General features: G+C 39.2%; 3 protein-coding genes across 3 annotated transcripts in view; all 3 read right to left on the bottom strand.

Moving 5' to 3' along the window:
- Positions 1–37,214, bottom strand: part of LOC306772582 (neuronal acetylcholine receptor subunit alpha-7-like) — a gene marked incomplete at both ends in the record, with an annotated part of 67,502 nt that extends 30,288 nt beyond the window's left edge. The window contains 3 exons of the mRNA XM_079262128.1: positions 3,326–3,370; positions 20,855–20,994; positions 37,145–37,214. Of these exons, the coding sequence (XP_079118254.1) occupies positions 3,326–3,370; positions 20,855–20,994; positions 37,145–37,214 (255 nt within the window). The remainder of the gene's footprint in view (positions 1–3,325; positions 3,371–20,854; positions 20,995–37,144) is intronic.
- A 10,064-nt stretch (positions 37,215–47,278) lies between these two features.
- chrnb3a (cholinergic receptor nicotinic beta 3 subunit a) lies at positions 47,279–65,101 on the bottom strand (the record flags this gene model as incomplete). Its single annotated transcript, XM_079262153.1, has 8 exons — positions 65,038–65,101; positions 57,416–57,567; positions 52,341–52,385; positions 50,303–50,412; positions 49,707–50,220; positions 48,050–48,240; positions 47,622–47,838; positions 47,279–47,413 (listed from the first exon to the last, which is right to left on the bottom strand). Exons 1-8 carry the CDS (start codon positions 65,096–65,098, stop codon positions 47,279–47,281), a joined length of 1,425 nt encoding a protein of 474 aa, XP_079118279.1. The 5' UTR covers positions 65,099–65,101.
- A 29,615-nt stretch (positions 65,102–94,716) lies between these two features.
- On the bottom strand, positions 94,717–129,592 carry chrna6 (cholinergic receptor, nicotinic, alpha 6; the record flags this gene model as incomplete). Its single annotated transcript, XM_079262116.1, has 8 exons — positions 94,717–94,842; positions 97,590–97,859; positions 103,560–104,171; positions 106,294–106,501; positions 110,475–110,584; positions 115,025–115,069; positions 115,871–116,010; positions 129,535–129,592. The coding sequence occupies 8 exons, from the start codon at positions 129,590–129,592 to the stop codon at positions 94,717–94,719; spliced, it is 1,569 nt and encodes a 522-aa protein (XP_079118242.1).
- Between the last annotated feature and the right edge of the window lie 9,852 nt (positions 129,593–139,444).

The following is a 139,444-nucleotide window of genomic DNA, read 5'->3' as shown; positions in this document are numbered from 1 at the left end:
GATCACACACCTGCCGTGATTTTTGCCGTTAAGCTCCTTGCTAGAGAACAGCAACTTGTGCAAAATTTATAGAAACATTTAACAGTTGGACATGTGCATTTAAAAGCTTAGAGAAGATCACATTAAGTTCACCTGTACAGGTTTGAATGCATTTTAGGCTTGTTGTGAAATTTCCCCCAAAAGCTGAATATCCCTAACTTTTTGTGAATAGTGTACATACATACATATATGTGTATTCAAAGAGATTTCATCCATCCAAAGAGGGCTGCTGACATATGTCTCCACTCATGTGGTTAATGACTTAATCACTACACTTGTCAACTATGAGCGCTGGCAGTTTGGTGCTTCTTTTCATGTTCACTGGCAGGGAAACTTTAAGCCAACCTAACTACTCACAGCTCGCTGACTTCATTGTCTGATAGGAGCGAATGAGAAGGACACCAGGCTACATAAGGTAGCAGCTGTCTAAGAATAGGTCTGAAGTTATGTAACAGCAGTTTTAGAAAGCGTCACTAATTTGAGAAGAGCAGAATTTCTTATTAAGAGGCTGTGAAATCCACTCTATCCATGTAAGATTAGCATGCAGAATACCAATATGGCAAATGTACAGCGCAAACCGGAGTAGTGGCAGCTAAAATAGATGGCTTGATTATATATTCATATATGTTATTATATACATATATATATATATATATATATATATATATATATATATATATATATATATATATATATATATATATATATATATATATATATATATATATATGTATATATATATGTATGTATATGTATAGTTTGTGATAATTCTGCTCACCTAGGGATAAAGTAGCTCAAGCCTGCTGATCTCACAGCCTAGCACAGTTCCTAGGAAGACATTTAATGTTTTCTCTGTTGATATGATAGTATTTCACTGCAGTAGGTATCCATCCACTGCCACTGTCTTCCTCTAAAGGTTGATGTAAAAGCCTGAAGCTGCTTTTTTTATGATTAAACGGTCACTTAACAAGAACTCCCCCATCATCTGTACACTCAAATCTGACTATAAAGGAGCAAACTAAGGTTGTGCACTGGTCTTCTAAAAATTCAAAACTTGTGACAGTTCTCACCCTTATAAAAAAGCAACATGAAATTGTGCCTCTCTGTTGTGGGACATTCATTTCCTGATAAAGCTGTAATTTTAAAATCATTCCTGATGCTGTGGAGGTGCAGACTGAGAAACTGACTGTCAGATGGATAATGTACTTCTTCAGTATCCTTCAAAAACTGCTGCATCTGCACAGCTCTCATAAGCCATTGCACCAAAGTAGATGCTCGTATTAAAGAGGTAGCTTCTTGAATAATTGATAAATTCATAACCGGTAAGCCAGATCAGCAGCCAACTCAACCTGACTGTAACATCATTAATGGCCTCTTCTGTGATAATCAGGTTGCTGTACCGACTTGGCTGGGCTGATGTTACATTTTCCTCAAGCTGCTGAGCATTGTAATACATATTCCATTTACCATTAATGTCTTTTCATGTTTTCCAGTTTTCACATACTTAGATGGAAGACTCCAGCTGGAATCTTTGGGTCAGAAAAACAGTCCAGTCACAACTTACCAACCACCCACAGGCAGGTCAAATCAAATCAACCTATAGGTGCTATGAAATTTGAGTAGTACTTGTTGCTAAAGGCTGATGTAGGAACAGAAGTCAGGAATGGTTTAAAAGTATGTTTTTTCATCATTACACATCATCCCTGCATTTACAGTAAAGCTATGTAACTTTTCTGACTTTAAATTAAAGTCAAATAAGTACTTTAAATATGCATTCCTGACTTGTTTTGATGGCACAATGACATTTAATTATCAGCTGCTGCCTAGCAGCATCTCCAAGCTGGCAAACTACACTTGACAACTTTTCTTTTGCAGTACTTATGTAAAGTAACATCTACATTAATGAGCCTAATAATTACCCACAAAACTGTTGATATCTGAGAAGTTAGGATATATAACTGCATAAAATAAACCTAACTGATCATATCTGGTAGCATTTAATCATTTTTTGCTGGTTTTGTGCATATGTCTGTGTGTGTGTGTGTGTGTGTGTGTGTGTGTGTGTGTGTGTGTGTGTGTGTGTGTGTGTGTGTGTGTGTGTGTGTGTGTGTGTGTGTGTGGGGGGGGGGGGGGGGGGGGGGGTTAATAATACATTTTGTTAATGCACAAATCTAATTGAATAGCTGAGTTTTTCTTTCATGCTGATTCTTCACCGCTTTTCTTACCAATATGTTACCATTTCCAGTCAGATAAAAAACAGAATCCAGTCAGTAAAAGTTGTCATATTATTGCATACCTGATGCTGCTTATGCGCCTGCATGACACACAGCAACATGCATTTACATTTTTAATGGTTTTTGTTTCCTATCTCTAGTTTTTCTTGTCAAGGAGATGATCAATATCTCTTCTGCTAATCAGGTCAATAAAAAAAAAAAAGTCGCTGTTCATATGTCTGATGAGTATTCAACCCTATAACGCTGTAAAAAGCTCAGAAAACTAGAAATAGCATCATAGAGCTGCTTTACAGAAACAAAGAGCAGTGAAAAATTCTTTAACACCTTAATCTCAGTGTTTTCTCTCAAGATATAATTATTTGTGATGTTAATATGAGAGCATAAATAACTAATGGTTTTAAGATTACAGCAACAAAAATGAAGAACAGTTTCTTTCTGCTTCTGAAGTTTATGTTGTTTTTGTGTAAAATGATCCTCACAACAGCAAACTGTGATTTCATCGGGTTAAAACTCTTTTAGCATCAGGAAACATTTCAGCTGAAATTAGGTTTCAACGTTCTGAAGTCAAAGACGCACTCAGAAAGTCTTCATTAACTTTAAGTGGAAACGGCTCTTATGGAATAACTACAAAGCAAATCTTGACAAGTATAATAACATTAATTTCACTCAATTCTCTCATGTGAAGGTGAAAAAACGATTCTCAAAAATAAGTCTCAGTGTATTCAAAAAGATTTTCTTTCTCCTTCTACTTTTGAAATGATGCTAAAAGATGTGTAATATCGTCTCTAATAAATGTTACTCTGCAAATCATAACGTTTGACTCGGCTCAGCAGCAGAGAGAAAGAAGAAAAACAAGCATCGAAGGAAATTGACAGAATATTTGAGATAAACTTCAGAACTGTGTTCCTGTCACATGAAGCCCTAAAGATGATCTGTTAAGCATGTTTCTAGTCACAAGCGCTACAGGGGAAGAACTAACATCTGCATAAAATGTCCTAAATGACATTTATCACATAGTGATGACACAAAATGTGCTTGGAGAGGAGACGTACCAGCTGCAGCCAGGCATTTGTGATCAACACTTGGTTTTTTTCGTCCTAGAGGAGAACAAGAGAAGATGAAGAGAATTAACAGCAGCGAGAAGATGTGGCTGTCAACAGACAGTAAATGAAAATAGACTGCAGGGCAAGAGAAAATAAAGAAATAAATTCTGCGTGGTGATGAAGCATGAGATCATGAGACAGATCGGCAGTGAAGTTTAACTGCAGCCCGTATGAGTCAGAGCTGACTTGCTCACTGAATGACAATGATGCACTCTAGTTTCCTCAGTGCTGCTAATATATACGTCTTTTTTAACAACACCACAGCCATAAATAATAAGGCGATGGAAACGGACGGAGCAAACAGAACTTTATAAAGCCAGCAGATGGTGAAAGTGAAAAGAGAGGATGGAGCAGCATCGTTAGGTTCCTGTAATGTAGCAGTCCTATAACAGTAGGTGCTTTTAAAGGTCAAACAATGGTCCAGTTTTCAAGCAAAGGAGGTAAAAGTAAAAGTAATAATGAAAGAAAACTGGTTATATGTACAAGGTTGACAGAAACAGAAGCAAAGTAAAAACTCTGAGATGGTTTAAAATAAGAAGAAAGGCCAAAATTCAGACTGGGACAGGCAAAAAAAAAAGAAGGTGAGCAAATATGTGATGGTCAACAAGTCTCGATTGCTAATGTTCCACTGATCAGGTGTTTATCGTTGGAGTTAGCACAAACTTCTACTGAGTCAAAACAAGATTTCATTAAAGCTGGAGTAATGTTGCTCAGAGACATTTTTTTTTTTACTCTGGGTGAAGTGGTTCCTCGTCCTGATAGTAGTCTTTACATTTAGTAATCATAAACAATAAGAAATATAGTTAGACCCTTCAGTTTACTGTAAATCTGTAAAAACTCTGACCAATCCAAACGTTCGGACTGAAATGGAGTTGTTCATTTCTTATATAAAGAAAAAGGCTTTGGATCACGCAAGGAGCAAAACCAGAGGGGGGAGGAGCCAAGACAGGGCGCCACTTCCACATCTCACTGGCTTCCTAACATTACCTACTGCAGCTTTAAGTAGCTTCACATTATCTTCTATGTATGACTAAAGATGGAGCAAAATGCTTCAATTCTTTAAAAAGGTTTAAATTCAGAAAAGGATTCGAATGGGTTCAACATAAAACTACTGTAAAATATGAGGGGCCGTTCGGGACATTATTCAGAATTAGCCTCCCACAAACACATGTGAAATTTAAATCATTCACACACTATACTGAAACCTCTCATACACTATACTGAAACCTCTCACACACTATACTGAAACCTCTCACACACTATACTGAAACCTCTCACACACTATACTGAAACCTCTCACACACTATACTGAAACCTCTCACACACTATACTGAAACCTCTCATACACTGTGGTGAAACTTCTCACACACTATACTGAAACCTCTCATACACTGTGGTGAAACCTCTCACACACTATACTGAAACCTCTCACACACTACTGAAACCTCTCATACACTATACTGAAACCTCTCACACACTATGCTGAAACCTCTCACACACTATACTGAAACCTCTCACACACTATGCTGAAACCTCTCACACACTATACTGAAACCTCTCACACACTATACTGAAACCTCTCACACACTATACTGAAACCTCTCACACACTATACTGAAACCTCTCACACACTATACTGAAACCTCTCACACACTATACTGAAACCTCTCACACACTATACTGAAACCTCTCATACACTATACTGAAACCTCTCACACACTATACTGAAACCTCTCATACACTATACTGAAACCTCTCACACACTATACTGAAACCTCTCATACACTGTGGTGAAACTTCTCACACACTATACTGAAACCTCTCACACACTATACTGAAACCTCTCATACACTATACTGAAACCTCTCATACACTATACTGAAACCTCTCACACACTATACTGAAACCTCTCACACACTATACTGAAACCTCTCACACACTATACTGAAACCTCTCACACACTATACTGAAACCTCTCACACACTATACTGAAACCTCTCACACACTATACTGAAACCTCTCATACACTATACTGAAACCTCTCACACACTATACTGAAACCTCTCATACACTATACTGAAACCTCTCACACACTATACTGAAACCTCTCACACACTATACTGAAACCTCTCACACACTATACTGAAACCTCTCACACACTATACTGAAACCTCTCACACACTATACTGAAACCTCTCACACACTATGCTGAAACCTCTCACACACTATACTGAAACCTCTCACACACTATACTGAAACCTCTCACACACTATACTGAAACCTCTCACACACTATGGTGAAACCTCTCACACACTATACTGAAACCTCTCACACACTATACTGAAACCTCTCACACACTATACTGAAACCTCTCACACACTATACTGAAACCTCTCACACACTATGCTGAAACCTCTCACACACTATACTGAAACCTCTCACACACTATACTGAAACCTCTCACACACTATACTGAAACCTCTCACACACTATACTGAAACCTCTCATACACTATACTGAAACCTCTCACACACTATACTGAAACCTCTCACACACTATACTGAAACCTCTCACACACTATACTGAAACCTCTCACACACTATACTGAAACCTCTCACACACTATACTGAAACCTCTCACACACTATACTGAAACCTCTCATACACTATACTGAAACCTCTCACACACTATACTGAAACCTCTCACACACTATACTGAAACCTCTCACACACTATACTGAAACCTCTCACACACTATACTGAAACCTCTCACACACTATACTGAAACCTCTCATACACTATACTGAAACCTCTCACACACTATACTGAAACCTCTCACACACTATACTGAAACCTCTCACACACTATACTGAAACCTCTCATACACTATACTGAAACCTCTCATACACTATACTGAAACCTCTCATACACTATACTGAAACCTCTCACACACTATACTGAAACCTCTCACACACTATACTGAAACCTCTCATACACTATACTGAAACCTCTCACACACTATACTGAAACCTCTCACACACTATACTGAAACCTCTCACACACTATACTGAAACCTCTCACACACTATGCTGAAACCTCTCATACACTGTGGTGAAACTTCTCACACACTATACTGAAACCTCTCATACACTGTGGTGAAACCTCTCACACACTATACTGAAACCTCTCACACACTATACTGAAACCTCTCACACACTATACTGAAACCTCTCATACACTGTGGTGAAACTTCTCACACACTATACTGAAACCTCTCACACACTATGCTGAAACCTCTCATACACTGTGGTGAAACTTCTCACACACTATACTGAAACCTCTCACACACTATACTGAAACCTCTCATACACTGTGGTGAAACTTCTCACACACTATACTGAAACCTCTCACACACTATACTGAAACCTCTCACACACTATACTGAAACCTCTCACACACTATACTGAAACCTCTCACACACTATACTGAAACCTCTCACACACTATACTGAAACCTCTCACACACTATACTGAAACCTCTTACACACTATACTGAAACCTCTCATACACTGTGGTGAAACCTCTCACACACTATGCTGAAACCTCTCACACACTATACTGAAACCTCTCATACACTATACTGAAACCTCTTACACACTATACTGAAACCTCTCATACACTGTGGTGAAACCTCTCACACACTATACTGAAACCTCTCACACACTATACTGAAACCTCTCACACACTATACTGAAACCTCTCACACACTATGCTGAAACCTCTCACACACTATACTGAAACCTCTCACACACTATACTGAAACCTCTCACACACTATACTGAAACCTCTCACACACTATACTGAAACCTCTCACACACTATACTGAAACCTCTCACACACTATACTGAAACCTCTCACACACTATACTGAAACCTCTCATACACTATACTGAAACCTCTCACACACTATACTGAAACCTCTCACACACTATACTGAAACCTCTCACACACTATACTGAAACCTCTCACACACTATACTGAAACCTCTCACACACTATACTGAAACCTCTCACACACTATGCTGAAACCTCTCACACACTATACTGAAACCTCTCACACACTATACTGAAACCTCTCACACACTATACTGAAACCTCTCACACACTATGGTGAAACCTCTCACACACTATACTGAAACCTCTCACACACTATACTGAAACCTCTCACACACTATACTGAAACCTCTCACACACTATACTGAAACCTCTCACACACTATGCTGAAACCTCTCACACACTATACTGAAACCTCTCACACACTATACTGAAACCTCTCACACACTATACTGAAACCTCTCACACACTATACTGAAACCTCTCATACACTATACTGAAACCTCTCACACACTATACTGAAACCTCTCACACACTATACTGAAACCTCTCACACACTATACTGAAACCTCTCACACACTATACTGAAACCTCTCACACACTATACTGAAACCTCTCACACACTATACTGAAACCTCTCATACACTATACTGAAACCTCTCACACACTATACTGAAACCTCTCACACACTATACTGAAACCTCTCACACACTATACTGAAACCTCTCACACACTATACTGAAACCTCTCACACACTATACTGAAACCTCTCATACACTATACTGAAACCTCTCACACACTATACTGAAACCTCTCACACACTATACTGAAACCTCTCACACACTATACTGAAACCTCTCATACACTATACTGAAACCTCTCATACACTATACTGAAACCTCTCATACACTATACTGAAACCTCTCACACACTATACTGAAACCTCTCACACACTATACTGAAACCTCTCATACACTATACTGAAACCTCTCACACACTATACTGAAACCTCTCACACACTATACTGAAACCTCTCACACACTATACTGAAACCTCTCACACACTATGCTGAAACCTCTCATACACTGTGGTGAAACTTCTCACACACTATACTGAAACCTCTCATACACTGTGGTGAAACCTCTCACACACTATACTGAAACCTCTCACACACTATACTGAAACCTCTCACACACTATACTGAAACCTCTCATACACTGTGGTGAAACTTCTCACACACTATACTGAAACCTCTCACACACTATGCTGAAACCTCTCATACACTGTGGTGAAACTTCTCACACACTATACTGAAACCTCTCACACACTATACTGAAACCTCTCATACACTGTGGTGAAACTTCTCACACACTATACTGAAACCTCTCACACACTATACTGAAACCTCTCACACACTATACTGAAACCTCTCACACACTATACTGAAACCTCTCACACACTATACTGAAACCTCTCACACACTATACTGAAACCTCTCACACACTATACTGAAACCTCTTACACACTATACTGAAACCTCTCATACACTGTGGTGAAACCTCTCACACACTATGCTGAAACCTCTCACACACTATACTGAAACCTCTCATACACTATACTGAAACCTCTTACACACTATACTGAAACCTCTCATACACTGTGGTGAAACCTCTCACACACTATACTGAAACCTCTCACACACTATACTGAAACCTCTCACACACTATACTGAAACCTCTCACACACTATGCTGAAACCTCTCACACACTATACTGAAACCTCTCACACACTATACTGAAACCTCTCACACACTATACTGAAACCTCTCACACACTATACTGAAACCTCTCACACACTATACTGAAACCTCTCACACACTATACTGAAACCTCTCACACACTATACTGAAACCTCTCACACACTATACTGAAACCTCTCATACACTATGCTGAAACCTCTCATACACTATACTGAAACCTCTCACACACTATGCTGAAACCTCTCACACACTATACTGAAACCTCTCACACACTATACTGAAACCTCTCACACACTATGCTGAAACCTCTCACACACTATACTGAAACCTCTCATACACTATACTGAAACCTCTCATACACTATACTGAAACCTCTCACACACTATACTGAAACCTCTCACACACTATACTGAAACCTCTCACACACTATACTGAAACCTCTCACACACTATACTGAAACCTCTCACACACTATACTGAAACCTCTCACACACTATACTGAAACCTCTCACACACTATACTGAAACCTCTCACACACTATGCTGAAACCTCTCACACACTATACTGAAACCTCTCACACACTATACTGAAACCTCTCACACACTATACTGAAACCTCTCACACACTATACTGAAACCTCTCACACACTATACTGAAACCTCTCATACACTATACTGAAACCTCTCACACACTATACTGAAACCTCTCATACACTATACTGAAACCTCTCACACACTATACTGAAACCTCTCACACACTATACTGAAACCTCTCACACACTATACTGAAACCTCTCACACACTATACTGAAACCTCTCACACACTATACTGAAACCTCTCATACACTATACTGAAACCTCTCACACACTATACTGAAACCTCTCATACACTATACTGAAACCTCTCACACACTATACTGAAACCTCTCATACACTATACTGAAACCTCTCACACACTATACTGAAACCTCTCATACACTGTGGTGAAACCTCTCATACACTATACTGAAACCTCTCACACACTGTGGTGAAACCTCTCACACACTATACTGAAACCTCTCACACACTATACTGAAACCTCTCACACACTATACTGAAACCTCTCACACACTATACTGAAACCTCTCATACACTGTGGTGAAACCTCTCACACACTATACTGAAACCTCTCACACACTATACTGAAACCTCTCACACACTATACTGAAACCTCTCACACACTATACTGAAACCTCTCATACACTATACTGAAATTATTCACACATCACTGTGTTAATTCTTAAATCAAATTTCACTATTGTGTGTGAGAGGCATTTTACTAGTGTGTGTGAGAAGTAAATTTTACTTGAAAAAGAAGAAATTTCAGTTGAAACGGAAGTCACGTAGTAGAAAAAATGAGCGCAATTTCAAAACAAACGCTTTTAGGACATGCTAAATAGCCATCTAGTATTGGTATTTCCATCCCACCAGCAAGAGAGTTTAATTGCGGCCTCTTGAAATCCAGCACAAACCATCAGTGTCAGATTGCACCAGTCACAATGTCCATTTATTTGATTCTTCTTTGTCTCCAAGTTCAGACTCTGTGTTTTAAGGTGAGAGGAAATGAAGAGGATATTGCAAGTTTTTTTTCTTGTGCTTTACGGTGTATTGAGTCTTTGCAAAACGAAGACACTGTTGGGCAAGAAAGGCTGTATAGATTGCTGGAGGACCACACACGGACTCTGTCTACGTTTATTGCAGCCGTGTCCATGTATGTTTTGAAATTCCACTCATTTTTTTTAACCACGTGACTTCCGTTTCAACTGAAATTACTTCTTTTTCACCTGAAATTTACCTCTCACACACACTAGTAAAACGCCTCTCACATATCGTAGTGAAATTTGATTCAAGAATTAACACAATGATTTTAGTTCATCATATGAGAGGATATTTCAGTATACTGTGTGAGAGGTTTCACCATAGTGTGTGAATGATTTAAATTTCACATGTGTCTGTGGGAGGCTAATTCTGAATAATGTCCCAAACGGCCCCTCATAGGAAAAGGACTTTGCAGCTGTAAATGAATTTTTGAAAACAATTTAAGTGTTTGTATTAGTGAATAAAGTTTTGTCATGTTTTGAGGACAGGTTGCCAGTCCATCACAGGCCCACGTTGAGTACACGATTTAATGTCCATATTTTACGACTTCTGTTTCTACATAACGAGTCACCAGCTTCTACTAAGACATCCCTTTGCAAATTTAGATTTTTATAAAAAGGATACATCTGTTCTACTTGGTAATCAGTGCTGTGATAATACAAATGAGAACATTTCTAAAGAAATGATAAGTGCCAATGCAGCTACTGCTGTATGGCTGTCAAAGGTCTTCTATCCTGCAACTTAATTCAGGCGTGTTGGAGAAGGGATTCATCTAAAAGTAACAGGATAGTAGATGTCAAGGACTGGACTTGGGTACCTCTGTCCTAATCAGTGTGAGGGAGAAGCCGCGAACATGGTATCTGACATGTAAAGACGATGATGCATAGAGTGTGTGTGTGTGTGTGTGTGTGTGTGTGTGTGTGTGTGTGTGACAAACAATGAGAAAACACCGCTTTTGCACTGATTTATAATGGACGTCCCCCGTTATCAGGGATCATTAATATAATTCCGGATTGAACGCGTTCACGTTTCACTCTCCACCACCAGAGGCAAGAACATGTGGAGCGTAATAATCAATGATCGGAGCGCTTAATTAATAATTGCTTTGATTGAGCGCATTTGTTCATCGAGAGCGTGAAGCTCTGATTGCGGGAGTTTTCATTTCTCCCAGGCCCGTGAAGGCAGCGCGGCGAGTGGCGAAACACCCTCCCAGTTATCTGTACACTCCTCCTGGAAACTCTGCAGGTTCTCTGTGTTTATTGGCTGTAATGATCAGCTAGAGGCGGAAACTGATTGATTTGATTGGCCGGATTTTCAGCTTGTGACAAAAAATGGTGGCGCAATTCTGGGTGATTGTAGATGTTCACTATTTCCAAACTCCGGGTCACACTGCAGTCATTCCTTCGTTTTCAGAGATAAGTCGATGTGGGAGGTGAAGTCACAAAATGCATGTCCACCCGGTCACACATCCTGACCGTGTCTGTTCTGAGTGACAAGTTTAACTGTGTTCAGCCTTTGTGGTTTATAGCTGGTGTATCAGGATTTTCTTGGAGGTTCTGGTAACTGATTTTCCCTTGGTAAAGACGCCTGTTTCTCATTGTTGCTTATTTGTGCAGCAGTATTAAAATCCTTCTGCAGACCAATATAAGTCACCTCTTCTTCCGTTCTGGGTCCCTCGGGCATCCATACTTTGAGAAACCCCACCTCAGACCAGTTGGAGCGTCTAAATGCTGCACAGTTGACCACTGGTTGTCTGTTAAATGTTGGAGTGGGTGACCTCTTAGGCCCACTTACCTTTCTCTATTAAACATTATTTAAACATTTTATTTTATATGTTTATTAAAACTGTCTTGTCCCTATGCTTTCCATGCACAAATAACTGATTATTAACCACCTAGAGTTGATTATTAATTAACTTATATTTCACCGTGAGAAATTAAAACCTCCACAAAAAGAGCTTTTTGCTCCCCTGATATACAAAGGTGTTCTTATAATTGATTAATATGCTCCTCTCGTTGACAGAGGTGTAATGCCATACATCAGATCATAGTGGTCTCATTGATCTGGTTTCTATCAGAACTTTTATTAAATTCTTCTACGTCTGATTGTGAGCTATTTCTCTGTGAGCTTGTGGTGGAATTTCATATTTTTGCTTTAGAAATTCACGTATTTCATAGACCTTAGTATATATTCATTATGACTGCTGTACTAAAGAGGTCAGGAGGAACTCTAAAGCTCAGTCTGGTGCAGACATCTGGCATCTGGTTGATATCGCCCTCTTCCACCCCCTTTAGCGGTCGAGCTGACCACTTCTAAGAAGCAACAACATGGTCCTCTATTTAGACTAGCATATATTTTATGGCATGCAGTAGACGTCCTTAATGCGAGTGCTTAAAAGATGGTTTAGTCTGGCTGGATTTGGAGCCCCTTCGGATCGCTGCTAGTTCAGACTTCTAAACAGGTTTCTCCATATTTCTATTTGTAAAACTCTGTTCCTTCTTATTTTCTGTTCAATGAACTTTGTAATCATTTTCACTTCAGAAGCAGATTCCTTCATCGTTTGACAGACTTTTTTCCTCGACAAGCCATTTTGGGCCAAACTTGAGGATTTTGGCCAGTTTCTGATTTTTAAAAAAATTAACCAGCAATTGTGTCAAAAGTTAAAAAAAATATCAAGATCCTTTTTTAATCAGTCAAAGTTTTATCTTTTGTGACCTTTTTAAACTTTGAATAATGTTTCCAGGTGAGAATAGGCCTGAGCTGTAAAAAAATAAAAAAGTCAGTGTTTTATTAGGATTAGGTTTATTACATTTTTATTTTTATTTCTTGCCGCCTTTTCATTCCCAAGATCGCCTTAGAAAAAAGAAAAAGAAAAAATGAATGACGTAAAAATGAAAAGCGTTGGGCCAAGACAAAGAAAGCAAACGTTAAAAGGGTTAAAGAGAGGGGGCCAGTTTAACAGACGAGCTTTAAGCTCAGACTGAACAATGGGAGAGTCGATGTTCTGAAGCTCAGATGGGAGGAAGCTCCAGAGCCGCCATTCACCTCTGCTTCCCATGGTGATGAGACAACAGAAGGAACTGTAAGATGAATGGAGGATTGTGATGGAGACGTGCGACTCCATCACCAAATATTGCTTTATAGTTTATGCAGAAGGTAAATGATGAAGTAATAAAGCACACTGATCAATTGTTTATTGAAAGTGTTCAAACTCAAATGTTGATAGGTGTTTGTGGAGGGGCACTGGCCATCCTTCCTCTGGGAAGAGAGTTTTAATTAGCATTGTTTGATTAGAAAACTTCCTTTAAATTTGTTTTTGTTATCGTTTCAACAGCTGAAGTTCCTACTTACCTCTTGTCTTCTTGGAGGAGCACAGGAGCTAAAAGAGGGACGTAAGCTCAACTACCTGGTAAGAGCTGCAGGAATGGACCATGTTAACGAGGAGGGGGATGCAGTTTAAGGATAAAATAGTTTTACGTATGTAACAAGGTCTGATAGTCACTGACTGATGTGTATATATAGAAAGAGATGTGTATATGTAAATATTTATGCTTTGTTGTTTAATGCTTTCAAAGATGTGTTAGTATTGTGGTTTTTGTATTGTAGCCCCGCCTTAATGGGCTGATCTCTCAAGGGTTGGCAGCAAGAGATTATAAAACCCTGCTGTTTCTGTGTGGAGTGGGATATTGGTCGGAGTGTACATGGAAATAAAGAGCCATAGTCATTGTTGGATTAAAAAGCAGTCTCGTGCCTTTTCACATCAATCATATGACCGACGGCTAACTGACAAGGATGAAGACCTGAGAGTACAGGAAGGAGAAGCGACGTGGAGCAGATCAGACAAGTAAGGAGGAGCCAGATTATGGATGCATTTGTAGGAGCAGGATCTTGAACACAGCAAGACTGTTGTCCAGCAAAAGTCACACTCTTCCTGATTGAGACGCACATTTTTATATAACTTCTGAGTCAGTAGAGTCAAAGCTCCGAGCAAAATTAAATGCCAAAATTTTTGAAAAGGCGACAGTAACGTGTGCACATTGGCACCTATGATAATCATTTTGCAGCTGCAAGATCAGGAGCTGCTTGTAGCGTAAACATTGTGTTCTACGGTCATGCTGCTGACGCTTTTATTCACAGCAACTTTCACCTAAGAAGGGATCAGTTCCTCTAACCTTTGGATGGCGAAAAGGAAGCCAGAGTACCCACATATCCAAACTCCACACAGAAAGGCCACTGTTCAAACCTCCCCCAGCCGAGGATCGAACCAGCCGCAGTGCTAACCACTACGCCACCATGCACCATGTAACATTTAATAGAAAGCATTGTAAACCATCATCACTAGGATGTGTAAACCACTCCCATGTATGGTTCATACATGTATGGTTCATACATGGGAGTGTATGAACCATACATACACTCCCATACACCCCCCCATCCTGCCTCCTTGTCTCCTCCTAAACTCCCTCCAATCTTATCTCCACCTGTCCTTTCTGATATGCACCTCTTTTAAACAGGCTCCACTCTCTGCTATTGAAATCGAGCCCCCTGCTTCACAATGCAACGTTTTCCTGCCTCCTTTCACTCCGTGATGTCGGGTTGTGGAGATTTGGCTTCGCCTGGGGTCTGCTGGGTTTTTATTCTATTTGTGTCTGACCTCTCTTTTATTGTAGTCTGTGGGATTTCACTCAGCTGGAAAGGGCAGCTTCAACCCACCCTCACCACTTATAAACACTGTAATCTCCTCATAAATCTGTGGTGATTGGTTTTAGACAGGTTGACAAGAGGCTGATAGACACTTGCATTCAGTGAAAGCTCCTTATATACATTTTATTATAAGACATCAAGTGTCACATGGCCAAGAACAACAACGCTTTTCAATATGAGCTGTATATGAACTGACGTTTTACTATAAATCATCTTACAGATTTCTCCCGAAAACACTTTTCGTCAGTGGAAATTATCCCATTTTGATCCCCATCAGACAACAACAGAATCACTTGCTATTTATATTTCTTCAGTTTTATCCAGCATTGTTGCAAACATGCAGCACAGACATGTAGAAAAATAAATAATAAATCACAGAATATCTTGTTGTTCCTTCACATAATACATAAGAGAGGCTGTTTTAGTGGTTACACAGATAAGACTCAATCTGAGCTAAATGTGTGTTTCCTTTGTGGCGGCACCACGGCGTTCAGCAGGACCACTAAACAGAAACAGGAGCTTTAAGGGAATGTTTCTATATCTGTTAGTGTGTGTACATGTGACCTTGGCAGTAGTGGAGGAATTAGTTTTTCTCTTCTGTTCTTTTACAACATTCATTAGAGGAAGAAGACTTCTGTGGGTGGGGACGTCTCCCTTTGGAAATGGAGACCTGCCAACCCTATGTTACAAGATTTTAGGTTTCTGTTATTTTTAAGGATAGAAAACAACAGAATGAAGAAAATGCAGAAAGAGTCAAAACTAAAACTTAAACTTAACTTTAAGTAACACGCAGAGGTAAAGTCTAGCACTTCATCTGATGCCAGATGGTAAAATTAGTACTGTACGTTCCATCCTTTCTCCTCTCTAGTTTTGCTTGGTCTGCTTGTTGTCATGCAGTACTTTCCTGCTTCTGTTTCTATGACACAGTTCATATGTCGCTAGCTCTTATTTGGCTACAGACAGCAATAATGAGGCTGAAGGGGTCGTTGAAGGTGTTAATCAGGTGGCGTTTTGTTCTTTTAAGTTCTTCACAATGAGTGCAGTTACATGATGCTTTTTAATTCAGAATTAATAATTGGGAATTAAATAATTCGGAATAAACCTATTTTCCTTCGAGTTCACATGAAAATAACAATTAGGAAGGTTTACATGAAACACGTCCTCACTTAATTCCTCTTTAGAGCGGCGGGTTGGGAAGGGTTCTGATTGGACAGAGGGTGCACTTGACGTATAAAATAAAGAAAGTTGGCTCCCTGCTTCTCGTCTTTTCAGTCATAACTTGTAAAAACTACATAATAAGTACCAGTTTCGCCCCTATTTTTATTATAATTTTGGAGTAGCAGCTCAACACGAGCATACTACTTTACTTTTTGCAGCAACTGAGAAGGAGAAGAAAGATAGACCACCGAACACGGGAGGCAAAACAAGGCGTGTCATCGGGACAGGACAAGGTAACGAGCATGCTCAGACGGACGGGAATTAATTTAGAGAGAATTATGGTTTACATGACAGAGGAATTTAATAGTTTGGAATTAAAATGTGAATAAACCAGACACTTGCATCAGAATTAAGTTTAATTCCGAATGGAAATTTGCATTAGAAATTAAGTGTTTTCATGGTCGTTTTTCATTAGTTTAAAGTGGAATTAACTTTTATTCGGAATTAAAGTGGAATTAAAACTCCCACGTAAACGTACAGAATATTTTCAGTAGTTTTTTTCTTCTACTTTCCTCCTATTTGCAAATCTACTTTTATACATGTTTCTCACCCATGAACAGCGAGGTTAAGCAGCATGATAAGGTTGATAAGGTAAGGTTGATGTTTCAGAGCGAGACAGAAACGCTTACTGTGTTACACGTTTCTATTCATGCCTTGTTTTTATGACATTTTATCTTTTCTAAACACTGCCTAACAGAAAACAACAGCCTAAATTTATGATACTATCTAACAATTTACAACCGAGGTTTAGACAAGTGGAGAAATGTTCACATTACATTACTTCCAGATTAAACTTGGATGAATCTAAAGGAGCATTGACTCTGAATTTCCAGCTGGAGAACATGACTTAGTAGTAACGCACATGCACTAACAAGCAGCAACAACACTGTTTTATCTTCACTTAAAGCGACACAATGCAACTTTCCAACCTTAAAACTCAGTGCTTTGATGGTACATTGACATCCATTATGCACATTCCTGAAGCCATTGTTGCCTTGCAGAGTGGCAATGCTGAGAAATAGCACTTTGTGACTTCTTTTCCAGTTTAGGGCATCACATTACAGCTGTGTTTAGCTTTATAACACCACACCAGTAATAGGACAGTAACACAATGGCTGCTTTGGACATGTACCATGACTGATTCATCAAAAAAGTAAATGAATAAATTATAAATAAGTAAATAAATAATTAAATTAAATAAAATAAAAAATAGAAAATAATTGAATAAATAATTCAGTCAATTGGACTGACTTTTACTGCCTGGAGAGAGCTCAGAGTAAAGGTAGGATGCAGGATGCTGAATTAGTTTGCTTTCGCTGTCGGCACGGCGTACAACTGTTCAGCAGTGAAACTTAAAAATAAAGCAAGGTACTTTAGCAAACGTACTTTGTTTTTGCAGTAGCAGTTTTGCACGGAGCCGTCTAGTTGTGTTCATACAGGATGCGGTGACCAATCCTGTGCTCGTCTGTTTGTGTTTCTGTCATTATTCATGGTTTTGAACTCCGTCTGTGGGCATCAACCTGCCCCAGTTCCACGGTTAAAGAGTTACCCAGGAGCAGATGGAAGAATCAAAGGCCACATTTCACACACAGACTCACGCAAACACTGCCAGCTTTACATTATTTACAACTGCCCAGTAAGCATCCATTCATCTGGTTTCGCCAGCTTTTCCATTATAAATCGTGCAGGCAGAATGTGGTTAGCATCTAAACATAGAGTGGAAGCACGGACAATATATGTAAATCACAGTGTGGAAGTGGAAGTACAGTGACAATAACTAAAAACAGATTCATCTTACGTAACTTTTAAAAGTCATGTCTCTCATTATATTTCAAAAGTGCCATATGCTCTCTCTGGAGACAGCTTGGCCCCTTGATTCTTTGTCTCCAGTCTGCTGTTTTCATCCTGTTTGAACCATTTAAGTCCCTTTTATGCTGTAGGAAACTAGACATTATAGTACAGTGAGAAGCCTCTGTTACAGTTCAGCATATGGCTCATACCACCACAGTGCTGCCACGAGAAGACGTGCACGACTTGTGACAGGGCTGGCTCTGGGTTGTGACGGGGTGTCGGATTTGGTTTTTTGGTTGAGCGCTCCAGCTATGTGGCGGGGCTAACAGGCGGGGCGTTACTGTATGTGTTGCTCTGTGTAGGAGAAGGTACATGAGATGGAGAACATGAGGAAAGACAAAACATAACAAAGGCTGAACACTGAAGGAATAAAATGTAAAAATTGACAGAATATCCATCTATACTGCAGATGTGTTGGTTTTAAGGCTGCAGACTTGCCATAAAAAGAATGAACAATGACAGAGAACAGAGGGAATGTGACAATATCGAGCTTAACAAAGTAGCTATACAATATTTCTTGTGATTGTAAAACAGGGCACAGATAAAAGTAGATGTAGAAACATGTGTTGTTGGAACATGTCTGTTTCGGTTTTCAGCTGGGACACATAAACGTGATACTCATGGAGATAAGAACACACTGAAATGGGTCTTCTTTTGTTTTTGTTTGCATTGAGTCAGTTGGCCTAAATGGGCCTAAGTGTCCACTGTATCCTTATGGCTGCCAGTGCTGAAACCATTAGGCAGACATTACATTAACTTTTTCAGCAGCTTTGACTCTACCCCCAAAAAGCTTTTCTTCATAAGTGAGTGTCAGTCAGTTATGGTGTGACTTTTGCTGCATAGAAGACGTACAAAATTGGAATGAATAGATTTTGGCTGACATGAGCCAAAAAGCCATCCTACTAGAGAAACTTGCAGGCCTGTTCTCACCTACATACATCTGAAGCTGGAATGGGTCACAAATGGTAAAACCTGGACTGATTACATATTTTGATACAATTTAGAGAGATCAGAAATAAGGTAAAAATCCACTTCACTTTTGCATTCACTCTGAATCTGGCCCAGAATTTCTTCTCAAACCAGCTCGTCTCACGCCCAGAGATTTCCCGATACATACATACTATATTTCCCTATGTATACATACACATTTAACATATCAAAGTGTAGGAATTTAAATCAGATTCAAACAAATCTGGATGTGAAAGAGCCGAGGCTTACAGCTTGTGAGCTACGGTGCTCCAAGTGTCAGAAAATCTTCCTCCCATTAACCCCCATTCAACAGAAACTTGGGTTCTCTCGTGTTTTAACTTCCCATCATTTAAATGTTGTTCACATTAGAGTCAAATAATTACACCAATGCATCCAAACCAACTTTAAGTGGTTTTAAGTCTCTTTTAAAACTTATCTCTTTAAATTGGCTTTTAACCCCTGAGAACTGGACTACTTTGCCCCTTTCTTATTTAGTCATATATTGTCTATTTCACTGTTTTCTTTTATTCAAGCTTTTAATGTTGATTTATTTTATTAACTGTACAGCACTTTGTATACCTTGTGGTTTATGAAAGTACTTTATAAATAAAGTTTTGATTGATTGATTGAACATTTCTGGTGTTCAAGGTTCAAGATTTTATATATTTATATATTTGTTTGCAAACAACACCTGGTTGTTTGAGGGGTTCTTTGAGTCCTGACTGATCTGTGAGCCCTGACTCTGTCAGACGTTTTTATTCTTGGTACAGAAGTTTGAAAAACTGAAAACCTCTTATTTTCACAGAAACATATTTTTTGAAGACATTTCAAAGCAGCAAACATTTTTCAACGTTTTAGAGATGACCAATACAAGCTCATTCCTGGGCGCTGCTATTCCATGTTTGTTTTCTACAGGTGGTGGAGTTTTAGCTGTGAATCAGCTGACACGTTTTCTGGTTTCTGTGTTTGGTATTTTGTCTTTTCACATTTTCACTTTTCAGTTTTCATGTACATTTTACACAGTTTCAGAAGCAGGTTTTTATACCTTTGGAATTGACATGAAAATAAGTGTCATCAGAATGGCGAAAAAGTGAGAAATAGAATTAAAAAAAAACAATAAATAAAGCAGGAGGGGGGCAAGCGAGAGACCACATCTCAACAGACCAGAACTGCATGTAAAAGCATAGAAAATTAAAACCACTTGCCCTTTTAAAGACAAATATTCTCTCTCTGTGATCAGTTTTAAGCTTAAGATGAGATGCAACAGGGTGTGTGCATAAGTATGTCTCACAGTCACTGCAGGACCTCAAACAAAATAAAAGTTTAAATCTGACAATGTGCAAAGAGTTGTAAAATTCCAACACCTTGTACTGTCTTCTGCAACTGATTTTACACACCTCCGGTCACAATTATTTTCTCTTCAAGTCTGCATTTCAATCAACAGAACTCACCACATCAATTATCTGGAGCAAAGTGAGTCCAAGTTCCACCACGATGGGTGCAGAGTCGTTAAGGACCGGTCTCTCCAGTCGATTGTAGTTTACCATCAGGTCATGGTACAGCTTCCTCTGATACACACCGCCATGACATCCTGCAAGAAATCGATGGACAGTTACAGAATGAAGACAAAGACGGGGATGCATGACAGAATGGAGTGGGGTAAACAACAGAAACGATTTTAAGGCCAGCTGAGCAGGGAAATGAAAATACAACAGATAATCGAGAACCAGCAGTCAAAGGAGACGGACGATACAACAGGAAAAGTCTGTGGTTGCCATGGACAACAACACAAACAATACTGGAAGAGACTGACAAATGTATTCTCACCCCATAATTTAATAAAACACAAAACATTTTCATTTTGCTGTTTGTGATTTATCTACACTAATGCAATGATGGCATTCAGTGTGAATTATATCACTTGCTTTAATTTATTTGCTGGGTCATCATTTAGTCTCTTTAGTATTAAGTCTCATCACGAGGTTTACACTCAACAACAATGCATCCACCCTCAGCATGAAGGAATATTAAACTGCAGTCCCTTGTGTGAAAACAAAGCCAGTCGTTCATGAAGGAGCATATATTCTCTTTGGCACCATGCTCATGGCATTGTCTCTCTCCAGCACAGCTGTTGGTGTGTAAGGCAATAGAAGAAAAAAGGTTTTGACTAAGTGACTGTTAGGAGAATCTTTCTCTTTCAGTGAAGATCATTACATAGAAGCTGAATAATGTGGCATAAATCCATCAACCACAACATTAAAACCACTGGTAATTTGAAATAAAGTTCATTGATTATTACTGTGTTAGAATTTAGTGTTCTGACTGGAAACTTAGTGTTGTGGCATTAACACGTGTTATATGGATATACTGTGTGCATCCAATATAAATGTTCCAGATTAACGACACCCTCCCCTGCATCAGCATCTCTAAACTCCTCCAGCCTCCTCCAGCAGATCGGTATATGTCACCATAATTCTGCTGAAGCAGCTTCAGGAGCTTCAGGGACAAAGAGCCCGATGAACTGACCCATCCTAAAAAAATCTGCAAACCCTTTTAAAACCATCAAGAGGATGCGACTAAACAATTCAGATCCACAGATAGCAAACAAAACAGCAGAAGTTCTGTACTTTAACAGGAATGTCATGTCATCTCATGTAATGTATTGCAATATAAAATATGTCTGATTTGTTTGTCTGATGCTAATTTGTCTGATCTTTATTTGTGTGTGTATTAAACTTCTAATGTGTACATATTATTTTTTGAGGTCCCCAAAGCAGCCAGTCAGCTATCAAAATTACACAAAATATTTCTCAAAGTATCATTAGAAAAGGATCCTCGGCAGCTGGCACTTCTACAATTTTACATCATAAAAATATTACAAAGGTTTACAACCATTTCAATTCTCCATCTTTGGATTTAGCTCTTAATTCTGCAAAATAGAAAAAGTTTCCGTGGCCTCAACAAGAAATTGTTGTCATGGTAACATTCTTAGCATTTTAGCTCCGGACTAACTTTTTGCACCGGCTGCACTAGTGCCTGACTTTTTAATTTAGGTGCACTAGCAAAAGGTTCAGGCACACCATCTCACCCAGCAGCTCATTTTAATGATTTTCTTTTGCTCATAACACATAAACATTGTGTTTATGGTCATGAACATGAAGGGCAGGCCAGCACCAGGGATACATACATGAGGGGACAGGCAGAAATGTGATGTGTATACATCATGCATTTGCTTATTTCTTTGTTGTTGTTGTTGGTAAGTGTTTTCTTAATCGGACTGGGTTGTTAATGGAGTCCAACTCCCAAGAAAAGGACAGCAGGCTTCTACTTAAAGACCTGTCCAGCTTAGTGTCCCACCAGGAACCAAAGCTCCTGCTGGTATTATGTTTAGGCCAGGGGTCGACCTGGGGCCAAAATATTTCTGACCAACTGAATGGTGAGCCAAAATGACCTGTTCAAAGCTTTTTTTTTTTTTTTTTACTAATTTTTAGCCTCGAACAACATGTCATAGCTGCTCTATGTTGCTCTCTGAGTTCCACCCTGATACGTGTGATGCGTACACACACACACACAGGTGGTGACCATACTTCCATCAGTGGACATAGCGCGTGTCGGAAAACACATGTACCAGCTAAGTTTGTTAAATTCTCCCGGGAAGCTGAATATGGAACATTTGCAGTCCAGCAAAGAGCAGCTGGAGTATTTCTCCTCCTCTGGTGTTGGTAGAGAACGTCATGTCCATCACAGGAGCGCACGCAGAACTAGTGGAATCTACAGTCATTGTATTTCCGAGTCGTATTGTGGCTTAAAATGGATCCAGTATCCCTTGTTGGTTTTAATAATGTGAACGTGTTAGCTATATTCTAGAGCTGTGTAATGTTTGGTTACTTCTTTTTTTTTTATCAAACTGCGAGCCACCGTTGAACTGCTGGGGGAGACCGGATTCCTCTTGGTGCAGATGATGTGACACAGAGGGCTGCAGTGGTGAAAACAACCTCTCATCCAGCTTTTCCGCTTCATTTAACTTAGACACGGTGAAACACTCTGAAATTACTGAGCATAATTAATAAAAACAACATATGATCAAATTCCACCATATTCTATGTTTTATAATTCCTGTTTCAGTGATTCTCATCTGCGTCATTTTTCGCCGTATGGGATGTCTAATGATCTTAATTTCAAGCCAACACATAACACGGCGTATAGCTGTGAAACCCCCCCCCACTCCCTTCTTTTAGCTTATTATCACAGTGTTGCTCTTCTCTGACCTCGTACGAGGAGGGAATGAACACAGAAGACTCAGACAGACATTCAACGACAGATTTAAAGTCTTTCACCTGGAACTTTAAAATGTTAAACATACCGGTGCGACAAAGAAAAAAAGATGGTCGCAAATTTTTTGTTTCTTGTGCGACCAAAACGGCCACACTCTAGAGCCCTGTCATGTGTTATAGAGCTGGGTTAAAATCCTAATAAAAGAAAAAAAAATGATTTTTGGGGTAAATTTTAATATGTGATTAAAATGCAATTAATCTACATTATTTGATTACAAAGCCTGTAATTAATCAGATACATTTTTTTTAATCAAGTCCCACCCTTAGTTTTTACATGTCAGAACATTTAAAATTCAAGGTCTGGCTAGCGGCTTACCTGAGTACCTGAGAAAAAGAGTTAAGGTCATGTTAACAGCTACTAGAAAATGTTCAATTTCTGTCCCGCATGTCTCCATTCAAGACCAGTGAACTTTTCCCAGTCCTGCCTTCTTTCACTTTGTTATACAAGAGGTTCAAACACAAAATGTTTTACAAATAAATCAATGTAGAGCATATACTGTATATAAAAGATGGACAAAGCCTTTGTGACGTGACCCGTAGGTTTCTTTATAGCTTAATTAAAGATCATTGGGCGGTTCCTACCATCGCCATCTTTGTAACGTTACATATGTCGACTCTTCCAGAAAATCCAAAAATGGGCAGGGAGGTAGAGCTGAGAGGGGACTGTCAGTCTGGGAATAGATGATTGACATCTGGCAAACTCCGACCTGCCTGTGGCTAAGAGCTATCTGGGCTAACCCGGTGCTAACAGGAGCTAACCAGCTAACAGAGGTAAGTGGGCTAAAGCTAAGTAACAAGCTCAGCTGTTGTATATTCATTATTCTTAAAGTATGACATCTGTTGCCTGTCAATCAAAAGGACACACCCAAATTATACAGAATTTTCAGCTGAAATTACTTTTCAACAGGGAACTTAGAAAAAAAATTCACTCCCCTCACAGTTGTCATGAAGGTAAACTTGACCTATAAAACCTAAAATGTTTAATTGTACCAGGCTGTAAACATGTTTATTTCTGCTGTGAAGTTGGTCTTTTTAACATGGGAGCCTATGGGGATTCACTCTGTTTTGGAGCCCCTAGTGGATGAGGGGTGAACTGCAACTTTTGGCACTTCTGCATGAGCTTAACTTTTTACCACCGCAGGTTGCCGCTTGGTGCAGACCTATCAAGATTGGCACTCCTTTAAGGAATGTAAAAACAGCACGCCCCAAAGCTTCCATAAGTCTTATGTTTCATACAATACAGCCCACATGCTCTGGATATGTGATTAAAGGGGTCCTATTATGGTATTTCGAGTTTTCTGAGCTTTCTACAGTGTTACAGTGTTAAATCCTCATCAGACATGTGAACGTCACTGTTTTTTATCACCTAAATGCATGTTTGAGTTTGAGTTTGAGTTCCAGCACTCTCTCCGTTCGGTTTCCATGGCAACGAAAAATGCGTCGTTTTAGAGTTTTTTCTACTTGGAAATCCTTGTGACATCCCGGGGGATAAGGTTCGGTGATTGGTTACCTTCTACTGGTTAACAAGGGCATGTACAAATACATCAGGCGGGTGGAAAACGTCAGATAAAGTTATTTCCAACGATGGCTGGTGAGTTTACCAAAGAGAGACATCCTGCTGCATTCGTTGCTGTGGGTTGCTGTTTTCCACTTCGTTTTCAGGCTCTGATTCAGGTTCCAACATGTAGGGCTGTATGCTATGTGTTGACATTGTATTTTGTGTTTTTTATTGAGTTCATATTAGCCTAATCCTTCTGTTTATGAGATGTTACAATGACGGCGAAAGCAGGTGCGGTGCGCGCTCCCGATGTAGTGCAGTGGCGGGATGCGGGGCTTAACGCGGAAGAGTCTCAATCCACTCGTTTTGCCCGCAGGCTGATCTGACAGCCTACGGAGAGGGTCGGCCTGAAGTAAATAAAGCAATTTGTAACAATAACCCGATCAATCCCAGCCCTTCTGGTCTCAGAAATAAAAATAAATTAGCCTGAAATGCACATAATAGTTCCACTTTAAGGTCCTGTGTCTGTCGCTTCTTTCTGCGGAAAATTTCTACACAATTGGATTTATGATAACTGGGTTTCTGCTGTTTGGTATGTGCGGTTTCCTGCTTTGTTACAAATTTTGGATGATCTGTGATGGACTATGCCGAGCAACTAGCAGCACTCGAACTAAAGCGGTGATAGAGCTGGACCGTACACTGGATGCCAGTCTGGCCTGAACTGGCAGGCTGGTTGTGGTTCCAGAGCGCCTCCATTGGGTGGGAAACATCTTGGAGAAGCTGACGCTCGGCTTGGTGGAAACTGACCTCTGATTTGGCTGTTTCAGAGTCCGATTGAGACCACTAAGGACTTAAGGCTAAGTCAAAAGAAGCTTAGCTCAACCCAAAACAAAGCTATTATCTGAATCTGGTTTCCTTCACTGGCCTTGGCAGGCTGGTTGTCAAGTCTTCTGGAATGTTCTCCTGTTTGATGCTACCCCCACTCCCCCCACTGCCATCTCAGGCCTGTAAACTGAATTCAACTCCCAGGGTCGCATTTTCCATCAAGATTGGAGATGAACTGGGTGATAGTTCACATTTTCACTCACTGAACACACACACTCACACACTATGTTTCCCCACCTTGTCCAGACCTTGCCCCTCCCTCTACTCCTGTGCGGTGAGTGGGACAGGTGCGTCAGTTGACTGTGACCTCCTTTAGCTGTGCCGGGAGACCCCGCCATCCCACCTCCCATGTGTTCTGAATTATGTTGTGACTGTCTGAACCTTTTTTGAACTGAGGTGTTTTTGTCCGATCCTCGGACTGCCCTTAGTTTTGGGCAGTCTGATCACCTTCTTTTTTTACTCAATCCCATGTTTTCCTCATGTTGTTCTCTTTCCACTCTGTATAGGTGCATCACTCTGTGGCTGCTACCTTCAGTCTGCCTGATCCTGTAATGTGATGTGTATGTTGTCTGTGTTTGTATGTTGTTTTACCTGAGCTTAGATGGGTTGTACTGGAACCAAATTTCATTGTGCCATCTAGCTCAATGACAATAAAGCAAACCTTGACATATTGCCCGCAGTGCATTGTGGTCTACATTGACCTGTCTGGTGACCATCAGTGTTCACTACTTTTCAAGATGCATTGAGGGTAATTCTGAAAGCACTATTTTTTTTCTCTCTGGACATTCACACACCCTTTTATGGCACTTTGTAGAGAATAGGGTGCACATTTGGACACAGCCATTGTCAGCCAATGGCAGGCCACAAAAGGTAAGCTCAGACAGAACCTCACTAAAACGTCAGAAGCCCACAAGGCGGCGCCACCAGCTTCTACCCCAATCACAGTCGGATAGCAGGTCAACGTGTGTGTGTGTGTGTGTGTGTGTGTGTGTGTGTGTGTGTGTGTGTATAGTGGGTTGCAAATAGAAGTCTGTTTCGCCAACTGGCAGCAGGGAAAAATGGCTTCACCTGCAAGTTAAAAGTGAGGCACAGTGCTGTGCCTTCCATCAAGCGGACATCCGGTATGTTTATGGTAAGTTTTTATTTTGGGTACCGATAATTCGCGAGAGTGTGTTTGTTAGCATTAGCTAATGTTACAGTAGCTGTCTGTGGAGCAACAAGGCCAGAGCTGTATGCTATGGCAGCTAATGCTAACCTTCACTGCATGGTGAACGAAGTTGTGCTCAAATAGAAGTACACAGACTAAATTAGTGACTTTTTTTGGATTTCTTTTTTTTTTTTTTTTGACAAACTCAAGTTTGGAGAGCACAAAGTGTCATTTTATCCTCCTAGAATCTGATCCGTTCAGTGGTGGCTGCTGTTTCTCTCCACATGGCTGATTTACATAATAAAGGAGCACATGGTCCCACATTGTTTTACCAGTGACAAAGACAAAACTTTGGCAGCGTTGTCTTCCTTTAATAACCCAAAATCCAAACCAGGTGAGAGTAGAGGTGTCAAAGCAGCTTTTGACCGCCTCCTAATGTACCAGCATGTTTATAACACTGTAATATTACTATTCATAATTTGATATCTAGCTGGGAAAATTACAAGATAAACTAAGTAGTTTTTCTTTTCTCTGTTAATGAACAGATTTAGTCATTTTTATTTTTCGGGTCAGCATTTTATGTAGATGTTATTTGTTTAAATATGCCTTTTCAGGTTGTGTCTGGCTTCGAACCAGCTCACGAGCTGATTCATTACAGGTCGACATTTTGCCAATAACATAAGAAGAACCTTAAATGTTATAACTCAGGCCAAAAACACCACCTGCAGGTCACCACCTGCACCATCTTTATTGGGTGTGTCTTGCTAATTACGACAATTTACACCAATTATGTATTCTATTTGCACAACAGCATGTGAAATTCTAAGTGGACAGTTCCATTTTACAGAATTGTGGTTGACTTGGAGTTACATTGTGTTCTTTAAGTGTTCTCTTTATTTTTTTTTAGTTACATACAGACATACATACATACATACAAGCATACATACATACATACATACATACATACATACATATATATGTTGAAGTGGATTGTATCTAATTCTAAACAGAATTTTATGAATCCTTTGACAAAATTAGTAATTAGAAACCATAAAAAATGTCAAATACAACAGATTTGCACACTCTCCATCATTTCTAGCACTCTGAATTTGGAGAACAGAACATTCATTTCACTTTTCCACTCCCTCATCCCTTATTGTCTCACATCAGCCAAAACCGAAAAGGTCTCAGCCATCATCTCCCAACTGACCCCTATCCAAATTAGCTGTTGTCTTAACATATTCCAGCAATTATCAAGTGACAGCCTAGATATCTGTGTAGCCACAATGACTGAGCGGATGGGTTATCAGCTGATGAAGTGGAAATAAACAAAGACAGCTCGCTGTGCATCTGCGTGTCAGGGTGTTGGCAACTGTCAAATGGGTAACCCGGAATCGGTGTATAAAAGGGAATCTGCATAATGGGTGTGAGTGGCAGCCAGAAAAAATATTGAGAAGCATTGGAGTGAAGTGAGCCAACAAAAGACAATGTGAATAGGAAACAATAATGTTCGAGGACCATTACAAATGTATAGACTTATGAGTGGTGGGTATCATACCGTATAATGTTGTTCTATAGTGGAGGAAATATTACAGTCTTCTGTCTTTTCTCTTGGATAAACAATGACTTATAATAAAGATGGCATGCATACATTTTCTGTTTGTACTTTAGGATTTAGCATTGAACCATACCAAACACAGTACCTCCTGCATGTGAGATACAGTTCGCTTTCTGTAATGTATTACATGTCTTTTTCCTCTTCAGGAACCAATGGAGAGAAAGCAATACAAACATCTTATAATATGTAGTTAGATAATAAGATATAGGCTGTATATAATACATGCATTTCGCTGCCGTTCACATCATCTAACAAGAGACAAGAGTTTCAAAGCATGTAGAGAAACCGATCATTTACAACTTATTTTTCACCATTTCAAAAACACAAATGTCTCCATGTGAGCCACAAAGATGCTATATAGCAACACATAACAATTCCACAGGCTACATGAAAGTCTATAAATAGCTTTGCCCCTTTGTTAGTTGCCTGTTCATCTTTTTTCCTTTGTGTTCCTGCACAGTCTTGTTTTCTTTCATCTTGATAACCCCATTGTGGATCACTCTCCTCCCTGTTTGGAGTTACCAAAGACATTTCTCTCTTTAGTAAATCATTATATCAGTGGTGGTTTCTGATGGTTTCAAATGTCTTTACATGTTTTCACCATTGTTTTAGTTCAGTAGTCAAGTCTGGACAAGAGAGAGGAAAATTCAGTTAAAAAAAAATCACCTATGCTATGAGATCCTTTAAAATGATTTGGAAAGGGTGCTAGAGAAGAAGGGACACTATCGATGTTCCTGCATGAGCCACAGGAAACCAGAAATATTTTTTTTCTGACCATAAGGACTTATCTTTTTTTTTTTTTCTTTTTTTTTTTAATTTATTGAATTTCCCTTTGGGGATTAACAAAGTATTTTTCATTCATTCATTTCATAATGTAAATTAAATTTCTTGTATTATTATTATTATTATTATTATTATTATTATTATTATTATTATTATTATTATTATTATTATTAATATTAATATTAATAACAATAACAATAACAATAATAATAATAATAATAATAATATAAAGCATCCCATTTAAATAAGTCTTCATTCTAAACTTGCCATTTGGTCAAGAGCCTTCAGTCTCCTTTTATTGTCCCTTGGTGATGAGAAACTGAAGATACTTGGTTTAAATTGGGTAAACAACATGGTTTGTTGTTGAAATAGAAACAGGAAGGTGGAGGGCTTTGAAATTTTTTAATGTTGCTATGTTGGCATTACATTACAACATGTCCCACCTCTGGTATGTTTCTAATTTGGAAAACTGCACATCTCCGAAAGCTGTGGAGATATCCTGTCCGTTGAGAACTAATGAGCGACTTGTCAGTTAACCCTTTCACACTGGCCAGGAACAATGCCAGTGCCACTTCTTGAACCTTCAAATCCACATTCAAACTAAAACAAATGTTGGCTCCATTTGGTGCCTGTAGAAAAAGTCAGTTCTACAGGCACCAAAACATAGTTGTTCTCAGTAGTGAACCATTAAGCCATCAGTGGATAGAGGCTGCATTTACCCATACACCAGACATACACCCGATAGACATTTTTATCTATGTTTCAATAATGTTAAAAAAAAAAAAAAGAGGAGAAAAATCAATAAAACAGCAACCGAAGAAAACACCAAACACAAGAATCAATCAGCTTCAGAATTTGAAGAAGAAAAACCACAACTGTAAAAATCTCCGACGTGTTTGTGCTTTACTTTCACACCATGAAGTTCACCCACTTTGGGTCTGGTGAAACAAGAAAGCACTGAGACCTGGGAACATAACCAAAGCCATGACTGTATGAAAGAATCTAGTACATGATGAGTCTCCAAGATTTATAAAGAACCTGTTTAGCAAGTATGAGATTACAATTAAACACCACATCTGCAGTCCATTAGACAGCTGATCGAGGCAATGTCAGTACTCTCTCTTTTCCTGTTAGCTAATACATGGGTTCTTCAGAAGACAATAAATGCCTTGCATGTGCAGGATTTACTCACATAGAAAACTGCTTTGTCTCTTGTATAAATGATCCTGTTGTTGCTGCAGATGTTGAAAATCTGGACTGAACTTTTCCATCGGGATGTAGAAGTTTTTGTATCAGCATATTGTGGCATCACTTTGAGGAATGGTTACCAAAGTAGCACCATGATAGAGCCTTTATCCTGTTTGCCTGACTGATTTGTTATCTGCTCTTGCATTTGCAGCTGCTCGCAGCTTAAAACAGTCATGGGTGACAGGGGGTGAAAAGAGGACAAAGGAAATGTAAAAAGTCACATTTTCCCTGTTTACAATTTGCATGTTTCCCGGTCAGGACTACAGGACAGAACGAGACAATAATACGATCAATAATACAATCTTCCTTAATGTCTTAAGTTACTAAAATGATTTTAAGCAAGCGATAATTTTATACAGTATTTGTAACAGGAGTCTTGTTAAAGCCTCTGTGTGTAAGAATTACTCACATCTAGTGGTACGTTAATCGAATGCAAACACCCAAGTAGTGCTCTCTGGCACCTTGCGGTTTAAGTGCGTTATTACCACGACCAAAGCCACTGGGAGTCACAAATGTGAATATGTCAATATCTTACACAAGCTGGAGTGTCCCATCAGGTGATGAGAGGCAGAACGCTACATAATTCTGTTTCATTATTAATGCTGACAAGTTACAAGCATGCCGTCCATGTATTTAGTACTAAGCTACTGCTAATAGCTAATGTCATCGTGTAAAGTCATATGACAAGATTGCAACGGCGCTCTGTAACTTACCTGACAGGAAAGCTGATTCAGTTTTGAAATCCCCCTCCATCTGGTAAACTCTACACCCATGTAGATTCTCATTTTCTCTCGGTTAATATTTCTTTTTCTTTTCATGGCTATTTTTTCCTCCCTCTTGTAGGACAAAGAGTATCGATGGTCCTCCATTTCAACAGAAAACATCCAGTTAAATATTCACGGTTGTTGTATATTAACCCCCCCTTTAGGTTAACCTATTCAAAGATGGTGACCCAACGGGCAGCCTTCGGCTGGGAGTGCCGCCACTTATCTATAAATGACCTTTTCTAAGGTCATTTGCTTTTATTTGGATACAATTGTGACTTAGACATCAGTAAATTATGTATTTATGAAAAAAATACTTGAGATTTTATTCCAACTAAGATGAGCTGGTTCTCTGACACTCAAAGCTCCGACACATGCATGGTAGCTTAAACGTATCGAATCACTCATGTTACTTAACGTAATGAATTACTTTGCTGAAGTGTGGTTTGGTCACGTTACCACTTAATCTGAAGCCCTTAAATGACACCAGAAGCTTTCTAGTGTGTGTGAGTCTTGTTCTTAGTTATTTTTTGCTTTGAAAGTCCAAAAACTTAAAGGGGTCCTATTATGGTATGGTATTGGTTTTTTTATCACCTAAACACATGTTTAAGTTTAAGTTGCAGCACGCTCTCCGTTCAGTTTCCATGGCGACAAAATACGCGTCGTTTTAGAGAGTTTTTTCTATTTGGAAATCCTTGTGACGTCCCGGGGGATAAGGTTCGGTGATTGGTTACCTTCTACTGGTTAACAAGGGCATGTACAAATACATCAGGCGGATGGAAAACGTGGGATAAAGTTATTTCCAACAATGGCTGGTGAGTTTACCAAAGAGAGACATCCTGCTGCATTCGTTGCTGTGGGTTGCTGTTTTCCACTTCGTTTTCAGGCTCTGATTCAGGTTCCAACATGTAGGGCTGTATGCTATGTGTTGACATTGTATTTTGTTTTTTTGTTGAGTTCATATGAGCCTAATCCTTCTGTTTATGAGATGTTACAATGACGGTGAAAGCAGGTGTGGTGCGCGCTCCCGATGTAGTGCAGTGGCGGGAGGCGGGGCTTAATGCGGAAGAGTCTCAATCCACTCGTTTTGCCCACAGGCTGATCTGACAGCCTACGGAGAGGGTCCGAAGTAAATAAAGCGATTTGTGACAATAACTCGATCAATCCCAGCCCTTCTGGGTTCAGAAATAAAAATAAATTAGCCTGAAATGCACATAATAGTTCCACTTTAAAGAAACTTATTTGTTAATAAAACCTTATAAGCAGTTGAACACACTCTGCCTGTTTCCCAAGCATGTCCTCACCCCTTTCTTCAAAAGCTTGAGTGATAACTCTTTTTAATCAAGTGTGAAAGCTTCAAAAAAGCTTCAATCATTCATCACCAAAAGTAGAGTAATACATCGATTCAATGGGAGTGTTGGAGTCTCTCCCAGTGACTTTTTGTTGAGAGACTGGACTGGTCGCCAGTCGATTACAAATCAAGTCAACCACTCACATTAACCCCTGGGTGTGGATGCCATAATTACTATATTTCCTAACTAATGTCTGAATTAAATGCCATGATTCATTCATTTTAAAACGCTTTCACCCTCCAGAAAAGATTCTGTATCAAACATATCGGCAGATCTACACATCTCACACATGGAGTAAAAACTTACTCAATATCTGTGTATTACTGCTTCTGTTACTTTGCTTTTGTTCCATGCCGTGTGTGTGTGTGTGTGTGTGTGTGTGTGTGTGTGTGTGTGTGTGTGTGTGTGTGTGTGTGTGTTTGTGTGAAAGCTTAGCAGGGGAAGAGTTATTCTCTCCAAACAGATTAATCAGGTCATCCACTTTGAATGTCTTTGATTTAAAAAAGAAAAATGACCATGATGTGATTATGGAGGACGAACGGCTCACCAGTCTATAAAGCATGTCATAAGGATCTATTAACAGTGTATTAAGGAATCTAATAGTGTTCACATTTAAAGGTGGATGTAGGACTACAGTACAACATAGACTAGAAATCACCATATGGATAGAAAAGGGCAGCTTTGCAGAGGTCTGTGCTTTTCTAATGTTTTTTTAGTTTTAAGAACACACCTTCCTTTCACATTATATGAACTATCTCGCTTTTTAAACATCATTAGTATTTTCTTCGACAGCCAATTATAATAAGCTTTGTACATGATATCACCTTGTAATCCACTCAATCAAAAAACATGGTTTTAACAGCTTTTGAACATGGAAATAAATCCAGTAATTTTGTAACAATTTTTATAGCTATGTATCTTTTCTTGCATCTTATAGGCAGCAACTCTTGAGTTTTTAACAACATACTCTGCGCTCATTGACAAATACCTCGTACAGTCTTTACTCAGCCTGAGGACGTCTATCATGTTCAATTGGCTGCCACATATCTTTCATGTTGCAATTATGATTTCTCATCTTTCCACTTCAGAATCCATTTAGAAATTCATTCTGTTTCAGTCCCTGACGCTTGGTTGTGTATTTCAGAATAAAAAAGAGTTTGTCTTTATTACTGATATGCTGCCGCAGTGGACATGAAAGCTTTTTAATTTATGAGTTGTTCCCTGTTGAAAGCACACTCTGCACTCAAATCCCTCTCACAGATTTAGCGTCCTGTCACCCGATAGTCCCTGTGCCAACACAGTTTCTCACTAATGTGGCATGAGCTTTTGTCTTTTTGTTTCTGAGTGACACTGATGCTCTGCCAATAGATGACTGTAACTTATTCCACTTTAACAGCATATTTACATGACAGTATAAGACTGTTAATGACTTTTATTTTGTCCAGAGGACATTTTAACCCTACTGCATTTTATTTTAGCGCCATGTGTGATGTTTTACAACAGCAGAGAAAAGTTGAAGAGAAATGTGCAAACTTAAATCCCTTGAGGGAAGTCTTAATGTAAGCTTTTCCCATCTTTGAGTACACCATATTGCTTCCAACATTCAAAGGGCAACCCTTAGCAGCTTGTAGCTTCCAGCCATAAAGGGGACACTTCAGGCCAGTAGGCCAAAGACTGACTTCAGAGGAAAGTCAATTTTTAATGCTTCCCAATAGGCTGGTTGTTTCACAGAGAGTTTACCACTCTGCAACTAAATCTCAGAAGGAACATTAAATACAAGAGGGCTGAAACACTGTACCTGTGGCCGCTGGAGAGACTGCAATAAATAATAATGTGGTCAGTATTTACACCAGCTGAAAGGGAAACTTACAGCCTGTTTGAGATGGATGGTTGATCAGATCAAGACATTAGTGTTTCCTCTTTAAAGACACAAACTAAAAACTTATTTTAAACTCATAAAAAAATAAGATTGTACTATATGTGTTGTTTTTCTACACTGTCATGATTTGCACATTTAGCATCTAAGCGGCGATATCGGGACAGAATTCCTGATACAAAAGTTTAACTCAGTGAGCTTTCATGACAACATTCACTCAGACATCCCACCACAAAGACAGATTAAATATTGATTAGCTTTAAACATAGAGAAGAATCACAGTAAGGTGGCTGCTTTGCAAGTATGTGTCAAAGATCAATACATGTCTGCACCTGACAGCGCAGGAGCGCTCAACTCCTCAGCTCAACCACTCCTTCAAAATGTAAACAAAAAAGATTAAAAACATATTTCTAATAAACAGAAAATCTAGTTAATTAATGCAGAAGTAAAGGTTGTAATCTATGTGTGAGCAGAACACTGACAAACTGCACATAACACAGTGCAGATGTTGCCATGTCATGTTGGGAGGAAGGCATCTTCAGCACTGATTTGTGGCCACATGATGTAGATTACACTCACGCTAAATTTTGTTTTTCCTTTTCTCCCCGAGGCTTTTCTTGTCAGCATTTCATGACCTGCTAACTGTTTCATTATGTTCAGTAACCTGCCACGCTGTCTGCTGTTTAATGCTGGGCATGTAGCGTGCACAGGACTAATCGGAGCTCCCATCAGCTTAAAATCCAGATTTATCAGTAAGACTGAAGCTAAACAGCAAATTAGCAGCATAAAAATATGAAGCAGCGAGTTGTGAGATGTTTGCTTGAGTCCAGGGAGATTTTTCTTTGTACTTTCAGGAACTTTTTCCATCTGCAGTCGGTGCAGGTTCGAGTAAACGTTTAAAAGTTTCATGCAAAATAGTCTCCTCTGAGGAGCCGTGGGAGCGTGAATGACCTCCCTGCATATTTAAAGTCGTCAGCACGTCTGAGGGTGATGAATAGTAGTTTACAGTTAATCAGCAGCCATGAATATTTGTGTGCATCAGCCCGCATTCAGACCCATGAGTCATCCTTTTCTGTCGTCCAGAGTCGTGTTTGCTACTGTTGCTGTCCTGCGTGATTCCTAATCAATGTCACTGACAAAAATACTTTGATAGCAAACTTGAAGAATCTACGCTGGGTAAATGTGACCTTCTAGAAAAGCTTTTAGCAGGATTTTTGGAGAGCAGGAGCGAGGACAAGAACAGTTTTTGAAACTCTCGTTTGTTCCACATTTATGATTTGACACCACAGATTTCCCCTGTTTGTACAATCTGCCCAAAGTCTCACTGCAAATTCAGATAGCGCTGTGTTTTTATCATGCACAGTTTTTATAACGCTTGCTTCAGAAACTGGACATCAAAATAAATCATTAAAAAGTGTTTTTTTTCCATTTCCAGGACAGCTTAACTCCTCGGTGTTGTCCTACAAACTGCTTTGTGGAGCCTTAAAACACAAAGACAATCTACAACCCGGCACAGAAAGAGTTTGACACCCATTTGGAAAACGGAACATTTTTTAAACATTTTAGGTTCTTAATGGAGACCATCTGACAGCTGTCTCTGGCAGGGTGGGATCAGCATCTCAACATATGGCCTGAAAATCACCTTCTCCCCTCTGCTATGCAGAGCATGTGTTTATTAGCCTGTAAAATATTTTATTCCTGCAGAAAAAGATCATTCTGTTCACATTAATGTTCATTTGGGAGTCATTCTGTCTGAAGACCTCGCGCTTCTTTCCAAAGTCACAGTTTAATCTACCTCAGACACACATTCAGAAGGCTGAGCTGCAGATTGTGATGAATGACCTCGTGGAATGGGCACCACCTATGGGACACCCTCCTTACTGCCAGCCAGATGTTGCAGCTGATGAAAAACTGAGTGACTTGTGCGCGCGGACACTCATCCACGTGGAGAAAGTTTGACTAGAATAAAACATTTAAAGGCTTAAATGATCATCATATATAGATATGATACAAACAAAAGCAACTGTTTTTGTGTTTTTCCCCTGTACAGACATAAAACAGCCAACAAGGAAAAGCTCTGATTTCTGTGACTAAAAACAGAAAAACAAACATTTTCTGACGAATATTCATGACTAGAAGAAGAAAAGAAAAAACTCCAGCGCGCTGGTTTGGTTTTTGCTTTGTTGCATCCTGTGAAAAACATGCTCTGAAAGACAGATTGAAACCAGCAACCCACCTGGACAGCAGACTGTCGCCCACAGGTAAACTCCAACCAGTACAGATCCAGTACGGGTCCGGAGCTCCATGGTGGCGGAGCAGAACTCTCCCCTCAAGCCCGCTGCAGATGTCAAAGTTGGGAGGAGAGGAGCTTTGTCAGATCGCTGGTGCTGCGCTCCCTCGCTCTCCCTCTCCCTCTCCCTCCCTCACCTCTCTGCTCTCGGATGCTGGAGCAGACGAAGGCACGCGCGCGCGCGCCCAGGACGTCTGTCTTCTCGGGTTTGGGTCCACTGTCACTTCAGAAGTCACTCTGGATTTATCTCTGCGCTCCTCCTGCTGCGCCCAGGTCTGTTGTCTTTCTATGAAACATCTAAACTTGTGCGTTGTCCCTGCGGGGCGGGATTTGTGATGATGATGATGATGATGATGATGATGATGATGATGACCACCTGTCCGCTGATTGAAACACTGTTAGGTTTGTCCCCTCCAGTCATTTCATACACACATTTTTATTTAAAGTAAAACACATGTCCAACAGAGGGCGACAGGCTCCGCCCCCTCAACTGAAATAAAACCTTCATAGTTGATTAATAACTTCATTAGATTCAGCTTCTGCTCTTAAATGGAAAGATTCAAGCAGGCAAAATGTCTTCAAGACTCTGTTCTCTTTAGTGTGTTTCTTGTTCCACATATTTTTCTGTTGTCTTTACTCCTCTGTGCAAATGGTGAGGTTTCCATCTGGGCAAATAGTTGGGTTCCTCTGTCTAACACACACACCTGCTGTAATAACATGATGATAAAACGTATTTTCATTAATAATCTGGATGACGAAGTGGGAACCTTTGTAAGAAGTTTAAGAAGATCCATAAAAACATTTTTTTTTTTTAACCAAATGAAGTCTTAAATTTGTTATTCAGCGTGGAAAAACTGGAATAAATGTTAAATCTGATATTAGGGGGTTTTTCACCTGTTTTCCCAGAAGAATCAAACTCTATATCCACCATCACGACCCTCTTATGCCATGATTATTGACATAGTTCATGTGCACCAAATGAACAGAGGCAGCAAAATGCTGTCTGAGTGTGACCAAACAGAAGTGGAACAAACAGGGGTGGGAAAATCGAATCGAAAAATCAAAATCCAGGATTTTTTGCTTCACAACCTTAAAATGTTTTTTTTTTCTGTTAAAATTTTTTTTTTCAAATAAATAAAAATAATCCATTATGATTTTATTTGGGTCATTTTTATTGTTTTTATTGATCTTTTTACTTGTTTTCTTGGGCATTATAGCAGCAGAATGATGGTCTGGCTAATGTATTGTTTTTTTCCTAATTGCAATCAAGAAAAATAACTTGCAAAAACAAAGTTTTCTTCATTTTTTGTTTTGCTTTTAATCTACAAAAATTAGCAGGGAATTATGAGACTTGCACTTAAAATCGAATTGGCACCCAAAAAATCTGAATATCATCGAGTCAGGACAAAAGCATATTGTCACAGCCCTGTAATGGAGCAGATGCAGCTTGTAGCTGCATGAAAAGGATTTGGTGGGAGATTCTGTGGGAGAAAACCTGGAAGTTTTCCCACTCTGTAGGAACTAACCTCCAACATGCTTTCCAGACAAGATTCACTGTCACGTCGCAGCACGAATCAGATGTTTCACACAACAAACACTCATTTTCAGCGAGCAAAGTGCTAAATATTGTTAACTTTTAGCTATTTTAATATAAATTTAAAGCAGTTAGTACCCAAAACAATAAATAAACAAAACACAGAAGTGTTCAGATTACAAAATCTATTTCTTGTCTCACCTTCGGTCAGTTGAATGCCAGAGAATACATTCGCTTTTAAAAGACATAAAAGACATGAAAAAACTGTCAAATTTAGTTCATCGGGAGACGTTCTGCAGCAGATGTCGGTAGACTTTTTGTTTCTTGGTTATGTTCCGGTTCCTAATCTCAGTTTGGAAAGCTGCACTTTGTAAAACTGCCTGTGTCGTGATTCCTACATACCAGCACTAGAAGCGCTTTGCTTGGCCACGTTTTTCTCTGCAGTGATATCGCGTGATCTCCGTGTTAAAGGCGGCTCGTGATTCAGTGCAGGTCAACTAAAATTTGAAGCTTCAGTGCTCTGGCAGACAAATCAAGTAGACATCTTCTGAAGTTGTGGTTTTCTTGGCGCCTTTTTAGCATCAAATTTTTATGAGTGATTACAGATGGCTATGATGCAACAAGAAATAGACCATCATGGGAAGGAAGGAAGAATATTGCAAAGTATTGAACATGTGGATTAGGTTTTAAATGATCCCGACTGAGGATGTTTTAAAGGATGTACTTCTAAACACTTTCACAAAAACTAAGACTGCCTCAAAATAGGATAAAAACCACCATTAGCTAATGCTGCATTTGACATGCAGGTGTGTAAAAACCAGCTTAAGATGTTCATAAAAACAAGAAGTTGTCCCTTAATTTGCTTTTTGTCAAAGCTCACCATCTTCCAAATATCCTGCTAAAAAATGAGTTTAGTTCCAAACGTGTTCCTCAGTCACGAGCATTTCTCTGCTTCACAGATCAGTCACTGAAAGAAGTGAGATGAGCACAATGTAAGCATGCCTCGCCGAGCTTATCTCAGATCAGCTTGGCAGCCGTGCGGGGAGGTTAATTGTGGTGCATGGCTAATTGTAATAACATATTGTATCATGTAATTAGCTCTAATGAGACGTCTGCCTGAGCTTCAGTGTGAGGCTGTCAGCAGGAGGAGCTACATCTCCAGGGCACACGGGCTTCTCACCTTGCACTGCCGTGAGACGCGATGGGGTGTTATTGTGGCATTTCTGTGTGCATGTGTGTGTGGTGTGTGTGTGGTTGGAGGCTTCGGGCCTCATTAGGATGTAAAGAGACTTCTCCTGCGATTGTTTGGTGTCATGCACTCACAGCCTCCTTGCTCATGTCGGCTCATTCATGTATGCTGCTCCTGACTACTTTGCATCACATTCCTCTTTATATCCCAGAGTCACATTCCCGACTTTCCTCACTTCTATTAACCCCTCTGTCGATCCCACCCTCTCTTTTCCATTTGCCTCTCTGCTTCCCTTCATATCTCTCCTGTTCTCCTGCAGCTCTGCCTGTGAGCATCTGTGATATCCTCAGACATTGCCTGTAGCCCTTCTTTAGCACTCACCATCTATCACTCTCCTCCAGTTGCTTCAGTGTACAAACTTTCCATCTCTACATGTCCCCTCTTTACTTCCCGCCGTTGGCTTCAATCTGGACAGCGTCACATTTGTGTGTAGACTCTCACACTGAGTAAGGATCCTTTTGGCTTAGCCTGCAGGAACAGAGGTTGGTACAGAATGTAAGATTTGCATGTTTTCCTTCTCATTGCAGTCCTTTTTGTATGAGTTGCCTTCTCTTATCCAACTTTAAGAGGTCCATGCCTCCATTCATCCCACATTAACTTCTGGCATCATAGCCTTGAGTTCAGGCTGTCTCTCATGCATAAGCATAACATTTAAAGTTGGCCGTGTGATTAGTGCTGATATCATTACAAACCCTACCACAGAACATCGGTATCTTGTTTCTAAATGTCACAATGGTGGAGGTGAAGGTGGAGGGGAGGACAGGAGCCAGAGCTGCAGAGCCAGGATGTTTATTTCCAAAAACCAAAAATCTGAAGGCAAGAAAACACAGGAGGCATGACGAAGGACACCTGAACCTAACACCACGAACCAGCAATGGGGAACAGAAACCATGGGGTATAAACACACAGGAACGAGACACAGGTGAAGTGAATGAACTAAATGAACTCAGGTGACATAATGAACAGGAAAGCAAAACAGGAAAGAAGAGACACCAGAAAATAAATCAGGAACCTAAAACACAAGATGAGACATCCCATGATACTAAAGATGACTCCCAGATGAAACCTGCATGTTTTTTTTATTAATAGATTAATAAATGAAAAACGCCACCATACTGCAGGTAAACACAGCAGTCAGCAATACTGCAGCCAACAATGTGGAGACTAAAGAACCAAATTTACCTTTTAGTTACACCCTTGTATCCCTTGTGGCTGTTTGGCTGCGCTGTTTACTTAAATGTAAACACACTGTTTGCAGATTTATTATTTTTTTCTTACCAAGAAGCTGCATGTGGAAGTAAATTTACAGACATCTCTACCACTTGGTTCATGTATGCAATGCTAAATGGGAGTAAAACTGTCATCATTAAACAATATATATATATATATATATATATATATATATATATATATATATATATATATAATTTTTTTTTATGATTCTACTTTACCTTTTGATTTATTTTACATTGATTACTGTTATTCTTTCCCCAAGTAAATGAAAAATTTTGTAAAACTTATTGCCATTGCTTCTTCTATTAATAAGCGCGCTTGTAAGAGCGGCCTTGAAAAGAGCTCATGTCTCAGCCTTTCCAACCAGATGAGCTTCAGTCCACAGTGGTGATAACAGTAAAATGTTGAGTCTTTCTATATGCCCAGAAATTCTGCCAAGAGCTGATACGATCATTTTTCAATCATTTCTTCTTCATTGGTTGTGTGATGGTTTCTGTTCCACAGAGAAGAATCTATAGATGTCGCTTGTCAATACTGAGCAAAGATTAATCCAAACATTGTATCAGTGTTGCTCAGGAGGAAACTTTATTTGTAATTTAAGTCAGTTTCTCGCAGAAGCATTGCCGGTGAAATATCTGAGACGTATAAAACAGAGGGTGTTCTGGTTATTTCATTTTGCAGTGGATTTTCTCTCAGATAGAAAAAACTGAATCAAAATTCACTTAGAGCTGATACCATTAAATTCAGTTTCTAAAGGATATCTGTGGGTTTTATTCCCCAATATTGACAAGAAAAGTTGGGTAATTTCTAAAATGCAAACAAACAAAAACCTCTTTAATAAGCATTTTGGTCATTTGTGTAACTGATGAAGAGGAACGATACCAGCGAGGACAGAAATGTTATTAAAAACGTGTGTAACATCATTTCTGAAGCATTTACGATCAGCAGCTGACAGTGAAGGGTGTCAGGATTGGGTGTAAAACAAGCATCCACCAAGAACTTAAACCTGACATGCGCTGCGTGATTTTCATTCGTCCCAGAAAATGAGAGAATGGTGGAGACGTCTCTGATCATGACTGAACACTCGTCTTACATCACACAGTGAGACGGGTTCAAAACAGATACTGTCAAAGTTTGTGGTCAAAAATACCCACAGATCATTTTCTGAAAGTGTTAAAACTTACGGTGATCATGTTGCAGGGTGACTTCTGCAGGAATGCACACCTCCAACAGAGAAGGGCATCGCATGGGGCGACGTGCTGATCCAGCAGGAGCTGCTGAGTGGAAACCAAAACAAACCTGAAGAGGGTAAAAGCAAAACAAGATGAGTGGAAGTTTTTCAAGCCTTATTCGAGTGGGGGTCTTTCTGTGCGGAGTTTGCATGTTCTCTGTGTGTGAGCGTGTGTGTGTGTGTGTGTGTGTGTGTGTGTGAGTTTGCTCCGGGTACCTTGTTTTCCTCCCACCGTCCAAAGACATGCATGTTAGGTTAACTGGTTACTCTAAATTGTCCCAAGGAGTGAATGTGGGCATGAATGGTTGTTTGTCTCTCTGTGTTGCTCCTGTGACAGACTGTCCAGGGTGTACCTTGCTGGGATGGGTTCCAGTTTCCCCACAACCCTTTACTGGATGAAGCGGTATAGAAAATAAATAAATGAACAAATCTAGTTAAGTTGTGGTATCAGAAACCTGTTGTGGGGTTCATACGATGACCATGTAAAATGTGAGCCAGTATGGAAGGAGGTAAAACCAAAGTTAGCTTCCATCCTGCAGGTTTTCAGCGTATCGCAGCCCCTCTCATCAACCCTATCAACTCTCCACAGACATGCTGCTGACTCTTCTCTATCCAAACTCATCTCAGATGGACAAATGTATTCTGTGGTCAGATGAGTCAGCATTTTAGCTGTTTGGGGCTAAAACAGACATTTGGTTCAATGTGCCAGTCATAAGAAAAAGCATCCAGACTATTATCACACACACAGGATCTGTGATGAAAGACTTGCACATGTGTAAAAGTACCAGTGATGAACAGGTGGTCATAGGAGACATATTCAACATGAAGCCAGGAGGGGGTCTTGGTGCTCGGGGAGCGCTGCTGGTGCAGTGGGGTACAGCCTGGCTGCCGCTCGGTGGCGGTCTGGGGATCCCGGCCCTCCGTCGGCGTGGGCTGGGACCTCTGCCTGCGGGAGTGGGGGGGTCACTTCCGGGCTCTTGGGGCCGTGGGGCCAGCGCTCTGTCTGCCCTGGGTGGCCGGTGCCCAGCAGGGCCTGTTCCCCCTGACTGCGGGGGACTCTGGCTGGGACCCCCCTCTGCCGCCTCCTGGGTCGGTGCATGGCTGGCTCCGGGGTGGGGCGGTTGGGGTCTGTGCCTGGGGGTGGCTGCGGGTCTCGGGGGTACTCCTGGCGTGCCTCTTGCCTTTGTGTGGGAGGGGTCACGCTGGCATGATCACCTTTTCCGGAACACGTTCCACTCTGCATGTTCTGCATGTGACACAGTCACCGAGTCGTCTGCAGGTTTATTCACTAACAGCAGCTAGTTTTCTCATTTCTGTTTGTTTCTCATTTATATTTAACTTTTTAGATTCATAGTTTAGTTACTATGATCTAAAGTTGGCTTGTATGTGTATGTATATGTGTTAATACTGGCGAGTGTGTATGTGTTTGTACGTATGTATGTGTGTGTGTGTGTGTGCATAGATGTGTGTATATATGTATATATATATGTATACATATGTGTGTATATGTATATATGTATGTGTATATATATATATGTGTGTGTATGTGTATGTATATGTATGTGTGTGTATGTATGTGTGTATATGTATACATCTGTAGGTTGTTTTTTCTTTTTGTTTTTGGGTTATTTTTTAGTATTTTTTTTCCTTTCCTCTCCATTTATTTCTTTCACTTTTCCTATGAGGTTTTTTCTCTTCTTTCTCTTTCTGTCTTTCGTCTGTCCTCTCTGGTTCAGCAGTACAAACTCTACAATTCAAACAATAATACAAAATAAATATAGAAATAAAATAAAAATTCAGAAAGTCAAGGAGATCATTATATCTATAAAGCTTCCCTTGGTGAAAAAAAAATTGCTCAGCAGAACACAGCATCCAGACCATCATTCTGCTTGCCTAAATGCTGGACAAGACCCAAAAAAAAACCAAAAAAAAAAAAAACCATGAAGCCACGTGATGATTAACAGATTAGATGAGCTTGATGAGTGGATGACTTTTAATTTTCCTGAACATCAGTCTGTTCATTAAGGTCACTGAAAATGAGTTTCTTTGTATTAGTGTTTGTTAAATAAACAAACTGAGATGTCAGAGTTTGTTTTACAAATAAATCATGTTAAATCACGAGTTTATTTAGTAGCAAAAACCAACAAAAAGTACATTTTGTTTTGCAGGTTGCACCAGTGGTTTTGTAAATGATGGGGAAATTTTGTATGTGCAGCTGATTTGATATTTATTAATTTCTGTTGCAGATTCTCCAGCAGTTCTCTGCACACAAATGCAGAAACATCTTGTTGCACCACGTAAGATGACTCATGTCAACTTTATGACTATGGCCTTTAGAGAAACTACAAGTAATCTAACAATTATGTGTCAGAAAGTTGAACTAAAAGACATAACAGCAGTGTTTAATGCAACATTTTACCTTCCCCTGCTAATTCAGGGTGATATTATGGTTTACAGCTACCAGACTATCAAGCAAATGTATTCCTGTCATGTCTTTATAATTTTATTTAGATGAGTGAGATGGTTTGGCTGTAGCCGGCGCTCCTTGTGCTACAGATTAAAATCTATTTTAATAAGACCTTTTCCAGCAGCACTGACAAAAGAAAAGCATGTATTATCATTTTGTGGGAAATGTAACTTTTCATATAAATATTTTGAGTCCCTCACACAAAGACACAGATTTTTCTCCATTCAAAGACTTTAAAGTTTGTTTATTTTCTACTGAGACCTCTGTCGCGGTCGGTCTGTGTCACATTCATACACACACATGCATAATTGTGCACTCACAAAAGCACACCTGTCTGTCTGACTCAGATCTGTAGCTGTGAATAATAGAAGAGTAGGCTGAGGTCAGACTGTGCAAGTGCCTGGAACTAGCACAGAGACTTCATTTAGACATGCCAGGCATTTTTAATCAGACAGGAAAAAAAAAGTCATGCCATCTAAAAAACTAGGTCAGAGCACACGACACAGTGACATCATCAGGCAAAGACAATTGAACAATATGCAGTGGATGACAAAATCCTCTACATACTGCACAAATAAGTTACAATAAGTCATATTAACCAGAGGGCTGAGCATCATTGGGTCTGTGGAATGCCCCCCCGCCCCCCCGTCAAAACGGTCCCCACCCTGGAGTGTTTGAAGTTTCGTCTTAAAACTCATTTTTATTCCCTGGCATTTAACGTGAGTTATGTGGTCCTCTGTGTCTTTTTTTTTTTTTTTTTAAATTTAATTTCATTTCACATTAATAAATTATTTATTGCCTATTTATTGTAATTGATTTTAGTCTTATGTGTATTTATTGCTATTTTAGTATGGTTTGTATTTTAGTATTATAACATTGTTTTTCTTTTACTCGTACAACTTTGGAAACCATTTACATTTATGAAATATGCTATATAAATAAAGTGGATTGGATTGGATTTAATTTTCCACATAGTTATTTGCTTATTGACCTCATTTGATTTTTTTTTTTCCATCTTAACAAAGTTTGAGACACAAAGTGTTTATTAGCGAGAAAGAAAAACGTATTTGCTGACATCTAGTGGTCACCCAGGTTCATTACAGCCAAAGACAAAGTCAGACCACACAGCCAGATAGATGTTTTTCATATTCTGCCTTTCAACAGGTTGAAAAACAAAACACTGTTCGAGGAGGATCTTGCTAAAATAAAATAAAATAAAATAAAATAAAATAAGATAAAATAAAATAAAATAAAATAAAATAAAATGAAAGTTTAACTTCAAGATACTGGGGAGGGATTTTCATTTAGAAACTGAATTAATGAAATATAAAAACTACTTTCTTACCCATGTTGATAAAGGAAAGGAAAAAAAAACCCATAGAAGTTGCTGTAATACATTAATCCTTCTGTTCCATTTTTCTATGCATAGGTCTTTAATCATCCTATTTTGTAGGAAGCAAGGAATTGTGGGATGTGTCCCAGGCTGGTTTATTTCCAGTTTTTAATGGAGAGTTGGATAAGTGTAGTCAGTAAGAAACTGATGAAGAAGCCAACCATAACCAGGGGATGTTGTCCCCAACAGAGAGTGAAAGGTAGGAGGTGGTTTTACACACATCATCCCAACTCGTGTTAAACTCCTGCAGGAGGAAACTAAACAAGACAAAACGGACAATAAAAGATGATCTGCTTTCTTATCATAAACAGACCAGCGTTTGTTCCTGAAGACAAAACGAACTGATGGAGTTGTCTTGTTGTCTGGTTGTAGAAACATCGAGTCCTTTCACTGAGGATGTTTTCTTTTTTAAGGTCTTTTCTTTTCATACGTGCCCAGGCAGTGACACCAAAACCCTGCAGCAGGTGAACATGGAGGCTTTCTTAGGGGTCCTTGTATGGTCAGCTGCTTTCTTTTTCCTTGGTTGTCATCATCAAAACAGTCCACAGAAAAAAAAAGACAGATTCCATTTTTTAATTTTTTTTTATTGTCATAATCAGTACATAACATACAATCGGGTACAGTTTGACAACAAAGTGCATGTGACACACATGAAGTGATATTGTGCATAATATTGCATTTACAGCTGCAATGTGAAAGTTATACAAGATGAATGTTGAACTAATTTGCACTACTTTGAACTGATTATTGCTTCCATGCTTTTAAATCACTGTACATGCCCAGTTAATGTGAATGTATAATTAGGACTGATGTATTATCAGAGGGTGCAGTCCATAATGATGAGATGTTAGTGTTTCAGCCTACGTCTGGTTCTAGAAAGAAATACATAGAAATTTATTAAACTTCATCAATAAATCTCAGTCCAACACTGACAGGGAAAGAAAATGAGCTGTTTTATGACTTGTGTTTGTTTTCATGAAGGTGTGCTGAGGTACATCTGCAGAGCAGGAGTGAAGATTAAAATAGTTCCCAGTATTGACACTGTGAGGAAGGCCCAAAGGAAAATTCTGTCCAACACCTGAGCCACGAATTTCCAGTCTTGTACAACCTGATGAGACAGTCACACACAGCAGCATTAAGGTCACATGGGATTCTTAATGTCACACATTCAGAGGAAAACATGCTTCAGTCTGGATGCATTTTAAAAGAGGTTGCAGAGCAAATGAGACGCAGAGAAGATCACGACACTCCAGCTGTAAGAGTTCAACACGTGACAAAACATGAGAACATTAAATCCATCCTGGATCACCTCATACCTCTCGTATGAAGTGTTCCTTCTTGATATGGCGGCTGATGTAGCGAACAGAGTTTGTGGCTTTCTCCAGCATCGCTAGCCACGCTTGATTCTCATCCTCCTTCCCTCCAAGTGCCCCGTGCTGCTGACCGCCACTGTGCCCAGGAACCCCTCGCTTTCCTGCACCCCGCCGGGGCTTCGGCTCTGGGCTTCGCATCTCCATATCTGGGAAGTGGTATCTGAAGGTCATGGAAGCAACTCTGTTATTTGCATGTTTATTTATTTCCTCTGACGAGCTGCATGGCGGACAGCACGGTGATGCTTTTTATGTAAATTAGCCTATTAAAAAAACTTATTTAAATTTGTTATTTGAAATAAATTTCATATTCAGAAACGGTGTTTAATGAGAACCAAAAAGTAACGTAAACTGAGACTGATTCAGTGAGTTACCTATCAGTGTGTCCCCTCATGCACAGCAGTCGGGGAAGTCTCTGCAGAAAGAGGCTCTTTACCCATGGAGCCATGGGGTGATAGGTGGCAGAGGAGCGGTGGTGGACGTTTATAACAAAGACCGTGACGATGATGGAGAAGGTGACGAAGATCATGATGAAGAGCAGGTACTCTCCGATCAGTGGAATCACCTGTAGTTGTAAAAATGAAAGTTGAGTCAAATACGAGTCTAAAACCATCACGTTTATTTCTGATACTCAAGTAGAAGAACTCAAGTTCTTCTGATGCATCTACATACTTTCCAAACCTGGACAAACCTCCAAGCTGGGTGGAGTTGTGCTAAGAGGCATATCACATCGCTTCTCTCAGCATAGACTCAAAACTTTATAGCAGTGGAATTTTTCCCACAAATGATGAAAGAAGAGATGATCCAGCCGTGGCTGTTCTCACCCACTTGGTCCAGAAAGGACTTTAAACCAACCTATGAGTGATGGCTGTGCAGAAAAAAGGCTGGACAGGACCTACACGTAGATATAATTATTTCAGGATTCCACATATGCAGGAAACTGACTTCATAAGATTTTTGTAAGTTTATATAGTGGTGAATGTAATTCTAAATGTTTATTTACAAAAGATCCTGCAACTTGGAATAAGCCAGTGTTTCCCAATCTAGGTCCTCAGGGCCCCCTTCCCTGCAAGTTTTAGACTTGTTCCTCCCCCAAAACACCTGAGTCACATTACTGAATTTTACTGAAATGTTCTTTGCAGCCTGATAATGAGCCCTTTATTCCATTCAGGTGTGTTAAGGTAGGGTTACCTATAAAACACTGGGAAACACTGGAATAAGCAGTATGGATGGATGGATGGATGGATGGGAAGACAGACTTTAAAAATAGCTCAGTGATAACGATATATTGATTTTAGAGTACAGATGCACAATGTTGGATGTTTGGCTGATATGTGATATGCCAATATTTACTATTCATTTAACCCAAAACAACTCAGCTTGGCATATATGATACATACAGTTTCAGGGAAATTTGGTATCATTTTATAGTACAAACTTCAGATTTTTGTCTTCTGACCCTTAATGGACACCAGAAAGGAGAAGATTACGCAATAAAAATATTGAAATATCACATTGTACTAGATTGAAAATAACTTTTTGATTTAACATTTTATTAAAGGGTTATCATTTTTCATGGGTTTGGTCTTTATATGCTAAACAATGACTGAGATAGATATATATATATATATATATATATATATATATATATATATATATATATATATATAGATAGATAGATAGATAGATAGATAGATAGATAGATAGATAGATAGATAGATAGATAGAGAGGGTGGGCCTTTTTAAAGATGTCAAGCATATGTTGCTCAAGATACTTAATTATTGGTGTAGTTTTAGTTTTATGTTTCAGTAGTTTTATGTTTGACTGTAGTTTAATGTTTCATGACTTCTGAATTGTGACAAAAAAGCTGAAAAAGGCTCAAGCTGGGAGACTTTTTGTTGTGAAGTGTGTTCACTGGGGCATCCTGTAAATAAGATAACAGGATAAGTGAAAACGCTGCTTAGAGGTAAAAAATTACAGTCAAGCAGGAGCCTGAAAAGTTCTGTTTTGAACCTGCGAGTGAAACCAACCTTTGAGGACGAAGGGATGATTTCTTCTATGACCAGCAGGAACACAGTGAGGGACACCAGCACGGATGTGGAAAGAGACAGTTTCTCTCCCTCATCTGATGGCAAATAGAACACCAGCACGGTGAGAAAGGACAGCCCGAGGCATGGGATGATGAGGAACAGGGTGTAGAACAGGGGCAGCCTCTTTAGGATGAAAGAGTAGGTGATAAATGGGTACCAGTATACCCCATCCCTCCTGCTTCCCTTTACTCCTGTGGCATTGAGGATTTCCCACTCTCCATTGTCAAAGAAGTCTTTACGATCCACATAGTGATCCACCAGGACGAGGTCCACCATGTTTCCATCATAAGTCCACGAGCCGAACTTCATGGAGCAGTTCTGTCGGTCAAACGGGAAGAATGTGACGTCCATGGTGCAGGAGGACTTATAGCTCGCAGGTGGAGTCCAGGTTATAGTCCCGTCCCAGCGCACGATGGCTTTGGTCATCAGGGAGCCTTCAAAGCGACCATCAGCACTGAGAAACAAACAGGAGGAGGATCAGGACCGAATGCTAACAACGTTGGACTGAAGCGTTCAGGCAGGTAACCGTAACTCACTTTTCATATAGAACTATGTCAGGCAGCCATATTGTCTCTGATGGCACTCTGATGGAGGTAATACCCCCGTAGTCATCTGGGTTCCACTTCAGCTTCACATCAATCCACTCCTGAAATATTACAAGACCACAGAAAGCTTATTTCTTAAAACTTCAGGCCATCTTTACCTACTTTAGGTCCATGTGTTGTTGGTTTTTTTTCTAAATAGAAATGTTGAAGCTCAACTCTTTTAAACAAAGTAAACATGCAGACATGTAGTTGTCAGATGATGAGACCACAGGGATATAAAATAAATGGATCAACAGAAAAGGCACCATCATGGCCAGCCAAAACAACAAATAGGAATTTATTACCAACAGTAGAAATAACACACAGATCAACAGCGAACATTTTCTCTCAAGTCATTGAAGCAAACAGACAGCAGAGACCATTTACATGTTTACTATTTTCTCCATCTGGTTTTTATGACTATTTATGAGTTATTGGAAACACTTTACAATAATGGTAGACATCATATACTTACTTAGGTCAAATGTAACTCATGATGAACTAATGCATTTATTAATGAAGATTTTATCATGAATTCCGGTTCCTCATCATGAACTAATGATGATCTCAATGTTGATTTGTGTGTTTACTTGATCCTTTATTGATCATTAATTAATGAACATTAGTTCACTGTTAATTCATCAATATGTTGACATATTTGCCAGTTTAAACAGAAACATATTTTATTCCCTGATACTGATTTTCTTTTCATTTTATTTATGCAAGACACTGAAAGAAGTTCCTTTGTGTGAACATGGATATAAAAGTGCTTTGGGGGAATATTAATGAAGGTTGATTGTAGGTTTTATTTATTTATTTATTTATTGTTTTGTTGATTCTAAAGCAGCTACATATTTGATATAAAGCATTTCCATACAGACCAGTGTCAAATCTTTGTTAAATGTACTGCATTAATACAGTGATTTTAAAACCCTGATAATCACTCCAAGCGCTTTTACCTTCCCATGTTCACCTAAGTGAACTTCTTTAAGTGTGTCTTGCTTTAAATGAAAATAAATTTTAAAAAAGGAATTAAATGACATACTTATATCTAGATGGCAAATTTGTTGAAATGTTTATGAATTAATTAATGAACTAGTGTTCATTAATTGATGATCAATTAGGGGTCAAGTAGTCACAAGAATCAACATCGAGATCATTAGTTCATGATGAGCAGCAGGAATTCATGGAAAAGTTTTCATAAATTAATCTATAAATCTATAAAGTGTTACCCAGTAAATAATTTGTCCTACTATTTACTTCCTATCCTAACACCAGCTCAGGTGGTTTTTGACCAGCTCACTGTGCATCCCTGTGGTTTTATTCCAGCCAAACAGAGACACTATTTTTGTTCTTTACTGACACACATCCAACTTTCTTGTCACTCATTGATCTCTGGCTGCTCCTGCATGGACACTGCCTTTCATTGAAGCTATCAAACTGATTAAAAGTTTGACAGAAAGCGGCTTCCTCATAGTTTCTGGATTGTTGTATTTTAGCAACATAGTAGGAATAGTCATCTCATTTATTCCAAAAATGTGATAAATTATTATGTTATGATGGATGACTCATTCAGGAGTTTCTATGACGCCTCTGAGATGCCAGCGGGCAGTTTTAGGGGCTTATCAGCCAGTTGGATCTGTGTCTAAATTTTCATTAGTTATGTAGGAGTTTTTTCCTAAAATAAACACAACAAAAAACAAAGTGCATATTTTATATTCAATCCCTCAAGGAACATCTTCATCAAATATCCATTTTTCATTTCACTTTGGTTGTGTGTGTACTCAAAACACTCATATGGGTTTGGTACATTCTTGTTAGGTAGTCCTACAGTAAAACTTTAGTCCATCAGAATGAGCAGTAGCATGCTGTATACATGAGCGACAGCTAACATATATATAACTGTCCTACTCTTATGTGAAGTTAAGCAAAAGGACTCCCAAATTAAAGAGTGAGTATCTGTAAATGTAAATATAATATTTATTTTTACCTGCCAGAGCCAGACATTCGTAGTCATTAACTGGTTCTTTTCATCCTGTAAGACAAAATAAAACAGTGAATCAGTTTATAAGACTGATAATAAGGAGCCAATCAGAAATGAGAGCATAATAACAATGAAAAAGTTCTTAATGATGATATTTAAAGTGTGAACTGCTGTTTATACTGTCACAGTGCCGTCTCAGTAATGCACTTTTAGTCTGATAAAAAATAAACAAAGAAAAAGAAAAGCTTTTTGAGTTAAGCTTTCAACATACAGAAGAAAAAAGACTTTAAAAATGGAAAAAAGAAACACAACCCCTGCTCCTAATCTCATGATCTTACTAAAAGAAACACAACCCCTGCTCCTAATCTCATGATCTTACTAAATGAATAAAAAATGAGTGAGAGAGGTTGATGGAGGATTACATGGAAGAAACAGACGGAGAGCTTTTCATTGTGTGTGAAAGTGTGCTTAAACGAAGCTCTGCCAGACGTAAAAAGCTGTTTAAAAAGGGAGGAACCTGCTCAATATATCTGTCTTTTCTCCAGAGGCGCTTCTGGAAACAAAAAAATTTGAGCTATAATCAAAATAACAAATGCACCACAAGAGGGCGCTCTCCTAAATGCCAGAAAAATACATGTAAACTGCTGGACTGGTCTTTATGACGCCTCTCTGGGCTGCCTCAGTATGAAACCAGTACAATGATCTCTCCTGTAGCCTTCCTGATAAACATCTTCTAAAGCTTTTATTGCATCGTTTTTAAATGTGTTTCTGTATTATATCCATTTTATTATTCGTCATCTATCATCTAAGTTGTTCTCTGAACTGGTCAACCTCAAGCCTGTCCTTACAAAGTGGTCCTCATTGTGTTTTCTGTCTTCTATAAGAAGAGAAACTGCATTGCTTGGAAGCCTCAGGTCAAACCCAAAACTTTCATTAAGGTTTGGGTTTTATGAAGTCTGACTGGATGGATGGATGTCATGAAGTTAAACATCACACACAGCGCTAAACTTTAAGAACTTTTTCTCATTTTCAGGTAAATTTACTCCCTTTTACACCATTTCTAACAGCAGTGTAAAAATCTCCGTGGAGTTTCTCCAGAACGTCCTCATGCATGATTGTTAACATTCACACAGAAAGTTTCTCTTACTGTCAACCAGCTCCGTGTGTTTGTACACCTCTGATGCGGAATTATGTGATGAGCACAAAGGAAAAAGTTTTATTCTGATAACTTTTTCTGTTGCGTCCTCACTGTCCATTTTTCAAACTTATCTTAGGACCCATTTTTATTCCTTGGCTTTTAACCCAGTGTGAGCCTGCTTCTGATCAGTGTGCTATATTCTGGTTTTGCTTTGGTTTTATTGATTTTATTTACTATTTATTTATTTATTTTGTTTCATTATTTTTTTATTCCTTGTATGAGCTATTGTTTTATCGTGTTTCTTACTGTGTTTTGGCTGATAAACAGAACTTTGTCCCAACTTTGGTTGTTTTAAAGGACTTTATAAATAAAGTTGAGTTGAGAATAACTCTTCCACAGAGAAGATGCTGTAGCTTCACAGAGGACGATCCCTCCAGTCTGCAAAATCTTTCCCTGTCTTTTCCTGTCAGACAGGCTTTGATTAGCCTTTGTAGCAAGCCAACCAGCAGCAAGCTCATAAAGTTTCCTTGGTCTTCCTGACCTGGACCGCTTCTTTTATTTGCCATTTCCTAATTACTTTAAAATGATTTGTTATCGTCTGGTAGACTCCTCTTGTGGAGTTATTTACCAGCAGAAGTAGAAGTAGCATCCACTGGCCGTAGTTTCTGCGGTTCTGCCTCATCACATCATCTTATGTAAATTTACAACATTATGTTTGCATAAATGTATCAATTTGACTCAAGGTTTTTATGTTGTTAATATAAATATGGAAAGAAAAAAAAAACACGCAGAACCTTTAAAGTTTCTTTTTTAATTTTTTAAAGTTTAGTGGATCAAGAGTTGAACCAATACCTCAACTGTTTATTTTCTTTTTTTTCCCCATACACATCTATAGATGTTGCTGCATCCCTGGGAGAAACATAACTCATGATTCTGTATCATATGGAGGCTTGAAATATTTCTAATTCAAGATAGAAAGACTTTGTAAGTTTTGGTCAACTCTTTGGTCAACAATTTTCTAAAACTTGCTGTTTTAGAAAATATGGATCTGAATAGAACTTGTTTTTTCAATCTAATTATCTGACGTACAACTTATCTATTCTCCAAAGTCTCCAATTAAAGCTGGGGTAGGTAATGTTGGGGAGCCGGCGAGATGTGAAAGTGGCACCCTGTCTTGGCTCCTCCCCCTGTCTTGGCTCCTCCCCTAGTCTTGGTTCCTCCCCCTCCGGTTTTGCTCTTTGCGTGATCCAAGGCTTTTTTTGTAAAAAATGAACAACTCCGTTTCGGTCTGAATGTTTAGATTGGTCAGAGTTTTTACAGATTTACAGTAAACTGAGGGGTCTAACTATATTTCTTATTGTTCATGATTACAAAATCCATAGACTACTCTCAGAGCGAGGAACCACTTCACCCAGAGTAACAAAAATGTTTACACCACACTCTTTACCCCAGCTTCATGTGCAAAACAGTACAGGCAGCAAAATGTGCCACATACAGAAAACCCAGAGTCATAAAACCAGTGAAGGCCCAGTTATGCAGCTGAAATCCTGCTTTATGCAAGTCTCCTTTGCTGGTGACAAAATAATCTCTAGTCTCTTCGATGTTTGGGAAGCTGTGATGATGAGCATGTGGGTAAACTTTTCTGTATGACTTTCCTTGCTTTAAATGTATGAGGAAACTGTAGAGCCTTCATATCTGTGAGTAAAGCTTATTAACTATTTCAGTCCCGCCCCTCAACGCAGAGAATCTCCTAAATTATACCCTAAAGTTTAGAAATCCAGGACATACTGTGTCTACCATGAATTATCTGGGATCAAATGCACCTCAGAAATGAACACAAAGTTACCTCGATGTCCAGTTGTGACTTCTGGTGGATACAGAAGTCTTACCTTAGAGCACTGGTCCCTAACCTGGGGTCTGGCACCCCGTCAAGGGGTCCCCCAAACAGCAAAGAAAGTCCCAGAAGCTTTGATCAGATCCATTTTGACTAAACTTGAAGACGATGTCCAAACAGAGACCCAAGCGTGACTGTTTAAGTTTTGTTTTGTTTTTTTAAATCAGCTTTTCACATCAAGCAAACCAAACAAATCAAATCAAATCAAATCAAATCAAATCAAATCAAATCAAATCAAATCAAATCAAATCAAATCAAATCAAATCAAATCAAATCAAATCAAATCAAATCAAATCAAATCAAAGATACTTTATTTATCCCCGAGGGGAAATTCAAGTATGATTTCACACTGCTGCTGTTCGGTTTGTTTTAAACAGACCACGGTCCGCTTCAACAGACAGCACGACTTGTTTGGCACAGTTTTAACACCAGCTGCCCTCCAACGCGGACCAAAGAAGTGGAGTCTGGTCCACCTGAAAGCCGGGGGTCTCGGTTCACTTGCAAACTGACTCTCCAGCGAGCGAAAGAAAGTGACGTATGCAGAGTGCAATGAAGACGTAGGAGGTGATTCAGATTATTATTTGGGTCAGAGCAAAACCAAAGCAAGCAATCTATATGTCCTGCATACCGTGGTAAAGTTAACAACCCCAAGACGATCCGACCTTCGCGTTAACAAGTAATCGTAAATACCACCCCTCCCTTTTCTTTATTTGTTCTTATTTTTAATATGATTGGGTCGTCACAATCGGCTATACAACATTCTATACAAACTTTATCTATAGAATGTATCCTTAATCTAACTATTTAAATAAAAAAGCCTCTTATGAAGCTACAACTTGTGCATCACTGCAGTCTTCATCCATGTCGTGGGGTTTCGTGAGTTGGTGGAGCGACAGCAGTGGAGAACTTCATCTCCATCCTGTTAGCTCCATTTTTCCTGTCACATTAAATCAATACAACTTGTAGAACAAATGTTAACTTGTGCCTATCTTTTTTAAATAGTAAGGCAATATGTTATTAATTTACACGTCTTCATCAAAGAACAGGACTCAGTCAGAAAACTATTCATGATGAGAATCTCACCAGTAAAATCATTAAACTTAGCACAGTTTTAGCAGGGGGGGTCAGGGGGTCCACAGCTTTTTGGGTACCACTACGTTAGAGGACAGAACTGTGGTCATGCTGGCTTCCTTCTCCTAAACGTGAACCTGCTAATCAGAAGCTAAACCTTCCTCAGAAAGAAGCAGCCATTATATAAGTTAAACCTCAAACAATCGACGGCAGTTTGAGTGAAGTCTGTATCGCATCAGACGGATTGTCGCTGCATGTTTTCAGCTGCTGAACGTCTGCGATGCAACACGGCCTGCAGCCCAGTCCAGACTGGGAGACACTGTGGACTGTGTTGTGGAACCTTCTGAGGCAGGTGTAGCGTAAAAATCCAGACAACAAAACTTTTTTTTTTTTTTTAAATCTTTCATGTTTCATCAGCTTTACATGATAAAACAACGTGTTCTTCCATTCTTACTAGCTTTCAGCTCACCTTTCAGGATCTAACTCTCCAAAGTGAGACTGACAACTAAAACACTGACCTACTTACAAAACCAAGACAATAAGAAAAAACACCTTTAGAGCATGTGCAGCTTCCCTCCATTTTCCCTCCACATGTTATAGATGTTGTCTAAGTGGTTTTAACTTTACAACCTCTGTATTTTTGGTTGTGAGACTTGATTTGTCTGTATTCTTTCCTTTTACAGGTTCCTTTCTGGCTTCATTGGATCTTGTATTGTTTAGTCTTTCTTTGATTGCCATGTCATCATTGTTAATGAGTTGTTCTTAATTGATTTTACCTGGTAAAATGAAGGTTAAATAAAAAGAGATAAAACAAAAGCCCTTCGCCTTCCTCAGCAATGATTGCGAGCAAACCACAGTCAACCATGCTAATAATGTTGTGATTGCTTGAAAGAAGGGAGCTGCAGTCTTCTGGTTGTGAAAGAAAATCTTTTACATCATGTTTCTTGTGCGTCTGTGAATGTCTATAAGTTTTCTCACCACATCAACCAGCTGTGAGATCTTCAGTCCAAAGCGTACAGTTATGGTGTCGTTGGCGTGCTGGACAGGCCGCACCCACTTCTGGTAACCTTTGAAGAGGTTTCGCAGCAAGGAGTCCTCCAGCTCAGCCAGCGATATAAAGTCCTCCTGGGCTGGAAGGAACATGCGAGGGGGACATGAAGGAAAGTGGGACAAATTTTATATTTCTTTAAAGTTTACAGTGATGGAATAAACAAAAAGTGTGTTATAAGTTCGTGGCTTTCCACACAGATCTGCTGATATGCTGGAAAGTAAAGTCAATATGCTGATAACATGTTTTTATATGAAAACTTTTGGCTGATTAGGACTGAATACAAAGTGTGACTTAAATCAAACAAGGTGTCATTATTCTAGTAATATTCCAACTTAAGCTAATTATTGGAAAATCTGAGCTGCTGTTCAGCTTTAAACTGAAGGATCACCACTTTCATTACGGTTCATCCTGAGGGGAACACGAACGCCTGGAAAACTTTCTGTCTAACAAAAATATACTAAGCACGATGAATTCAGTCGTCAAAATGAGTTTGTTTAAAATGACACAGTTGTGTGAAGTCAAACTTTTTATTTTAATTTTTCTAAACTTGTATTTGTAACATGAGCTAACTTATAAATCTCTTTCGTATATCTGACAGGTCACATTAGTCCCAGCTTCTCCTTTCAAAACACCTCAATTTCTTGATTTTAACCACTAATTTTATCACCTTAATTTATTTGTTTTGGATCTTTTAGATTTTATTTAAGGTTTTATCTATACTCTCAACAATTTAGCTGCTTTATCGCTTTTCAATGTGCAGCACTTTCATTTTTAAACACATTTTATAAAGAAATCTTTCCTTGACTTGACTATAAAGATAAAACTGTGCCAATCCACCGTATAAATATAGAGACGACGCACTGAATGAATGCACTTTTTGACAGTCCCCCAGATTTTTTGCACAGGCTATAGCTCACCATCAGATCAAAGTCTAAATGATTCGTTCGTATCTGTCTGCTGGATTACATTTAACACTGCATCACAATTCACTGCTTTCAGAACCTCACATATGATTGGTTGTCCATTTTATTTGCAAGTTTTTCTGTTTGAGAAATTATCTTCAGTTACTTGCTTCATTAATTAAACAAACAACCTAAAATATGGTTTTACTGCGATATTATGGCATGCTACATGGTTCTGAACTTGCACAGAGAAGTAAGAGCACCTCACACAGACTGACAGCTGGTCATGGCCCAACAAATGCATCTAAGCGCCCAAGGCTGGCAAAATGATCATGCTGACAGAATCACCTAAGACAGATCAATTGTCGGGGGAGTCTAAAAGAGCTCAGAGCACCACGTGCAGTCAGGCAGAAGGCATAATCATCAGTTAAAGAGTGACACTTACACTCAGTGGGAGACTGCGCCATGAAGGAACAGTGCTTTTACCATTCATTTGCAAACAGCTGAGGGACATCAGGTCCCTTATGTGGACACTTAGAAAGGAAAAGAAGTAAAATCATGACATGTTCTACGGTTTGGTCTAATTCATGCATCATCTGAGCAGAGACATGCTCAAACTGGTAAAAAAATAAAAGGTTTAAACGCTATTTAGAAAAATTAAGCAAAGAAATTATCCTGCTAACTACACGGATTGTTCAGCAAGATCTCCATGTCCTTTCATTTTGTCCTGGAGCAGGAGACTGAACCTCTACTCAGTTCATCATTTTATATAAGCCAGATGCAAATGACAGCTGCATTCGCTGGATGCTGGAAGCAGTATGTGGTATTTATACATAAGCAGCGCACATGTAACTCCCAAAGTAGCTGTGGCTTTATCAGCTCAAAGCCTGGAGCATTTCTCCACATAAGAGGCCAAAATTTGGCACAGCCTTTGGTATGATGTTGCAGCAGGCCAACGGACAGAAGAGAGAAGTTCAATTCTACAGTCTCTCTAACAAGGGAGATGCATCGGAGGAGTGGAGAGAGCTGATAAAGAAGGAGTGAGACAGAGTGACCCGGAGCAGTTCCCTCCAGCATCTGACGGAGACAGAAAGGAGGGAGGGGGGGAGCTGGTGCAGAAGGATACATTAACTGGGGCAAGGGGAATGAGAACAGAGTAAAACGGATAGCAAGGGGTAACAATGTCCCATTTCTACTTGCATCTAAACACAGAGATCATTATCAACGTGCACTATACGCTTCCTGTTGGTGGCCGTAGCTCATGTTCTGAGCCAAGGTGCCTTTAGGCAAGACAGTGAACTGAGCTTTACACTGTTCCTGAGCAGAAGAATGAGGGTTTCGTTTAACCTCATCTCTTAGCTGAGGCTAAAAGATGCTATAAGTGCAAGCTAAACCACTGATAGCAGGCTTCTCTGTGTCAGACAGAAACAGTAAGATCCATAGGCCCTGTGATGGGCTGGCGACCTGTCCAGCGTGTGCCCTGCCTCTCGCCTGAAGGCTGCTGGGATAGGCTCCATTCTCCCACCATTCATCCGATTAAGCGGTTTCAGAAAATGAATCAATAAATGAATAATATCCATAGTTACACTTCCAGTCAAAACTCTGGACACGCTTACCCATTGGGTTAAAAGAAACATGTGTCCAAGCTTTTCATTGGTAATTTATAAATCTCGATTGCCTTGAAAATCTGGATTTAATTAAGAAAACAGGTAAGAAATGGTTGAGCTGACAAGTTGTTGAACTAGTTCTTGTTCCAGTGGAAAACATGTTGCTCTAGTTAATGCATTATATAAACCTGGAATTATGCTGTTAAAACGTCATCTTCTAAGAAAGATTTTGTTTAGAAAAAAATAGAAAATAATTATCAGATATTACTTAAAATGTTAAATTAAATTAAAGGGGTGCTATTATGGTATTTCAAGTTTTCTGAGCTTTCTACAGTGTTACAGTGTTGAATCCTCATCAGACATGTGAACGACACTGTTTTTTTTTATCACCTAAATGCAGGTTTGAGTTTGAGTTTGAGTTCCAGCACCCTCTCCGTTCGGTTTCCATGGCGACGAAAAACGTGTCGTTTTAGAGAGTTTTTTTTTTTTTTTTTTTTAGAGACGTCCCGGGGGATAAGGTTCGGTGGTTGGCTACCTTCTACTGGTTGACAAGGGCATGTACAAATACATCAGGCGGATGGAAAACGTCGGATAAAGTTATTTCCAATGATGGCTGGAGAGTTTACCAAAGAGAGACATCCTGCTGCATTCGTTGCTGTGGGTTGCTGTTTTCCACTTCGTTTTCAGGCTCTGATTCAGGTTCCAACATGTAGGGCTGTATGCTATGTGTTGACATTGTATTTTGTTTTTTGTTTTTTTTATTGAGTTCATATTAGCCTAATCCATCTGTTTATGAGATGTTACAATGACGGCGAAAGCAGGTGCGGTGCGCGCTCCCGATGTAGTGCAGTGGCGGGAGGCGGGGCTTAATGCGGAAGAGTCTCAATCCACTCGTTTTGCCCGCAGGCTGATCTGACAGCCTACGGAGAGGGTCTGAAGTAAATAAAGCGATTTGTGACAATAACTCGATCAATCCCAGCCCTTCTGGCCTCAGAAATAAAAATAAATTAGCCTGAAATGCCCATAATAGTTCCACTTTAAAGAATGTCAACAATTAAAGTTCTGACAATTCCTAATAATGACAGTAAGAAAAAAAGCAAAGTGCAAGTTATTTTGACTGAAGTTGTGTAGCCTCAACCCTTAACCCTTTATAGGGCACTCAATTAAAATCCCTTGAAATTAGAAATTTTAACCTAAAATTGTCCTTCTGGTATGTATCAATATCTCCATTCTGTCATTACATTACTTAAAAAAAAAAAAAAAAAAGTTTCATGCTGAATATGAAAGAAAACGAAGGGATCAAAAATAGTCACTTGTCCCATAAAGAGTTAAAAACCCAAGGAAACTGAGAACTGTTGCTTCATAAGAAAAAATACTTTAAGCATGTCATCATCTGGTGCATCTCCAACCTCCTTATAACATCCTATACCACACAAAAATGGGAATTTCTATTTTTTTTATTTGCTATAATTCCTATTATTAAAATTAGCCTTTTCAGTATAAGGATATTTAATAAAAGGCTTCATGGGAAGGATGAAAATATCTAACAGATAAAAAAAACAAGTGTATTTATGTTTAGTCAGATACAAACAGAAAAAACTGCAAAACTCCTGAAACATGTAACCTTCACCAAGGTGGAGGTCATGTCTTTGATTTGTCTATCTGTCTGTCTGTCTGTCCATCTGTCTGTCTGTCTGTCCGTCCGTCCGTCTGTCTGTCTGTCTGTCTGTCTGTCTGTCCATCTGTCTGTCTGTCCGTCTATCTGTCTGTCTGTCTGTCTGTCTGTCTGCCTGTCTGTCTGTCCATCTGTCTGTCTGTCTGTCTGTCCATCTGTCTGTCTGTCTGTCTGTCCATCTGTCCGTCTGTCTGTCTGTCTGTCTGTCTGTCTGTCCATCTATCTGTCTGTCTGCCTGTCTATCTGTCTGCCTGTCTGTCTGTCTGTCTGTCTGTCTGTCTGTCTGTCTGTCTGTCTGTCTCTCTGTTTGCAACATAACTCAAAAAGTTATGGACGAATTTTGATTCAATTTCCATGAAATCTCAGGAGAGAAAAAAGGAACATGTAATTATACTTTGGGAGAAAGATCCGAATCATCGCCTGGATCCAGGTATTTTTTAACAGATTCTTTATTATGGTGAGATTTTATTTAACATGGAAATAACTTTTACTTTAGAGCTTCTAACTCAATAATAATGTCCACAATCATTAGCAAAACAAAGTCACAGTGACTTGGCAGAGGTTTGCACTCTGAGTACTTTTATTTGACTGTTTCAGCTAATTTGTAGAGAGTCATGCACATCTTCAGACACCAGACTATGAATAGTAAATATCAGAAAAGGGAATTTCTGTGAGCATCAAGGTAAGAAGAGATGTAGATAAAATGATGCAGTCAAAGTGATTTGCACCCGGTGTGTGAGGGTTATGCTATCATCCAGGGTCCCTTCGTTTGGCTGGGTTAGCAGTGTGACCAGGTTTTTCTAGTAACTAAATTTTATCTTCCATATTGTGTGTGTTTATGTGTGTTTTTCTGTATTGTTGTGCTTTACACTTGCAAGGACCACAGCTCGACAGGGTCGTTTCTAGCGGTGAGAAAATCGAATCGAAAAATCGAATGTTGGGATCTTTTGCTTCACAATTTTAAATTTGATTTTTTTTATAATATAAAAAAAAACACTTTTTTTTTTTCAAATAAATAAAAATGATCCATTATGAAATTTTTGTCGTTTTTATTGTTTTTATTTATCTTTTTACTTGTCTTCATGGGCATTATAGACGCAGAAAGATGGTTTGGCTACTGTGTTGTTTTTTTCCAAACTGAAATCAAGAAAAACGACAAGCAAAAAAAAAGTTTTGTACATTTGTTTTTGTTTTTAGTCTACAAAAATCAGCAATATTGAAGAATTGCAATTTAAATCGAATCGGCACCCAAAAAATCAGACTCGAATCGAATCAGGACAAAAGCACATTTTCACAGTCCTAGTGGTTTCACATCGTACATCAGATCAAATACTCTGTTCTCCCACTGATCCTGAATCCTTTTCTATTGTCTCGTCACATATGAACCATGATAGAAGGCATGAAGGGCCTTGGACTGATAAGCAACCATAAACACAGACATCACTAACAGAGCATCAAACATTCCTTATGATGAATGAAGCTGTCACAGGATGACCACCAACAGCACTCCATCATTTCAGCCCTCATGATTAAATGGCTGAGGAAGAAAATCCTGCTGAAAAAGAAAGAACAAAACATACGTGGACTTTTCCATCTCTTGCTTCCTGTTGAGTGTAGGGCATTAACAGTTAAATTGTGTGCCGTGTTCCGGCTCAGATTACCTCCCCTTGCATCATATCCTCACTCAGTTTGTAAAGATTTAAAACGGGGCTTTAACAAGTCAGTCAGATGAATCCATCTAACATCTCAACCCTCTGATTTATCATTCTCATCAACAAAGATGCAGGAGCCATGCTAGTTAAACATTACAGGAACAGATTCCTACCAGAGCTCCTGCTCCCTCCCTGGGAGAGATGCTGATTGACCCTGTGTGTGAATGTGTGTGCATTTAGAAATGCATGTGTAGCTGGGAAGATGTGAAGGGGGAAGTATTGATTGTAGCATAGTCTGTGATGGTTCTGGGGATGGGGTTCAATGTCTTAAAAAAAAAAAGAAGCTATGATGCATTAGTGTGCGATTCTCTGAGTGTGTCTGTGTGTGTAGTGAAGGTATAAGTAGAAAATGTATAGCACTCTGCTGAGTGTATGTATGAGAGAGGAGATGACTGATAGAGACACAGGAGCAGCCCAGCATGCAAACAAGCACCCTGCCTCCATTCTCAATCTGAAACACCCCATGAGTGAAACAGTGGTATGATCACCTTGACACCACTACCATCTGTTTCATGTGGAACCACAGCAGGATGTACCACTGAGAGGGGTAATAAGAGAAGGGAGGCCAGGGGAGAATGAAGAACCCATTTTATACTCATTACTGCATGTAAACGACAGTAAATCTTTGTGGTTTTACCTTTTTACCTCATTAATTCTACTGATCACCAGAGTGAGGCCTCTGCAGATCATTGGCAAAGTGCATAAAATGTGCTCTCAGTTGCCCACAATGAAAGCAGACAGGAAAACCTTGACGTTTTGTAACGGTTAATGGCACTTATACCTCTATCAGAGTAAGCCTAACTATAATAGGTCAAATGAGTCAAAGACCGTAACGACATAATTAAATGTACCTTTCCATATGCTAGTTAACCTACATTTAAACAGAGCATCCGATCCAAACAGTGAAATGTAACTATAGTTAGTAGAGAATTGTCCAAAGTGAACACTTGTCAATAGGCTGGAAGTGATTAGTCTGGGGAATTCTTCTGCATGCATGTAAATGAACTTTGCATACACTTGGCTATAATATAAATGACTCACAGAAAGCATAGATTTAAACCAACATGTGTCTTCATATAGATAGAGCAGCTGGAGCAGTTTTTTTTTGTTTTTGTTTTTTTTTTTTTTTTTTGGAGCTCAGCGCAACAGCGGCACAATATTCTTTACTTTTAATAACCAAACATATGAGACATGAACAGCTTTATTATGTGTGGGAATTCTTCTCCCCGTGCGTGTCGATGCTCATGTATTTTCATTGTTTCATGTGTGTTCTCCTGTGGCGTTGTCCAGCCCAACCTCAGTCACACACCCCCAGGGGGGCGCTGCGCGCTCACTCTTTAATAAATTATGAACGCGCTCCTCTGAACTGACCCCGTCGTGTTGTCCTGCTTCTTTGCACGATTAAAAAGTGCAGTCACATCTTGAATTATGCAACACGAACACTTCTTGTTTAAAAACGCCTTTTCTTCTCGTGAAGGCGTGCGCAGAACGTGCACGCGCTAGTCAATTAGTCTGAATATAAGGCGAAGTCATAAGACAGCTACATGAATACAGTTATCTGCACTCTTACCAGGATTAAGTTTTGTTTTGTCCTGACAGTTGTGGACACGTCCAGTAGTTTACGCACAGACACCCCCCCGCCCCCCCGCTCACCTTGCACTGCAACCTTCCCAAGAGCCAGGCAAAACCACAAGACCGCCACCGCAAACTTCATGCTTCCTCCTTGTCCTCAGTAAGAGCGAGCTGTCCTATCCGCAGCCAGGATCAGATGGTCTCAGTGTTTACTCTCCTCCTGCAGGACGAGGCGCTCCTCCAGCAGCCATGTGGGACATCCGGAGAATCGCTGCTGTGGTGTCCAGTTTGAGCGATGGTGGTCGGAGGCTTTGCATCAACACGTACCACCTTCACACTGCACAGTACAGCTGCTTGTGTTCATCCTTCATCCGCTTTTGTCGCCTGTTGTTGTTTTTTGCCCCTGCAGCTGCTCCGCGTGCGCGTCCCGGTGTGGATGGAGCCGGAGCCGAGCCGCGGGGCTGAGGGCGGGACAGAGGAGGGCTGGCCCCTCAATGAGGGAGGACACATCTATCCATGTATTATACATAAAATAAAATAAATAAATGAATATTCTTTCAATTGTTATATTTGTTTTTCCAATATTTAATATGAGTTTGTTTTGTTTCATTATTTAATGTACTTAAAATTATTTAGGCTGATCAGATCAGATGATCCACTTTCCAATTTAGCTCTGATTCAGCTTCATTGATAGATTTTCTCTATTATCTGGTGTAGCAATTCCACCCCGATGTTGCGTTTGTGAGCGCACCAGGAGAATGAGGAAGATGAAAACCTTATGGACTAACCGCAGCGAGGCTCGGATGATCTGTGCTGGTCGCTGAATTAGCCACATGTTTCCCATGTTTACCACGTATAATCAGAAGATGCATGCACAAAATGTTCCAAGAAAACTTGGCCAGTGCTGGAACCATGTAAATCTAGTCCATGTAAATCTTAGGGCTCAAACAGTACAGATGCTTTTCTGCAGAGCCAACAGTGAGAGCCAAAACAAATAACCTGTTTAGTCAGCCTCAGACTGCTATACTGATGGTCCACCAAGGCTTTTATTTGACCAATATCTGAAATATAAAGACAATGAAGATTTCCAGCTGTTGCCAGGGTTAAATATTCTCTACATATCTATATTTTTCTCCAAAAAGCTGAAACATGGAATCATTTTAGACACATGTCCACCGGGATGAGCTTTGTCCAGTTGATAGAGATGTATTTTTTTGGAATTCCGGTCTGATTACAATATGTGAAATTTAAATATTTGTTTAATACCTTTTCCCTTACCAAATTAATTTATGTAAAGGGTATTGTGATTATGGTCATTAATGCTGCTGTTGGGCCTTGCAGTGGGCTGGTGACCTGTCCAGGGTGTACCCTGCCTTTCACCCAAAGATTGCCCTTAAGGCTCGGGTTCCTCTTGACCCTGAAGATAATGGATGGATGGATGGATGGATGGGTAGGTGGAGGGAGGTTTCATGAGGATTAAGTTAACCAAAAACACTTAGGAGAGCAACTGATTTCAAATTGATCCATTTCAAATTTTTTCCCAAATTATTTATAAAAAAAACTTTGTGAAGTCAATATAAGACCATGTCTGCAGTCGTTTAATAATTTTATTAAAAATAAATGTAGTTATAGTTTAGCAGTAATAATTGCTTTTTCTAATATTTGAGGGAACATGCTGCAAGGAAAGCAGGGTGTAGGTAAAAACTTTGGGGATAGTCTGGCAACATTGGCTCGTTTGCTGAAGAGGAATTCTGATTATAGAAGCTGTTGCTCAATCTGGCTGATGGCAACAACCTTTAGCTCAGTTTAAAGATCCAAACAAGACTGTGCTAGTTGTGAATGTTTAAAACGTGCAGGCTTACATATATTAGTGAATGGTGCACTGTGAAATAAGCCAGCCAAGCTCAACTGGCAGCCGCTTACCTACAAATGAACCTGAGGTGGAGATTCCCACATATTCCCGCTTTCAGGAATGTTGCTTAATAGAAACTGCCTGGCCAGAATGATGAAGCATTTTTCATGTTGTTTGTTGGAAGTTTATTGCTCCATAAGAATGCTTGTGTCAACGGCACTGCTTTCTCTTTATGGATAAAGAACATTTCATCCTGGAAACCTTAGCTATACACACATTTCAAGCTGCTTTTTCTGTTTTTCCAGACTAAATGATATCAAAGAGGTGATATGCTACATTAACAAGTTCATTTCACATAAGGCTTGTCAGTGCATATTAGGGGTGGGACTTGATTTATGAAAAGAATCTAATTCATTACAGGTTGTGTAATTAATTTATCTCGATTAGTCGTAATGTACACTGCTCGAAAAATAAAGGGAACACATTGTAGATCTGAATGAATGAAATACTTATTAAATACTTTCTTCTTTCCATAGTGGAATGTGCTAACAACAAAATCACACAAAAATTATCAATGAAAATCAAAGGTATCAACCCATGGAGGTCTGAATTTGGAGTTACACTCAAAATGATGGTGGAAAAACACACTACAGGCTGATCCAGCTTTGATGTAATGTCCTTTAAACAAGTCAAAATGAGGCTCAGTAGTGTGTGTGGCCTCCGCGTGCCTGTACAGCCTCCTTACAACACCTGGGCATGCTCCTGATGAGGTGGCCGATGTTCTCCTGAGGCGGATTTCCTTCCAGGCCTGGGAGGAAATCCAACAGAACACACTCTGTCTGTTCACAGCAACAGAATACACTGTGTTATTGAGGAACATGGGAAAAGTAAGATAACTTTACACACTCGTTTATTGATGTCCTCTGTCATCGACAGCTAATAAAATCTTTGAGATATGGCATCTCTGGTTTTAATTTGGTCGCAGTGCGCCCCAATTTCTCTAGCGTGGAATTCTTTAAAAACGGAGTCTGCCTCTGATGCCCCACACAAAATTCTAACATTCATCTCTTTTGCTGAGCCTTTGTGTCTAATGTAATAAAGCTTGTCATCTATGAGGGAAAAAACGTATTTATTGGAAAGGGATGCTGTAGGCTTAATTTCTGTCTGTAAAGTGTCTTGAGATGGCATTGCCATGATTTGATGCTATATAAATAAAATTCAATTGAATTATGAAATATTTAAGAAATGTGCTTTAATAGCATGTCAGGTGTCAGGGCTAATAAAGCTTACCTTCCAAGCAAAACTTTCCTTTGTGTCTTCTTATGACATAGCGCTGGTGTTTGTCACTGTGTTCTGGATAGCCGCCTTTCAAAAGTAAATTATTCAGCTCTTCATATTTCTCTTCATCCATGTTCAACTACTTACAATGATAACTATTCTAATGGTTATACAGTTATTTCCAGTGCAAAGAACTTTTATGGTCTAGCCAATCGCTTCATATATTAGCTGGAAGGTGAGCTGTGATTGGCCAAGACCTTTGCCACTGACAAAATTGGGAGGAAAGAGGTGTGTGTGTGTGTGTGTATGTGTGTGTGTGTGTGTGTGTGTGTGTGCATCTTGAACAATTGGTGAAGTATTTAGCTTTTTATTTTTAATTTCTATGGCAAGTTATACATATTTTGACGCTACAGGCCGTCATACAATGTGCCAATACTGCTCATCTTAAAATACATTTACATAAATGCACGTTCTACATTTTATAGATAATGTACAGTTAGTGTTTTCCACATGGCAAGTGTCTTTCTGATGAGTAGCTATTAATCCAGAAATGCAATCAATTAGATGATAATCAAATATTTAACAAGGTCAGATATGATCTGCTGCTTTAAGTCCACTGATGAGAATGAAATTCATTGCGTTTATCCTTCCAAAGTTTACATAAATGCCCTTCTTCTCGTGTCTTTTAAGGCGGTCATACAGGTACAAAAACTCAAGTTGCCCCCTGCAGTCACAAATTCTGATAGGTCACAGATTTAGCTGTAACACCAGCAGCCAGATAAGCACACACACATTTTAATGACATGGAACTGCACAAAGCAGCATGTTTACTTTAGGTTTTATTTACTGTCAGTGTTTATCTTAATTAATTCACCTATTTTGATTTGCTATTTTAGCCAGGAGTCTGTAAAATGTTGTGATTTCCACATGACAGATCTCTGGTTGATTTAGCCACCATGTGACTGTATCACTGTACAGATAACATGAAGTTATATATCATGTATAAATAAAGCGTTACACATCCTGATGAGGCTTCCTGTTGACCTAAGTAGACCCGTGTTTTATATGTATGCAGCATCACCTACCATTTTTTATGTTCTAATTATTGTCTCTGTTAAGCTGCACATGTGGAAAATTTGCTAACAGAAAGAGAACAGGGACACAGCAAGATATTACTTATTACTATGCTTAGAAAATGAATGTTTCTTTTTAATTTTTCAGGTGCTCAGACAGACAGATAAAGCTCTAAACTCCCCCGTGTCTGATCCAACATCCTGGCTTGGAACCTGTCTGTTTAAATGCTTTTTATGCTTAACACCAAATTTTACAAAATGTATATTTCAGATCCTTACATGCCAGATGTCAGACCCTCATATCCAAAGAGACTGTTGCCATAGCAACCACCCAGATAAAAGCTGTAACACCTCAGCTGTAACATGCAGGACCCTCCACCAATGTACTTTACAGAAGGAAAAAAGTAAATATTGACTACACACTTTAGCCTCTGGAACACAGACAGTTCACCAGCTTCAGCCTCCAGGAGGCTCATTTCTACCCAGTGTTACCAGTAAAATTTATCCGCAATGTTACGTCCATCACAGCTCCCGCATTACACACATCATGTGAAAATGTCAGAAATAAAACGTTTGTGTTCTGGTTCAGTGATAAAATCTGATGCTATTATATATATATATATATATGTATATATATATATATATATATATGTGTATATATATATATATATATATATATATATTTATTTATTTATTTATTTATATACATATATTTCCTCCAAATCACTTGTTAAAAAATTTAAAAAAACAAAACTTTGAAAGCGCTGGTTAATATTACTGCTGTTAAATGTCCGAACGGGTTAAACAAGGCCTGAACAGTATGTATATCTTAAAACCTTTTATCCACCTTTCTCTATGTCGTATATGTGCCAAACAAATTCTGATTTTGACCATAAAGCAGACTCGGTCTGTTTCAAGTGGACCAAATACAGGAAGCGAACTACAAAACAAAGTCATTTTCTGCATTTGACGTAGCATTGTTGCATTGTGGGTAAATACATAGCTATTAAGAGTCCTCTGCTTTGTCGGTAGTTCATACTGTTGCAGTGTATTTCTGCGGTATACTCGCATAAGACAAAATAAAAAAACCCAAAGCAGTGATAGTTTCGTCTCCGTGTTTAACTCACAACAGAGTTTTCTTCTTCATGTGGGTCTTATCCCCCCTTTTACTAAATACTAGTGCAGCGCCATCTTTTGTGGAAATAGGTATATATTGTAAAGGTTTGGCACGTTTGACCAAAGTGCAGTGTGAATGCAATCTCGTCCTGAATGGATACACCCCCTTAACACCTAAGCCGAGTCCCCAATCCGGCCGAGTCTATTGGACTATCCTGATATGAATGTACCCAAAGTCTAATGAATTAGTCAGGGAACTATTAAACTGCTTTTATTTGGGGTTTTGTCAATGAAAAGATCAAACAAGTTTGCATTTTGGAAAGTGCTTTAACTTCTGAAGGTAAAGTCTGTAAATTTTTCCTAAACTTTCTTCCTTCCTAAATGAGTCCTGAAGTTGTGCTCACATGAGGGATAAAGGATTGAGATGAACTACTCGACTCACCACTTTAGTAGATGCGCAGCACTCAGAGATATTGTAAAGCACTTGGTTTATGATAAATGGCTTGGATAATCTTTTAGAAAGCAGTGACCTGTAAGTTTTCTCCAGGAAACCACCACACCATTTTGTAGGCAGTACATTATCATAAATCAGAGAGCACATTTGGCTGCTTCATACAGTCAGCAACACACTCAGACAGATGCTGCCCTGCCGTGCCATATCCACCACACGTGCTGTGCTATAATCTCTTTCTCACACTTGACTGTGTGAAGCCGTAAGCACAATGAATGTGTCACGCATAACTGAGGCTCTGCTAATGATATAACGACAGAAAGGAGAGAAATGAAAACAGAGGGCTGGATGTATACTGTACATTCACATCACTCTAAGCCAACAGGAGCTCATAAAGGTCTGGCGCTGTTTGGATGCTAGCACAGTTTTAGACATTGTAACTGCTATAACTTGTGCATGATTTTAATGAATCTTAGTTTTAATTTCAAGATGTTCACATTCAAACTGGCAGAGAAGGTTCAGGAAATACAGTTTAGTAATGATAAGAGACCAAACGCAACAGAACTGGACTAAATCTGTTTCATAGACCAGTCAAGTCTAGCCTTTCAGTGTTGCCTTATCAGTTAAATGAGTAAATATGCCAGAATTTATACCCACTGTGGCACTTTACATTTAGCAGCTATCTCTGTATAATATAATCTGTGATGAAAGTGTGGTCACTGTGCTCTCGATGCAACAGAACAAATCAGTCCAAGAGATAGCACCGAGCAAATTATCAATCTTATCAGGATCAAAATAAGGTAAAAAGAGAACAGACTGGTAAGTCCTGCAACATAAAATAAAACCTGGACTGGTCATGAAAAAGTTTGTTAATCTTTGCAATTACACTCCATCCACTGGAAAAAGAGATTCTATGGATTCAAGCTGTAATTCTTTACGCCTTAATGCAGTTTCCCAGCAAATGCCCTCACGTTAAAGGAGGACAACTGAACTTGGGCAGGTTTTCTCTGTGACGTGTCCCCTAACGATGACTGGTTTGGCATCTTTTTTGCATGCTACCTTTACTCTGACCTCTCTCTAACCAGTAAAAGTTGGCTTGATATTGACTGTTATCTCTCCATCCATCCCTTTCCTCTCCCTTTTGTCCCCTCTCTGATAATGTCCTCTTTATTTTTTGATGAATTAATTACACGCTGGCCAGAACTGGCTAAAACAGCTACAGTGTGGGTATCCAGTTGCTGCTAAGTCGGGATGTCCATGTAGAGTCCATAAGGTTTAAATCTGGGCTATGTGCTTACTGGGTGGACATGGGCTTGAACTGGGCAAATTGTACAGGTCATGTGGTTTCAGTTACATGGGTGCCATATGTGAAGCTCATGTGGATTGTATGAATCCTGTAAGGGATGTAGGTGGGCTAGGTGGTCTTGGGCATAATTAGGGCAAATTTAAACAGGCCATGTGGGCTTGTCAAATGGGCCCTAAGTCGGGTCTCAGGCAAGCGGCAACCTCTGGCAGTTAAAAGGAAGCCTATGTGGATGTGTACCGGTTTACAGCGTTACTTAGCTTTAGCCCACTTACCTCTGTTAGCTGGTTAGCTCCTGTTAGCTCCGGTTTAGCTCAGTTAGCTCTTAGCTACAGGCAGCTCGGAGTTTGCCAGATGTCAATCATTCACCCCCACACTCACAGTCCCCTCTCAGCTTTACTTCTTTGTCCATATGTATATTTTCTGGGAGTAACGACACGTGTGACGCTGCAAAGATGGCAATGGTAAGAACTGCCCAATGAGTTTCAATTCAGCTCTTCGGAAACCAACGGATGACGTCACAGAGGCTCCTTCTATGTTTTTACATACTGTCTATGGTCTCAGCTGAGACCCATTCAGAACCAACCTGACATCCATATGGACAAACAAAAGTGAGGCCACCATGGAAACTGCAGATAAACCTAAATGGGACTCGAATCTGCAGCCCACATTTAACCCTTATGGGCCCCACATGGACATACTGGCTGGGTGGCATGTCCCTTGGAGCATAAAGCAAAACTCAGCTGTAATATGATTCAGTGTCCTGGAAGCAAAAGTTGTGAAGTGCAATTTCTCAGCATATGGACTCTACTAGGTGACGATGGGTCCTGTACATGTTAAAGTCACCGCACCATCAAGATTAGTCTGACACACAATGTTAAAGTTGGAAAGTTATTTAGGGCTACTTTAAAGTTAAAAAGCTACTTTTCAGCTCATATTCATTCAATAAATACTGCTTGGATGTTTATAGTTTTGCCAATTTTGCTATGTGCCAACAATATCATGTGCACACAAAACCTTTACAACTTTGACAAGCTTCTACAGGTGTCTCTCTTTCATTTACTAATGGATCATATTCACACATGCACTGCTTCTTTTTTCTTTATTATACATATTTGTATGCCTGTGAACTCACTGCAGGAAAAGGGATTCAGTAAATTACCCAAGATGCTTCAGTCTCCATCATATCACTATATAGTCTGAAGCCAAAAGGCCCAATATGGCTGTTCAGTGATTTGTCATTTAAAAGAGATCATTCTTCTCAAAGGTAAAGGCAAAGAGGCACAGGTGAGTCCTTACTGCGGCACCACTTAATTACCTCCTGTACATGCTGAGCAGATGAGGCGGTCCAGCCGATGATCTCATGGAGTCTGCTTGTGCTGTTGGGAAATGTGCATTTTGTTTGGTTTAATACACTCCTCTTAGCAGATAACGGCCGTGGAGCAGTGAGAGAATTGGATCTGTGTGGATATTTACACGTTTCACAAAGCAGTTTTATTTCTTTGACATGTAATTTGTGTCACTGTGTAAACGACAAGCAGAGAACCGTTAGGGTGTGAAGAATGGTGATTTACTGAGGTGCAAAAGGCCGACAGTGTATGACAGAGAGCACAGAGCTCACATTCATTTGCTTTGTGTCATTTATTCAAGCAATCAAATTATCAGTCAGTTGACTCGTAAACAACTCATGGCGAGCTGGAGAAGGAGATGGACTACTGCTACGTCTCTGCTAATTAAGTTTGAGCCAATAGCAGCTGGAGGAAGAACTGAAAGGTGAATCACTCTGCACCCACTCACAAACACAGATTTTCATGGGATTTGATGGTTCATTCATGATCTTCCTGAACACACGCTTCGTTGCAGCACAAAGGCAGGTTTGAAAATTTGCCACTTGGCTGCGTATGTGGGCTTTGTGCATTTCATTAAACGCTGTCATATGCAGCCACCTGATCATTGCTCTACGATTGCCAAGTTTAGCCTGCAGGGGTAAATCTGTCTGGACTCACACACTACTCAGATACACACTTATCTAACACCTAAATAGACAGTGCCACTTCTGTGTCACTGGAAAACAAACTGGAAGTGAATATTTCCTGTGTTTGTGAAGGTAAATGTAGGATGGTCTTGTAATTGCAGACTGTTTCAGTAAGTAGTGTCGTTCCATTTCCAGTCCAAGTTAATGAAGAAATTGAGTTCGCATTGAGGTCATCAGTTCTGAAGGGAGGTTGGGAGAGCAATTTATTCCTTAATTACACAAAAATGTCTTATCTTTTACCAATGTCAAATTCCAGAGGATTTGGAGCAAAGCACACAGTTTCAATTTTCTTTTTCTTTTATTTTGAAGAATAAACGAGGAGTGCAGTGATTGCTGAAGATCTGGCACATTTGTATGGTTTTATAGTTGGCTGTTTTCATACAGGACTGCAAAATACTGGCTGTATGTTTGCAAATGGGGAAATCTGGTAACATTTCCTGTTATCTAACACCCCAGTCACTGTGGATTTTCTGCTGCTGTGACCATTACGGAGCAGAGAGGCCCATACATCAGGCTGTCCACACAAACTAACAAATCTCCATCCTCTTAATTAAATTGCAGATCTTTTGTGACCTTTAAATCTAAACGGTAAGGGAAAGTTAGACCATAATCTCTGAGTGTTATTCCCTCTGAGGCTGCTTGTATATTTCTGAATGCAAATCCATATGTCTTACAAGAGATGCATTATGGAAAATCCTGGGTTCCTGAAGCCGCATTTATACTGTCGTACGTAGTAGGGATGTCCACTTCTAATGTTGTCATATGTTGCTGTCCATCCTGTTTCCATGTGTCTTCATGTTGCCGTGGTTCTGAAGACAATTCATCCACCAACTGAGTTCAGAGTTCACTCCCATGTATTGACGCCAGCTTTGGGTACTGGTTGGTCGTGGTAATGCACCATGAAGTTGTGTGAATCTACCCAACATGGCTGACACAATCACACAGCCTTTCTTCAAAAGCTGCTATCAATCTCCAGAGGTTGTTCTCGTCGTTGTGTTCTTCTTCCTCCTGTTCCTCTTCTTCCTCACAGGCTTGTTCCTTTCCTTGGTCGCATGCCAGCTATACTGTTCAAAACTGAGTCCAGGTTTCTGGTGTCTACTTCAAGCAACGGATCTGCAAGGCCCTGGAAAATGCACCAGTTTCATATGTAAACATCGCAGAAAAAGGATGAGTGTCATTTACATATCCCCTCTTCAGCATCGAGCATAAATGAGCCTTTAGGGTAGCTGAGAAGTGAATGAATGAATTTACTGAACAGACTTGTCCTCAACGGGAAACATGTTGGTACCAAGGTCAAGCTCGTCCCTGGACAGGTAGCTGTTTAAACAAGTGCCAAATCATGTTATATTTAGAGCAAACCAATGTATATTTCTCAAAATATATTTGAAAATTTGAAAATAAATTTGCCTTTAGGTACTAAATACTCAAAAAAACATTAGTCACTTGTGCCGAAAGGAAATCTACACGAAGCAAAACACAACGGTAAATCCAGACAGAAATAAACAAGCTTTCGTTAATTTGTTAATGGAAGGAAACGTCTTAAATACTGGTGGCGCGGAGATGAATTTATTTTGTAGTTTAAATGGCTTGTAGTTCAGTTACACGCAGGAAGTATTTTTGAGGACAAGTTCCAAAACTTCCACATTGTCCACAGAAATTAGCTGAAGTTGACTCTGCAAAAAGGGCAAAACATTGTTCATGTATAAAAAACTTTATGAAACAGCATGGAGCTGAACTTTACCAGCTGCGGTATGTATGTATGTAGTGTCTTCCTTTTTTATTATTTGTACATTTATTTCAGTTTTTTTTATTTATTTTGCCTCCTGGAGATTTGTTTCAGGACTTGTAGGGTTTAATATTTAGTAAATTTTCTTCCTTAAATGAAAAAGTTGTTTTGACATTTAGAAATGCATTTCATGAAATCTATAGTTTTCTCAAAATGTAAGTATAATTTTATATTTTGTATGTCATTTATACTTTTTTAAAAGTGTTTTTTGTGAAATGTAAATGTGTTTTGCACTTTTCAGCCACTGAACTTTCTGGATAAATAAACATTTAGAATATTTATGCCTTTTCCTTTTAAAGTTATTCCTCATAATGCCTAAGCTAGACGTGTCAGTAAACTTTTGCTTTGCGCTGTTTTCTTGCAGTGTGAGAATATAAGCAGCAAACTTCCTTCTGTAGAGATTCAGAAAAAGATGACATTGCAGTGAAAGGCTGCTGCAGGGGCTAATACTTGCTGCTTCAGCTGCTGTCATTTTCATACCACAGCAATGCTGATAATACTGTTCCTCCTGTCCAACTGTCCCTTCTTTCTTTTCCAGAGTTTCTACATTTCTTAGAATAACGCTGCCTTACCTTCAGCTTGAGCTTTTAGGCTTTTGTTCCACAATATCATGACCTACACATGGTTAATAAGGAATAGTTTATTTCAGGGAACAAGAAAGGAAACTCTGTAGTCATGCATTGGCTGAGCACACACGGCAAAACAAGGAAAACATGCATCCAAGCAGTCACTCATCATGCAGAGGAAGACCCTGAAAAGCTCTTGCAAACAGTCAAACATCAGCGCTGGCTCAGTAACCATTGTGTCTATGGGTGGGAGCATCTCTGTGGAAGCTGCAGGTAAACCTCTCAGTCTAATTACCTTTTTTTTATAGATGATGAAAGAGATAAAGTAGATGTGATTTGGACAGATATACCTGCTGCATGCTGCATGTGTAGCCAGAGGGGTTCTGGGAGATCGGAAACCACAATACTGATTATGACAAAGTGATAAGTCTGATTTTCTGCCCCAGTTGCCGTGGCAGCCAGGAGCAGCTGCAGTGGCAGGATAGGGCTCGCTCTGCTGTTGCACTCGTCCCTTCTCTGAGCCAGTCGATTACCAATGATTCGGAAAAGCGAGAAAGGTTCTGCTGGGCCTGCTGCCCAGCACACGCTGAAGCCACAGGATGGAGGTGGTGGGTGGAGCTGACGGAGGAGCTTTGTTTGCACGTCACTTTTACATTAAAATTATGATCAACAAAGAGAAAATAATCACTAATTTAATCACTAATCACACATTTTAGTTTTTCTGGAGGTGATCAAATTTAATCACAAATATTCCCTGAAGACTCAAACTAACATAAACCTCTTATTTATTGGTGCAGGACTCTTTGCTTTCCGAGTTCAAATGGTTTTACGTCTCAGACCAGCTCCAATACAGAACTGGCTGTATAAGGGTTGAAGCAATGGTTTCACCCCTTCCTGGCAAAACCTTGCTTTATAGTCTATAAACACACCTTTAATTATAACTATAGTGAAAATAATAAAAGATGTTATGTTTTTTTTTTCTTAAAAACTGAAAAACATACATCAGTGAGGCTTGTCATACCATAAATAAAAAAAGGAAACACAAACAAAAAGAAAAAACCATAAAACATATGTTCAATGCATTGGAAAAAAAAAGCTTACTATCAAAGTAAAATAAAAAAAATGTTGCAATCAGTTAGTTCATCAAGATTCATAAACACTCAAACAGACCAGGATAGTTTGACGCAGGAGGATTAAAGGTGCATATTAAATGTAAAGACAGCACAAGTGTTCAACATCTGTGTCTGTATTGGTTTTAACAGGTGTTGTAGAAAAGTGCAACTATTAAATCCTAAGAAGATCCAACAGGAATACAGGCTTTATGTCCACAAGACGGATTTCAACCAAGGTTCATGGCAACAGAGATGATTCATCCTTATGCTTTGCAGAGACATAACACCTCCGCTATGTTGCAGAATTTTAGTGCAAAGCATAACGATGCAGCAGTTCTGCAGTCACTGAACCTAAATTCAAATTTATGCTAAAGCACAGAAGCAAAAGTGAAACCAAAGCGTTCTGCTTCATGACACTGTCACACGCTAGTTAATGGATGCCATCTCTTTGGCTGTTCTGAACATGCACTGTAGCTGATTCAGCAAAGGCATGCAGGAGGACATTGTCAGAGGAAGAAAGGAAAATAAAGAGAGAAAAGGACAGAGAGATAAAACAAGTCTTAAAACTAAAAAAACTTAAAACTTAAACTGACTGGAGAGAGCTCAGAAAAGAAACAGGATAAAAGACAGATGCTGAATCAGCCACCATTTATAAGAAAATCTACTAAAGTCTAGCAGTGGGACTGGAACTTGTTGTGAGTGTAGAAGTAACCATAATGTGACCAGAAGCACAAAATGTCCCTGCAATATGATTAATGTATATGTGTACCGATACAGTCCAGAAATAACTTTCAAGATCTGCCATGTAGCGTCAGTTCTGTTGGGAACATCAGCACGTCCAGAGACAAGCTAACTGCTTGTCAAGCACTTTGTCTGAAGACAGCTAGAGGTCTTTTCAGTCCAACACAGTGCTTCGGGAATATGCAAAAAACACCCGATACCTTCGTGCACGTGCACTCAAAACTGAGGGACAGGAGCTGACATCATTTAAAAGCAAGTCTGTCATTTCATCTTGATTTTTCTGCTTGTTTCACTGAAGCTGCCACAAAAATATTCTAATAGAAAGATAGAGATGTGACTCACTGCGACTAACTGTCTACATCTGTGGATGCACCATACCTTGATATGTATACACACACACACACACACAAACACTGTCCCTCTGTTTCTCCACCTTTAAAGTTGTCACAAAAATGTTCTGCACTGAGAGATAAAGCTATGACTCAATCAGACTCCCTCATTCTTTCTTATTCCGCCCCTTTCTGCTCACCACATCGCACAGCACACATCTTTATGCATGAGCGCTCCGCCACATGCACACGCAGACACATACCTGGACAGTCATGCACAAAAAATCTTAAAAGTTAAGCTGTCACAAATATTCAGACCCTCATATGTGACTCAGTCAGACTGCAGTGGTCCTGCTGTCATCATGTGTGACCTCGTACATAAAGTTTCTTTCTCTGCATGTCACACGGACGCCCACACACACATTTAAATCTTTTCTGACATTATACTGGAGCACAGTTTTCTGAAGCATCCACGGTATCCAGCAGGTATCCTTGTGGCAGTTTTCACAAAAAAATTATCACCCACACACTCCTTTTTAAAAATTAAGATTTACTTTTTTTTTTAGCATAGCGTTCATATAGAGTATGCTCATATGCATAATATATGCATATATACACGTCATTTCATGATGTGTGTATAAGACACGAAATGTCCATTTCAAATGATATCAACTTATCAACTTAAATCACCAACAAGGTTAATCACAAAGTGGTTTACAAACAGACATGAAAATAGCCAGCAGACATTGTTTATAACGGTGAAAATAAAAATAATCAAATAATAAAACCGACATAAAAATAATTTTAAGTAATTATGAAAATGAAAACAAAAACAAATGACAGATTAGATAGAAGCTTTACTGAAAACAGAGTTTTATCAGCATTTCCAAACCAAGCTGGCTGCTTAAACAGGAGAGGAGCTCTGAAAGCAGGGCCTCTGTTTCTGGACTTACAGATCCTTCAAACCACCAGCAGGTATTCTGGGGGCTAAAAGTACTTCAGGGTGATTTGAAGCAATCAGTTCTCTAAAGTAAGATCCCCCTGCAAAGTATCACAAGAATTTTGTATTTGATCAAAGAAAAAAAATGTCAGGAAGTCATTCAGGAGAGGCCATAACAGGAGATCTGTGGTCTCTCTTCATGCCACCTGAAACTCTAGCAGCTTCTGGAATAACGTGATGATTTTCAGTGCTTTGTTTGAGCATCCAGATAAAACTATGTTCCAGTAGTCAGTCATGGTTGTGATGGATACGTGGATCAGTGTTCAGCATTACTTTGGGAAATGATTTGTCTGATCTTTTACACAGATGAAAATATTTTGCTCTCAAAAATGGCTTAATATAAATGACCTCTTTAATAGTTGTTGTCACAAATTAATTCACTTCTTTCCTTTATTTTATTTTTTAATAAACTCTGTATAGCTCTATGCTGGAACACAGTAACGCAGAACTGTTGTATAAATACATAGAATTATTATTTTCTTAAGTATAAAATCAGAAAAAGATTCAGAAATCAGATCTAGATTTATTTCACTGTAAAAAAAAAAAAAGAAGATATGACTTTTTCTCCTTGGGAAGAGCAGAACAAACTTTGTTCAAATTGAAAGAGATGCTCATAAGACCCGTGTGCTGTTGGAAACGCTTTCTCTTGCTGCCCACTCCTCTTTCCCCTGAGATCTCTTTTATGAGATTTCTGGTGAGTAGGTCATTAAAAATCCATTATGATGTCACAATGCTCTCAGAGCAGTTTTTTGCCACCGTGCTGAGTCATTGCCAAGGACAGTGGCTGGGATGAACGTATTATCTCAAGTGTCTCACTTGATCATTATTATCCTCCACCGGAACAATGTAGCATTATCATGACATTGTCTGCAGATGAACAGCTGGCCTCAATATCCCAATACTTATTTGAAGAAGATTAGATTTTTTTATAGATATTTACTGATATCTGTTGATTTTACTGATATTTTGAAATTACTACAATCCAGTTTCAAAACTACTCGGTGAAATTTTCCCAATCCAATCAAAAATGCTTGTTTTTGTCATTTTTATGTTATGTTGTGTTGCTATGCTATGCTATGCTGTGTTGTGTTGTGTTGTGTTGTGTTGTGTTGTGTCGTGTCATGTCGTGTCGTGTCGTGTCGTGTCGTGTCGTGTCGTGTCGTGTCGTGTCATGTCATGTTATGTTATGTTATGTTATGCTATGTTATGTTATTTTATGTTATGTTATGCTATGTTATGTTATTTTATGTTATGTTATCTTATGTTGTTATGCTATGTTATGTTATGTTATGTTATGTCATGCTATGCTATGCTATGTTATGTTATGTTATGTTATGTTATTTTATGTTATGTTATCTTATGTTGTTATGCTATTTTATGTTATGTTATGTTATGTTATGTCATGCTATGTTATGCTATGTTATGTTATGTTATGTTATGTTATTTTATGTTATGTTATCTTATGTTGTTATGCTATTTTATGTTATGTTATGTTATGTTATGTCATGCTATGTTATGTTATGTTATGTTATGTTATATTATTTTATGTTATGTTATCTTATGTTGTTATGCTATGTTATGTTATGTTATGTCATGCTATGTTATGTTATGTTATGTTATGTTATGTTATGTTATGTTATGTTATGTTATGTTATCTTATCTTATCTTATCTTATCTTATGTTATGTTTTACCATTTGATGCTAAGCTAAGGAAAGTTATGTTAGGGTTTATTGAGCTGTGTCATCAAGACACAAGAACTCCATACTGAGATTCCCAAACCTATTAAAACAGCAAATGAAAAAAAGTAAGTTGTGATTGAAGGAAATGAGTCATTTTGAAAATTAAAGGTGGTAAATTGTTCAGAAATAAAAGAATACATAATGTTTCTTCCACACAAACTGCTGCTTGTAGAGGAAATACTGCAGGATGTAAAGCATGCATGGAAATATTAAAAATTCACAGAACATTAAAGATGTTTTATTTGAAATGTTTTATTTTGAACAGCCCCGGGAATGATGTATTTTAACAGTGAAATCAGAAAACCTACGTGGTGCATGCGGTATTTCTGTTCAGCTCCCTCCCACTGATCTGTCTGAAGCGTGCCTCTGAGAGTTGTTCGGTGTCACATTGAACGTTAAATCCTGTGATTTCCTGCCTCCACCAGCCATCAGAGAAACACCTCTCTGTTTTTTTGGACCACAGCTTGGCCCTTTTATTTCTCTCCATCTCTTCCTCCTCCAGTTCCCAACAACAAACGGATTATTCAGAAAGAGAAAGTCAGCGACGCCTTCATCAGTTAGGTAAGGACGTCCACACACATAAACATAACTGCAAAGTTTGGTGAAAAGAGTTCTTCAGATGTCAGAGGTCATTTTAATGTGATTTTAATACTGTTTCTGTATTTTCTTGTGTGTAGAGACTAAGTTTTAAAGCCCCCTGATGTGCTGTCTTTGAATCTGCTGTCTTCTTACTACATTTGTTTTCATCACTTTTTTTTTTTTATTAATGAAAATCAAGTGTTTTTCTCTCGCTACATCAGCCTGTATATTTCTCTCTGAATATCCAAGCTTCAAATAATGGTTTCAAGTTTCATCAGACTTTTACTGTTAGTCTCAGTTATTAGATCTACTTTCCTCATCTCTCTGCAAAGTGTCTCAATGAAGTTCTTCCCATATACCATATATCCCTGGTAGCCTTGGCAGCATAAAAACTAATTATGTATGGAAATATTACACCAGCGACATGGAAAGAAGCTCAGACTTGCTTCTCATAACTTGGCTTTTCATAAAGTCCTATGTTGTGATTTACTGTGCCATGTCAGCATAGAAAGGCAATTTTTTAGATGAGCTCAGATAGAAATGTGTACTTCTGTAAATATGACAATGTTTTCTTATTAGGATTGAGCTCCATTCATTTCTTTAAATCTCACAGAGAAGCAAACTTTAATCACCACATAAAATGTAATTTCTGTTTTGTATGGTATCCCCATTTCATTTGACCTTGGTTACTAATAGCCTTCCATTGTAGACTGCACGTGACTGCACCACGTTGTTATTCTGCTCCATGGCGCCTTTTATTTCTTCCGCTGCCTTTAATCACAGATGTCGTACTGTTATGAAGAGAAATTCATGAATTATGAGTTATGAATTCAAGTTATGAATTCAAACTAGGAAATTAAGCGTCACCGCAAAGCATGCATTATAGATCATTTATGGCTAGATATCTCAATATGAGTTTAAAAGACACCTTGGCTTTGTTTTCTGCCATTGGCTTCAAACGCTTACAATAAAATGTGAAATTAGTATAAAACCCTCTATTTATGCCTATTTGCAGATAGCACTTTTCATAAAAATTAAATGAAATTAAATAAATGAATGAATAAAAATACTTTATTATTCAATTAAATTTAATTTAATTTAATTTCCAAATGGAAATTAAATTAAATTAAATTAAATTAAATTTTAAACTTATAGTGTGAAGTAGGGGATCTATGATATGTATATATGCTGCATGAAAGAAGAACTTGAAAAGTGGCAACTTTCAACCCAACAAAATATTGCAGGATAAATATTTTTCTTTCAGTGTGTCTGTACAGGAATTACTTGTGTGAATATTATTACTGTGCTGTGCTAGAAATACATTTGATCTGATCTGATTTGTTATCCATCAAACTTTTTATGAAATATCCTGTTTTTTTTCACCACAACGAAGCAAAAAGCCCATTTTACAATGTTTGGTCATTTATTAAATGTCTAAGACTTTTGTCACAATCAAGTCACAGAAATTGTGTAATGGTAACACTATACAAGTCACAGATTTTAAGTTTCTCTGACAGGACATCCCGGAGAACCTGGGCTGGACTGCGAACGCCACCAACATTATTAAAAAGGCCCAGCAGTGTCAATTTTCCAGAAAACACTGAGGAGGAAAATATTCGCCCTACCTCTTAGAAACCATTAGAGTTTTCTGACTTGTGGATGTACTGTGTGCTGCTCTTCATCTGAGAAGAAACCTCATCGTTGCTGCTGAGGGGCTCCTCAATCCCATGCTGACTGAAGATCTATTCCATTCGTTTCCTCTGACGGGCCACAAAAATCTAGAAGTACTCCACCGACCCAGGACACCAAGCTTCCCCTTAGCAGACTCAGTCCTGTGAGCTCGCATCGACAGACTTAAACACAGCTTCTTCCCCTGTAAACAGAGAACTTTAGGAAACATGATCCCCATGTTTGGCCTTGTTATGAACTGCTGTACTGTAAATGAAGAATTTGGCCTTTACTGGCGGCCAGTAGGTAAGAAGTGTGATACAGGAGAGCCTGCAAGTCTTTACCTCATATCCAACAGAAACATTATACATTCTTATTTCAGATTATATTAAATCCATATAGAAATTCTACAAACCTTAAAAAACATTTTACTTTTATAGCTTTTTTGAAGTTGCACATTTCCTCCCTGAGATTTTCTACTCTTTATGAGTATCCTTCCTGTTTGGCTTGCTTACGTTTGGTTGTTGGCAGAATGCTCTCATTACTTTTCCTTGTTGCCAATAGAGAAAACGTGCACTATCACTTGGATCCTCATCAAATAGCCAGTTGTGCTGCTAAAGAGTAGACCATTATTTGATGAATTAAAGGTGTGAAAACTTTGCCTCTTGTTAGTGCTTTACATAGTTTCTCCTTTACAAACTGCATGTAGTGTGGAATGTAATAAGGATATTGTGAATAAATGAGATTTATTTTCCTCATATTTGGTGAGTTCTTATGATATTGTGTAATATAAAATTATTCAGCATCAATTTATTGTTATTTAGCAGCTGAAAATGATGGATATGCAGTGTGCATTAGATTTAAAATCAAGCCTGTTCATCATTCTGAGCCAAAAACCCACTTCTGATAAGTGCAGTGATGACACATATTGAACCCCCTCTTCAGCCTGAGCCGTTCACATGCATAGCATACTCGATCCACAGACACATTTCTCAATTCAGAATACGGTGTACATATGGTTGTATAACAGTAGATTAATTACATACGCCGCATTCTGATTACAGCACTATTTACCAGCTGACAGAGCATCAAAGCCACCACATGTCTGTCTGCTGTTACCACTAGAAATCCTGCTAAGAGTTGTGTCATCATTTATTGGTTATTTCCTTTCACATCTGTCACAGTCAAAATGTGAAGCAGCTTGTGTTTTAACATCACATGGAGCTGCTCATTCTTATGTCCCCTGCTCTCCTCAGTCCTTCAGAAAGCCATTCATCTCCTGCATTAAACACATTTAGCCTACAGGAAGATGTTGATTCTGCTGATCAAACTAAAGAGAGCTGGTCTTGCTTGATACAGACTTCTGTGATACACCTTAAATTGAATTTAAAACCATTTGTTAATCTCCATTTTTTTCAGCCTGTGGGGTTTTTTTTTCCAGCAAACTTTAGGTGCAGTTTGTGTGAAGACTTATTCTTAACTAAAAGTTCAGGTTCAGACTCTACAGGATACACACTGACATGCGACTGAATCTCTCAAACAGACTGTTTCTGTTGCCACCGCATTAGGTACAGTACAGTAGCTATCTGTGGGAATACTAAACTCATACACTCACAGTAAACAATTTGGACACAGAGGAACAAAAATACTTGTTTTATTTCTAGTTGCTTCATAAAGACTGCATAGAAATCCTTATGTAATGTAGCCGTTTGTCCCTCTTGAATACGTACAGCACGTTCTCTTTAAGACCAGGCTTCATGTGAGCTCTGTCCCTGGACTGTGGCTCTCTGAGGCCTTTGCAGCCTTTGGGCAACAGTCATGTGTTTCATGCTCTGATGACACCATAACTTGCTGGAGAAGGGATTATGCAGCGAGCTAAACTGCTCTCTGATCTCTCCCAAGCTTTAGCGAGCAGCCTGTTATGTCAGTAATTATTACATTTATATCCCACTATTCTGCCCTGCGATGGACTGGCGACCAGTCCAGGGTGTACCCTGCCTCTCGCCCAGAGACTGCTGGGATAGGCTCCAGCTGCCCTGCGACTCTTCATCGGACCAAGCGGTTTGGATAAGGAATAAATGAATGAATATTCTGCACTGCATATTTATGTTTAATATTTACAACCAACGCAGGAAAGCAACAAGACGTTAGTGTGTGAAGGTGCCGTCTGCAGGAGTGGATCTGGGGGGGAGGAGTGTGAGCCAGCGCTGCGCTCACTTCAGGCTTGGACCGTCTTGTTATTGTGCTTGGAGACATTTTAGCCTTACTAAACCTCTGACACCGATGATGCACTATATGGATACAAGAACTGAAAGAAGACACACACACACACACACACACACACATGTATTAAGAGGGTTGTGGGTTGAGGTCAAGACAGAAAGGGACAGACAGAGGGGATGTACAGCACAACAGTTGATCTGACACACAGTGTAGGTCTGAGTCAGAGTGTGTGTGTGTGTGTGTGTGTGTGTTCGCTGTCTATATGTGAATTTTTCTGTTGTTCAAGCTTTAGTGATAAACACCACGCAACTGTTCTAGTAACAGCTGTATCTGTTGATGTTTTCACTGGAAAAGCAGTGAACCAGAGCATCACGGCTACTATACTCTCACAGAAATGTTGCACCAGATACAGAGTTTTGCTCCCATTTATCCATTTAAAAATAAGACTCCTGTTACTTGTCAATCCTTTTAGTATTGATGATATGTAATCCAGTATGCTGATGGCTAATTTGTAAATGAACCGGCTACAACAACCAGTTGTCCAAATCTGAAACTCTGACAAGGAACAACAATTTGCCTTCTTATGACATTAGTTTTATGCTTATTAAAACTACTACACGTTATTTCGGGGGTTCAGTTTAAAGTTCCTCTCCAGCAATTGTCTGTCCCTTAAAACAGATCTGTTCAGAAAACCTCTCATTGTCCTACAGAAGGCTTCGCACCAGCTCCATGTCCACCAGTCATCACCCTAAGAGACTGACAGTAATGTAGGGGAATCAGAGCTCGACCAACAGGAAGCCGATGTGAAAATAGCTTCTTATTTTTTCTAATTATGAGAACGCCTGATCATAGTTGTGTTTGGTAAATGATGAAGTCGTACTGGATAACTAAGCCCAGCTGCTTTTGAATTGAAATTTGACAGAGAACAGATGACATCACACTTATGTCCTCTCCAGTGTTTGTGATGAGACTCTACAATGTCTTTAAACAGTGAATAAATCTTTGGTTGAAACACGGAGCTCTAAAAAATTTTATTATGTTTTATTTTATTCAGAACAGCTCAGTCGAGATTACTAAAGATCAAAGTGACCTTTATTTCCTTTATTTATATGTGCCTTCCTCTTCATGAGACTGACGGTGGTTTCTGCAGATTTAAATCCTGAACCAATATATCCTACCACTTGAAAGTTTGGACACACTTCTCCATAGGATTTAATGGAAAAGTGTGTCCAAACTTTTGACTGGCAGTGTAAGACATGAAAGAGGATGTAATGGACAGGGAATAAAACTTGAAAACAAAACAAAACCTAAGAGAAATACGACATTTAAACTCACTTTTTCAACTTTATGCGAAGTGGGCCAACCCCTTGAAGGACTGTGAAACAGCCTGTGATGAGGTCATGTGACCAAGGTGCTGAAGATCAACCTCCAGCGCATAATTTTTCCCTTTCTTTTTTCCCTGCAATGATAAGGTCAGTGAGCTTTCAATAAGACTGAGGCCAGAAAACAAAAGACTTGAGTTTTCTGTTTAATCAGGTGGACTGTGCCCATCAGCTACTTGAAGAGTGAACCTGCATACGGGGGCGGAGTAATCAGGTGGAAGAAGGCAGAGAGAATCTGCAAAAATAAAACCGCAGCAATGACAAAAAAGTTGCACATGAAAATGATAAAAGAAGACATGATTTGCAGGGTTAGGAGTGAACAGGATGTCAGAAATTATTTCTGGAGAAACATCTTAACTGTTCTTGAGCTTGTCATCAGTCTCACAGCTGAGGAGGATGTCGGTCATACACTGAGGAACAAACTGCAGGAACACAAGTCCCTTTTCATGTAAGAGGCACTCAAAAGATAAGAGAGTCACACTCATGCTTATACATATATCTATATATATCTATCTATATATCTATATCTATATATATATATCTATATCTATATATACATAGAAATATATATATATAGATATAGATATAGATATATATATATATATATATATGTATAATCTCCTCTCTCACCCACCCCTCCTGTGGCTGTGCATCTCTAAAGCTCAGGTTCTCTACCAGAGTCCTGGGAGCTTGAGGGTCCTACGCAGTATCTTAGCTGTTCCTAGGACGGCGCTTTTCTGGACGGAGATGTCTGATGTTTCACCAGATATCTGTTGGAGCCACTTCTCCAGTGTGGGGGACACGGCCTCCAGTGCTCCGATCACTATGGGTACTACTGCTGCTTTCATCTCCAGACCTTCTCCAGTTCTTCCTTGAGGCCTTGGTACTTCTCCAGTTTCTCATGCTCCTTTTTCCTGATATTTCCATCATTGGGGATGGATACATCGATCACTGCGGCTTTCCTCTGCTGCTTATCCATGATCACTATGTCCAGTTGGTTGGCCACCACCGTTTTATCTGTCTGGATCTGGAAGTCCCAGAGGATCTTAGGCCTCTCATTCTCCACCACCTTAGGGGGAGTTTCCCACTGGGAGTTAGGGGTGTCCTGTCCATATTCTGCACAGATGTTCCTGTATACTATGCCGGCTACTTGGTTATGGCGCTCCATGTATTCATTGCCTGCCAATATCTTGAGAAAAGTAAAAGGCAAAAACAAGTTACCACCTGGATTTAACAATGCAAATCGGTACGAGCCTCCTATTGCATGAGTTTCTCAACTTCATTCCTTGAAAGCTGCAGTCATGCAAGTTTTGGGAGTTTCCCTGCTGCAACACATCTGACATCTCATAAGTGGGTAATTAACTGACTTGTGCAAAGTCTGCTAATTAGGTCTGATGTGTCTTTATCCAATATGACCTCTTTCCTATTGATAAAGGCACATGTCTCCTATTATGAAAAAAAACATGCGATGAATGTGACAGTGTGAAACACTGTCACTGCAGCTGGGAGATAAACATGGCAACATCATGCATACTGATGATTTTTGTGCTAATGGTGAAATCAAGTCAGGCTAGCATTAAAATTTCCCCACTGTAATTATTATACATTGTAACTGGAGCCTTAATTATAACTCTGGTGTTTGCTTTTGTGAATAATGGCTTGTAAATATTAATGCAATCGTTCTGTCTGAATGACTTTCTGTGTGAGTACATATACAACAGTTTTTAAAATCCCAATCAGTACCCAGAAATAATGCATTTATTTTAAATTTAAACACAAGCAAATTAAAGCATATGCAATTATACAAATGTTTGCTTCATTCAACACAAGTTCATTTCAAATACAACAACATACAAATTTAACCCCGTCCTTGTAGTGTGCCGACAAAATGTGCTTGTTCAAAGTAGAAAATCATCGTAAAGTTCTGAAATATGTTTTTGTTAAAAAAAAACGTAAATATTTTCAGAATTAAACTCTGGCATTTCATGACTGAACTGTTAATATAAAGGAAAAGAAAAAAGCGAAAGAAATGTTGAACATGTTTTTCCTTCACATTTGTCTGAACATAAAGTCATGTTGTGCTTTTTGTACACTCAGCTTGAAACAATATTTGAGGACAGAAAAACATTTTTTACATTAAAGCATTTTTTAATCATATTAATTCAGTCCACACCCATGAAAATCTCTGTTTTGAAGAAATTTAAATAAGTGTGCAAAAACAAATGTCTTAAATTATAAAGCATTTTCGGTAATGATTATTCAATAATATATCACCCAGCTCCAGAGAGCTATTTAAAATGTCTTGCATGGATGTGTTTTGCATCACAGATCTGCTTCTAATAATAGACCTAATCATATGTGACAAGAAAAAAAAAAGATTAGATTAATAGGCGTGGAATTGGATGATAGAGTCCTATCATAAATTAATAAAAGCAATGCTATTTTGAGAGCAAGTAATCAAGAATAATTTAATCCAGTATTTACCAGACCAAGCAATTACCTTGTGGAACATTAATCAAAGAAAACATTTATAAATGCTGGTTTCTGATTCCAAAGAGAAGAACAGCCTGCCCTTATTTTAAAAAGCCCTGCCAAGTTTGCAATAAGTCTGAAATTTAAAGGAAATTACAAAAGAAAAAAAAAATCAACAAGTGTGACCAACTCTGACAGCAGAGACGTGATGAATCATACTGGGAGACTGGTTTGACATTCAGCAGCACAGAGCAGGTCATCTGATCTCACAGAAATATGTGAAATAACGCTAAGCTCTGATTTATGATGGGAACACAGAAATCAGAGCAACAGCATGTCATGTTGTGTGTACATGACTTTCCTGGTTCCAGAACAACAAATTAAAAGCACGAGTTTTGCTTTCAGATGCAGAAAATAAAAGAAAGCATTTCTCAATTCATTGGCTGAAACCTTTAAAGGCTTATTTTTCAGAGGGCATGTGCATTAAACCTTTTTTTTTTACATTTGACTTTTATATTCTAATAAGTCACCTTCAGAGTTATAATGTTGATAACCTAAGACATCTATACAAGTTAGGATTATTATCAAATATCTATACAATAACTTGCTGCCATTTTAATGGTTACTGAGGAATAATGTGGGAAAAACATTTCCCACAAGAAACATTAAAAAAAAAAAAAAAAAAAACAAAGACAAAAGTTATAAATTTAATACCGACAGTACTTTGAAATGGAATGCAGCCCATAGAATTGGCATATCACGTGCACATAGCAGTGTCCATGCAATCATGTTAGCAGTCATCTTGTGAGACCTGACATAATTCATGTATATAAATAAAAAAACACTTTTGTTCAATAATCTCATTTGTTTGGTTTATTGGAACTTAGAAGCAGCCATTGATCATAGTTGTTGTTTCAATGTTTAAGTTTATTATTTTTCCTGAAAATGCACCGTGATGCTGAAAATTTGAGTTATGCCAGTGGACTGGATTTCCATTAGATGAAAAAAGGAGTGATCCCATATCAATGCCTCTGATCAGCAATATGGAGAGATTATAATGACCCACTGGTCACTATTTTAGGCTTAAAACAGCTGATATTGTCCATTCAGCAACAGAAAATGGCGGCTGTAGCTCAGGAGGAAGCGCAGTTGTCCTTCAACTGGTAAGTTGGGGGATCAATTCCAGGCTTTGATTCCAGGCTTCCCCTGAAATGCCGAAGTGTCCTAGGGCAAGACACTGCCCCCCGATGTGCCTATCGGGGTATGAGTGTGTAGAATGAGTGTGTGTGTGAATGGGTGAATGTGACAAGTAGTGTAAAGCGCTTTGAGTGGTCTGTATGACTAGAAAAGTGCTATAGAAGTACAAGTCCATTTACCATTTACCAAAACGCCTGAACCGAGTGAGCGCAAGCTCCTTATTGGTTGTTCAGTATAGACTTTGTGTTATTACCAATATTAGCAACAGATTTCTAACAGGACAATCAAAATGTCTCATCAGTCATGTAAATTAAACCATGAGTATGGGGTCTGGATCCATTCAAAATAATCTGAAGAAAAAAAAAAGAACATGCAACAAAAAGTGATGTGATAATAAGAAGGTAAAATATTCATAGTGTATCATCGTGAAAAGAGTAAAAATATGATAAAGATATTAAAAACATTTCTTCTGCATGTTTTTTTTTTTATTTATTTATTTATTTTTTTTTATTGTGTTGCTTTCAAACCAGAAAAATGCTGCAGACAACATGAACCTCATTGGCCTGATGGGTTTAGGAGTTAGTAGAATATATACAAAGATCTGTATGTTATTTTTAGTATATCATACAAACTTTGTAATTAAACAAAATAACTATAAAGAAATTAAAAATAACTTTTCCACATGTAAAAAAAGATGTGCCTTTATTTGCAGTTATAGAAGCAGAAAAGTTCTTAAGACCATGTTGTTATTTTTGTGTATTTCTGTGAGATCATGTTGGCGGAGGGCAGCTCTAGGGTTGAGAGTTTGGGTCGTGTCAGGCTCTGTTCTCCATTCGATGACATCTTAAATGTACACGTTCAAGTCATAAAGAACTGCTGAATGTGTTCACTTTGACCCAGGCCAAGCTGCAATGCACCACCGTCAAACTCAGCAAGTCCTCTGATTCACTAGATCTAATACAGACACAGACATCGAGTATCGTAAAATAGTACGAAAAAAAGGAACAACCTCCCGTTGCTTTTCCTCAGCTCTTTCCTTTACGTCGTTAGAAAACGTAACACAGCTTAGGTAAAGTGAATTTAGAAGATAACTGCTCTACAGTGCGAATCCAACTACATTTAAACTCTGCTGCAACGTGAGTCTACAGCACTAAAACTAAAAGACGTCAAATGAATAATCTACCAATATAATTCACCCGCTACTTTCTTATCATCATGTTACAGTGAAACCATCCATCATATTAGTTTGCTAAGATATTACATAAAATACTATTTATTTTTATTTATGAAGGAAAAGAAAAAGGCACAAAAGTTAATTATTTTGTTGTCATGTCAACCCACCTGTAATTATACAAATAAATAAAAGTTTGTACATGTTGGTAAACATAATGGAGGACTGCGTCAAGAGTTGAAGCTTTAAGGAAACTGTAGGATAAAATGATCTCCATGTTCTCGTTCATCTTATGCTAAAGGACATCATAAAGGAAGCATCAGGGATCCTTTCCTTAGTATTTCAATTTTCATTGCCGCTGCTGCTTATAGTACCAGTCAAATGTTTGGACACACTGTTTTACTAAATCAAATGGAAAAATGTGTCCAAACTTTTGAGTGGTATTCTATATCTGAGTCACTTCCCACAGAAAGGTTCATGTGTAAAAATATTATCTGAATATATTTGTTCTGTCAACATCACAGGTATAGATTGCAGAGCTTTGCTCATCTCAGAATGACCATATATGTTGGTAAAAGCTCATGCTTAAGTGACTTAAATAAACACATTTGTTTTCGTTACCAAGCTTCAAAGTTTTTCTTCAGGAGGTTGAAGGCCGGGAGCAACGAGATTCAGTTAAACAACAAGACCTGATTACTGACATCACTTCCAGATTAAGCTGTAAACTTACTAGGTTATGGTTAGAAATAATTGTTTGGAGTTTGAAAAAACAAGTAGAAGAACCAGAATACCAGTACAAAGAATATACAGATTCCAGATCCCTTCCCTTCAATGAACATGCACATTTTTTCATGTCCAATTTTCTTCATACATATTCTGCATAACATAATACGCTGGCCTACATAAACACATACCACATGGAGTCACTAGTTTTTTGGAAAAGGAACCTCACTAAATGCTGACATCAATACTTTACAACCTGCTGAAGTCTAAAGTCACTTTTTTATTTGAGTGGAAGTAACCACCACCCCTTGGTTTTCTTCAAGCTGAAGATGTACTTAGTTTTTAACCTCACGGTCCCAAAATAAACCATCAGAACATAATTGTTCACATTCTTGCTTGTGTATCATGGTTGTTACCTCTGGATTCCTCATGAGGATGCATTACAGAACCCAGAACAGAGAGAGCTGTCAAATCTGTTGATGCATAAAAAAAAAAAAAAGTCCTATTTTTTAGGAACTTATATTGAGCAGCTCAGAGGATGACAAAATGATCAAGTCAAGTGAAGCATCTGATGGCTGCTGGACAAACAAGCCATCAGCATCCCACTCTGTTACTGTCATCTTCCTCCATACATGTAGATGTAATTACGGCGGCCGACAGGTGAACATGTGCATCATGGTCAAAACCACAATGCATATACAAACAGAAATCCCAGCAAGAAAAGCTGCAAGTAGAGAGAAGTGCTACAGTTACAGAAATGTAATGTTAAAAAAAAGAAAGAAAAAGAAAAGTGTTCCTGCATATTCACTCACACAACATAGGTGATTTTACGTGATCAAAGTATTTAGTACGCTTACATCAATCAATGAAATCAGCTGATTTTTTTAATAATGTTTGTTTCACACCAGGGCCAAATGTAAAAAAAAAAAAAAATACTGTACTTTGATGTGCATCCCACCAGCATTTTGGGTGAAATCTTCCTGATGTCTGGAGGCTCGGAGTACCTCCGTTGTGTAAGTGAATAAGCCGTGTTTTCTTCTTGCAGTTTTAGTTTATGCAGCACTCCTCAGCGCTACAGTATCCTGTATTCAGAACGCTTTCCTGTATTTGTATTTCTGATTTTCCCACATTTCTGTGTTTGCAGAGCTTTTCTTTTGTTGCATTACATTTCTGTATTTGCAGCTCTTCTCTGTACTTGCAGCTGTTCCTGCTAACCTTAAGCTCGTTTGCACCTGATGGCCACAACATGTAATGCCATCAGCTTGTTTCCACTCACTTTTGCATGTCTTGGTTTGTAAAATATTAGTGATCTCTCAACCGCTACCATGACAAGCATATTGATCTCTGTACAGCTGAAGTAATATTTTGTAAATATTCGGGTCATTTTGAAAATGGTCAACTTAGAAACTTTCCATCACTTTTACTGCAATTGACCCTTAGACCTTACATCAGCTCTCAACACAACTCCTATTGGTTGCTCACAGACGGAAACTTGCAGCGTATAGGACAGATTTCTGAGGATGTGCACAAACAAGGCTTAAAACAAACACAAAATACATGAGGCAGTCATGATTAGGCTGCGTATGTGTAGCTAAAAGCAAGTATATTCTTGGCTCAGGGAGGAGTGCAGCCCTCTCATTTTAAAAGAATAATGTAGGATACTAGAGTAAAATAAGCGGCCTTTACAGATGCAAACTTCTAGCATGATCACAACCCTTGTAACCTTGATATATTTCAGAAGCAAGCAGAAAATAGTTTGTTTCTCATTTCTTCATTTTAGCTTTGCTAATGATAACTGATCTATGCATGAATTATCTATGGAAGGTAAAACCAGCACAACCAGTAGTTCCTTTCGACTCAAAATCCCATCTTCTGATTGGTCAACTGAGAACTTACAGTTACATGACAGAACTTGCAGTCATTGGTTTTAGCAGGGCAACGAAGAACCCTGATTGGTTAGCGGTTATGAGACGAAGCCAAAAAGAGGCTGGAGGAATAGGCCCATGGTCCCCAGGACACACACAGTCACAAACACCCAAAGGAAGATTCTATCAATCACCATGGCAACGTACTTCCAGTCATCTTCTACCTGTGAGCAAAGACAAACCAGTTGACAGTGTTGGTGGTTACAAATGAAAGATAGAAAGTGACTTTTAAAAGCAGTTAAGACGATGCGTGTACAGTATAAATGAGTTAAAAAGGGTCCTTCAGAATTTTTCACGGTTTCAGGGTCAATAAGCTGAGGTGCAGATCTCATTCAAAGGATCAAAAAAGTCAAGAAAATGAAAAAACAAATGAATACATAACTTACAAAGAAAAATACTCTGATAATCTCATTCAAACCCCGGTGTCAAAAGAAGAAAAAGACATTTTGACAAAGCTAATCGACCCACAAGTTTTGCATATCAAAGACTTGTTCTCCCCTTTGGGAGATAGCACCCCCTTCATTTATAACTACCAGAAAGAGGAGCTATAGCAGTCATCTCGTTCTCAATTGGAAAAAGAGAAATAAATGTGACTGACAAGACCGTTTACACAACATGTAGACTAATGTTTACTCATGGAGCAGGTTAAAGAGCCGGGCACAATGCTGCCATGCATTACAGCACAGGCCGGTACTGTTGTTAGCTTAGACTGTTTTTGCATAAATACATTATTCAACAGAATGCCTTCTCTGTGTTTAATTTCTATGAACTCCATGAAAAGCTTTATATTATGTTTCCTTTGCAACACAATTCCAAAATTTAGTTGCTTTCTTTCTAAAGTTATTCTTCACAGAGAATGAAAAAGGTTTAACTTTCCGCAATTTATCCGAACAATAATGTTAATACCACCCATTACTAATGACAGTGGTTCTCAAACTGGAGGTCGCAAGATCTTTCATTTCATTTCGCTTCATCTCATTACTTTCATTTTATTTTTCATTTCTTTTCATTTTCAAGCATTCAACAGGGTGTCATATTTAATTTATAGGTGCAAGGAATTGTGGGATTTAATTCAATAAATCGAAACATATTTTAAAATTTGAACACATCTTCAAGTTAAATTGAAATGAAATAAGGAGCAGAAGAAGTCAAATCTTTTACTATCTGTCCCCTTTTCACCCAACCATCATTACAGTATATAATCAAACAAACCAACCATTTAGCTGTATTTAAAGATGTTCCTAAGTAAAATGTAGGCCAGGTTTCATTTCACAGATATTAACTGTAATGAGTATTAGTAAATTACCAATGGGTTGGTAAAATAACTGTTATATGACGTTACTAGCTGCTAGGTAGCTCCGGAGGATGAGTGGTTGTCTGCCAGTCAGAAGATCCTTCAATCTCTGACTTTTCTTCTTGACATGAAGTGTCTGAGCCACTCATCGTGGGAGTTGAAGTGTGTTTGATAGGGAAACACCACTATGTTGCCCATTAAACTGTATAGACTAACAAATGCAGTATGACTGTGTGTGTATGTGTGTGTGTGTGTGTGTGTGTGTGTGTGTGTGTGTGTGTGTGTGTGTGTGTGTGTGTGTGTGTGTGTGTAAGAAAGAGAGGGAAAAAGTAATTGAATGTGGCATGCTGTGTAAAAGTGTTTTAAGTGTTCAAAAGACTGGAGACGTGATACAAATCTGTGTCAAGGAACCCCACAACCTAACTCTGAGCAAACTGGAACCACGAAAAGTGTTGAACTGGACAGCATCAGAGCTCAAAATGAATAATTAATTTTTTAATAGTAACATTATACCTACATAAATACACTAGCCTTCATTGATTATTTTCTGTTGTTTCCATTTTCCTGATCCAATCAACAAGAAGCAACATCTATACAGGTAAATGCCGGCGGGGTGTCTTGTTTCTTATACTTTAACCATGTGGGGCTTTGGAGATGTAATGAGTTTCAATAAAGACTTGGAAAAACAGTGGCAGCAAAACAGATCTGGATTGAGGCAGATTATTAGGATTGTTAATTATCTCAATGGTTGTAAGGATGAAACAGTTATTTGACAAAAAATGATAAAATGTTTTTTGTCACTCAGACGGATTTCAATCAGACAAAAAAAATTGTTCATGTAAAATGTGACTATAGCTGCATTTTCATTACATTTTTTACAAAATAAAATGTGATAATTGTTAGTTCTGACAAACAATTACAATTTGCGGGTGTTTCCATTGAACAGTGATTTGCGCATTAGCCTCAAGTCTCGGAAAATCTCGTTGCTCTTGTGAGATTTTACAAAAATTGTGACTTATACAAGGTAACCACGTAGCGTTAATTTGAGGTTTTCTACTTGTTATGGAGAATTTGCGATGGAGTTTCTCCATCATTTTATTTTCTAAAACTCTGAAATTTGCTGGTTTTTGTTCCACACCGCACCATCTGTACCGTAAATGAACAGGTCATGAGCCCAAATGTCACGTCCAGGGACACATAAATACGAAAAAAGTGTTTCCATTATACTTTTGCAATATGTTTCCACATTGAATCATCTGAAAAATCACCTCACGAGAGCTTGAAAACTTTTTTGCGATATTTGAGACTTTTTTCGAAATAATGTTTCCATTATTATTATTTTCCATTAATATTTACTTTTTGTGCATCTCTAGGTGTAAACACACCTTATGATAATAAAGGTGTTACAATTAAATGGTGTATGGAGAGAGCGTGGCATTTAATAAGTGTGGTCTTCCAGTTATTTTGAACAAGGACATTTTTGTTATATTGCTACTTTTTGGTTTTGTTGACATTTTCTTTTTTTTTTTTTTTTTTTTTGCCTTAACATTGAAAAAAATGCTCTTAATCAAATAATTGGTGTGTGCATATGTGTGTTACAATAAAACACGAACTCACCTCTTTAGCCTTGTTCCGGCTCCTCATGTTTTCAGCAATGTACTTGACACTTTCTATGGCTTGTTTGACCTCCGGAGACACCACAGAAAAGGCCACTACTGTGTTGATGCTCTGGGGACTCAGCTGACGATTCATCTTTCCAGAGGCGGGCATGTCTGGGGTCTCCCTCCCATGTTGACAGGGGCAAGGACATTTAGTTCCAGTACAGCCCTCCATAGACGAGAACTTACTGTCCCCAAACTCCAGACAGTTGACGGCTCCTCCTCCAACCTGCTAAGGAAAGCAGTCATGATCATTCATGTTAAATTCAATTATTGAATAAAGATTTATTTTTTCCTGTTCATGGGTTGTTTTACATACAGTATGTGACCTCTCTGGGATCTATTTGTTGGATTTTAGTTCAAGATTAAATGTGCAAAATCAAAAAGATTTGTTTGTTTGGTTTTTTTGTTTTTTTTGTTTTTTTTTTTACTGTGGATCAAGGAAAGCATTTTTACCACTTTTAAAAGACCCTTTTAATAATAGAAATAGTAATAAAAACCTATATAATCATCTTAAAACTAGTAATATTGATGGCACAGGGGATTTGGTTGCATCATAATATATAAAAGAACAAAATTAGGAAGATAATCATGAAAGTCCATTAGTTGCACAAAAGGAATCAAGAATAGGAATTAAAGCTAAGTGAACTTCTGGAGGCCCCCCGAACTCCTGAACCAACAGCTAATTTGGCATCTGTCAGAGTCCTGACCAGAACCAGCAGGAGAGATCATATTTCTCCAGTTTTAGCCTCTCTTCATTGGCTACCTGTTGAATCTAGAACAGAATTTAAAATCCTTCTCCTTACATATAAAGCCCTCCACAACCAGGCACCACTATATATCAAAGACCTCATTGTTCCTTATATACCAAGTAGAGTACTTCGTTCGCAGACTGCAGGCTTACTTGTGGTTCCTAGAGTCTCAAAGAGCCGAGCAGGAGGCAGAGCCTTTGGTTATCAGGCCCCTCTCTTATGGAATAAGCTCCCAGTTAGTGTTAGGGAAGCAGACACCCTCCCCACCTTTAAGACTAGGCTGAAGACTTATCTTTTTGATAAGTCCTATAGCTAGGGATGGTTAGCATTCCTTAGTTATGCTGCTATAGGTTTAGACTACTGAGGGACATTTCCTGATACACTGAGCTTCTTTCTTTTTCTCTTTATCTCTTTCTTTTACCCCCCCCCCCCCCCCATAACAGTGTTGCATCATTAACATGTATGTCTCCTGTCTCAGCAGGTCTCCCTGGCCGGGAGTAGCAGTTCCTGTTGTCTGTTGTCTTTCTGTCCTCTTCCCCCCACACAGCAGAGGCAGATGGCTGCCTGTCCTGAGCCGGGTTCTGCCGGAGGTTTCCTTCCTGTTAAAAGGGAGTTTTTTCCTTCCCACTGTTGCCAGTGTGCTTGCTCAGGATGGGAGATTGAGTTGGACTCAACTCAATCTGTTGGTTTCCTTATATAGGCTGTTATGAATTGGCCTTCATTATGTTTTCCCCTCTGTCTGTAAAGCATCTTGAGATAGCATTGCCGTGATTTGACGCTATATAAATAAAGTTGAATTGAATTGAATTGAATTGAATTCTGTCTCTTCTCTGAGCTCTGTCCAGCCAGCAAAGCTCAGTCAGATGTCCACTCTTGTCTTACCTCCTGATCTGATTCTTTCTTGTCTGTGCTTCTTCCAATAATGTTCTTGCTTTACTGAATCAGCCATGATGCACACTCAGCACAAATATCAATTTGTTTGTGTGACATGATGCCATAAAACAGCTTAACATGATGTTCTGTAACTTAAAAAAGTTATCAAACGTACAAAATGAAGATCAGCGTGCCATCAAAACGACTTAGAATCTCAGACTTTAGTAAAACGAACCTTAATAAGTAGTAAAAGATGGATTGCATTCTCAACTCATTTGCACCATAGCCAAAAGGGTAGATTGTGAAATTAAATTTTAATTTAGTTATATTCTTGTTATCTGTGTGCTGTGGGACCAAACTGTGAACAACAGAAATTTATTTTCTTTTCTATGTAACTTTCTGACCTCAATACATTTCAGACTCATCCCACGGTCACAGTGACATTATTTACTTGTGAGTGTCGCTGCTCAGCATCGTCGTGAGGCTGAGAAACTACACTTTACATCTTTTGCTACCAGGATGGTGCCTGATGTTAAAAGGTGTTTGAAAGAACACGGTAGCTGATTCAGCAAAGAAATGCAAGATAACATTACCGCAGGAATACAGGAAAAGAAAGAGATGGAGCAAGAACCAAGACAAGAGTCAACATAAGACTGACTTTTACTATCTTTAGAAAGCTCACAGTGTTGGTGAGATGTGGGCGCGTCACTGAGAAAATCAGTTCCATACTGCCTCTTAACAATCCATAACTTATTTAGAGTTGTATCAAGTAGTTAAGTATTATCAGCAATCATCTTGAACTGTCTACCTCTATGTCGACCTCTATGATGACGACCAACCTGGGCATGAATGTTCCCTTGCCCGGACGTGGGTTACCGGGACCCCCCTCTGGAGCCAGGCCTGGAGGTGGGGTACGAGAGCGAGCGTCTGGTGGCCGGGCCTTCGCCCATGGGGCCCGGTCGGGCTCAGCCCGAAAGGGTTACATGGGCCCCACCTCCCGTGGGCTCACCATCTGCGGGAGGAGCCGTAGGGGTCGGGTGCAATGTGAGCTGGGCGGCAGCAAGGGGCGGGGACCCTGGCGGTCCGATCCCCGGCTGCAGAAGCTGGCTCTAGGGATGTGGAACGTCACCTCTCTGGTGGGGAAGGAGCCTTGAGCTTGTGCGCGAGGTTGAGCGGTTCCGGCTAGATATAGTTGGACTCACCTCGACGCATGGCTTGGGCTCTGGAACCAGTACCCTCGAAAGGGGCTCGACTTTCTTCCGCTCTGGAGTTGCTCATGGTGGGAGGCGCCGAGCAGGTGTGGGCATTCTCATCAGCCCGCAGCTTGGTGCCTGCACGTTGAGGTTTACCCCGGTGGATGAAAGGGTAGTTTCCCTCCGCCTTCAGGTGGGGGGACGGGTCCTGACTGTTGTCTGTGCTTATGCGCCAAACAGCAGTTCAGAGTACCCACCCTTACTGGAGTCCTTGGAGGGAGTGCTGGAGGGTGCTCCTTCTGGGGACTCCATTGTTCTGCTGGGGGACTTCAATGCTCACATGGGCAATGACAGTGAGACCTGGAGGGGAGTGATTGGGAGGCATGGTCCCCCCCCTCTGAACCCAAATGGTGTTTTGTTATTGGACTTCTGTGCTTGTCATGGATTGTCCATAATGAACACCATGTTCCAACATAAGAGTGTCCATATGTACACCTGGCATCAGGATTCCCTGGGCCGCAGTTCGATGATCGATTTTGTAGTCGTATCGTCGGACCTGCGGCCACATGCCTTGGACACTCGGGTGAAGAGGGGGGCGGAACTGTCAACTGATCACCACCTGGTGGTGAGTTGGCTCAGATGGTGGGGGAGGAAGCCGGTCAGATCTGGCAGGCCCAAACGTGTTGTGAGGGTCTGCTGGGAACATCTGGCTGAGTCCCCCGTCAGAGCGAGCTTCAACTCCCACCTTCAGCAGAGCTTCAACCATGTCCCGAATGAGGCGGGGGACATTGAGTCCGAATGGGCTGTGTTCCGTGCCTCTATTGCTGAGGCGGCCGGCCGGAGCTGTGGCTGTAAGGTCGTTGGTGCCTGTCGTGGCGGTAATCCCAGGACTCGTTGGTGGACTCCAACAGTGAGGGATGCTGTCAAGCTGAAGAAGGAGTCCTATCGGGCCTTCTTGGCCTGTGGGACTCTGGAGGCAGCTGATGGGTACCGGCGGGCTAAGCGGCATGCGGCTTCGGCTGTAGCCGAGGCAAAAACTCGGGCATGGGAGGAGTTCGGCGAGGCCATGGAGAAAGACTTCCGGACGGCTTCGAGGAGATTCTGGTCCACCATCCGGCGGCTCAGGAGGGGGAAGCAGTGCTCCATCAATACTGTATACAGTGGAGATGGGGAGCTGCTGACCTCAACTCGGGACGTTGTGGGTCGGTGGAAGGAATACTTCGAAGACCTCCTCAATCCTACCAGCACGTCTTCCGATGAGGAAGCAGAGCTGGTGGACTCAGGGGTGGACTCTCCTATCTCTGGGGCTGAAGTCGCTGAGGTGGTCAAAAAGCTCCTTGGCGGCAAGGCCCCGGGGGTGGATGAGATCCTCCCGGAGTTCCTTAATACTCTGGATGCTGTGGGGCTGTCCTGGCTGACACGCCTCTGCAGCATTGCGTGAACATCGGGGGCAGTACCGCTGGATTGGCAGACTGGGGTGGTGGTCCCCCTTTTTAAGAAGGGGGACCGGAGGGTGTGTTCCAATTACAGGGGAATCACACTCCTCAGCCTCCCTGGTAAGGTCTATTCAGGGGTCCTGGAGAGGAGGGTCCGCCGGATAGTCGAATCTCAGATTGAGGAGGAGCAGTGTGGTTTTCGTCCTGGTCGCGGAACAGTGGACCAGCTCTATACCCTCTTTGGGGTCCTGGAGGGGGCATGGGAGTTTGCCCAACCAGTCTACATGTGTTTTGTGGACCTGGAGAAGGCATTCGACCGTGTCCCCCGGGGGCTTCTGTGGGGGGTACTCCGGGAGTATGGGGTACCGGGCCCCCTTGTACGGGCTGTCCGGTCCCTGTACGACAGGTGTCAGAGCTTGGTCCGCATTGCCGATCCTGTTCATAACTTATATGGACAGAATTTCTAGGCGCAGCCGAGGTGTTGAGGGGATCCGACTTGGTGGCCTCAGGATTGGGTCCCTGCCTTTTGCGGATGACGTGGTCCTGTTGGCTTCATCTGGTCGTGATCTCCAGCTCTCGCTTGAGCGATTCGCGGCCGAGTGTGAAGCGGCTGGGATGAGAATCAGCACCTCCAAATCTGAGACCATGGTCCTCAGCCGGAATAGGGTGGATTGCCCTCTCCGGGTCGGGAGTGAGGTCCTGCCTCAAGTGGAGGAGTTTAAATATCTCGGGGTCTTGTTCACGAGTGAGGGAAGGATGGAGCGCGAGATCGACAGACGGATCGGTGCGGCGTCTGCAGTAATGTGGGCTCTGCGCTGGTCTGTCGCGGTGAAGAAGGAGCTGCGCCAGAAGGCGAAGTTCTCGATTTACCAGTCGATCTACGTTCCTACCCTCACCTATGGTCATGAACTGTGGGTCGTGACCGAAAGAACGAGATCTCGTATACAGGCGGCTGAAATGGGTTTCCTCCGCAGGGTGGCCGGGCTCACCCTTAGAGATAGGGTGAGGAGCTCGGTCATCCAGGAGGCTCCAGCTTCTCCGTGACCCTTCATTGAATTAAGTGGTTAGGAAAATGAATGAATGAATGAAAATGAATGAATGAATGAATGAATAACAGCATGCACAGGGTTGCATCTTTTATAATACCTGCTGCAGATCATGTCACATGCAAAACCCTCATTTAAATTGAGAGTTTGCAAAATCACACACAAAGTGTGTTTTAACCCTACGTGCAAAATTCTGTATTCCACACGCAAATTACTGCACGCAAACTGGGATCTTAGAAGATCCACCCCCATAAGGCTGGTGATAATCGTGGATGTATGTATGTATGTATGTATGGATGGATGGATAGATGGATGGATGGATGGATGGATGGGAGTTAAACTGTTTTGTGTAAAAAAAAATCAGATTTTCTAGAAGAAGCTTGAACTTTACTTGGCAGTAAAGTCCTACGAAGTGCAACATGTACAACTCCAACATTAGGAGTTAAAGTCCAAAGAGAGAGCAGATTTTGTTGATGTTACCTATAGCAACCATGGTAAAAAGGGATCTAAAAGGTTTACCCCCTTGTGAACCTGACATCATTCCAGAAAACAAACTGAAATGAAATTTTACATCAAAGTTTTTACAAAAGTTTTTCAGAACAGTATACCTGGTGAAAGAGATCCCTTACCTGCATCAGGCTGTTCTTTCGCTTTTTCCCTCCTTTCCCTCCTCCGCCTCCTCCTCCCCCTCCAGCTCCTCCTGCTTCCCCACTGCTGTCCAACAGCCCGGTCTTGTCGTCCTCATCAATCGGCCTCCGCATCAACATAATCCTCGGCAGCACTTTGAGAAACACTGAGCGCACCCAGCATGGCATCGTGTGGGTCATTGGCGTGCGGTAATGGACATTCAGCACAAACACTGTGATCACGATGCTGAGTGTGACGAAGATCATTGTGAAGAGTAGGTACTCTCCAATGAGTGGGATGACCAACGATGTGGAGGGGATGGTCTCCGTGATGACCAGTAGGAACACAGTGAGGGAGAGCAGGACAGAGATACAGAGCGTGACCTTCTCTCCACAGTCAGATGGGAGATAGAAAACCAGCACTGTGAGGAAAGAGATGAGGAGGCAGGGGATGATGAGGTTGATGGTGTAGAAGAGTGGCAGGCGCCTGATGTAGAAGGAGTAGGTGATGTCTGGGTAGATCTCCTCACAGCAGTTGTACTTAATGTCATGTTTGTAGCCTGGAGCATCGATGATTTCCCACTCGCCGCTTTCCCAGAAGTCTTTCAAGTTTACCTAAGATATAAGTAAAGACATTACTCTGTGTCCCAAATTCTATTAATTTCCCCAAAATAATCAATGACAATAACAGTGAAAAGAATTTTTCATTGTCAAAAATTATCCTAGGTTGTCTAATAATCTGGATTTAATTGAATAAAACCACTAATGATTAAAACTGAATTATTTTAGCAATAGCTCATAACTCAATGCTCCTAATTATTCTGCATAAAACTTTTAAAATATCAAACAGCTTGTAAAAATCTGAAAAGTTAAATCATTTGCATTAGATTTGGACCATTTATCACCTTAACTATTTTATCTTCAGTTGAACTTGGAAGTCTTGGATTGTTTCTGCCTGGAAGCAATTCTGGTCTCCTCACATGAAATTGCTTTTTGTAGGTCTACAGCCCCTCATTCTCATAGATCTTTATATGAATGCTCCACAAATTCTCAATAGAACTGAGGTCAGGGGGTTGATGGTAGGAACACCATTCGCTTTCTCCCTTAACAACCTCAGCAGCAAAGATGTAATGGTATTTTACCAGTGTAGAATGGTGCAGAGTCTTTACACCTGAATAAGTGGCTCTTCCTTTTTTACCATTAAGTTAGATTTGGCAGAGGTCATTTCAACACCATCAGGAACCCTGATGGGGCTTATCATGTCACTCCCCATTATTCCAGTCCAAAATATCACACCACCACCATCTTGCTGATGCAACAACCAACCAGAACTCTATACAACGAGCATCCAGTGTAGCAAAACATTCATCAGTAAACAAAGTGGGATGAAAAATGGTCTTTTTATATCACTAAGCTCCTGACAAGCTTCTTTCTTTATGAACGTTGGTTGAGACCCAAATGCAGTTTTATGCACAACTGCAGCCTCTAGATTTTCCTGAATGAAGATGTTTTTGAGATTCCAGACACACCATCAGCTTCACATACCTGCTTGCAGCTCGTCAGTGGCTTTTTAACAGCTGCTCTATTAATACGATGCATTTATCTGAAGGAGATTTTCCTTGATCTGCTTTGACTGAACAAAGTTTACTCTCTGTATAACACACAAATATTCCAACAACTGGGTTATCTCACGTCCAATGTTTTCATTCCTTTCATATGTAAATGTGTACATTAAATAACAGGCATTGTTATTAATGCATGGACACACTATCTTTAAGTCAAGTAGGTCATGTGTTATTTTGCTATAGAGCATTTAGTTTACACAATGATGAGGTGGTGTTCCTTAATTTGGTATGCTCTTTCATGAATCAAGTTGCATCTAAGAAAGATTAACTGAGTTTAAATTAAAGCAGTGGATTTTAGACAACCAGCCTTACAGTACAAGTCCTTAAAAATCTTTGGAATCTACATTCATAATAAAACAATATATGTCTCCCTTTAAATTCTCACTTGAACTCAGAGGTCTCAAGTTTCTGTATCAAATTCTAAGCCAACAGTTTGTATGCAGTGAAAATGTCAAACCAACATTGAAGGTTTCCTCCAGTCTAAATGACAGGAGAGATCATCACTGATCTACAGCCTGAAACCATAAATATGAGCAGTTATTTAATAAGAGAACAAGGTTTATCTTAGTGACAGATGTAGAATATCAATGCAGATCAACAAGCAGGAAATGAAGCAGGTTTAATAAAGGATCAAGATTTTTGGTGAAACACACTTTCACATTGTTTCTAATATGTTAAAGCATGCACTTTCAGTTGTAATGGTTCCATATGATTTCATTTGACCACTAGAGGTCATGCCTTTAGCTAACTAACTAACTAACTAACTAACTAACTTACTTACTTACTTACTTACTTACTTACTTACTTACTTACTAACTAACTAACTAAAAGTTGAAATATTAGCTTGTGTAAACAACCCTTGTGTAGTATTTTTAGGTGGATGACAGCTGCTACAGAATCTATTCTTATCCGTAAGCATTCTCAAAGAATTTCGTGTTACTATTAAACTGACTTATGCATGGAATCAAGTCAAAGAAGGAAAAAAATGGATCATAACATTTGCTTAAATCAACTAAATTGTTATCCTTTTACTGAAAAGGAGTGGAGATCATTTAAAATGTTAGTTTGTTCATTTCTTACACCAGAATTGAATAGAAACAAACAATACTAACCTTGGATCCAATGAGAACCAGGTCAATCTTGGCTTTGTCATAAGTCCAGGAGCCAAACTTCATTGAGCAGTTCTGATAGTCAAAAGGAAAGTAGGTGATATCCATTGGGCATGAGGATTTAAAAATGGCAGGAGGAACCCAGGTGATGGTACCATCAAACTTCAGCAAGGCTTTGGTCTTATCCTCCACCAGGAAGTCCCCTACAGCACTGCATATAAGGTGTGTGCATGTAAAATGCATGTACGTTGTGAACACAAGACAAACATGGGACCAAAGCAGAGATGTCAGAGAATGAGAGACAAGGAGGAAATGAAAATGAGGCAAAAAGAGAAAAGGAAGAAAATGAAAGATGAGGCCAAGAGTTGAAAGGCAGAAAGCAACTAATTTACATTCTTCATCATTTTAAAATGCTTTGATTATTGTGATCAATAACTGCTTGTAAAAAGGACAACTTGGTCAACACTAAAATTATCCTAAATGGTAAGAAAAGAGTCCAAGACAAACTGACTCTACATAACTCTCACATCAGTATTTTTAATTTCAATTAGTGTAGCAACATTTTAGACAAATGATGTAAAAAGATTGGTGAAGTTTCTTTGTTTTTGTTTTTTAAAAGTTATTTATAAACCAGCGTACATTGATCCACTTTTTTTATATACATTACTCAAAAAAAAAAGGGAACACTTAAACAAGTTACACAATGTAACTCGAGGTCAACCACGCTTTTGTGAAATGGAACTGTCCACTTAGGAAGCAACACTGATTGACAATCAATTTCACATGCTGTTGTGCAAATGGAATAGACAACAGGTGGAAATTATAGGCAACTGGCAAGACACACCCAATAAAGGAGTGATTCTGGAGGTGGTGACCACAGACCACTTCTCAGTTCCGATGCTTTCTGGCTGATGTTTTGGTCACTTTGGTCTACAACCCACATGAGTGACTCAGGTAGCGCAGCTCATCCAGGATGGCACATCAATGCGAGCTGTGGCAAGAAGGCTTGCTGTGTCTGTCAGTGGAGTGTCCAGAGCATGGAGGCGCTACCAGGAAATAGGCCAATACATCAGGAAACGTTGAGGAGGTCATGGGAGGGAAACAACCCAGCAGCAGGACCGCTACCTCCTTCTTTGTGCAAGGAGGAACAAGAGGAGCACTGTCAGAGCCCTGCAAAATGAGTTCCAGCAGGCCACAAATGTGCATGTCAGAAAAAGACTCCATGAGGGTGGTATGAGGGCCCGACATCCACAGGTGGGGGTTGTGCTTATAGCCTAACACCGTGCAGGATGTTTGGCATTTGCCAGAGAACACCACGATAGGCAAATTCGCCACTGGCGCCCTGTGCTCTTCACATATGAAAGCAGGTTCACATTGAGGACAGATGACAGATGTTACAGAGTCTGGAGTCCATGCCCTCCCACTAAGTGATGTGATTAATTAGCAGGGTCCAAGGAGAGCGAGCATTGGCCGATTCATTTTTGATGGAAACAGATGTGATCTCGAGACTTATGTGTTCCAACAGGAGATTTTTGTAGTGATTAATACTTAGACTTCTTTTGGACTTCCAGTTTAATAGGATAGTTTTTATTGCTATAGGGCCACAAGGATAATGTGTGTGTTGTTGGGGTCCATGTTGATGTCACTAAGGTCTCCCAGTAAGCAAAGCTTGGGGCATGCAGGAATGCTGCATCTGAGCCATGTTGATAATTCCCCACAAACCTTATTCCAAAAATTTTGAACAGGTGCACAGAGCCATAGAGCATGTAAATAATTATCTACTGCGTTACATGTGTACTGTGTGCAGATCTCTGAGTGATTTAGACCCATCTTAAACATTCTTTGTCCTGTGTAATGTGTTCTATGAAGAATTTTGTATTGGATGAGTTGTAGATTTGAACTGTCTGTCATATTAAAAGCATTTAGACATATCTGTAGCCAAGAAGGTTGACTGAGACTGATAGATAGGTCTGCCTCCCATTTTGAAGTTGGCAAGGAATTTGAATCATCTATTTTTGACATCGACCTGTATACTTTTTAAAGTAACTTTGGGCTACGAAGTTCCATAAATTCTGCTACTGTGGGAGGAAGTTCCAAATCTATTTGATGAAGGGGGAATTTAGTAAGTATAATGGATTTGAGTTGCTGATATTCTAGAAATCTGCTACTATTAATTCCATATTGTGATGATAGTGTGTCAAAAGATAAAATTCTTCTGTTATGGATAATATGCTCAAAATAATTAATTCCTTTATGAATCCATTGTTTAAAGTTGATCATATTTTTGTTTAGAAGAATGTCAGGGTTGTTCCAGATAGGTGTGAGTTTACATGGGATTATTGATGAATTGTTTTTTTTGAAGAAATTCCCACCAAGCTGTCAGAGAGGTGCTAATGTTGACGCTTTTGAAGCACTTTAACTTTTTTAAACTGAAGCTGAAGAATGGAAAATTAGAGATTTCCACATTGTCACAGAATGTTTGTTCTAAGTCTATCCATTGTTCATCTAATGGACTCAGTTTAAGCCATTTTAAGATATATTGCAGCCTATTTGCTAAGAAATAATGTTGAAAGTTAGGCAAGTCTAAGCCTCCCCGAACTTTAGGTTTTTGCAACGTTTTTAAACTAATCCAGGGTGGTTTACTCTTCCAGAGAAATTGGGAAGTGTGTTATTCTAGTGATTTGAACCAGGTGGAGGGAGGTTTCATAGGAATCATGGAGAACAGGTAGTTGATTTTGGGTAGAACCATCATTTTTATCGTAGCAACTCTCCCCATAAGTGAAATTGGGAGTGACTTCCAGCAAGTGAGATCATCTTCTATTGTCTTAAGAAGGTTAGTGTAATTACATTTTATTAGTTCTGAGAGCCTGGGGGGAATATTTATGCCTAAGTATCTAATGTTACCTGATTGTAAGTTAGTGTTGAATGGATTTTGAAACCTGCAGTTAATTGGTAGGACTGTGCTCTTAGACCAATTAATAGAGTAGTCAGATAGTGATGAGAATTTAAGAATTAGTGAGATTGTTTCAGATAATTTCAGATAATGATGTTTGTGAGTTTTGGAGGAATAGTAAAATATCATCGGCATAAAGGCTTATTTTATTAATTATATTTTTGGACTGGATGCCCTTTATAATTTGATTCTGTCGAATTGCAGCAGTTTAATAAATACTGCAAAAAGTGAGGGAGAATCTTTGAAGATTAAAACTTGGAGTAGTTTGATCGTTCGTCCTGACTCTCGCATTAGGGGAGCTGTATAAGATTTTGATCCAGTCAAGAAAGGAAGGTCCAAAGCCAAATCTTAATAAAGTAGCTAATAAGAATTTCCAATTCACTCTATCAAAAGCCTTCTCTGCATCCAGAGAAACTATTGTTGTTTCCAGGTTATTGATGGTAATCTATTATATTGATTAGCCTGCGCATGTTAACAGAGGAATATGTGCCTTTTATAAAACCTGTTTGATCAGGGTGTATAATGAGTGGAGTTACTTTCTCTAACCTTGCAGCTAAAGCTTTTCAGATTAATTTAAGGTCTGCATTTATCAGGCTGCATGGTGGCACAGTGGTTAGCACTGTGGCCTCACAGCAAGAAGGTCACTGGTTCAATCCTTGGCTGGGGAGGGGTTTGGTCAGTGGCCTTTCTGTGTGTGTGTGTGTGTGTGTGTGTATGTATGTATATGTGTGTGTATATACATACATATATCTTTCTTTTTGTTGTAAAAAAAACATTTTGAGATTGGTGCAGTGTTCCCATCCTTGCAGGATAAGAACAAATAAATGGATTTAGTGTGTTCCCATGTAGGCTGCAGGAAAACAGTGAGGTGAGGGGGTGTTAATTAGCATCGTGACAGATCCTTGCACTGACAGTGAAGGAGATGTATACAGATATATCTAACTCATTTAAGGAACAAAGGGATTATTCCTGAATGGGAAAAAAAATTATAGATATGTCATTTTGATGAGATTACCTTTATTGCCTTAATCAACATCTGATGAGAGCAAAAAAAACGATGGTCTCCACTGAGGCAACATGGCATCATTATTATAATTTAGCCTTTCCATTGGCATGATTCTGTTGTCATTTCATTTTTACAAGCTACAACTTTTCTTTCCCTGTTTAATGATAATGGAAATAATGAAGGCACTAACTAATAACTTTGAAGTAAGGATGCTGAAAGTCTCACTTGTTGTACAGCACGATGTCAGGTCTCCAAATCTTGTTTGATGGAACTCTGATGAACTCAATCCCGTCAAACTCCGCTGGCATCCATCGTAGCTTGTAGTCATTCCAAATCTGAAGAAGAAAAAACATTTTGAGCGTGTTGGCCTGCTTCATGCTTTACAGACAGCATTAACCACCAGAGACATAAACTTCCTGGGAATAACAAAACATATCTACACTGCAGGCAGAACTTCCTTTGATTCTTTTTTCTTTTTCACAGTGAGGTTTGATAGCAATAAGTCATGTTGACAGAAAGTTGTTCTGAATATTAGAATGAGTTGCTTCCGCTTTCTGATAAAGATGGAGATCCTCTTGTTTATGCTTGCAAAGAAATTGCTGAATCAATTTAGAGCAATCTACAATAATCACATCTGCACAGAGATGGGTTGAAAAGAAGGAAGAGTTTATTACTACAAAGCCCTCTGACAAAAATAAAGGATCAGTGCATTCACTTGCTATTCTGTCAACATACCTGCAGGTAACATTATATGAGCTGTGGATCCATTAGTCTTGGCTATTTGCATGCCATTCAAGATGAATTCATCCATTAGCATAGCAGATTAATATCCAGTTATGACCTGGAAGCTTTTTAATTAACCACTTCATGCTACACTGGCTTTTCCATTTATCTATCCAGGAAGTACACAACATGATTGGCTGGCTGATTCCCACTTGTCCAGGTATGTAGATTATTGTTGCCATGAGATTCCAGCAATGAAGTAAAACATGTATGTATAAATGTATAAGGAGCACTTTAGCTTTAGTAATAATATTATTTTATAAAGTTTATTATGGACAGTAAAATAAAAAGGTTATATAAGATAAAATAAAAAAAAGTGTTCTTTGGTTGTAGTATTTCTCTAAGGAGGTACTGAGACTTGTCTGAGTCAGAAATTTGTTTTTTTTATTATTCTTTTTGTTTGTTACATTTACATCAGCATAAAGTTGTCATCCAAGCAGAACAATCTGCTCTGATTATTGGACATTTTCTGTCTGGATTTGTCTGAATCTCTGCAGAGAAGTCATCATTTTAAACCATACTTCACAGATTGATCTTTGAGGCTATTTTTAACAAAAATAATAAACTTTTCCAGGAAAGAGAAAAATCAAGCAAATATTTGTAATTCAGTGAAATTCGTAAAATTTTAAAGCATGTGATATGAAAATGAAAAATAAAATAAAATAAAATAATCCATTTGAAGTCAGAACAGAGTCCCAATACAAGGAGGTCAAACAGTCCTTACACATCAGTCTGTCTTCTTTCTCCCTCCCTCTTGCCTCCTACCCAAACAGCTAAGATTAACTAGGAGGATGGATGCATCACCAGTGCAAAATGGTTCATGTTATGTCCTTTTCTGAACCGCTTAGTCAAATTAAGGGTCATGGGGAAGCTGGAGCCCTGCAATCATTGGGCGAGAGGCAGAGTGCACCCTGGACAGGTCACCAGTCCATCACAAAGAGAAACAACCATTAATGCTCACTCCTAGGGACAATTTAGAGTAACCAGTTTACTTAAACATGCATGTCTTTGGACGATGGGAGGAAGCCAGAGAGAACCCACACGTGCACGGGGAGAACATAGAAAGGTCACCTTTTGAGCCCTCAGTCAAAGCTCAAACCAGCAACCTTCTTGCTGGGAGGCCACAGTGCTAACCACTACACCACCATGCAGCGTAGTGTGTAGTGGTTTAATGGTTCAGTCTCACAATAAACCCAGAAAAAGCCATGGTAACAATGATAGTGGCTTTAAGATTCAAGCTTCAAAAGGATAGCAGCTAAATGCTCTCCACATCAGATACTTTATAAAAAGAAAACAGACCACCAGCTGTGTGACAAAGAGCCTTGATTACAGATAAAACACACTCAGCTGCAGTGCATGACACTGACAGTGACTGAGTCAGTGGAAACACCGCCGTCTCTGCAAAGCCAAAATCTGGAATTCCACTACCATGCCCAAGCTTTCGGCTTTGCAAAGTCTTAATCAAATTCTTCAGATTTAGCTAGAAACTTCTCTCCTCCTCACACACACACACACACACACACACACACACACACACACAAACACACATTAGATGAGCTTCTCCACTGTCCATTTATAAAACTTCTCTTTAAACCTATTTTTTATTCCCGGCTTTTACCCCAGTGTGAGACTACCTCTGGTCAGTATGCTAACGTTTGGTTTTAATTATTGGTTTTATTTACTATTGTTTTATTGTTTTTATTTATTTTTCTTTTAACTGTTTTATTCTCTTGTTGTTTTGACTGATTGTGTACCGCACCTTGTTCCAACCCTGGTTGTTTTAAAGGGCTTTATAAATTAAGCTGAGTTGAAGTTCGGTTGAGTAACTATGGCGACCCAGTTTTCCCCTCATTTCATAACCTTAATTCATCACAAATTACAACACACCAATGTATTAATGCAGTGGTTCCCAAACTGGGGAGCGGGCCCCCCACGGGGGCCCCAGAGTTATCAAAGGGAGGCACGGCAAGGCTAAATAAAACTTTGGAGTTTTGGGGCTGGACAAATTTGTAAAAGTACTCATAGGACCTGATGATGGGGACATGCAGAATCTGACATATGCATTGAAGAGTTAGAATGTTATGAATAAGAGCTGCATCAACTCAGTTAAAGATTATCTTTATGTCACCATGCTCACTAAAGCAGCTACATAAGTTACTTAATCGTCTCAAATCACAGTAAAATTAAAAGAGATGTTATTACTTCTACAGGACAAACCAATTTTGATGAGATTTTGTTTTTTTGTTTTTTTTTAACTAAATGTGAGGTTCAGTCTTCCATGTGACTTTCATGCTCTTCATTAACAGGAAGTGAAAAGTGAAGTGAAATAAGAAAATAGAGGTTAAAAAGTAAAAATCAAACCAGATGAAATATTAATCATAGCTCATAGAGTTAAAGAAATCCTGGCTAAACTGTGCCTGTGCAGAGCTGTGAGCATAGTTTAGCTGGTAATTCTGCATATTGTTAAATACTTGAGACCCACAAGGGTAACTTTTAGTAACACTATGCAACACTGTTTAAAATATCCCAAAAGCTCACAGATAAGTGGTTAGTTGTTGTTGTTTAAACACAGTACACAGCATATCAACAGTTTTGAGTATAATACCCCCTGCTGTTGCACGAGGGTCTCCACTAGCAGTGACTTCCGCTGTAAACATGAAGCACTGGCTGGAATCCAGTGTTTCTCACCAATGGTGCTGATGCAGCTTCCTGTTAGCGTTGCCTCTCTGTATTTAAACGGTTCAGCCAATACAAACAACAAATTAGATCAGCTTATGCAGGGCTTTGCATTTTTCTGAGAGAGCTCGGAGATCACAGCATCATGTTATCCACCAGTGAATCACATCTGCTACGACAAACAGCCAGGTTTGATTTAGAAAAGGCGTGTTTTTGGGAGGATGCCAGTTCAAGAGTTCAACTCATGGCTGACTGTAAAGATGACATTCAGTTTGTTTTCATTACACTTAGAATTGCCCAAAAACTAAATATTGCAATAAAAATTTAAAAAAATGTTGATGGAAACACCTACATTTAGAAATAAAACTTCTCAAATATTGCTAAAAAGTTTTAACACTCTCATGAAGTGTTTTTTTTTTTTCTTTCTACTTTTCCATAGAGAAACATATTACAAAAGTGTATTGGAAACCTTTTCACATTTACGTGTTCCCAGACGTGATGTGTGCAGTCATGAGCAGTTCATTTCCAGTAGAGATGGAGTTGTTTGTATGAAACAAACAGCAAATTTCAGAGGTTTAAAAATGAAAATGAGAGAGAAAAGCTGTAGAAAATCTTCCCAGCAAATAGAAAACCAAAAAATAACACTACGTGGCTACCTTGCATGAGCCGCGAATGGGAGGCAGACACCTTCTGTGTGTGTGTGTGTGTGTGTGTGTGTGTGTGTGTGTGTGTGTGTGTGTGTGTGTATCTGGGGGAGTAGCCATCCTAAGTTATGCTGCCATAGGCTTATGTTGCCATGAAGTGCACCTGCTTTTCATCTCTCTGCTCCTTATCTTCCATGTAGAAACATATGACACTACTGGCATCATTACTGTATTTCTCCTCTCTGCATGTCTTCTTAGATACATGTTGCTGTGCACATTGGTCTCTCTTTCCTTTCCCTCCACCCCGACCGGTCGGGGCAGATGACTGTCCTCCCTGAGTCAGGTTCTGGAGGTGACTAGACTATATATTATGAGCCAAACTGATAATGTGCCCTAAGATGACGTTGTGAAGTAGCGCTACACAAATACAATAGAATTAAACTGAATGTATGCAATGTTGAAGTGTCTGTCATCGTAGCATGTGAAGCCACCGGATTCATTATGTCTGGAAGAACTTTGGCCACTAATGGCCACTGTTCATTCACAACTTGATGCTCCTTTATCTATCTTTAGACCTCAATGATTCTAACACTGTATAACTTAAAGGCAATGCAATGCTAAATTATAAATTTGATGTGTGTGAGATATTTATTTGTGTGCTTACATACTTACATGCCTGAGCCATAAATTTGTTTCCATTATTTGGTTCACTTCATCCTGCAGAGACCAGTAGAAACACAGGACTTGGTTAGCTTGTACTTTAAGTTCCTTTATACATGAAGCAACACCTAAAATACTGAACAGTTGCATACATACTGTCAGGAAGAAAAAAACCTAAATAAATGTAAAGAAACAAGATTCTTTTTAGAGCGACTGACTGAAAAGCTCAACTGTGAGCTTCTTAAATGTCTTTTTTTTTAATTCAGTTTTATTTGCAGCCATTTGATCCTCACAACTCGACATAAAATCCCTCTAAAGAACTGCATCACAATAAAATGTGAAACTACTCACAGACACACATTCCAGCTGACACATTCACCTTTAGATTAATCTCACCCTCCCAAGCAAACAGATATAGTTACATCTCGGTCCAGTCTGAAGAAGGCTCCTGCAGGCAATTTTCTCTTAATCTGAGGATTTTCATTCTGAGCTGAAAACCTCTTTTCACAGGGGAATTTGCAGCACCCACACCCAAGCTTCCCCGCCCCCCACTGCAAGCATTAAACTTAATATTGCCAAAGCAAAACAGTGCCCTGTAACAACACTGTGACGTCTTCACAATCCATGAAATTGAACAGACTAAATAAAGACTGGATTCAGTTCCCGCTTTCACTTCCCTCGTTGCGCAGCTTATCTTTAGCTTTTTCTGCCTCAAAGGGGAGGAAACATGAAGACGCTCGTGGGAAGACAAGTCCCTGTTCATACGTCTGTAAGGTGAAGCTTTTAAAACAAGACTCACAGCAGAATGTGCTAAATGTTAAAATGGTGTGTTTGAGTGTATGTGTGTGCAAAGCTTACAACTTTGACCAGCTGTGAGATGGAGACCTCGAACTCCACAGTGACCGGGTCAGAAACATTCTCCACTGGCCTGATGAACTGGTTGTATCGCCGAAACAGCTTCCTGAACAGCCGGTCCTCGGCTTTGGATGAGAAGCAGTCTGAGGGGGCAGAGTTAAAGAAGAGAGGAGCACAAAGAGACATCACTGACTACACAAGCAGATGTGAGATAATACAGTTAAAAGAAACAGAATAGATCAAGCCAGAAGAAAAAACAGCAAGTATGATCAAAATTTCATCATATCTGGACCATTGTGTGTGTAAGTAGAGCTAAGGCTGATGAGGCACAGCCTTCGTCCTCAAACCGCCAAACCAAACTAATCAGCTCCAGTCCTGTTTCAGATAACTGTGATCATGAAGAGAGAGAGCTGGGCTCCAGTGATGCAGCATCCGTTCAGCTGAGTCTTTTGTGTTTTATGATATTTAATTGATCGTCGATAAAAAAGTCACTTTGATTATCACACTTCTGCTGAGATCCTCACAGCAGAACGAATCTGTAAACAAATCTGATGCACGAGATTTTACAGTGTTGATGTGTTTGAGACTGGGAATAATAAAGTCACAGCATCAAATGATACAAAGTTTGATGATTTATTATTCAATAAATTCATTCTTCTTCTTCTGATCTCTTGCATCAGTTTGGTTTTATTGATATTTGTCATCACTTCATTTAGGACATAAACATCTCACTGACCTTTTAAGTCACTAACTCAGCTGATTTCATTTAGGACTATAACTAAAGTGCTACCCCATTCTATTCTATTCTATTCTATTCTATTCTATTCTATTCTATTCTATTCTATTCTATTCTATTCTAGTCATTTAGCATTTAGCAGGGAATTCAAGTGCCATGAGGTTATGTTTCAGGTGTATTTAGTTCTGATTTCCTCTTTTATTTTGTAGTTTTTCCTGTTTTGTCTTGGTCTATGTTCATGACTTCACCTGGGTTCATTTAGTTCATCCGTGTCACCTGTGTCTTGTTTGGTTCTGTGTATTTGTATATAAATGTATTTGTGCTTGAGTTTCATCCCCTGCCTCTCTAGTTAATAAATCGACATGCCTGGAACCTATAGTCAGCTTCTGCCTCATCTCTGCATTTGGCTCCACATCTCCACCTCATTGTGACATGAAGTTAGTTAAAAGAAAAACAAAAATATTTGTAGTTGAACACTGGGAGCTTAGATCAAAAGTCTGCATTAATGGTAGAGAAGTCCATCTTCAGTCTAGTCTGTTTAATACCTGCTTTCTTTGCAAATACTTGATACTATGGCTAAAATCCTGGTTAATTTTTAACATTAAGCCTTCTTTACGTCTCCTTATTGTGTTGCAGTTTATCTTATAACCAGTTTCCTGTGTAAGCATCAAGCTTGCATCATTGGTTTGATTAGATGTTGTGTTTAATCTCCATGGTAACAAAGCTCAAGGTTAAGGCTAAATGCACTTTGTCAAGGAGAGAATGAAAAATATTTAGTGGCGTTATGTGGTGTCTGAGGAGGAGATGGGAATAAAAGTTTGCATGAAAGTTCATCTGAAGAGAAAATAAGAGGCAAGTTTTAAAAGAAATGTCTGACTCAAAAGTAATTGTTAAAAACATTGGTGAACCAGACGGAGTTGATAAAGAGGAGAGTTTGATAGTGTGGGAAAATGTAGTTCAAGCAGCGGGAAAAGTCAGACGTTTGGGGACTGGTTTGCCTGCAGAGTGGTACATCAGGAGCTTGAGTCAACTTGGAAAGCAGAGAATAATTTTGTTTTTCTTTTCCAAAAATGAATCCGTCAAAAGTAATTCTTTCAGCCTTCTTTACGATGTAGACAGGTGCAACCGTGTCCACAGCAACTTCGAATGGGATCACATGTAAAGTTTAACAAGCATGGAAAATAATTGAAATGAGTTGTGACAAGCATGTCTCTTCTCCAGATTACGGGCTAATTTAATTCTGTACTTTTGGCAACTCTGAGGGTTCATCATATGAGGACACGATGTATTATGTTTTATTTATACATAGGAATATGTCTGGCAGGAGAGCTTATTTTCTTTGTGAATGACTAAAATATGAAGAGTTCTGTTCACTAATTTCCCAGGAAAAAACGAGAACGCCTGAGGCACAATATCAGGAGTGTACGATGTGGAATATTTCTGGCAAGCTATTCTGACACGCTGGAGTGCAGTTTGAGACGGTAGCTTTAGGACTGGAGCTGAAGCAGCTGAAACAGCCATGCCTTCGTCTCACCTTGTCTTCCATTATTTAAACAAAAATGTAAAACTTAAATGAAATAGTTTATTCACAAATAACAATTCATCAGTGTTGAAGATTAAAGTTTTTACTATTTCACTGAAAAAAAAACATTCATTCATCTTGAATTGATTAAAGGGACACATTTTAGTGGTATGGACTTGTTCAAATGTTTTTTCTTGTTTCAAACTTGTTTTCGTCACCAAATTTAAGATGAGCTCAAATTTGTCATGAAGTAGTAACATTTGAATAAAATATTGTTTTTTAGGTGCATTTGTATTTACGATGCCATCCAACCTTTTTTAAATCAGGGTTGCAGTATTTCCTCTGAACAATGATTAAGATTCATGCTTTAGTAAAAATCCGAACTGCAGCAAATCCTGAGGATTATATTTAGTCTACAGACAATAATAGTTAAAGTGAAGCCCTGAGTGAGACAGATCTGCTCCCGCTGGTTGTGTAAGCTGCACAAGTTTTCAAACCGATTCACATCAAAGCTACAAGTTCAAAGTCCTCCACACAGTTTACAACTTTGACCCCCGCTGAGTCATATCAGTTAGCCCTCCTGTGCATTGCAAAGATGATCACCCACTCTTCCTCTTTCAAGACTCTTCAAGAGCTCTTCATAAACCCCACTCACTCTCATCATCATCATCATCATCATCATCATCTATGAATATCTAAATCAATACCACATTTTTTAGTGTGGAAGCTTGCAATGCTGCATGCAGAAAAGGACACAAAGAGAATCTGCCAGGAAGACAAACTGGAGATAAACACAGAAGTAAGTTGCAAACGTCTGAATATCCTGTTTCAACACCAAAATCTGTTGCTTTTGTGCTTTTTTTTCTCTATTCTTATAAGCTTTTTGAAATGTAATCCTCATTTGACTAAATCCTGGCAAATTGGGCAAAGTGGAGCAAAAATCTTATCATGAGAACAGACGTCTTTAGAGAAGGCCTTAAAATCCTCGTGATGAAACACCGCTGACCCTATTTCACAAAGTTCCTCCATTTAGAGACAAAAGATAACCTCCTACAACAATGACACCAGCAACCCAGATGAGGGTGAACTCTTGATGACAGCCCCGCAGAGACGGTGACAATCAGGGCTGAAAAAAGGAAGAGAGAAAGGCAAAAACGCAATGACGAAACAAACAGAAAAAAACACCTGGGCAAGGAGAGAGAGAGGAGAAAAGCGGGAAAGGAGAAGGGAAAAGAGAAATCCTGAAAGCAAAGCCTTCTTAAGATGTCACTCAGAAGATTATGAGAATCCTGACTTGATTCCTGCCTGTCTGATAGCTGCTTAGCATGTGCTAATGCTATGCTAAGTAGAGTTTAAAGGGAGCAGGACATTTTGCATCTGATTTGGCAAAGAAGTGGAAACATTTTCATACACAATGCTTTGTAACCCGCTCGCTGATACAACGAAATACCACAAAACGACCTGAGAAAGGAAGGAAGAAGAGGAATGAATGAATGAATAAATGAATTTGTAATTCCTATTTAATATAAAAAAGTGGAAATATTAAATGGACTAAAAATGGCAATGGCGGTTCTTCATCTGCATTTTGGCGTGTGCGTTCTGGCAGTGCTGCTGTCTGCTTCACATCAACAAAATAAACTGCAGCTTTGATCAGGACAGAATCCTACATGTACACACACACACACACACACACACACACACACACTTGTGTAACCACAAACTCATATTTGATATAGTCAGATGTTTTTCATGTTGCAATAAATAAAAAAAAAAAAAAACAGAAAATGAACCACAGGTTCACTTTCATCTGGATTTCTGACATGTCCTGCCTCTATCTCTTTCTGGACATGTTTGTATTTTTTCACCAGCCAGCAGGATTAACTCGCAACACGGCATGAAGAGTGAAAAATGACTTCCAAGGGTGAAAATGTTCAGTGGGAAAAAAAAGTCTCTAGATTTAACAAAATCTTAGAGAGATAGAGAAAAGAGTCAGACTATGAATTATGGTTTCATATTGCTTCACACACACACACACACACACACACACCTAACCACATGTTAGTTTATTTGGAAGTTCCTTTCAGCAGCTTTTACAAAGCAACTTCAGCCAATCAAGAGTTGACGTGATGAGCAGAAAGTAAGTTACATAAAACATACATTTCCTATATCTCATTTATTATTTTTCATTATTTTTATGTATTTTATCATTTTGGCATATTTTCTGGTGCTTCTCAGAGCCAGGTGTCATGTTGGCCGTGGCTGAGGGGGCGCCTCTCACATCTCTGGTCTCCTGACTGGTGCCCATGCTGCTGTGGTGTGGTCGGCTCCTGTGTTTCCTGACCGGGCTCCTCTGTGCTCAGCAACATGACGAGGTGTATGCATGATGATAAAGATGAGTGCTGGAAATGGGTGTTGTGTGTGTGTGTGTATGTGTGGGAAGGGCGGGGCTGAGGATTTTTCTTTGTTGTGCTTTTATAATGTGTACAGTTGTTTGTATTAGACTTTATTACAGGAAAATTGCTTTATAAATAAAGTTTAATTATATATGATTTGATTTGATTTAACAAAAAATGTGTAAGAAAATACAAATCTGAGGACAGTTTTATTGATTTACAATATCTAAAAGTGTTCAGTGTGTGTCAGTATGACGCTTTCTTACATCTCAAAAGGTCTTTAGTTGGCAGGTTACAGGAGACAAAAGAAAATTGAAACAAAGCAAAGCTGAAAATAACTTAAAAGGTGTCAAAGTTGAACACAAACACAAAGGGTTTCATGTTGCTCCTCACCTACTCCTGCTCCTTTATCAAAGCATCATTCAGGTCATTTTACCACATTGCTCTATTTGTTCTCATGTACTCTCATGTATGTCAGTTTTTTCTTTGTCATGTAAAAACTGACAAAGAAAATCAAGATTGCAACAAGATAATACTTCCTACATCCTTCCTCACTGAACATACACTATATTTCCAAAGGTATTCACTCACTGATCCAAATAATCTAATTCATTCAATCACTTCCAAGGCCACAGGTATATGAAATCAAGCGCTATGCATGCCGACTGCCTCTACAAACATTTGTGAAAGAACAGATTTCTCTCAGGAGCTCAGTGAATTTCATCATGGTACCGTGAGGATGCTACCTGTGCAACAAGCCCAGTCGGGACGTTTCCTTCATACTAAATACAGTCGACTGTCTGCTGTATTATAAAACAGCTGAAGCATCTGAGAACAACAGCAGCTCAGTCAAGTGTTCACTATGTAAGATGACAGAGCGAGGTCAGAGGATGCTGAGGTTCATAGTGTGTAGAGGACACCAACTTTCAATCAGATCTCCAAACATCATATGATCTTCAGACAACAGTGCCAAAACCAGGGTGTGAAACTCCAGTCCTGAAGGGCCGGTATGCAGCAGCTTCTTGTCAACCTGTTAAATAATTTCGGTCAGGTGTGTTGAAGTATGGAGACAACAAAAACCTGCAGGACACTGGCCCTGACTGAAGTTTCACACCTCGGGCCTAGACAGCTTGGTGGTTTGGCTGCACGGCTGAGCTGCTGCACGGCTGAGCTGCTGCACGGCTGAGCTGCTGCACGGCTGAGCTGCTGCACGGCTGAGCTGCTGCACGGCTGAGCTGCTGCACGGCTGAGCTGCTGCACGGCTGAGCTGCTGCACGGTTGAGCTGCTGTACGGCTGAGCTGCTGCACGGTTGAGCTGCTGCACGGCTGAGCTGCTGCATCTGATTGATACATCGCCAAGGGCAATGCAAAGCGCTGGATAATGTGGCGAGAAACCCACCGCCACTGGACTCTAGAAGGAGTGGAAACGTGTTCTCTGGTATGACAAAATCACAGATCTCCATTGAGCAATCTGACAAAAAAAGTCTAGGTTTTGGTGGTTGCCATGACAACAATACCTGTTTGACTGCATTGTGTAAAGTGTGAAGTTTTATGGTGTGGGGTTGTTCTTCAGGAGCTGGGCTTGGCCCCTCAGTTCCAGTGAAAGAAACTCTGAATCCTTCAGTATACAAAGAAATTTTGGATGATTCGATGTCCCTAACTTTATGGGAACAGTTCCGGACTGGTTCCTTCCTGTTCCAACATGACTACACACCAGTCACAAAGCAAGGTCCATGGATGAGCCACTTTGATTTTGAAGAAAGTAACTGGTCTGCACAGGGTCCTGACCTGAACAGTATAAAACATCTTTAGGGTGAATTAAAGTGGAGACTGTGAGCCAGATCTTCTGGTTCAACATCAGTGTCTGAAAATAATTCCCATAAACACACTCCTAAACCTTAATGGAAAGCCTTCCAAGAAAACTGGAAGGGATTATAACTTCAGATTGTGGGCAGACATCATATTAAACCCTATGAATTAAGAACTGGATGACATTTAAGCTCATGTGCATGTAAAGGCAGATGAGAGAATACATTTTTTTATTATATTATATATATATATATATATATATATATATATATATATATATATATATATATATATATATATATATATATATATATATATATATATAATATTGCATAATAATGTCATTATATGAATTGTAGTTTTAATAGAACAAGACTTTACTCCTCAATTCAATAAACATTTAGCATCACCCCTTGGTATGCTGGTCTGGGGCTCTGAGGTGCAGGAGGGACAGGTTTGGAGGAAGAAATCAACAATGTTCCTGGTCAAAGTAATGACAGCAAGCATAAGTTTACATGATCCCGGCCGAGTGAAAAATTATATTAAATTATAACATCCCTGAATTACAGACCCACCTCACTGTGACCAGAACTGTCACATATTAGGGTGAATGGGGGTGGGGTTTGTTTGTTATTAAATATTTATCAACTCCTTAAAAAGAAGACATAAAATGTCGTTTGTCCTGTTTTGTGTTGCTGTGAACTTGTGATTGCTACCATGGAACAGTGTTGTTACAGATCTCTGTGTGGACTTTGGATGTTTTCATTCATCTCTTCGTACGGCAACGCTGTAAATGTTTCTAATTTTTCTGTCACGCTCTCTGACACATCACTTTCTTGTCTGAGTTCCCTGATGTACTCATCTTTAAGTGCCGAAAGTGAAGCATTAAACCTTGTCGCAGTTATCTTGTCACTGTCAAAATGTCAGACCTCGAGTTGTCATTGCTGTTTATTCTGTCCCGTTTATGTGATGATTAAAGTCAGTTTTAATTAAATGTCAGGTTTGCTATTTGGTAACCACATCACATTAAGTCCAGGTTTGTGTTTATTTCCATGTTTGCTTATTTATCCAAAAATAAAAAAAGAATAATGCATGTTGATCAGCATGACTGCTTCAGTCTGTTATGGAAATGTGTGTGTGTGTGTGTGTGTGTGTGTGTGTATGAGCTTTCATATGCAGTCCCTGGCAGCTTAATGGTATATAAAATATTAAAGGAAACTACAAGTATATTACAGTAGCACGATATCACTGATGGGAACGAGCAGGTTAGATCACATGTTTCCCTAATTCTTTATTCTCTCTGTGAGATGTAGAATAAAAATCTCATCGTCACATTCGCCTGCATGCTTTTGCCCCCAAACGGCTGATTTACTTGTGGTTTCTAGTTTTGGTTTAAAAGTCAGACTCTGCTTTTAAATCAGGCCAAAAGCATTTCTGTATGAGAACACTTGCAGCTAATGCTGCTCAGGTGACCTTGTACCACCATTTAATTTAATTTTAATAATGTGAAACTGCAAGAAGCCTTCCAGTAATGCACCTTTCTTCTCCCTCTTCTTTCATTTCCTCCCTGTAGTTTTTCTTTTTCAGCAGGTAAATGTGGCCACAGACCTGAATCTACCTGATGAGCACAGGAACTAACAAACTGCCCAGTGCTTGTTTGTTCGCTGCTTTCTTTGCCCAAACATGTTCCGTCATCCCAAACCAAGTATGGCAGATGGTTGCCATGTGTCTTGTATAAAATTAAACAGTAGCTGAGAGAAAAATATAGAAAATGCAGCTTTCTGTTCTTAAATAATGAGACTAAGAATTACACATAAAGACAGCTGTACATGACGGACAGAGGAAAGAGCGGGGATTGTGGTTCCAGCACATTAAAATCCAAAGCATGTACAATTAATGTGCTCAACGGTGCAGTTTCAATTATTTAACTCAATGTGCAGAACATGTCAAGACTCACTTTAAAAACAAGATGCTCTAAATGAACATACTCTGAAATGTTTTAAGAGCTCATGGCAGGAGAATTCAGGCAGTAATTGTGAGATTTCTGTATTTGGAAGGACGACTCTTCGCTCAGAAATTGTGCTGTTCTGTTTGATGACATCCAAAATGGAAAATTAAGTTATTTCATGTTCTATTGCTTGGCAATAGGCAGTTAATAAGCCAGAGCAAAGATGAGTGTCTCACAACTTTAACCCTTTATTGTAAGACTAATAGATTTTGCAGTGTCATGTTACATTTTGATGGACTTAAACGAGTGATAGAAGAGAAAGGAGCGTTTCGTGGGTTGTGTGAGAGGCTTGTGTTAGAGATCCATTAGTCTTTATTCTCCCCTGAGCATGCAAATGCTTTTAAAAGAGAGTGCGAAAGAGAGGAAGAGAAAGAGATGGGCACGAAAGAGAGTGTTCATTTATCACATGCCTCATACGTCTGTTTATGTTGCAAACCAGTGCCAGTTCATGTGGCATGTGTTAAAATGAGGTAAAATTACATGAATTCAGCTGAAGAGGAAAATGGAAGGCAGACATGTGATAGCAGAGTCAGCTGAAGCTGGAAGTTCATGGCAGCGTCAGAGTGAGAAACATGGTGAGTGAGAAACATGGTTTGGTCTGAAGAAAGTGAGAGACGGTTGCAAAAAGCTTGAGAAGACAGGATGCAGGACTCTCCTTCAGCAGGCTGCTCTTTCTGACCCAAACTGCCAAGAAAACGGCTTTAACCGACTTTTCCTTTCAGGTTTCCATCTCTTTCTGCAGATATAGGTCCAGTGCAGCGCCACTGAAAGCCTCATGACATTCACACACAACTCCACACATATCTGTGCTCTCACACACTTCACCTTCAACAGATCATGTAGAAATCTTCCTCAGGGTATGCATACTCACCACAAGTTGGAGGCTGGAAAATCTAATCGAAAAGTCGAATATCAGGATTTTTTGCTTTACAATTTTAAAATCAATATTTTTGGTAAAAAATCATTTTTTAAAAATAAATAGAAATAATTCATTAGAAGGTTTTTGTAATTTTATTGTTTTTATTGATCTTTTATTTGTCTTCTTGTGCTTTATAGCAGCAGAATGATTTGTATGTAAGTTTGGACATACTTTTTTGTTTTTAATCTACAAAAATCAGCAATTTCAAAGAATTGTGAGAATCGCAATTTAAATCTGATCCTCACCCAAACATAAGATCCCTCAGGGGTGCAGAGAATTATGTTTTTAAGAGCAGGCTCAAGACCCACCTTTTAAGTTTGGTCTTTATTTGATTTCGTATTGAGTTTTAATTGGTTAACTTATTCCATTCTGATTTTCTTTTAAATGATTATTCTTATTTCATTTTTATATTTATGTGTGTGTATATCTGTATGTATATGTGTGTATGTATATGTATATATGCGCTTATATGTATATATGTATATATATATATATATATATATATATATATATATATATATATATATATATATATATATATATGTATGTGTGTGTGTGTGTGTGTGTGTATATGTATGTATGTATGTATATGTATATATATATATATATATATATATATATATATATATATATATATATATATATATATATATATATATATATATACACATATATATATATTTTAGGTCTATTTGTTTATTTTATTTTATTTTTTCATTTTAGGTTTTGTCTTAATACATTTTAAATGCTTTACATGGTGTTTCCAGTGTTTCCTTTGTGGGAGCTGTCTGCAACCGGGGTGGCGGTGGTGGATAGGGTACAGTGCTACTGGTGCCAGCCATTGTGCTGCCCCGGTGCAAACGGCTCCTCGGATGGGGTTTCCACGACTAGTCATCTGCACTTAGCTTTCTCATTTAGATGTATCTAAAAAGGGGGGTTGGAGGTATCTTTTTATATAATGTGTCTGTCTGTGTGTTTCCTTAATGTCTGATTTTAAACTGTAAAGCGCTTTGAGTTACATATTTTATGTTGGAAAAGCGCTTCATAAATAAAGTTTGATGTATTGATTGAAATTTAACCTTTTTCTCGGAGCAGTGAATGTGATCTTCACATTGGAGGAAAATTAGGCACAATGGCTATGGTTACATGATGTTTTTTAATTCGGAATTAATAATTTGGAATTAACAGATTCTACGTGTTTACATGAAAATAGTCATTCTGAATGAACGTTTACATGAAACACGTCCTCACTTAATTCCTCTTTAGAGCGGCGGGTTGGGAAAGGTTCTGATTGGACAGAGGGTGCACGTGATGTATGATGTATACCGGAAATAAACAAAGTTGGCACCCTGCTTCTCATCTTTTCACTCATAACTTGTAAAACTACATAATAAGTACCAGTTTCATGGCCATTTTTATTATATATGTGAAGTAGCAACTCAACACAAGCATACTACTTCACTTTTTTCAGCAACTGAGAAGAAGAAGAAAGACAGACCACCGAACACGGGAGGCAAAACAAGGCGTGTCATCGGTACAGGACAAGGTAACGAGCATGCTCAGAACGACTGGAATTAACTTAGAGTGGAATGAAGGTTTACATGACAGAGGAATTAAATAGTTCAGGGTTAAAATGTGAATAAACCAGACGCTTACATCGGAATTAAGTTTAATTCTGAATAGAAATTTGCATTAGGAATTAAGTGTTTACATGGTCATTTTTCATCAGTGTAAAGCAGAATGAACTTTTATTCTGAATTAAACAGGAATTAAACTCCCATGTAAACGTAGCAAATGACATTAAACTTAAAATTTCATTACATAAGCTGCAGAAATGCATATTCAGTCACAAAATACATGAAATATCTCTTTATTCATGACTATCTAAAGCAATTCTGTGTAAACTCCAGCAAACAGGTTCATGAAAAGGAGTAATTCTAAAATACGACCTGCAGCATGAGGCCTTATCAACATATTCTGTGACTTGGTTTGTATTTAGCCATGCCTCTTCTGCTCTATAAATGTTACTGTGATATAAACCTTGTTACAGCACAGCTGCACACACACACACTTACACACCTCATCGCCACAGTTCATTGGATCGTCAGTCATGCATTCAAACATGCTGAGAGTGCAGCTTCTGTTCTAACAAACAAACAGTGAAAAGTAAACGCACCTAAAGGCTGTAAGAAAACACAGCAAACGGTCCATTTTTAGACCGACAGAAACTAATTATTCTGCACGCTCAATGTCTACATGTTGTTTCACTCAAAGTTCATGTTTTATGATGTGACATCTACAACACTGCATGAGATTCAGCTCTGAAGGAAGATGTGACGTTTTACTGTGATAGAAATTCTGAAAATGAGATCTGATGTTGTACATTATTCTGAATTATTCATGGCAGTGATACAGCTTTAAAAGATTTTCCAGTCTTCAACCTTATCAGAGGCGATTTAACACAGTAAAAGTAGAAGGACATTGTCAGGCCTGTTTATCAATCTAAAAAATAAACTGAAAAATCAAAACAGATGCAAAAGTATCATAACGTTTTTTAGAGTAACTGGATGTAACTAACAAAATGTGTCACACGATGACTACAAATAGAAATAAATTAAAAAAAAAAACAAATGTTATAAAAATGAGTCACAAGAAGATTCAAAATAAGAGCAACTAAATTTGGTGCAAACTTGAAATTCTGAGGCACAAATCAAACAACATGACACAGAAAAAATGCATTTTAAGACACAGAACGACCAGAATGACAGCAAACATATGCAAAAGTAAGAAAATCTGATGACTTAAACTGAGCTGGAAAATAAGGAGCTCTTCAGTGTCTCTTTCCTTTGGGTGCCTCGCTTCCAAAAACGAATCATTGTCGGGGGACTCCAGCAGAGTCACATATCAGCCGCAGCTCAGGAGATGCTTCTAACAACCAGCTGCTCTTTGTAATAAACAACTTCAGGAGTTCCTAGAATGGTTAAAATAGCTTCTTTAAAGTGTCCCTGTTCTGGTAGTTTTCCCAAGTAAAGAGATTCGGGGTCACAATGATTTAGGTTCAAATTGGCTCAGCATGGCTCTCTGAAAATAAAGAGGACACACACTTCAGTGTCATGCATGGTTTAAAGTGTGTGAATTGGCTGATAAGCCATAAAAGAACCCATCCGCCATAGTGCATAAATCATTTAACTGCTATTTATGCCGTTGGAGCAAATGTTTACATTGATGCTTTGAAATGCAGCAAAATAATTATTGTTTGTGCATCTATTTTACAGAATGGTTTGAGGTCACTTTGTTCACTCTGTGGTCAGTAATTAAGATACTTAATGGATTCCAATTATCACAAATGCTTCTCTTCTTTTTTGTCATCCTTCCCCCCTTTCATTGCATCTTTTATATTTTCCTTTTGAATTTTTTTTCCCTTAATCTGTAGTGGTGAGCTTTTATTTGCCATTTATATGCATATATATATATATATATATATATATATATATATATATATATATATATATATATATATATATATATATATATATATATATATAAACATGTAGTATGTGGTATGTAAATGAGCCCACTTTCCTCACCCTGAATATACATTTAACCCTATATTTTCACAAAGAGACACAGCTACTAATGACAGTTAACTACACGCCTCAGTCACTGTAACACGCAGGAAGGTCATCTCATTCATACAGACACATGCTTTGCTTTGAGAAGTGTTTTTAGCAAATGCTCTCAGGCAATTACAGAAATTCATCCTATCTTCGCTCTGCACAAATAAACAGCACAGATGCAGGCCCTGTATAAACTTATAACCCACCCCAGCGGCAAACAGACATATCCTGTCTACACAACATAATCTGCTTTGGTTTCCTGGAATCTTGCCTCAGAGCAACATTTGCATTCATCAAAATTCATTTGCCTTTTATCTAGATTCTTCTGCATTTCATTTTGCTGGCCTACTTTTGTTAACTAGTTGGTGAATAAATAAATAAATAAAAAGGTTCGATGGGGTGTTTTGGCTTCAAACTATTATGTATTTATGTGCATTTTTGTCATTTTCAATCATTTAACTCAGGAAAAGTTGTAAAATGAAACATTTGACATCTATCTGAGTTTTTTTTTTTTTTTTTTTTAAATCTACTGTGATTTTAATTTCCAGAAAGTGGAAATATAAAGAAAAGTTACCAGAGAAAGCGTTTGTAAGTTGTGGTCAGCGGCATCCTGAATCCAAACATCCTCGTGCTAAATCTGCAAGATTCTTCATCCAGACTTACCTCGTGCCTTCAAACCCACGAGAAGCAGCAGCAGTGTCCACCTCCCCGCTGGCCGCATCTCGGCCCCTGCGTGACTTGGAGACGCCGTTCAGCTTCTGTTCAGCAGATCAGGAATCTTTTCTCTTTAAACCAAGAAACAAGTAAGACGTGAGAGCACGCGCCTTTCCCCTGGTGCCGCGTCTCGTGCTGTGCCGGTGCGCTCCCTCCTGACATCATCCCAACTTGGCTTGGTTTGTCCCTCCCCCTGAGCGCGCAGCTCCCCGCTGACGCATCCACACGGACCGGACTGGACTGGGAGGGAATCTGGTTCCGCGCCTCAAACTAAAAGCCCGATTTTGAAGTTAATTCCTAAAAACTGAAGCATTTTATTTAGTTTGGTCTAAAAGTCCACAACTCAAACTGTAGAATCTGTCCTATAGTGATCCTAAAATTAATCTGAACCCATATTTATTATGTTCAAAGTGAAAGAAAGTTTCTGGATCATGTTCAGAAAGCTGCGCTTTCATTCCAGCACCGCGGACAGGGCACGCGCTCTCCGTGGTGCTGAAATGAGCATCACTCACATGTTTTTAGTTTGTTTAAAACAATTTAAAACCTAGTTTCTTTGTGAAAATTCAATAAATCATGTCTGTGTGTCCCAATGAGTTCAACACCGTTTTACTTCTGACCGTCTGTTAAATCCGAGATGTGAGATAGTCCGTTTGGCTCCGTGTCTTTCTCTTCCCAGCCACTAAACCGCAGCACTGCGCTGTGCAGCGGTGATCTGCCTCCTGCTCCACAGATATGCGCATTACAACCCCCAGGTGCCCATCTACCAGCTTCCAGATTAGGTTGATTAAGTTTCATTTTAGTCCCTGATTTCACACGCTTGGCCTGACGTCATCAAACAAAGTCATTCATGAGCCAAAGCTGATCTGAGATGTTTGACGGGGAAAAAAAGATGAAAGATGGGAAAGGAAAAGGGGAGAGGAAAGATGAAAGATGGGAAAGGAAAAGGGAAGAGGAAAGATGGAGTCCCAAACGAAGGGAACTGTCCTCATGCCGAGAAGAGACAATACTGATCCTGAGTCTGGTTCTGGTGATCTGAATCTTTGCATGTTTTATCCTGACTGAATAGTACAAATAACATCTTGAAAAAGTAATAAATGTTTTTTTGTTGTTGTTGTTGTTTGTGTTGTTTTTTAATGTTTTAATTGTATTTAATTTTACAAGGGTTTATTTTCAGTAATCTGCAAAAGTCTTTAAAGTGGAACTATTATGTGCATTTCAGGCTAATTTATTTTTATTTCTGAGACCAGAATGGCTAGGATTGATCGAGTTATTGTCACAAATCGCTTTATTTACTTCAGACCGACCCTCTCCGTAGGCTGTCAGATCAGCCTGCGGGCAAAACGAGGGGATTGAGACGCTTCCGCATTAAGCCCCGCCTCCCGCCACCGCACTACATCGGGAGCGCGCACCGCACCTGCTTTCGCCGTCATTGTAACATCTCATAAACAGAAGGATTAGGCTTATATGAACTCAATTAAAAAAAAAAAAAAGAATACAATGTCAACACATAGCATACAGCCCTACATGTTGGAACCTGAATCAGACCCTGAAAGCAAAGTGGAAAACAGCAACCCACAGCAACGAATGCAGCAGGATGTCTCTCTTTGGTAAACTCACCAGCCATCGTTGGAAATAACTTTATCCCACGTTTTCCACCCGCCTGATGTATTTGTACATGCCCTTGTTAACCAGTAGAAGGTAACCAATCACTGAACCTTATCCCCCGGGACGTCACAAGGATTTCCAAGTAGAAAAAACTCTCTAAAACGACTCGTTTATCGTCGCCATGGAAACCGAACGGAGAGCGTGCTGGAACTCAAACTCAAACTCAAACATGCGTTTAGGTGATAAAAAACGGTGTCGTTCACATGTCTGATGAGGATTCAACACTGTAACACTGTAGAAAGCTCAGAAAACTTGAAATACCATAATAGCACCCCTTTAAAGAATTGCCAGAAAACAAGAAATAGCTGTAATGATTTATTATAATAGAGCAAACATAAATGATATGACAATATATGAGACAAAAAAGATGAGTTTTTACAATTCTTACACTTCTGCTTCTTGAGGATTTTTTAGTGATTATACTGAATTTACAAATTAGTGGCGTTAAACCTGCCTGAGCTGTGTCTACCACTTGGTTTGGAAATGTAATGTAAATATTAAGTGTGTGTTATTTCATTTCTGTTTCTAGTTTTATGTGTTTGGTGCTATCTTAGTAACTTTCATCTTAATCATTTAAAAAACATTGATTGTTATTCCCTGCCTGAGAAAATTCAAAGAAAGTGTTTTAATCACTTTAGTCTCATATTAAAGGGTTAAAAACTATCTCAACAGTTTAAACCAGAGATCCACAACTCTGAACTGCTTCTGCTGTCCTGCAGGTTTTAGATGTTTCCTTGTTGAAACCATGAAACGGTTCTGTGGCACCTTGTTGAAAAGTTGCATCATTTTCTCACTGAGCATTTCCGTTCAGTCAGGTGTGTTGCAGCAGTTAAACATTTAAAACCTTCAGGACTGAACCTGTAGCTTCATGTGCCTTTGAGCAGACATGTTCTCCCTGTTTCCTTTCATAAGAACGGCTTCTTTCCTTCTGAACAAATGGATCAACAAGACGTGTCCCTCGGCGTGAGGTCTTTGCTGGATTTGTTTCTATTTCATAAGCACATACCTTTTATTTACTGTCATCTGTGAGAACATTTATGTCTGTCCGTTATTCTTTTGTCTTGCATCTTTTTAGACTATTCAGTTTTGTAATGACATTCTGCAGAAACTGTGGAAATAAAACATATTTCCTGATAAAAGTTTTGGTCATATTGACAAAAAACCAACAAATACAAGCAAGTCGTGCTAGTTAGCATTTTAATTTTTTATAAACCAAAGAAAAAGAAGCAAATACACAAATTGTGAATCTCTGCACCATACTGCAAGTAAAAAAAGTGCAAAATCTATAAAACAGGCTTTTTCCTGAGATGCCCAAGCACTCCCCGCCACGGGTCTGCTCACTTCCTTTTGTTTTATGAGAAAAGTGGTAGAAGGATTTAAAAAGAGAAGATAAAGAAATAAAAGTCAAGGTCGAGAACAGAACTAAAACACATAAAAATACAACAAATGCTAAAAGAAAAAAGATGAACTTGCCTTTAAAAAGCCCTTAGAAAAGCTGAATACTCAAGACTTGAGAGATTCTGGCTCCTTAGAAGCAACATATAGAGAGAGGAAGGCTGGATCGAGGCTTTTTTTTTTTTTTTTTTTCAAAACTTTAGGATTTTTAGAACAATTAGTCCGTTTTGTAGCTGCCATTAGCAAGCAAACACCTGCTTACAGCTGAGTGATGATGTGAAAGATTCAACATATTTTTATTTTAGCGTCTGACATGCAGGTTTTTACCACTGATGTAGAGACATCCAGCGTGGCGATACTTAAAAGAAACATCTAGCTTGTGGTTTTATTGCCTCAGGTTAGCCAACCAGCAATGGCAGATATACAAACACATGAATCATAGGTGTGTGTACGCTGTCCCTAACACACACACACACCACACACCCACACACACACACACACACACACGTTTACATGCACTCGATGCTAAGTCTGCCCATTCACCCTGTGGCTTTATCTTCCCTGGATAAACAAAGTCAAACATCAAAACAATTAATTTTCTGTTTGAAAAGTTGTGACACCTGTCAAGTTTTTTCTCCTCTCAACCTCAACAAAACCATTAAAACAATGTTGTGTTCTTCTTCTCCTCCTTTTTTATCTGCAGCAGGCGGGAGGTCTCTGATTCTAATCTGCCGAGACAAGAGCTGCATAAAAAGAACAGATGAAGAAAAGCAGAATGAGCACAACAGGGATAATGTGCTTTTGCTGTTGCTGGTGTTGCCATCTGACAAATGCTGCATGCACTCACAGTGTGCCGTCATGACATGCTTGTCTTCACCAGCCTTATTAGTGAGGCAGTTTGGAGGAGGAACTGGGTGAAAACCAATGTTTCTGCCAGGATTGTTTAGTGTGAGACGCCATAACTTGTCCTGCTGTCCCACCCTGTGATGTTTAATTCATGTTTTGTTTTGTTTGTTTTTTTTGTTTGGTTTTTTGGAGGTTTTCTTTTTTCTTTTTTTGTAAACTCAACGTGCCCCAAATCCAGAAGCCTCTTAGTTCTCTTGTTTTCTGGATTTTATTCCATTTCATGCTTTCTGTCACCTTTTTTTCATCCCACCTCGCACACCTGCAGCATATTTATTTCTTCTGCACCTGCTCTCATTCATACAACATACACTGGAGCCATCTTTCTTCCTGAAGTGAAACACAGCACATAAAAATATCTATCTCCCTCGCTAGAACTTTTAGACCATGCTGAATTATTCACATCCACATATCTGCGCCACGTCCCCTGACCCAAAGAAGAGTGCTTTTATTTCCAACCCTACATAATGAAACCCAAAGCATCTGGTTTTGCTCTCACTGGCATGATCATCTCGGAGAGGTGTGTTTAATGGACTGGAGTTAATGGGAGGCTTCTGGGGGCTTCCAGGAGGCAGGGTTGTCAATATTATGTCTGAAAGTGTGGTAGAAATGACAGCAGAGTCGGGTAAAGAAAGAGGTCAGGGTTACCTTTAGGACAGCAGAACGCCTGGTTTTCAGACAAGCTCAGAGCCAGAAATCACATCAGTCTCCTCTGTTGCTGATGGAATCTGATCCCAACCGTAACATAAATGAAGTACATCCAGTTAATTATAGTTAATCACTAAAGTGATGAAATAACAGACTGACAAAATATGATCTTTTATTTTAATTCTGTCTGCACATCCTCAATGGCTGACAGTTCATAAAATAGGCCAAATTTCATCGGAAAATGTGTAAAAAAAATGTCTCAGTTTACATTATCTAAAGATATTTGTGACATATTTTTTTAAATAAATATTTACATTGCAGCATTGCTGTTTTCCGTTGGACAGGATTTATGTGGCATGACCGGAACCACATTAAATTTGTATTAAAATATGTGACCATGATGCCATCATGTATTTAGTACAGAGATGTGCACAGGCTCTTTAAGGGACGGCTTGCATAAGATTTTCCACAGCATCTATTTTCTCTGAGTGTCGCTCCACTGGTGAGACTCTTATGCAATGGCATTCTCACACTAAGCTATTAACACTGTCATGTAGCTGCTTGACGATGGTCCTGAACTCCAGGTCTCTGGTTTGGATCCATGTGACTGGGCCGCATCTCAAAATGTTGGGAGTAAAACAAAGACAATGTCTGTTTGTACGACATTCATTATATTCACTCGGATGACTCGCTGTTTTGTCATCTGATGCAAAAAAAAACCTGATATCATCTTACAAATCTTGGTTTTTCTATATGAAAATTGTCATATTTGCAGATGTTTTCATAGACTTGAAAGATGTTCGTATCTTTCCTCTTAGAATGATGCAAACCAATGCTGTTGCAAGTTGAAAGGATGTGGCAGCTGCTCCTGATTTGTAGGTAAATGCTCAGAAATGTGCGATTAACTACAAATCAGGAGACAAAGGTAAGGAAAAATAACGAACATCATGTCAATAGGATGAATAGAAATAAAAAAAATAAAAGAGATATTTACTGAAAACTGTTTATCATTATCATTTATCATTCTGAAAGAGATGCACATGTTAAATAATCACATCGCTGGAGTCAAATGGTGTAAAAGTAACTTTATGTACAAATGGGTCCCTTATTACTTAGACAATTACCCGCAGTCTGATGCCATGAGCGCAGTAGGACAAACATCCTCATCATGTGGTGGCTAGATAGGAAAGTGATTCAGCATTTCATCTCGCCTTACATACAGAGCCTTCTACAGTTTTTAGAAAGATTACCTCCTGCTGTTTTCTAAACACATCCATCATCCTTTTAAGAATGTGCCGATGGAGCAAGTGGTGTAGCCTCCAAGGCTTTTCCAGGAGGGATAAAACAACTTTTATTTCCCTTTTCTTTTTCTCCTTGGCTGGATTAAATTATGGGCTCTTGATCTCCTCTTGCAGTCAGAGGGGTGTCATCCTAGAGGACTGGAGAAAATGACCTTTTTGACCCGAAAGAGGAGGACGGCTTCGGGTGTATTAGTTTCTTTTCTCCCCCCCCCCCCCCCCCCCCCCCCCCCCCCCCAGATAAACACACAATTCACATTTACCTCCAGATTTCTCTTTCAGGACCTCCTGCAGACCCCAAACCAGATGGTCTGAACAAAACCTCTAACACAATTTACAGTCCCTTAGGTCAATAGATACGGAATGTCACATCGAACTAAGCAACTGGCTCTTGTCAAAATGACACCTTTACACCTCCAGATAAGACTCAACGGCGCCAGGAGAGACACCCGGCAACTCTGCTTTGATCCTCCCCGAATATACATTCTGGGTGACAGATCCACCCCTCTTCCCACAGGAAGAAACTCCAGATGCACTTCTTTGTGTCTTCTCTAAATTTCCTTTCACTAACTGGTTTAATGTAGCCTACATGATTTTTGTTGATAGGTTTGACTGAAGTTTCCCTTTTTATTCATTCTCATATGTGATTTAAATCCTTGAACTGATCACACATCAGAATCAATCATGAACACTTTACTACATAATGTTGGATATATCTTTCCAAGTTTGGAACCCCTGTTAAGCAAATAATAGGAATGGATAAGAATGTAACTCTCTTTCAGGATTCATCGGCTGAGGAAGACAAGTCATGCCAATGGATTAATCCACACTTGATAAGAAATATGTGAAATATACAACAATTGGGTTTCATGTGTAAAAGTATTACTATTGGTAAATGTTCCCTTTTCAAGCAAACAAAACATCTGCATGAGTTCCCAGAATGTTGATTGCCATGCTTAAAGCTAAGAAACAAAGTTAATAATTTGATTATCATGATCATGTTAATGAAATGGGAGAAAGGAACCAGGGCCCGCAGTGAAATAAGACCTGAATCACTCCTACCCTCTTGGTTAACAATCAAAGCTGACCTGATTGGGTAAGACTGACCAGCCTTCTGACTATTAGTGGTTTGTGATTGGTCAGGACCTAGGAGGAAGGGTCCAGTTAAATGGACCCGCGCTCTGGACTTCGTGGGTTTTTGTCCTCCCTTGTTCTTCTCTCTCGGCCCTTGACTCTCGATCACCGTGATTCTTGTACTTTGACTTCATTTCGTTGCCCTCTCGCAACTTTCCGCTGTACGCAGCTGTTTCTTTGTTCTCATAAGTTTACTCCATCTCTCTTCTTTTGTGCGCGTAAGATCTTAACGAGATAAGTTCGAACAGAAAAGTAATATTTGTTTTGAAGGCGAAACAAGCCTTGTTTAAGTTTACCCAACGAACATTTTTATTTTTCCTTTTTGAGATCAGTAATTCACCAGAACCGCAGTTCCACTAATTTTTGCATCTGTACAAGTACTGCCTACCCTCAGACAGTACGCGTGGAACACAACCTTTGGAATAATTTGAGTACGAGAAACACCGCCCTTGGCTCTGGGATTCTGCTGGACAGAGATCCCAACCCGTTCATCAGAGCAGCTCCAGACCTACTTCTCCCGACGCCAGAAGGTCCATTTCCCGGAGACTTGCAGTCCAGGACAGAACCACCCGATCCGCCGGCTCCATCAACTGACCCAGCGGGAAAAAGTAGGATCTTCATAGCGCTTTGATATCACTTGTGGTGTTCAACAGTACATCAAATTTAACCAAAGTATAAATTTGAATTCTCATTCCAACACAATATCACTAAGTATAATTTTAACAAAGATTTAAGTGAAATAACGATACCGATTTAATTGCTTCAATTCCAACCAGTTCCTTTCTGCCCCATTTCATTCAATTCATTTTTAACTCTCATTATTACTGTCATAAATGAAAATCCCTGTAAACAAATTCACTTGACCATCTCACCAATTGTGTTGGTGGACTAGTCCACCAACACAATTCAGATTCACAATCATTTTTGTTGGTTTCTCAGCTGATTTATGAGAATCATGTCCAGTTTAACTGATGTCATCTGATGCAAGCAACATCTATAAAGAGTTCAAAGCCCCTTTAACCGTGTCTCACCAGTGTGTGGAACAAAGTGTGACTTCAGGTGTGGAAGAACTACAAAGGAAATCAGTTATATATACATATATATATATATATATATATATAAATATATATATATATATATATATATATATATATATATATATATATATATATATATATATATTTATATAAATACCTATTTATATAAATATTGATCGTCATTAATATGTTTCATATTTCATATTTCTATGTCTGTGGACACACATTTTTTACTTTTAATTAGACTTTTAAAAAATTGAGCAATTGTCTCTTTTTCTTTTAGTGTAAAGCAAATGTCTTCAGATCAGTCATCATGGAAACAAATCCCATGCAGTGCAGCTGGATGCAGACAAGCCTTTTTATAATGTTTAAAAGCATATGGAGATGGTAATCCACAAATATCCCACTTTTAAAGCCATTTGTTGTTACTCAGTTCCACAGTGTGAAATGATTCACTTTGTTCTTTATTAACAGCAATGATGGCATCAGTAGCTGCAAGCTGAACTTTGTCAATATATTCCAGTTTGTAAATGTGTCTTACCACAGTCATTCAAACAAAATCGGTTGTTTGTATATGCTTGTATACATCATGATTTAATCATCATTTCAAACATTGTTGTGTAGCTCGTTACATCTAACTCTAAGCTTGAGTTTTTAAACACTTAGCCCTGTTTGTTTGCAAGAACATTTGAATAGAAAAGTAAAGGAAACTCTGAAAACTTGTGGAAGGGCGTAACATTTTTTTAGTTTTTTTCTTGGTAGTTCTCAAACTAAAGCGACTCCAACTATTGTGTCCTTCTTTCCTTCATGTGAGCTTTTGTGGTCAATTCATCAATCAACAGACCATCATCAACATAGCAAGATATCAACACCATCACACATAGCAACATAAAGACTAAATAGTTTTCCTCGTTCTTGTTCTGTTTACTGCACATTATCTGTGTTTTGTCAGCTTTTTGGGTGAAAATACTGCCTGAGGGATGTGATGAACTTTTATTCAAATGATATTGGGCAAAATGGATGCAGTTAATATGGATTTGGTTTGTAGTTGGACACAAATGTACTTTACAAAATTATTGAAACATCAGTGGTGCTTGATGACATGTTGAAGCAGGACACTTAATACTTAACCTTTTCCATATATTGCAAAAAGAAAAAATCAAACGATCATTTGGAAAGGAGAAGAAACGAGAAACGAATGTAAGGAAACATGAGTTATTGCCTCTAAAGGGCAGAGTTGTTCCTTAATAATACGATGTAAAACTAAAGCTTGATCTTTGCACTCTGTGTTTCCCTGAACATTTAGCATTAATAACATGTTACAGGTAATGAGTACTAAAGTATACAGTTTTATGCAAACCTTACTGTACAGTATAGACCTACATAGAGATGATTAACAGTAGCTGGGGTTAAAGTTTCATCTGGTGGCTAAAATTAACATCCACGCAGGAATTCATGCTCCTGCAGTTTTGTGCTGCTTTTGTAATAATTAATCCCCCCAGGACAGAAAAATGTGACTTGATATATATGTGTTGTCAAAAAGTGGGTTGCTGACAGTTTGCAATAAAACCGATTGGGGTCACCACGTTTTGGCCCACATCACATAGAAAAAACTGAACTAGCAAGTTTAAATTTCAGTCGCACGGTCCTTCTTTTAAATATATTAAGTCCTCTGATAGTTTCCACATAAACATGAAACAAATCACTGAGCTTTGCAGGTCTGTTAGCATAAATCTGAATTTTGAGGTGGCAGATCACCAATTTGACTCTGCAGCTTGG

The sequence above is a fragment of the Telmatherina bonti genome (genome assembly GCF_933228915.1).
Source record: "Telmatherina bonti genome assembly, chromosome: 3".
Lineage (NCBI taxonomy): Eukaryota > Metazoa > Chordata > Actinopteri > Atheriniformes > Telmatherinidae > Telmatherina > Telmatherina bonti.
Note: the sequence above shows the minus strand (reverse complement) of the source record. Positions and strands in the feature narration are given on the sequence as shown.